Source organism: Betta splendens, chromosome 9 (assembly GCF_900634795.4).
Source record: "Betta splendens chromosome 9, fBetSpl5.4, whole genome shotgun sequence".
In the NCBI taxonomy this organism is placed as follows: Eukaryota; Metazoa; Chordata; class Actinopteri; order Anabantiformes; family Osphronemidae; genus Betta; species Betta splendens.
In genome coordinates this window covers 7,310,446-7,420,095 of record NC_040889.2, presented here as the reverse complement: position 1 = coordinate 7,420,095, position 109,650 = coordinate 7,310,446, and the positions used below count along the sequence as shown (strand labels likewise).

Here is a 109,650-nt window from a genome sequence, read left to right as displayed (position 1 = left end):
TTTGCCTAATATTGCACAGACATTTCCTAATGGCCCGTCTCTTTTTCCACTGCAGACAAATCGCTTAACGTTCTTCACGGACGCGTTTGTTTTAAGCCGGAGCAGCATCGTCTTCGTTCCCATCGTTGCTGTATTGTTTGGTCTGTCCATCGCTGTGGTGAAGACCAGTGCAGGCTGCATGTTATGAGGGGATCCCTAAAAAAACTAACTCTGTTATTGTGTTTAATATTCAGTATCCCAGTTGATGGCAGATTTATGACTATGGAAGAAAATAGTTTTCTGGTTCAGCCGGATGCGAGGGTGAGTGGAAAACTGCTCTGTCGTTTATCTACAGATCGCATATTGGGCCTTGGCCTCCTTTAGGAAGAGCCGCCCTCCGTCTGTCAAAAAGGAATGAGTTGAGATTGATGGAAAAAGGAGCGGAGTGGCGTTTGAGATCTTGTCGGAGTTGAACAGTGGAGAAGAAGGCGGGAGGTGTGAGGGGAAACGGCAAAGGGGCTGCAGAAGGTGCGACCGCGGCATTCCTGGATCATTCATCAAGGCATCGGGACATCACACACACACACACACACACACACACACACACACACACACACACACACACACACACACACACACACACACACACACACACACACACACACACACACACCCGGCAGTTGATGGTTTTGGGTGAACTCCCGCCAGGTTCTTCATTAGGCGCCGCACACGCACCATCACGCCGGCTCTGTGTAAACATTTACATCTCGGACATCTCGGCGATGCACTCGCACAACTTCGCTCCCAGAGAGAGGAACAATGGAGCCACACGTCAGATGAGCAAACACAGACTTTGTGATGAGTACAAAAAAAGCAAAATTAAAACACATGGATTACGACCGAAGAAGCGCTTTTTGATCCGACTCGACGAAGACGCACCAAAAATAGATGCGAAGGCAGCGGACGCGCGGCCATGCTGAAGTGATCACGCAGAGCAGACGTCTTATCAATCAGGACAGGAGACCGCAGCGGAGGGAAAACATGCGATCCGATCTGCCAGGAGATGTTTGTCTCAAGGCCGAGTACAAAGAAATGCTAACAAACGCTGCGGCGGAGCTCCGACTCGTGTTTACACACTCGGACGTGCAACCGCACTGAGAAACGACTGAATCTCTGCAAATTTGATAGAGATCCTGCAGATTCAGAACACTTGGACTTGGCAGCTGAACAGACAGAGCGATTGCATCTGTGCGTGTGTGTGTGTGTGTGCGTGTGCGTGCGTGCGTGCGTGCGTGCGTGCGTGCGTGCGTGCGTGCGTGCGTGCGTGCGTGTGTGTGTGTGTGTGTGTGTGTGTGTGTGTGTGTGTGTGTTGGGGGAAAAGAAAAGTGCTGGCGATGATCTCGCAGCTAGAAGAATGCGCTAGGCTGACGCCGGGCCTGTTCTCTGCTGCCTTCCCTCACATCCTGTAAAGTTCCTTGAGCTTCTTCTTTGTCGGAGGTGAGCGCACAGAAAGAGCGTGTCGCCCGCCAGCTCCTGCCAAATGCTCTGTGCCGCTCTGGGAATCAATCACCCTGACACAGCAAAAGGGAGAGATTTAATCCTGGGATTTGGGCTTTAACTTTAAATCCATGGTTTCACTTTATCCCAGTGTGGAGACACACTTGGGCAGTTTTTTAACAGGGAAGTCTTTCTTCCATAGAGGGAATATTTTAAAGATGTACGTGTGAAACATGATTTAAATGAGGACATTCATCCTGAATTCCTAAACCAACATTTAAATTGGTCAGACTTTCCAGTGAGCACATTCTTTCCTCTGTTAAACACCTGAAGCTCTCTCTCTCACTCTCATTTGTATTAAGTCGTTCACACCTGCAGACGCTAATGACTCTCAGATTTGCATAATCTCACGTGTCTCGCGTGCCTTAAATGTCCAGTCATCGAAAATAAATCACGTTTTTTTATTAACTTCAATCACCTTTTGAGATGATTTGTTCCAGCCAGCTAATTAAATCGCGTTTCTTCTCACTCAGCATATTTGAGTGGCGTGTCTGGCTGGGCCTCGCCTCCTCGCCTCCTCACTGCTGCCGCCGCCGCTGCCGTGATTGATTCCTGCTACTTAGCCTGTCATCATGGCATCCATACTAAGCAGACACATTCAACACGTCCACAGATCACGCCCGACGCGTGGCTTTTTTCTGGCGCGGCTGTAGCTCAGGATCAGATAGTTTCAGCCGTGTTCCGATGCTGTGATTGGACCGGGACCGGCGCCCCCACACGGACCCGCTGGTTCTCCTCGCGCCGAGCCTCCTCCCCGCCGTCTGCCTCCTCGCTCGCCTCCCCGCGCTCTCAGAAATTGCAGCCACATGTCGGTGGGGTCTCCAGGTTTAAACGCTCACCTTGAGGAACAACATTATTATCTACAATTGACTTCAAAGTTGGAAGAGGGAGCCGTGGTTCCAGGGCGAGAGAGGGGAAGGAGAGATAGAGATTTAAGGAAAAATGACACAAGGTTAAGAAGGGTGATCGCTTGAAGTGTGTCTCTATGATTTTTGTGTGTGTGCGCGTGATTGTGTGCGTGCTTGCTCCACTGCATTCATTCAAGATTGATTGCCTTCCAAAGATAATCTGTCCCAGACACTTGAAAGCGCCCCCTCCTCCCCTCCACGTTCTACTCTTCCCGTCTCCCCTTTCTCACCCTTGTCTGCCTCACCTGCCCTTTGCTCCCAGAGTTACCAGTAACCCTCCTCGTTCTGTCTGCGCACCCCCCCCCCATTCCTCCCTTCACTAGTTGTTTCATTTACAAGCAGAGGAGGACAAAGTGGGAGAAGCGTTACACATTATCTGCCTTTATTCAGCTCCCCCTCGCCTCCTCTTCCTCTGTCTGAAAGGAGGAAACAGCCCCTTCTTTTTCCATTTTGCCAGTGTCTCCATTGAGGCTCCATTTCCATCTCACGTGCCCAACTCGAACCCGTGCCTGCAGAATTTACGGCAGGCTGTGTAGCCGAACCTCCTCCATCTGGCTTTAAAATAGAAAATGAATAAACCACGTGACGGACGGAATCCTCTGCTCTTCATGGCCTCCTCACCCTGCCACCAATAAAGATGTAAAGTAGAGCAGGGCACCCTGGGGTGACAGATAACATCTAGAAACTGAATCTTTATTGTAAAAAAGTCTTCAGCCTGGCCCAGAGCGTGTACACTGTGATCCACTGAGCTAAATGTTAATGTCAGACCACTAACAACAGTACAAAAAGTTCTCATCCACTTGCTTTTATGCCTAATTTGCCAGAAAAATAAATAAACAAAGCATATAACAGCATCCAAGCACAAAGAAACAAGAAATTAGACAGCAGGAGCTATTCAATAAGACCCCAAACCCCCGAAAACAGGCCTCGGTGCTTACAGGAAAGCTAATTAAAACAAATGATGCTCCCCTAAACTCATCATGAACCTGCTTATTATCAGCTTCTCCGGTTATTCTCTGTCCTTTCTCATCACAGCGTCCCATCCACCCCAAAGTTTCCCACTGGCTCCTGAGCCAAAGCTATAATGTCTTGGAGTTCTTCTGTTCTTGACCCATTGAGCTTAGTCTTTACTCGCGCTGCTTCCTGCGATCACATCTCCAAGGTGAGAGACTTTGGCCTTATTATTTCGGGCAGTGACGGCTCTGGAAGCGCTGTGTCGTGAAAATGTGGCGGCCATTTCCTGCAGCTCGGCCTGTTGATGTGGCAGCCGCAACCTGTGCCTTGATTCTAACCGAAAACCGTTGTTGTGAACGGCTTTGGATCTGAAAGCCATAAACGCAGAGCAGAGCGGCAGCTTGGATGGCGTCTGTATTTGGGTTTTAGAGAAACGGGAATTAAAGTATTTCGCCAAGAATGTTCTTGTCCTTTCAGATTAAAGTCTCTCTTCTGTGCTTTGTGCACAGACTCCTGCTCCCCTGACCGAGGCTTGGAGCAGAGCACTGATTCACATCTCCTTGTGGGAAAAGTTCAGTAAAGACCCTAAAGGGTGAAAAGGAATCTCTTTAATTGATTTCAGAATCAGCATGACTGGTCAGGGAGGTGACGCTATTCCTGAAAATGATGTATAGTAAATGGACTGAAACCAAACCCCTCAGATTTCTCTCTACAGCGCTGACATTTCTGACTGTGTTAGCTGCAATGTGCCCAAAATGCAGCATATAGTGTTTCCCTATCGTGCCCATGAATGAAACCTACTCCAGTCTCCTAAGGTGGATCGTGTTCCCCGCTAACAGACTCTATTAAACATTAACCAAGCCATGACAGGGCAGTTCAGCGGATTGATGGGGAGCGTCCACTTTGATCTGTAGAGTTTCGTGTATCCTGACCCCAAGGTTTTCTAGTCCATATGAGGCCAGTGAGGTATATGTGTACGAGAGAAAAATGAATGTGTTGCACCACAAAGAGGACTGGAGTTTGCATCCTAGCCGTAAGAGCCGGGGCTGGCACGGTGCCTGGGTCAACTGTTTGGAAAAGGCTCCAACTGCACATGAGCTTTAAATGATCCATCGTTGCATCTGAGGCCACTGGAGGCAGCCGCTGATTGTGTGATTACACGTCCTCACAAACTGCGTCTAGGTTTGTTTCTGTAATTAGGTCGTATTTATGGAGGACTTGAAATGTGGTCAGGGTAGAAATGTCTGTCAAAAGCTGCTGTGTAAATTGGTATAAATGCAGTTTTCTTCATGTCGATGGAAAAGCTACATTACCAGCCATGTCCTCGTACTTTGGTTTCCGATACGTGGGCCTTTATTGCATTTTTGGGTTTTCATCGTATTTCATGTTCGGCACCCAGCTCAACTCAGGTCCAGTGTTGGATTATGAACACTGGTTCAAACAAAAGCCTGTATGCGTCAACGAACGCGTCCGTCCCAGTTCAACACGCGATGGAGCTCGGCAGTAGACTCTCACGTTACTCAAACACGACATGAATTAGTGATGGAACGCTGAACCTCTTCCAGGTCGCGTAAGCTGACTGCGCCGTTCACAAGGACGAGGAGAAGAAAAGAAGTCGAGGACATTAAGGCTCTATCACACGCTAATTTGGACGCATTCCACTGTCCTATAGGCTTCAGTCTGGGACATTGCTCAGACTCTTAAAGAGACTTAATCCAGGCTGAAGGTGATGGCCTCCGACACTAATAACTAGCCACCCAGTGCCACGGACCACCACCCTGATACAAACCTGCCCCATAGCCACACAAGCCCCACCTCTGTGCTCTGAGGTGGAGCCCTGGGTGCTGGTGGGCCCAGAAAGCATCATGTGTCTGTGAAGCGGTCCTAAATGCGCTAGGATGTTTCTCCTAAGATGAGCAGCGAGATGGATTCCTCGCCTGAGGACTGCGCGGCGCAATCAGTGACATATCGCTAGCGCGTAGCGTAGCCAGCCCCTTGATTCTACTCCCCAACACAAACACAGGCCTTTGTGCTCCTCACAACCAGACTTGGACCGTCTCGTCTGTTCTGCTCCATCCTTGCGTACTGTTACTGGCGGGTCTGTCCTCAATCAGCGCTGTGCTCGACGGCGGGGCCTCGAGCCACAGAGGATCAACCTCACAAACACATGTTTGTTTGCCAGCCAGCGCTGACCGTGTGGATGTGGTGTCGTAAACCGGCGATGCTTAGATGCGAGCGAGCCCGAAGCTTGTGGGAAGCCGATTAGTTACAGATTTAGTGTAAGTGCCCCCCCCCCCCCCCACACACACACACACACACATACAAGTCTGTCCTCAAGGTGTGCGTGAAGCCGTACTTTCCGCTTTCAGTCCGTTCATGTGACAGTGCTGAGCTTTGATGTCTCGCCGCCTTTAATGCCTTGGCCTATGGAATACGAGTCCCATGGAGTCCTGTGAAAGCACGGCGAGGGTTCTTGTTTTTTTAATTTTACAACAAAGAGCCACAGAGGGATTGGGAACATTACAGGCACTTTACAGACCTTCAGGACCTCACAGTCCCTCACAGATGCTTCAGCATCTGGGCTAAAAGTCAAGGCCTACAGCACATCTAATCCTGGCATCCAGGCCGGTGGCTGCTCCTCTGTCTATGATTATCACTTATTCAGTTTAATCTGTACACAAAGACCCATTACTGCTGTTTTAGGTTGACTGTGACAACAGCAACATTGGATTTGCTGCAGAAGTCACCTTCTATCTCTGCATCTCCACCCTCCATCGCTGCCAGAACGCGGCCACATCACAGGGATTCCAGCTTCCAAGTTGGACTTTCTGCTGCTTTTTGCTCGTTCAAAAGTGGAAGATTGTTAATCAGTGTATGGTCTAGAAAGTTTTGGCTCTGTTTCACCCAGGGAGCTGATTATGATCTGAACCCAGTCTGCGACCCGGGCTTGTCTTCAGTCTTATCTCGGGCAGCGCCAGCGCGCAGTGTGTGCGTGTTTCGCTCTTCTGGTCTACGCACACGCGGACATGGCCATGGATCATCTGCGTAGGCGTCTGCATGCCTGTCTGCTGTGCTGCATGTGGGCCGGCTCTGACAGAGCGCGTGTGAGGCTCACCCACCCACCCAGCACGCTTCGGTGGGAGTGTGGGAATGTGTCATTGGACATTGAGCCTCCACCGGGACCTGCGAGGACAGAGAGGCTAATGCAACCGGAGGAGGGCGCGTCGCCGTGGAACCTGATGCTGCCTCGCAACGCGACGGGCTTCGCGGCCTCGGCCTCGGAGCGGGGTCTTGTTTTAGCAAGATGCCCAGCAGATGTGAGAACTTGGACTATGTGTCAATTTAAATTCTTCACAAAGGACTGACAGCTGCTCAGGTGCTGTTTAGGACCGGCCTCCCCAGCTGCGGTGGGAACGCCCACCGCCCCAGACCGCGTGCGCTGGGTGCGACTTCGAACCGGCGTCTCGGGTTTTAGCTTGAGTCGAGGCCAAAGCGCGCTGCAGCTGTTTGGACGGTTTAGTAACGGCCCAGCGCTTTTAAGACACTGATGTAGGTGTTTTCTTCAATTTAGGGAGTTCCTCACGTCCAGATCTGCAGGTCCCGCCGCTATAGACCTTCCAGTGTGTGTGATGTCAACGTACAGCATGTACCATGTGCTGCGAGGGATTAGAAGGAGAAAGGCGTAAACATGAGAAGCATTGTTTAGATCATGAAAAATGGAAATGATCATTATCCCATTGATGCGCCGATTCATCAGAGGCCAAATATACCCGAGTAGGGTAATTCCGCTGCCTCTGCTCCTCTGTTGTCTCCATGTGCAGCTACAGGGAAACACATGAAAACGGTTCATGCGAGAATCCAGATGTGAAGTGGGGAAAACTTGTATTATACTATTATACCCCAGCAGATGTTCACGTGTTTGTGTAGAATCCGTCCTGGACTTCAAATGCTGGATATTCTCATGCAAGATCATTTCTTGACGGGACTCTGACAGAACTTTTTTAGGAAATCAACCCTGTCCGAAGCCTCTTAGCCCTTCACCTAATAAATCATACAGACTTCACGAGATGACTGAGCATCACAGAGAAGGAGCTGAGGCCTGAACCACTCTCGAAACCCTGGCGAGGGCGTGCACAGCCATGGATTCTCATTTCACAGCAGTTGAGTAAAAACTCCGATGTGCTCTCGTGAGACTAAGCGAGCAGCGAAAGGGTCTCACCTTTTAAAAACCACATTTCTCTGCAACAGTCCTCCGTGCGTGACTGCTCCGAGGCGAACCTCCAGCCCCCGGCCCTGCGATGGAGCGTCTTCCAACGCACTGACTGTTGATGCAGGACACGAGTCCATTTGGGGTCAATTGAGCGTGACGGATGTTCTCCTGCCAGTGTCTGAATGCGCGGCGCTCCCACAGGAGGCCAGCCACACGTGCAGGCTTGGTGCCCATCAAAGGGGCCGCGTGGGTGAAAAGAACGGAGGGCACGTCGGCCCATTGAACCTGCGTGTTGACAGGAATCATAACATGTTCAGCGATGGAGGGGAAACGGCTGAGGCCGCGTGCATTGGTCATGCTGTACAGCAGTTATTATCTTTTAATGTTCGATATTAATTTGTGTTCCTCCCTGTGTGGTCTGGAGGAGTTTTACAGTCAAACCATCTGCGCGTCGGCCCGTGTCGACGCCAAACGACGCCGTGTGCTAATGTCACGGTGTGGAGAGAATGAAAACAGAGCGGATATGGAGTGAGGGAGGGGACGGACACGGGCCAGATCCATCTTGCTGATGTTTGACTGTTTGTATAGACAGAAAGTGAATAACAGCATTAATTATGTCATAAATCTAAGTTTATGCTATATTGGCTCTGTTAGCCTATATAACTTATTAACAGTGCACGGCTGAATGTGAGCTGCTCTGTAGATGAGGCCGTGCATAAACAGTATCTGTCATTCCTTTGTACAGCAGGAGGCCGAGCGAGGGAAACGAGGCGAGGGGCTTTTGTAGAGACCAGGGTGGAGGGGAGAGAAGTGACAACTGGCCGGTGTGGAGCAGGATGTCTAAGGGCACCAGGCCCCCTCAGAGCTCCTTAATAAGCTGCGCTTGGACAGGAAGCGGCTCAATCAGTCACAGTGTGTTCACATCTCTGTCTTCCTCTCTTCTCCTCAGGCACTGGACCCGAGAGTCATACCGGTGCAGCTGCTCCACAGCGGCCTGCCTCTCATTTTCATTCCTATCGCCCTACGAGCACACACACACACACACACACACACACACACACACACACACACAGGTGGGGTTTAGTCAGCGGGTAATTACAGGACAACAGCTCCAAACCAGCCACTCCACTGAGAAACTGCTGTAAAAGGGACGGTGGCGATGAAAGTGTACATGAGCCCAGGAAACAAGAGGTGTACGATTACACACGGGTGTGAGAGTTGCACAGTAACACAATCTATCACAGTCTAGATGTAAAGCAGGAAGCAGGATTTCTTTATATAATAAATAGATACATTTAATTTTTGGTGTGACAGCACATTCGTGCAAGTTCGCTTACGTCTCTCGTTTTGACAAGGTCTCGCTGTTCCAGCCGGACTTCGCTGACTCACAGGAAGGTCCATCTCTCGCCTCTGTCGGCCAGAGGAGAGATGCCATTAAAAATAATGAGCTTTCCTTCGCCTCCCCGCGCTTCGCAGCCAGTCAACAGATTCCTCGGCGCTGACACAGAGCGCTCACTGTACCCAGGCAAAGATTGAACCGCTCTTTCCTTCTGAACCTTCGCAGTTTGCGGGCGAGTCACCCATTAATAGCTCGCGTGCAGCGGGTTTAGCGCGTTCCTGCCGGTGCTGCTGAGGAGACGTTTGCTTGGTCGCTCACTGGGTCACAAACAGGACAGGAAATGAACTTTTTTCCACTGACTAGACCCAGTGACTGGTCGGATCCCACACAAGACAGACTTTTCTATATTTTAGCAGCCAGCTGTTTTATGGCGTCCTATTTGTTTTACTGTAGAAAGGACTTGGCTGATAGGTGCACTGTTCATTTTCCAAGCAGGTCAGTGCTGTTAGGGGTATGTTGTGTTGTGATGCTGCGAGTGTGTGTGTTTCTCCCCTTTCCGCTGCTCAATAACTCGGCTGCAGTTATCAGGTCAGTGTATTTTCCACATGCAGGCCTGTCACATGTGGGACGCTGACTGGCTCTAAATGGGTGACAGAGCAGCCTCTGGCCAGCCCGGTCCCGTGGTGTCACCGTTGACCGCCTCCGTCGCTGCCACAGCTCACGTTGTGCACATCAGCTCTTCGTGCCCTCTCCCCAGCAGTCGCTTCACAGCGATGTGGAATTTGTTTCATACATAGGAAAGACGTTTTACAAATTACTTTAACGTTCCCTCCGAACTCCTGCTAACTTCATTCCTCGCAATCAAAGCTCCCGAACCCGACCCAGGAGCCTTTGTGTACCTAATCTGAGCTCCATGAATGTCACTTGGGTGTGTCGGCTGAATAAATCACTTAAATAAATACCTGCAACGTGTGAGTGTAGGCTCTTAAAAAAGCATTGGGAATCCTAAACAGATACTCACGTTTACGTAGGCGCATAGTGTAAAAATAGGAGAGGATTGTTTTTCTTTGCTAAGGCCTTTGAGCCCAAATGCATTTTGACGTTGTAACAACACAGTTTTCCAGCGCTTCTCGTCGGAGCTCAGCCTCCTCGTGCACACGGGCCGTCCCGTCTGGACGTCGCTGGCCTGTGGCCCCTGCAGCGACATGGTTGGTGGTGGGGGGGTCACGCTCGCTGCTCACAAGCACACGCAGGCTCGTGTGTGTGTGTGTGTGTGTGTGTGTGTGTGTGTGTGTGTGTGTGTGTGTGTGTGTGTGTGTGTGTGTGTGTGTGCGTGTGTGCGTGTGTGCGTGTGTGCGTGTGTGCGTGAGCGTGTGTGCGTGTGTGCGTGTGTGTGTGTGTGTGTGTGTGTGTGATTCCATCAGCGTATATCAGCGTCCAGCTCCAGTGAAAACACTGCCAGTCGAATGAGTGACGGACAGACGCTCGGTCGGGCCAAAGGTCGCTGGGTTGTTTATGTGTCTAATCATGACTGCGTAGCTGCGCATGACTGCGCGTACATGCGTGTGAACTGCCCTAAGTGCTTATGTGTTTATCGAACCAAATGAAAATACTTACTCTACTCTCTACATCCAGATATTTATACTATATTACAGTATCCGTTTTCCACAATCAGAGACCCCAAATCCGATAGTGTGGCTAAGGTGTGATGACATTGGCTTTTCGTGACTGTTTGTATTCTATTCTGATTGGCTCAAGGACGCGTTTGGCGTCACCATTTTTCCACCAATAGGTGAGAAGCGCAGATAAAACACAGATCTCTCAAGTTAAATAACCAAATCTCAAGGCAGCTGATTGTGAAAATATGTTTTCAGAGCCTTTTAAAGAGACTAGAGCAACAGAGGCATGTAGCCAGAGCACCGACCCGCTGCCCGGCTTCACTGTGAGTCTCTTTTACGGCCCTCAGCTTCCTGTGATCTCTTTCAAGGAGAAATATATCAGCGTGTGAGTGTTTCGCAACGCCTGCCGCTCTCCAGCCTTTGCTCTGCCTTTTAAGACGTGTAGTAAAGTTGTCATCTTTGTTGCTGAAGTGGGTCAGCGTTTATGTACCGCCAGCTGTAGGAATGAGCCCGAGGAGGAGTCAGTCAGACATGTCTGTCAGCGTGGAGGAGGGCGAAGCTGCATGGAAAAGGCTGCGAGCACGTAGAATAAACGAATGAGACTTTCCATTGATTATGTCTATTATATCTATTACCTGCTCTCGCTTCTGTTGATTAATGTGTCATCTTCCACTTGTGAAGAAACTCATTACCACTAATGCCTCTCTTTGGGAGACAGTTCAGTTCACAGGCAGGCACTTTATTACACAGCGCCATAGGTTGATGACAGGGTGCATGTCAGAACCCACCTCCACCTGAAACCTCCATAAAGTCGGCCGCGTTGCTGACAGCAACAGCCCAGAGGTGAATCCAGGCTCAGCTCGATGAGGGAGGGTTTAAACGTTCTTATCAGTATAATTACACCATCTTTTGGGTATTTAAGTGTCTTTCTTGCTGAAGTAGAGCTCTGGTTGGTGTCTCGTATGAAAGGGCCCGATTTGTGTCTCACATCAGGATCTGGCTTTAGTCACATCATGCAGGTGTTGTTTTCTCTCAGATAAGAAACGCTACCATAAACTGCCCATAAATGTCTGAATGAACAAATTAACATTTACACTGACTACTTTAAATATTGTATCTTGGATACTTGACAATTATTATATGATGTCTCCCTCTAGTGGTGGTTATTGAACCATCTGCATCCAAGCAAAGATTGCCAAGAGCTTTTATTAGATCCCTGTTGTGTAAAAACAATAACATTTAATAATAAGCAGGTGTTTTCAACGTTCATGGTGTGGTATATTTCTGTACTGTTCAATTAATTTGCACTAATAGCAGAATGGCAGCAGAAAAGGAAGGTACCAAAGTAATCTATCAGGTGATTCTTGTTTCTATTACACGTTTTCCATTCCATTATTATTCATGAGTCATACTTTTAATATAATTATAATTTTAGACAAGAACCAAACAAATGACAGTATGTAGATTTCCTATAATCAAACTTTTATTCATGGCACATAAGACACAGACTGTTTCCATGCTTTTAACGTTTAGTTTCGTCGACACCTGACGACTTGTTTCAGAGGTTGTCTCAATTATACATCAACTGTCCCTCCTCTCTCTATATATACAGTGTTCTGCTCAGTACTTCAACAACAACCTAAAGTGCTACTCATACTGCATCACAGTCAATGAAGGTACAAAAGGTGGTGGTGTTGGTGGGTTACAAAAAGCTGCCTGCAGTCCACACATTTAGCTGGAGCGATGTCTCCTGACGCCTACGGTTCACACTTCATAATCTCTCTGAGGCAGATGGTAGCATAGCAAGAGGAGTCCAGGTCGAAGCCCAAGGTCAGGGTAAGAGAGTCTATTTTATTTGCTCCTTTCACAGCTCCTCCTCCTCCTTCTCCTCCCTCCATGGTGGTCGCTCCCTGGAGTTCGTAGCGCATGTCGCGTGGAGATGCCAGCAGGGGGCGGTAGCAGCCAGGCAGATTCAGTTTCAGGCTGCTGACTCTGAAGCGACAGTCATTCAGTCCGTCTCTTCCCAATCTCTCCTGATACCAAGGTCCCATGGTGTTTTCTGGATACTTAACTGTGTTTCCTGGCATTGGCAGTAACACCTGAGGAGAGAATGAAAACACGGTAGCAACAGCAGTGGCTAACAGAATGTATCATATTGGATGTACAAATACAGTATTGACTGCTCTCCATACTTGTCCTAGTGCATAGACTCCCTGTTTTTCTTCCTGCTCCGTCACCACATGGATCTACAAAAACAGGAAATGGAATGATTCACTTAAACAGTTCATGACCAAAAGCTAAGTGTAACCATGCAGAGACGGAACTACTAAAAGTCTGCAGCCATTAAGGGTTCTTTACCTCATTAGTGGCGCTCACCTGAGCTGAGCTGCTGTTCCCCTCCTGTTTCCACACCAAGTCGCCTTGCCTGGCGCTGTGACCCAGAGTGGATAACCTGTGAGCCACTGCCTCGTTCCACACTCTGACAATCACAAACACAGACACTCATCAGTGTAAATCATTTAGTAAAGTTGACATTACTTTTGCATCGCTGATATACGTAATAGCAATTGAGGTTGCAAGTGTGGTGCTACCCCTAATGCTACAATCTGTTCTGAGTATGAGTTTGAACTGGGCAGTGGTCCTTTACCTGCTGCAGTAGGCGTGTGGGTAGAAGATTCTCGTACTGTGGGGCAGGCTGAGCCAGGCCTGGGCACACCCGTCCGGACCCGTACCATAACGGTTCAGGGCTCGCAGCATCAAGCGCTCCCTGGCCTTGGAAAATGGCATCAGCGCCAAAGACTCCTTGGCATTATCTGGTGAGAGAAAGGGCAAAAGGAAATAAGTAAAAATGCATAAATGCTGTGTTAGCTACTTAATATGATGATCTCAGAAAACTCCTTATAAAAAGGAATTGCTTAACCATTCGCTCCAAATTTCTGCACATTCAGTATTAAAGATTTGAGAAATACTTGATCGCTGCCAGAGAAAAAGAAACTCTCACTTGTGTGGAGGAAGTGTCTCTTTGCGTGGCTCTGAGGATCATCACCCTCTTCTGGAGTGAAAAAGAGATTCAAAGCATTCACCTGCAACAAACACAGGAATACAGAATATAACAGTATACTCTGAGGAGTCTCAGTCTACTCTTTTCTGCAGACGTGATAGATTTTTTCAGTTTTTGTACTGTAGTTGCATTGTTCTATATGTGTTTACCATGTCTTCTTTGAGTAAAGCCAGTCCTACTCGGTCAGCCTGAACGCTCTGTCCACTCCCAAACCTCTGGGGCCCATAGTAGTTCACAAAACCCCTGGACTGCAAAGAAAAACAAGTGAACACGACAGAGGTGTGTGCGTGTGTGTGCTAATTCACATAGAACACAAAGATCTCTGATGTTAAACGAATATCAATAATACCTTGACGTTCTCCATCGCTTCCTCCACCAGCGCTGCCAGGCGGACGTGTGTGTCTGCAGCAGATAGCTGTGCATCTGCAGCAGAGTGTGGTTTCAGGTCCCGCACCACCAGGTCAAAGTGGTTCCCCTGCAGACGGCCAAGCCTGAGAGGCTCACTGACAGAGCGGATCTGAGACAGATGCATCCCTCTTTTCTTGAACTCTGCAGTCTTTTCTTTCAACCTATTGATACAAAACATCACAAATACATAGAAGTGTAAAAATGCCTTGGCAGCAGTCTATATTCTTGCCTTTAAATGTAGCTCAGTAAAGTAATACAGCAATACCATTTAGGTGAGACTTTCTTGACCACCATGGACTGGTAGGTGATGGCTCTCTTATCTTTGATTCCAGCATAGGTGAAATCTGATGGTAGGACCCCAAGAGCTGCTGCCATGTAGCTGATGGCTTCCAGAGTCTCCAGGTTCTCCTTGCACAGAGTGAATGCTGAAAAAGACGACACCAGACAACAACATAGTTCTTCAAATAATTGCAGAAGAAATGTATTAATCATAAAGATAGCTAAATTCTTGCATCTTACCAGTGTAGACATCTTCCTCCTTTCGCTCCTCAGCTGTTCTCTTTTTCGGTCTCCCTCTCTCTCTAAGTCTTACAGAGATTGCCGTCCTCCCCTGGTCACTGAAGCTTTTTGTTTCCACCAGTTTGCCAAACCTTCGGCTCAGGAAGTGGTGGACAGCTGTCCTGTGCTCCTTGTTGTCGTCAGGTCCGAACGTGTAGGATGAGCCCTGCACTTTGGCATCTATGAACCTGAAGAAGTCCTCCGCTTCGTCCTCCGTGACCAGCTGGGAGAGCTCTCTGTAGTCCGGGTCTTCCCTCACCCTGATTTCTGGCTGAATGGTCACAGTCATGAGGAAGGGGAATCGGTGTCGGACGGCTCGGTGGACATTAGCTCTGTGGTGTTTGTCAGTAAAGGACCCGAGGGAGAATTCCTGCTTGGTTGGATTTTCATCTTTGAGAGTCAACACAAAATGCTCAAGCTCATCGCTGACTGCCTGCCCTAAAATCACACTTAAATCAAAGCTCTCCGGACTGTGCAGAGCGGCATCCTCCCCATAATCAGATGATACACCAGTACCCTGTGTTACTGATGGGAGACTATTCTCCATACACTCTGCATTTGTTTCATCATTTTTATAAGCAGAGGCGCAGCCTGGAGCTGTATTAACCTGCTGTCCATAAATATCTATCTCAGTCACCACAAAGTCTTTGATAAAGCTTTTTATGGTTCCACAAAAGCCTTCGTGGCTTGATATGAAGCACGCAGGGATATCCTTAGCATCACTGTCCTGCTTCATGGTCACTTCATCCAAATGCTGCACAGAGACTTAATGTTACAAAGATGCGGACGCTGCTACTAAAACAAAAGGTTGTTATTTAAAAGCACAATCCTAAGCTAGAGGTGACGTTTGCATGTATCTTAAAAAGAGGAAATATTAAATAGCGACAGGGAAGCTAAGAATATAAATGTCACACATCCTAAAGAGATAACAGGTGATTTCTTTCTGCTTCCTAGCAACAAAATAGCCTATTTACTGTAATAACCGTAACTTGTCTCTCACATGAACTGACTTTACTGACGGAGTGTTTCACCCGCTATAAGAAGACACATAATGAACATTGCTGTTATTAAATGGGAATACATATCTTATAACGGAGTGTAAGCTGTTTATTTACTCAACAAACCTGCGCGCTACTATCGGTTCCGTTACTTCCGCACCACGTGTTTACGTCACGTGACGCTTTTCTTAAAGGGACAGGGTGCGTTTACCTCGTGAACCTAGTAACGCGAGGTAAACACAGTGGATTGTTTGTGTAGCGTGTTGGCAGCGGCAATGTTCCTCTGTTCCTAATTTAACAACAGTGCCGAGAGGAAGGAAACAAAAGAAGAAATGTATTTGAAGGGAAAAACAGTCACTTTGCACTGACGCATGAAAAATGACCAAAAAGGACAAACTGACACAAAAGTACCCCAGACAAGCAAAAATCAAAATAGATGCAAATAAAGACTCAGTTAAGTGGTTAAGTCAGACTTTTTAAATGTACACAGTGAATGTAATATAGATTTAAAATATTTACATACAGAAATAAATCTGCCTTTGAAAAAGAAAAAACATTTAAAAGTGTTCAGTTTCAACATCAACTGTGTGAATTCCATCTACTTGTGAAGATCATTCACTGTCGCTGCACGTTTTAGAAAATCTACTTATTAGAGCTTTTGATGGACTTAGTGCATTTGCTCAATCACCGTCTGAGTTACAATACCAACATTGTTCATTGTTTTGATGACTAATGCAGGCGTTCTATGGTGACGGTTATTCTTAAGGCGATGTGGCGTTAAAATAAGGAATAGTGAAGCCTCGGTGAAAGACGTGGTAGGCGTGGTTTACTGGAAGTGGTTTGTGCGATTAGTTTTCCAATCCATCTGACTCCTCAGACAATGAAAGGCTTCACAGCATGTCTCCTGAGGTCCCTGGAAATAACTCGAGCAGGCCCCAGAAATGATTCTATTATTTGCTCAGAGGGGTCAAATATTCAGCTACAGATTAGACCTTGTACATCTGCATCATGTACAAACCGCCACCTCCACAGCGGGAGCACATGTTCCCAGAGTGAAGGTATTTTTCAAGCTCTGATTGAAATCTGAGCTTTGTTATAATCTTGCAGAGCCACATTAGTTACACAATGTCCTGTAAACCTTTAACCCTCCCACCTCCAAACAGCATGACCCATTTTTCCATACAGTGATATGTTTCTTAGTATTCTTAGAAGTAGGCCTTCCAGGGAAAGGGGATGAATCGAAGGATACGAGACAAGGAATCCTTATTGGGATTCTCTGTAATGCTGTGCTGGAATAAAAAGGGTTCATTTCAGTGCTGATGAATTCCACCCTGACTCAGAGTAAACCCACAGCTGGAGCAGTGCCCCACAACAAAAAACAACATGAGCCGGTGAAATGCAAAACATGCTCACCACTGTTTCTGCAAAAATATGGTTGACTGCACATTTCGAAACCGTAACAGGAACATTCGGGTTGAAATGTACTTATTAGGTGCCAAGGTGGGCGTCAAAGTGGAAAACTACTGGCCAATGACTGCAAAACTCACCTATTAGCGGTTCTCCAATGATAACCTCCACATTATATTTCAAAAACTTCAAGTCAGCAGTTTGACACTTTTCTTTCACATTTATTTTTTATCATCCTCTTTTTCAGCTTTCCAAATTTGCTCAGGCTGTTACTGGAACATCTGTGCAACTGTGCAACATTTGTCCCTGTAGACTTAATAGATTTAAGCTCCACAAACAAAGTTTTTCTTGCCATTTGTGTCCTTCCACTCACAAACATCCTCTGAGCAGATGTCATACAGATGTGTGTGCATGTGTCTGGATGCGTGGAGCACAATGAGAGCTACATATATAAGGCCAGTGTGTCTGAACCATATAAACGTGTGTGTGTGTGTGTGTGTGTGTGTGTGTGTGTGTGTGTGTGTGTGTGTGTGTGTGTGTGTGTGTGTGTGTGTGTGTGTGTGTGTGTGTGTGTGTGTGTCTCCCTCCAGATGTTTTTACGATCTGTCAGGAGTTGCTCCACTCTGGATCTGCTTTACTGATGGAGATCAGAGCAGCAGTGTCCCCGGCGTCGTGCGGCAGTGTCAGTGTGAGTTTCCGATAAATGCAAAGAAGGATGGATGGTGTGAGTGTCCGTGTCATGTGACACATTCCTTTTGTTCCTCAGACAAAAGATGCTTTATTTGGGGCCGAGGAAAGTTCAGACACCGAACCACACTCAGATGAACAAATAATAAATGTGATTTGGTCTTTAGGCCCCTCTGTCTCCCTATAACAAGTATCCCAAACCTTAAACTGGCCACATGTGGTCACAGGGCCTGATTTCATCTATCTTGGATCAACCTGGATCCTCATTTTTCCTCATTCCTCGTAACACCTCTCCTTACTCCTAAAAAGCTTTTATTATTATTATTATATTGTGTTGTGGTCATGGTCCAAAACTGGCTCAGACCCTTCACGTTTCACTTCCACACCTTCCTCACGAATCAATCAGTTCACATTTAGCACGTAGCCGCTGCATACATCCCCTTTCTTATTTCCTCCCACCGTCCAACTCCACCTCCTGCTGCAGGAAAGGAGGGCCTTGAGGAGCGGACCATGGGGCGACTCCACTCCTCTCCTCCCTTCAAACCATCAACAAGGCTACACGCACACTTGCCTCTCTCTCTCCTAGAAGAGCTCCACTCCTCTGACCTGACGCAGCATGGGCAAAGTGAACGTCTGGGTGAAGCGCGGTTTCATCGCGGCGACCGCCGTGAGCGGGGTGAGTGCTTCGGTTACACAGATGCGCTTCTTTACTGCGCCAGCGCAGCTCAGGCGTGAAATACGCAGAAGCCTAGAAAGAAAAAGTCGGTGGAGAGTGTGATTTTGTTGTGTAAATGGAAATATTTATAACATGTTAAAGCTTAAATTGAACAAACCTCTGCTTCTGAAACATGTAGTAAACAACACGGCCGTTGTAGAAAAACCACATACTTAGTTATTGGCTGTAAAAGTGATTAATCAGCTGATTACTTTCTTGATTTACTGTGCCGATTTGTTTTGGCTGCATGTCTGTAAATGATGGAAAATGTCCTCCAGAGTCAATCCAGAAAAAAAAATATCATACCAAATACCAAAAAATATCTACACTCACGTAAGAGCTTCCGGCTTCAGAGGTTTGTTACATTTCAGGTTCACTCATTTATTTCTCTATTTGTTTCCTTCCAGCCGCCCTGTATAAAATCCGCACACGCAAGGTTTAAGAATTGTTAAGAAAACAAACATCCAGCTTCAAAGTGGCTCCGAACTGGGTTGTGCAACATGTGATGCAGCCCAACTGTGTTGACTTCTAGTTGGTTCACATGCGTGTGTTCTTACAGTAAAACCGGACTTTCCAATGCTCCTGAAGATGAATGCAAACCTCTGTATTTGGCGCCGCTGTCCTTGAACGCATCACTGTGCTGCTGTGCTTACAGGCCATCAGTGTCCTGCTGCTGGCCTTCACCCTGTTTAGCCACGGATACTACCACGAAGACGAAGAGGTAACCGCTGCACCGAAGGCACAGGTCCGCATCCGCCGTGATGGCACCACCCTGACGTTTGCTTCCTCCACAGCTGGAGAACGTGATCGTGGCCCTCCATGGCATGTACGTCATTTCCATCCTAACCCTGCTCATCACCATCGCCGGCATGTTCGGGGCCCTCAAAAAAAAGAAGTGGGCGCTGATACTGGTGGGTAAAGGAGCAGTGCAGCACTGCAGTATTCTCACTCAATCCAACACTACCTCCAACTTGTGGCCTGTTCCAGTTTGCCGTTGGGATGATCCTGGGCAGTCTGTTCATGATGGGCTGTTTAATCAACGCGCTGGTTGCTCGACCTCAGGTACTACGAACGTGCCCAAACGCGGCCGCTGGCATTTCTGCTTCCTGTCTAAGATGCCTGTCTACGCTGCCCACGCCTGGTTTTGCTGTGTGCAGGTGGCTAAGGAGATGAAGAGGCATTTCCTGGACGCGTTTCACTTGTCCAACTCCAGCAGGAGCTTCCTGGAAGGCTTCAAGGGGGCGGAGATCGAAGTAGGTGACGTCGTGTGGCTCGAGACGCAGTTGTGTGCGTGTTGTGAGGCGGGGAAAGGGAGAACAGAGTGACATATTATAAAATAGAGTGTTCCTGTAAATCAACACAAGCACAAGCTTCTGGCACGAGGGCCGCATATTTGTCCGCACGTCTCAGACTCGGCCGCTGTCGCTGATTAGAAGCGGTGGCGAGGAGCTATTTCTGCAGCTTGACGTGTGTGTGTGTGTGTGTGTGTGTGTGTGTGTGTGTGTGTGTGTGTGTGTGTGTGTGTGTGTGTGTGTGTGTGTGTGTGTGTGTGTTTCCATTGTGCCCCAGTTCCACTGCTGCGGCCTGGACCAGGGCTACCTGGACTGGGGCTACGACATCCCCAAGTCGTGCGTGTGCGCGGAGACGTCCACGGCGCCCTGCGTGAGTGGAGCACGCGAGTGTCATTCGTTTGCCTGAGCCCGCTCACATTGAGCACGCGCTGCTGTGCTGTTTCAGGTGGCCGCCCCGCGGAACAGCAGCTTGGCCGAGAAGCACACCGGCGACGAGCCCGTCATGATTTACGGAGAGGTGAGGAGGTGAAGATGTGCGGGTGAGAGAGGCGCCAGTCACACTAACCCCGGCTCCTCCGCTCTTCTGTTTCAGCCATGCATCCCCAAAATTATAGATCGTACACTGGGCATGTTGGGCATTTTGTTGGGCGTAATCTTGGGAGTCACCTTACTCTGGGTAAGTATTTGCCTGTTTGTTTGATCAGTGTCAGCAAGTGAGCAGCTAAAGACGTTATGAACTTCATATGAGCAATTGCCAATGACAACTGTTTCCAGAGACCAATAGCCAAATTGGAAAAAAACAGTCTTGTGACGACAATACTGGGAATTATGATGAAAGTCTGAAAAAGTGTTTACACATCTGCTTTATCTGGTTCATTAAGGGAAAATTTTGCTCAACCACAAAAAATATAAGTAGCATGAGTAATAACCTGAGTTCACGATGGCTCCATGTTATCAAACTGCAGCACAGCCCAGCTATGCGTTCCAGGTTGTGCAGCTGTGTGGGATTTCACTGCCGTTGTGGTTTAATCGCTGATTGTGGCTCAGCCGTTCTTCGCCCCCTTCAGTTCCTCTGTGAAACCGCAGCTCTGTGTCACGCCTCCGTCGGTGTTCGTGTGCTCCAGGTTCTGGCGGTCGTGCTGTGCGTCATCATCTTGTGTCAGCTGAGCCAGAAGGTGGCCACCCCCACCGTGGAGTTCAACCACGAGGCCAAAGCGGGCGTCTACACCATCCTAGTGGACCCCGACGACACCTGAGCCCCCACGTGTGAGTGTTGGCTGCTCTTCACGTGTGTTGGTGTTCGGTAACAAGGGGATTTGTACAAACCTTGGTGTATTTATGATTTTTGAACATGTTGGTCATTTTTATTGCCGGGGTTTTATTATGTTTAACCATTTCTATTGCATAAAAAATTGCATAAAAATAAGATAAATAATAAATGTAAATTCATAAAAAAATGTGAACATGACATAACTTTTTTATCCAAAAAGAATTTATTGCATTTTAGTGACAATAATGAAATAAGGTCGTTAGGGAAAAAAGCAAACAAGCGCTGAGGAAGATGTGACATCTTACAGTACAGATGTAGACAAGTTGTAATTAGTTTATCTGAAATGCCATGTTTTGCTAAATTGAATGTAAAAATATTATTGTTTCATGTATTTTTATATGTGTGTGTTTGTGTCTCTGTAACCTACTCAGTACATTTTTATATTACATGACCAGGTGCTTCTGTTCATGGCCCAGAGAAACAACGATGAATATTAAAGAAATTAACCCAAAACCTGCCTCACCTACTACTGTAATTTTAACAATAATCCACTAACTCAAATGTTGCAACGTGTTTTTCCAAACACTATTTTCTTTCAACCACCATATAAAAGCTAAAACACCGAAAGAAACAAGTATCACACATTTTTATTCCGGCTATTAACAAAATATTACACAAGTTTGTTCCATAGATTAAAAAAAAAATAAAAATAATGATGGTATATGTTGCAGAATGTGTATGTTAGGCATTAATGGTTAAAGTGCACAGGTAGACGTTGAATGCGCTGTTTCAGATGAAATTCTTTTGACAATCCTTCGGTCGCGGAGACATTTCGACTGCAGGCAGCTGGTGCAGCGAGTCGTTGGTCTGATGTGGTGAAAGGGCGAAAAGGCTTCGTCGGTGAGATTGGTGTCGGTCGATGGTCCAGCCTTCAGAAAACGGATGACGTGTTTTCCTAGGAGAGCTTCGCGAACTGTTTGCAGGGGCCCAGACGAACTTTCTCCACAAGATCAAAATCAAGAATGAAGGCTGCAGTGAGAGCTTTGGCTCATTCCTTCGCCTAACCTGATTATTTACCCAATAAAATACAATAATCAGTAACATACGATTTTAATATTAGCACTTTGTAAACAGTTTAAGAGAGAGGCTACATAAGGGTCATATTTGTTTATAGATTATTGGCGGCTAATGCTAAAAATTGAATGTGCTTAAAAGTAGTTGGTCCAGTTGACAAATGTTTAATTAAACCTATGAACTGATTCATTCGTTTTTAAAGGTGCAAAGATTTTTGGTTTTTGTAACATAAGATATTTTCCCCCCCTAAAGCAAAGGCTGTATGTGTAATAAATGCAATTTGATTAATATCTGTCTTTACAAAGACCTAGAATATATGTTGGGGTGTGAAAGCAATGCTTTATGCAGAACGTTATGTTAAATCATCCGACACTGGCGTGATTATTACAAATCTCATTAAAATGCATTATTTTGTACAGCAATAAGGCAAAGAAACAGTCATGTGTGCATGTAGGTTACATGTAGATTCTGTTACATGCATTAACACTCAGGAAATCATTACATGTGCTGCTATAGGGCCAGTAAAGTAGCCAGTTTATGGTGGACAAAGTCAGAGAAAGGAAGCTCCAAGGGGGCGTTCAAATGTACGAGGTGACTAGAAGGCACCGGGAACGTATCTGTTTGACTGCAGAAGAGCCATGAACTCCTGTTTCCGCTTTATCTGGCCCATCAGCTTGATGCTCATGACCAGCAAAACCAGCTGTTAATGGAAACACACGTTAGAGGGTGTGAGAGGACGTGGCCGCCGTCGTCAGCGAACGGAGGAACTTTGAATGAATTACCCAGAACACGCCGCTTCCGAACTGAATAGCCATGGTCAGCGAAAAGGCCAGCTTCAGCTCCGAGACGTAGATGGGCAGGCAAGGCTGTGGAGAGAGGAGAGGAAGTCAGCGTCTGCCAGAGTCGCCCGCCTTCACCTGGGGCGTCCTTTTACCTCTTGATAAACATACTGGTTCTTCGGAGCCCCCAGCGTGGCGCTGCCCCGCAGCCGAATCTGGTGAGGAGACACAGACACCTGGAGTCTTTGTTGCCCTTGAAGCCGCTGCCAGCTTGTGGCTGCGCCGCAACATTGCACATTGTGTCGGACGGCTGCTTCACAGCATGAGGCGCCTAAGGTGAGATACTCACACACTTCCCCGGATACTGACAGTTACAGGAGGGAGGGATGGAGGAGCCCCAGTCTTTGTAGCCTTCTATAAGACCACAGCACTCAAACTGCACACACACACACACACACACACACACACACAAAATGATCTAGTTTTTTAGTTGTATCCAACTTGACTCAAGGTTATTTGCTAAAATTGTAAGTCAGCAGTAGCTGCTTACTTCTTCTTGAATACTGTAGAGCAGGGTCCTGTTGGCTTTGCTGGTTGTGCTGAGCGGCATCATGGACAGTAGCTTGTTCTCCTCGCGGGCCACACTTTTCTGAGGAGACACAACGCAAAACTAAATATTACTGCTTATTTTTCCAGGTGTGCTGCACGAGTCTGAACAGCTGTAATGGTAAATATTATATACTGATTTAGGACTGTACCTCATAAACATCTTGGTAATTTAGTGCCGTTCTGACAATTATTGTCTGACTGGCTGCTGCCATCCCAGCTGCATACTGCACACACACATACATATAACACATATAAGGAACAACAAAGATGAGAAATACATTGAAATACATACACTGAAACCTCAATAAGTACGGCAGACGCCAAATGATCGTTCTTACCAGGATGAAGCACCACCTCTTTCCCGTGCACGCTCCAAATATCCCGAGCACCGAGAGCAGCAGGCAGCCGATCTCGATGATGTACATCACCGCCACAGACACGCTGGACACCAGCTGAGGGAGCAAATAACATCAAGATTTTTTATTTATTAAAGCCACTATTAAACAAATCATTCATTCACGCGAGCCTGGAGACATTTCGTTGTGATGCAAGAGAGCAACACTACAAAGAAGGTCAAAGGTCAGGGTCAGCTACAGACTAGTGTCCATAGCATAAAGATAACTCACTGTCTTGCTCAAGGACACTTTGACGAACGCGACGCTTACTCAGCTCTTGCAGATACCTAGTATGATCTAGTATAGTAGGCACATGCATTAATAATCCCACATCTGTTCCCTGATACCCCAGCAGCTACATCTGCCCTTCATTCACCCAGGAGGACGTCGGAAGTCAGCCTTACTTTGCCTGTTTGTAGAAGGTCTCTGTGCCAGGCTACCGTCATGGTCAACATGAAGAAGCACAGCGCCTTTGGAGGAAACACAGCAGGTTGTTAATGTTTGGACGTGGAAGAGGAAGATCACAAAATAATCCAGTGAGGCTTTTGGAGCAGGAGCAGGATGCCTTCACTGGGCGTCACTGTAGGTCCTCCACCAAGATCAGGCCTGTGTTCCTGCAAAGACTCCCAGCTGATAAACACAAACAAGTGTGAACGTGAGTGCGGTTAAGCTACAGAGCAGGAATGGAAGATGCCTTTAATCCTAATGACCCTATAAATAACCAGCACTGCAGCCTGTGGTGGATTCTCTGCCTTTGTGTGTAGCCCTGGAACATTTTGCTCTAAAACGTGCTGCAGAGATTGCAACGCTGTATCTGTGTAACGGTGACGGATTCGCTGATTCCTCTGAATCACAGCATCCAGACCACACAATCCCTAGAAAGCCAGTGACATGGGCCTCCTGGCTTAAATTACACTCAAAAGCGGGGCGACGGACCTACCATATGCACAGCGTTTGTGAAGATAAACGGCCTTTTCAGGCTCGTTTTATCCGCCACCACGACCACTGCGCTCCGCTGCATCCTGCTGCGTCTCCCCGGGCGTCCTTTACATCAAGATAATATAAAGTCCAGCGCAGACTCTGGTTTTTGACAGCGAGGGCATCTATGCATCCGCACAGCACGTCACTGTGGGCTACTGGATGAGGTTGCTACGACACCTTCACGTGCAGTCGGAAATCCTCGAGTCCCGAGTCACAACGCAAGGAACCATGATTTGCTGTAGCGGCGTATTTTTCTTCAAATCTTTTTAAAATACGACCCCACAACATATCGTAATAATTCTTAATTAATTGTAATGATTCTTACAGCTTAAGGTGTTTGAATGACCTTACATTATTTTGTACTTTTCTTGTTTTTATATTTAAATAAAACACTTCGGTCTTTCCATTATTCCTAACATGTATTATTTTTTCTTTATTAGTATGCGAATGTAATGTCCGCGTTATTCAAAATTATAATACATCTATAAACGGGCTTCCTAACCATGACTACATTTCCCAAGATCCCCCAGGGCTAAAAGGGGCTCGGCTACATTCCTAGAACAGGTAAGGCGGCTTTCTATTGTTACCTGCGAGGAGCGAAAGGCGGGAGTCTGGAAGTGAGTGAAGGGAGACGCCGGTGCGAGGACGCGGAGACGGCGGCGAACGCACGAGCAGCAGGTGGCCTGAACGCCACCCCGCATTATGAACGAGCGTCTGTTTACATGATGTTCCTGTTGTCGTTGACTGGCGGCTGAGCGAGCGCTGTGAAGGAAGGCAGAGAGAGTGGGATGTTCCTGCGGGCCGTGAAATGGGTCAACGCCTGAGACGCAGCGCTGGGACACTTTTGTCCAGCTGAGAGAGAGAGAGAGAGAGAGCAGACGAGGCCTGGCTGGAACCACAAGACACACTTTTAAAGACTTTTTACCAGCTTTAAGTTATATTTTCCTACAACCCTGAACAGGTTTTAAAGGCCACACCGATTAGTTAACCTCGATTCACCCTGATGCTCCTCTCTCAGGAAGTGGAGCCCACACTTCTATGGGTGGAACGTGACTTTCTGTCCTCCAGCATTTTAATTTCTGGTTTGTTCAACTGAGCGTCTGCTGGTCCTAAACAGTGGCCTCCAGTACATGTGGGATCACTCTCTTCGACTGCCTCCACCATGGAGACTCCCGGGCCTGAACACGATGACACCTTTGACTTCCTCTTTAAGATCATTCTGATCGGAGACTCCAACGTGGGCAAGACCAGCGTGGTTCAGAATTTCAAGTCGAGGACTTTCTCAGAGCGGCAGCAGAACACCATCGGAGTGGATTTCACAGTGCGCACGGTGGACATAGACGGCAGGAAAGTGAAGGTTAGTGGCAGTGTTGTGCTTTTGAGGAACAGGGCATCATATCTTGCTTTGCGCAGGTAAAAGCGAGTCGGACCAGCTGCTGACTTGACTGACCTGTACTTCACGCTCATCCAGGCAAAAAGGAAGTGCAATAACTGGTTCCGCATGCATCAGCGGTGAAACGGAGACGGGGGCGGCACGGCGGTCTGTAGCCTTATTTAAATCAAAAACAAAGGTAGCTTCAGTGGCTCTCGCACAGCCGCGAGGGGAGTCTCTGTTGGCCACTGCACCGACTGTGCTGCTCTGTGGACAACCCTGTTGGATGACTGCGAGGGAGGAATTCAGGGCACGCGTTCTCTCCGTGACATGTCATCGAATGACCTTTCAGACAATAGGAAGCATGTACGCGACGCGCCGTCCCACGTTCACCTGAAGGATGGGTTTCAAACTCCTCCACCTTTGTTTTCTCTGCTTATTATGGTTAACAACGCTTCACAAAGTGTGTCTGGTTAAAGGTATTACGTTTTATCTTTTGCCTTTCAAAATAAAATGATGTAAAAAGATAATTTAGCCCTATGTATGCAGCTGGGATGGTTCAAACTTATCTGCACTGAAAACAAATAGGCCAGAGTGGTTGCTACGGCAACCGTAGCCATGCTACCGTGCTGTCAGATGCTCTGGGAGTAGTCTGCAAAGAGGGACCAGGAAATGTGAAGCGCTATTTCCCCTGTGTCTATATATGTGTGTGTGTGTTACTGATTAGTACTTTGTTGTCGCTCACACATCTTGATGACGTTCCCAACGACGATATTCTCAAACGTGTGTCCCCTTGTGACAGATCCAGGTGTGGGACACTGCCGGCCAGGAGAGGTTTCGCACCATCACCCAGAGCTACTACCGCAGCGCTCACGGCGCCGTGATCGCCTACGACCTCACGCGCAGCTCCACCTTCGACTCGGTGACCCACTGGATCAAGGAGACGGAGCTGTACGGAGCGGCAAACGTGGTGCTTGTCCTCATAGGTGCGCGTGGACGTTCCAAATGCATTAATTCATAAGGCAATCAGAGAGGCTCAGCTCACCAACTGTCACCGTGCAGGTAACAAAAGTGACCTGGAGGACCAACGGCAGGTTCCGTTCGTGAAAGCCTGCGACCTTGCAAAGGAGAGGGGCATCCTAGCGGCACTAGAAACATCTGCAAAGGTACTGAGTGCACATCTGCATATTTAATCAGCGTGTTAAATGTGTCATCGAAAATGCCCCGCCTCCTCCCCTGTGTCCAGGAGAGTCAGAATGTTGAAGAAGCCTTCTTCATGATGGCCCGGGAGCTGCTGCACCGCAACGGGCTGAACGTCCACCAGGGGGACGTCGACGCCAAGGACGCCTCTCGGGTTCTCCTCCGGGCCAACTCCCGGCCCGTTAATGGACCGACAGCTGCCTACGCAGCACCGGAGAAGAAGTCCTGTTGCTGATTTTAGCTGATGTGAATGTGGAAGAGAGAGAGGGCGACTGTGTGAGTGGCAGCTGTGCACATGGAGGATGTTTTAGAAATATTGAAGAGTATTTAAAAAACCAAAAACATTTATGACATGCCAGATCTGAAGACCTTGGTGCTGTAAGGACACAAATAAGGCTAGTATCTGATCACTGTCCTGGGACTGTTACCTGTACGTATCTTTAAGTTTGCACAAAAAAAAGGAATCAAATTGTGAATTAAACAATGAAAGGTTTAGTATGAAACTTACTGCTAGTGTCATCTATGTTAACACACCACAGTAAGACCACATCTGGCCTGTGTTCGTTGTACAACATCTGTGAAAGACATTAGTTCAGTTCAATAATTTCTCAATCCTGGATGATCCTCTGCTGCTGCACCTTGCTGGAAAACGTCCTTAGATCGTTCAGTTGACATAATGATTGGATATTAGGAAGTCAATATTTGTTGGCAAAGCAGGGAAAGTCAACCTTGCTATGAGAGACTGAGATTCTGTGAAGGTTTTGGTTAAAATGTTTTTTGGGTGTTACAGATAAAATCACTAGAACGTGTCTTAGGACAGTGTTGAGTGTTGGTCCAATGTCAACAAATTCACGACCTGAGTTATGTCTCAATTTATTTATGCTGTCTGATTTGTAATAAGCCTGTATGAAACCTGGTTTAAGTCATGCTTTACGTCACTACAGACACTAGATGGCGTTGTGCATCTACTGTACACTCGGACTTAGCTGATTTATTTTAAATGTCCAGGTGCAGGTTTATCTTTTGCCAAAGCAGAAATGGTTAATCAACGTTTTGCATTTCTTTCTTGTTGTTGACCTGAATGCCAAATAGTTAACATTAATAAATTGATTAATACGCAGTAGACAGCTGGAAATGATATAAACTGATTTTACGTGGACTTAGCATAAATTAAGTGTAGAAAAACTTTGGAAGTTCGGATTGAGTTGTCATTTCTGTTGGCGACTCTCTCAGGCTTCACTATTTCCAGAGTCGCCAAGCGCTTGATTGAGGGAACCGACGCGCTCCGTACAAATACTGACGGACTCGGGTTCAATATATTTGTATTCCGTTTATTCTTTTAACCATAAATAATGTCATCCAAATACGTCATCCAGTAGTCCCCAGAGTAACGTAGTGCATCGGTATAATAGAGCGGTCAACGAAAATAGGCCTTCCCCCATCACCCGCTTACTACAAACTAGCAAACACTAAAAATTGCAGGTGATGCACCTTAAGTCATTACCACCATCGGTACCTTGTGACAATTTATCATCACGTGACCCGACCCCCCCACGCTTGTCCGCTACAATTTCATCTTCAGCCCATTGGAGGCGCTAACAGACAATATATTACCACTATATTTCCCACTCATGCATATCTGGACACTTCATTTCCTCTCACTACCTTGTGAATTTGGGAACACGGGCCAAATATCGCACGCTTACCTTATATCGGCACTTCGCACTGAGGAACTGTAGGTGGCGCTACAATCACGATGAATTAGAAACACCTCAAAGAAGGAGAAATTACTCATTTATGAGTGGAAAGCGCTCAAAATGAACAAAACATAAATTATGATATCGGTTGTTACAAACAAATAATCTGATGCTAACATTAGCACGTAACTTAGCATTTGTGAAAACTAGCTAATGTTGTGTTACAAAGTGAGTTAACGCTCCACAGTGTGGTTACGGATATTTTTATAAAGGTATATAAATGCCTTTGTAAAAAAACTACTGCTGCTTTAAACTAACTAACTTTTTCTACATATACATGTGTCAATTTGTAGTTGCACAGGAGCATTTCAAGTACCGATGCCTGGTTTGTACAGTGCTGAGGAGCTGTGTGACGTCAGCGTTGTGTTACGGTCCAACGTGAAGGTGTGTAAAACTAAATTTGATTAAAAGGAGTATAATAGTTAATGTCAAATGTTTTTATTTCTGAACTATTTTCTTGGTATTATACACTCTTTGTAAGGAAGAAGTGAGAGGAGGGTGAAGGGAGAAATAACTGGGCCGAGAAACAGAGCAAAAGATCATTTAGTAAACCATGTTTTCAGAATAAAATAAACCAACTTTATTTCCAGAAACAGCCATGGTATCAAACGTTAATAAAAAAAAGACCACAAAAAGTTTTTATGGGAGGTAAAGAAAAGTATATCCTGTTTTCAACATCCACTGCAAAATGGAAAATAGCACCTTGTTTGTTAGACATTTTCTTTCACTAATTAAATGAAACAAATCGCTGATTGAGCCGTTCTTCAGCCTGTCTACAGACCGCCTTCTTGTGTACATGTACTGTACCTATCTAAAACCACACCAGTCTGCTGATGTCCCTCCATTCTAGCTCAGCCTGATGATCTCAAATGTGTTTGGCTTCTCCTGTATGGGGCGAGGCAGATTAGCTCCCTGACCTGACACCTCCCCATCTGTCCCCATTACCTCATTGTCCGACCCGCCTTGTCCTCCCTGTCCAGTATCTGTCCCTTCTGTCTGTTTGTCCTTGGGACATTCCCCGTTGTAGGTCTTGACATAATCCTCAACACGCCAGCCCTTGAACTCCTGTGGCTCATCACAGATCAGGCCAGTGTAGGAGACCCCGGGGTGGTGCTTGAGCCAGTAGATAAGATAATGGATGTTGTAGTCGCACATCCAGGGGTTCCCTCCCAGCGAGAGCTTCCGGAGGAAGTAGAGGTCCTCCAGGACACCGTAATGGAAGTAATGGAGGTCGTTGTTGGACAGGTCAAGCTCACGCAGGTACAGCAGGCCTGCAAACGCAGCTGGGGTTGGAGAAAAGAAAGGGAAATAAGACATAAGGCATCTAATATTAGTACAGTAACGTTGCTCATCAGTCTGTGTCTGGTTTAGTTTTAATTTTGCCACATCTAGGGAGTAAACTCAGGTTTTTGCAGTTTGTGATTCTGTGTTTGTATGCGCGTGCATGAGCCAGCATGTCTGTTTCAGTGGAAGTACTGGGAGTTATGGGAGTAGGTGGTGCTGTCCACTAGCCTGGGTCTAGCTCAGCCTAGCCCAGCTTTGATCTTCACACAATAAGAGGAGGTAATGAGATCAGGACGAGGAGAAAAAAATAGATCAGCTTAATAGACAGTCAAACAGTACCTCGGAGAATATCTAGAGAAAATGGACTGGGCATCAGCAGCTGCAACTTTTATGACACCCTTTTAAATTGACTGTAAAAAAATAAGTTACTCCTCCTGCAACTTCCTCAGTCAGCCCTAAAGATGGCAGAGATAGAAGGAGTTATAGGAGAGGAGCTGGAGAAGTGGAAGGCATGTTTTATGTCCCAACCTGTGAGACTTATCTCCCAAATCAGCTACTGTTGTCTGGTTTTTCAGCCACTATAACCACAGGAAGCCCAGTGTGGGCCGCTTCAGGCAAGTTAGCTTAAGGCAGTGTTCTCAGCAGCTTACAATATATTCAGTTAGCACGCAGTGTTATCTTTATTACTTTGCTCTTGAATTGGCCTAAAATGGCCTAAAAGGTGTGTTGTTTGGGTTCTTCGAGATTCTTCAGCTGTCTATAAGCGTGTTTCCCAACTCACGCTGCCCAGTTGGTATGACCTGTCATGACTGTTCCTGCCAGCGGTTCTTCATTTTGAACCACCCCTGACACTGCTGTCACTTCTGCTTACAGAAAGACCTCAAGACAAGAGCATTAAGAGCTTTAACATCACAGATCCATAAACCACAATAACAAGTAAATTAATGTTTTTAAACTCCATCATCAGTTTCCCCAGCCTTGCACATGCAGTACATTCTGTGAGCTAACGGAGAAATTAGGACTCCGACTGTAGTCCAGCTGGAGCAGAGGTGATAAATTAGGGATGCCCCCCAGGCTTTCCTTCCGCTGTGCTGACCTTGGCAACAGATAAACACAAAGCTTTGTGTCACTGTAACTGCAGAACATACTGTTGCATAAGTCTTTCTTTCATTTTTAAAATTTCTCTGACTGATACTAGCTTTGGGTGAGCTACAGCAGATTGTTGTGGTGCTTCAGCTTAGTAAAGCAAAGCAAAGCTGCAAGGTTTTGAAGGATCTCCATCAAGGGCAGGTGCGAGAGGACATCATTAGACAAAACAGAAAAATGAATCTTCTGTACAGTAAATGGTTTGGATTCACTGCTGACGCATGTTGAGGTTTTCATATCGTTGCTTCTTGTCTGTTTAGAGAAGAGCAGATTGTTTAGGTGACGCAAGATGAAGCCGTTCAGTTACCTGTGTCAATGTGGTGCAGGCTGTTGCTGCTAAGGTTGAGCAGCTTGAGATCTTTGGACAGCAGGAACTGTTTGGGCCTGAGGTGTTTGATGCTGTTGTTGGACAGATTCATTCTGACTATGTCAGACGGCAGATCGGCTGGGATGCGACTCAAACCTGCAGAACGGCAGAGAGACAGAGAGAGAGACGAGCATGAGGTCTTCAGCTGGGAGAGTAAATGACAGGGTTGGCAGCATTATTTAATACTTTAACCCCAATAAAGTGTTTATTAGGGTAAAAGTTGCCAAAATAGAAACACGATGGATTGTGGTGAGATATAAGTATTTGCTTAAAAATTAAGACAAAAGGCAGATGTGTAAAAAAAAAAAAAAACTAACCCTAACCCCCAGAATCAGCAGGAGACCTGGAATCTGCTGTGTCTGCGTCTTTACACATTTTCAAGATGTTGTGTGGGTTGACTGCAACATTTAAAGTTTTCAAGATGGAGTCACGGGTAACTGCATGTGTGACAATATTTCACTTCTGTGCCAGGATTTAAGGCACAGAACAGACACTCTTCCCACATGTAAGAGCTCTGCGTCTTTGATGACGCTAATGTATGAAACAGCTAATCCCAGCGCATTCCCACCCCAATAACGGAGCCTCTGTGGTGTTTTAAATCAAAAGTCCCACGCTGAAGCACGTTTCTCAAATGTTTTACCATCTCTCTCTCAGCGCTTTCAGTCCCTTAGCTTATATCTAGACATGTGTAGCAGACAAAAAGAAACAGATGCACACATCTGGAGATTTCAGATGCTGGATGGAGTGAAAAACGAGACTCACTTTATTTGAATTTTGGACTTTCTAGACCTGAAATCACTTTAGTTAGCGCAGGGATTGTGACAGACTTATGTTCTGATTAAAATCTTGGGAACGTGGGTGATTGTTTTTGAAGCGACCTGCAAAGTAGTTGCAGCTGAAAGGAAACACTGCAGCGTGGACAAGGCATGATGACTGAGATCTATACCTCGGCAGTGTTTATTTCCACATAGGAAATGACGGCTTCATTTTGTGAGCATTCATGCATGCATGTATCCATGTGGACAAGCTTCCTGCATGTATTTATTTACGCGGGCTGTATAATTTGATCAGATGGATGCTCGTGGAGTCCCTTGCAGTGCAGATGTGCACGACAAAGCTCATCATACAGACGCTTTGCTGCCAAAGATGCTGCAAAGGCACAGTTGCGATAGGACATGTGCACATATGCAGCCAGTACGCTCAGGAAATGTATTTACTACTGTCTGAGTGGCGTGAGACGCTCTCAAATGCAGGAAGAGGCTTTGGATCACAAGGCAACAGTCTAGAAGGGTCTTTGCAAATCCCATCATATCTTTTGTGTGTATTCATCTTCGTCCTAGTCAAGTGCAAAATTCTGGGGGAATTCCCACACTTTTCAGCTGCTTAACATCTGAATGAAATTCCCAAGATCCTTTTTATAGACATCTGATTTCAGTCTCTTGATTCAAGACAAACGTTTACCGTCCAGATGAGATTAGAGTCCGGCTCCCATGCTGTGTATTCAGAGAGAGCTGGATGTGACTGGACAAGTGGTGATCAATCTGTCCATCTTAGCATGAATGAAAAGAATAAAGCCGAGCCAAGTAAGGAAGTTCAGTTGAGCCATTATCTTGATTGCTGTGTTAAATATGACTCCTTTTGGCTTATTAGGCTTTGCTTCCTGGAGCGGAAGTCACTGATGCTATTAAAAGCCTATTGATTAGACTTGGATTTTTTAAACAAGCAAATCTTTTAGATAATGCGTTTGTACTTTAACATCTGCTGTGGTTTCCTCTTTAATTGAATCTGCTGGAGTCATTCCGACACACATGCAAACATTTGTCCCTTCTGACCTTCCCTGTCTGTACGCGCTTTGTTGTTTCATTGTTGTGGTCTTTGTTGTTTCATCAGAAAACCTCTCTTCTTCTGGAAATCAGCTAATTTACAGCAGCTTTATGTCAGAGCGCCTTATGGATGTTCCACGCGTTAGTATGACACAAATGTACAGACATATTTACATAGCTTTGGGAGATAGCTCATGATTTATGGGGGGTGCTGAATATAAATCTGGCTGTTTATCTATTTGCCCCGTTACAGAGGGAATGTGTCTGTCTGTATGTGTCTGTATTCCTATTATTTCAGATGAGGTGAAATTCTCACGTACATCTGCAGGATGTATGTATTTAGAGCATTAACAGCATGTTGGTTTGGACTCTCTGATTTAATACTGTATGGTGGACTGTTTATAGAGTAGGAAACTGTCATGATAAGGAGTCAAGTGTGCGCAGTTCAGTGGATGTTGTGCTTTGGACTCACTCCACTCAGTTGACCTGGGGAGTGATAGGAAGTGTTTTCACAAGTGCATGGGAGGAGGAGTTCTATAGGTACAGCAGCTGTGAATGAGCTCAGGTAAACATAGTTCATATTCCTCCGCTGACCTGCATGAAAGACATGACTAGATAAATTACGACTGCAATGGAAGTATAAACAATGAGCATTTATGTAACATGGCTCTGTTTACTGTTTGTATCCTGCACAGGTTTCCATGATCTATAGATCTGCCTCGTGCTGAGTTCTGTTTGAATTTATGTCATGCACGCAGTCCTCTGTCATCATTTAGGCAGAAGATATAAAGGCAGAGGTGAAGCCTTTTCTAAACAGGCTGACGGCTCTGTTTATAGGATATCACTGTTACAGATTAATAGGAACATCCTCCCTAATAACAGACACAGGTGTTTAAATCATACCACACTTAAAGCTTTAAATCAGATTTACATCCCTGCTGCTTTTACTCACAGTGACCGTGGAAGAGATTTAGATTTAGAGATACCGCCAAAATCCAGCTGTCACAGCTTAGAATGTACAAAAAAATGTCCATTAAAACAAATAATGTTTATATATAGTATAGAATATTCTCCCTGTATGGTTTATGTAGCAAGTGGACTAATGAATTAAAACACGCTGGTTTAAAGAAGCATATTTGTCCCGTACATAAACTACAGAAGTAGTAGTTCACATTACTCTAAGTTAAGGCTGATTGCCTTTGTTTATTGCCAACAGTCGAGGTCCAGACAGGACACGAGGTCATTATATATAGAGCAAAGTGTCTACAGCTGGACATGCAATTCACGGTGTCGCAGCATAGTCGACCTTCTGTCATGACCTGGTGTCATCCAGTTACACCAACCCAAATGTAAAGTGTAAAACAAAGCGGGCGACCTCAGCCTGAAACGCTCTTGGAGAAAATCTGAGACCCACTTGTCAATCCGTGCAAGTGAAGCTCCACGCTTCCCGACTTGTGGCAGAGACTAATCCTGTAGTAGGTGCACATGAGAGGTTTGACCCTATCCTCTCGCTCCTCCATTAGCTCTGCCCGTCCCTCCAGAGACCGTAAGGAGCGTTCATTTTACGCTGACTAGCTGTCCCCGGTCCAGGGACGAGCCTGACTGCGCGTCATGCGTGCGCCTGTGTGTGACCACGGAGCAGAGCGTCATGAATCCTGTACCTGGGAGATTTTTCTGCTGACGCAAGTGGCCTGAAATTTATAAGGTGGATTTATGTTTCCTAGACCTGCAGTATGAGTTTTTGAGCGTGGGCCAAAACAATCAACAAAAATGTGTGAAAAGTTTTGTGAGCAGCACTTCAGTGTTCTGTGTGGTGTTTCCATGTTCTCTCCGTGTCTGTGTGGGTTCTGTCATGATTTCATTGTTTCCTGGTTTTTGCCTAATTTCACCAAGGTTACACCCCCTTGTCTCTTCCACGTCCTGTTTTCTCTCTGTCAAATCTAGGACAATCAATTCCGCCTGAAAATTTGAGGACTATCGCTGACACAGGCGACTTTTCAGCCTTCTCTTCATGCCTTGACTGATGATTCTCCTCCTCATCACACTTGGTCACGTAAGTGTTCATGTGTTTGTCTGGACTGTTTTAACTCCATGTGTCCATGGTGTGCTGGTTCCCATCATGCCCATCCCCCCATTGCTTTGCTGCCTCAAGTCACTTTGAATCCCACCTTGTTACTGTACGTTTGTGGATGTTGTGTAACTGTTGCTACGCCTTGCGTTGGGTTGTTGGTGTTGTGCTGACTCTATTTCCAATCTGAGGGAAGTGAAAGGTTTTTCTTAATGCTCCATTAAAACATTCCTTCTAAGGAATTGTTACTATGCTTTGGAGCCTAGGTTCGGTTTTTGACATGTTTTGATTTTTTTCAAATTTAGTGTTTTGCCGCGATTCATCATTTTGAGCAACAGCTTCTTTCTGGGTCGTTTCCCTCCACAGTCCACAGACGTGCTGTCACTCTAAATGACCCATAGATGTGAGTGTGATTATTGTCTATGTGTTGCCCTGTGATGGACTGGCAACCTGTTCAGGGTGCAACTATTGTACTACTGTATTAGGCTGTTTGGACATTGCTGTAATGAGCTGCGGAATTGCTTTAAAACAAAGTAAGTAGCGGAAACCCAAAGTCAACGTTCCATCCCTGAGAAACTCATCTGTAACAGCCCTGTTCAGCACAGATTTCCCAGAGACCAAAGTGGAGCCTGAAATCTGCTGTGGTTGACCTCAGAAAGTCGTCCTTGAGCCAGAGTGAGGGAGACGCAGAGACAGGGAGGAAAACCAGGGAAGAAAAGACATATGGGGTGGAGGGGGGGGGGGGGGGGGGGGGGGGGGGGGGGGGGTATGGCTGCTGAGACAAAACAATCAGAGTATGTTTTCTGGTCTGAATTTGTATGTTGATGCTTGAGGTTGAATTTCAGGATTTCAGGACAATCCTGTTGCACATCAACAAAGATTCTGCCTATACAAAAGTCCACCAGCAGCTGTAAGCATTTATACGACAGAACTGTACCCAAATAATAGACCAAGTGAAAGTTGTGAAAATATTGTTGCTGGAAGCCAACACGGTGAAAACTAAACAAAGAGACTCCCCTCACGGGTCAGAACAACTACACGAGCATCCCTCCAATTGCAAGCACAGCAGCCGTGTATCGGATGTCATGGTCGGCAGCTGTAGCGTGTTAGGCAACGTTCGGGCATCACATATCTCATTCATGCTGAGCAGCCTGGAGAAGCTGGGGAGCTGTTTCCAGGCGTTAAAAAAAAGGGAGGGGGAAGATGTGGTGAGATGAATGGGGGTATCAGCCTGGCAGAGAAACAGGGAAACCACATAGTGGTTAAAAAAAAGAATAATAATGATTAGGAAAATATGCAAAAAGCTTCATGAAGCATTTACACAGCACAGATACTGCATTGTGTGGCTTTGACTTGATGAGGCACTGTGAAAAATCGCTTCCTCTAAATGGCACAAGCCATCCATTTAGTGACGCGTTCAATTGCCTCTTTCAATGTGGGAAATGTTTTGGTGTGAATCGCAGACCTAGACAGTATTTCAGTTCATTGTGTTGACAGTGGATGCAATTTGGGCATGTTTAACCGCTTTGACGCAGACAGAAATAAAGGACTTTGTGTGGACAAAAGAGAGGAGGATAATGAGGAGAAGATGAGAAATAACCACAAGAGTGATCTGCTGGCACAAACTCAAAAGTTGTCATCTCTGCCTGCCTTGGAAGGCAACACAGCAGCAAATAGCTTCATGGAGCACTGGAGAGGTTGGACATATATCTGCCTCAACGCGAGGGAACCAGATGTGGAGGCTGGAGAAGTGGAGGGGTAGTTGGAACGGCACTCGCCTTCCCTTCTAGCTTGATGGATGCGTAATTGTTTGGCCGTTTTGTCCGGTTTCGACTGCCTGTAGACGTGTGGTGTCAAGACAGAAAACACAAACAGACTGATGCACTGATTGTTATCGCAGCCGCCGAAATTCTAAAGGAAGCACAACCCAAATCTGCAGAAAGACGATGCAGGAACCCGCTTAGCTTCATCTAGTCAGTGAATATGTGATGGTGTCTGCATTTCATTGTGATGTAACAGAGGGCGTTAAAGTTAATTTGACCTTCTCTGACCTTTGTTGCTGCAGTCCAGCAGAGGCTTAGGGAACATGTATGTGTGACACATGGACTGCTGCTTCTCTTTGACGGGCGGCGGTTTGGGCCTCTCTTTCTCCGGCTTCCCGGCGTCGCACAGTGAGTCGACGTTCACCTGCTTCAGCTTCTGGCCTCTCAGCGACGACGGCCCCGCGCACTTGGCGTAGTTCCCCAGGTTGCGATTGCTGGGCACCTGCAGCAGCCGGACCAGGCTGTCCAGGAGACAGTGGCAGCTCCAGGGGTTGTCATAGAGACGGAGGTAGGCGAGGCGGGGCAGCGGGAGCAGGATCTCCTCGGTGGCCGTTTTGAGGCGGTTGTGCTGCAGGAGCAGCGTGGTGAGCTGGGAGAGGCCGCTGAAGGCTCCCTCCTCCACCAGGGAGATGTCGTTCTGCTGGAGGTCCAGGCTCTTCAGCTGGGTGAACTGGGAGAACATGTTGTCCCTCAAAACCTAGAGGAAAGGAGAAGAACTCTTAGTACAAGAAGAATGAATATAAGGGGCATTCAAACACCGCTGAAACAAACCTAAACAGGTTGAGATTAAAACATTCTTTCACCCTCTACTCCTTCATTCATCAACGCAGCTCTGTGAAAGTCCAAGTTAATGACGACCATTTGTCATTGTGAGTTTTGATCTGAGTTTATGGCTCGTTTGCCTTCATTTATTACCTTGCAAAATCCCTTTCTACACCTGATACTCGCATCCGGCTAATCTGTGCACACGGAGCGGGGGAAAAAGCCTGTTTGATCCCAGCAACTAAATGGCGCACAGATGCTCATTTAGTCAAAACGCTGGCTGGGTCTGGGCTCAGTGTGCTGAATTAGGCAGCGTTGAATCACTAGCTCCTCCCTCAGTGCACAATATCTTTACAATATGTACCTGAATCTTATTGCTGGCCAGCAGCAGGTGGTGAATATCTTTGGGCCAGTCTTGCATCACGGAGGTGAGCTGTCTGTCCTGACAGTCCAGGTACTTCTCTCCCGCCTCCACGTATTCCTTACACTCCTGAGTTTGACGTGCCGTGATGTCAAACTGACGTCTGCCTCGTACGCGGCCGGCGGGACTCTTGTCCGCCGCCCTTGAGCGTTGGCCCCTCCGGGGCTCGGCCGAGCGCACGAGCAGCAGGAGGAGCAGCGAAACGAGGAGGCGCATGGTGGGAGGGAGGAGTCAGGGGGGCCTTAGCCTGATGCTGGATGCCTGGTGCAGCGGGACGCAGGAGGCCGGTCACAGCTGTGCAAGAGAAATGAGGGAAATGAATACAGGAAACATCATGCCTGTTTAATTCCTTCAGAGCGGTCTTGCTATCGGTGCTTCCAACTAACAAGCCACCGATCTAATGGAGTGCTCATATTTATTATGTAACGAAGAAAGGCAGATTTTATATTCTAGGCTTCATTTCCTATTCAGGGGCTTGTTCTGGACTTTCTGCCGCTGCTGATTGGTGAACATGTGTGCATGTGTGAGTGCATGGCCCTTTGCCGGTAAAATAGGTGAGTCATGGCTCCCTTGTGTGATTAGAGGCAAGATCGGCCAGCGGATTTGCCAAGACAGTGCGCACACACACACACATGCTGACTCAGGCCAACTGTACCAAACCGCAGCCCCCTCACAGCCTTCCAGTCTCTCACAGTGGAACAAGCCTGTCAGTGCAGATGGTGTGGTTCCATTGTGAATAACAGGCTGGGCACGTTAGCAAGATTCAGACAGACACAGCTGTAAACGTATCTGGGGACGAACTTTCCAGTTCATCCACCACTCTTCAAATGTGTCCAATTATCCGTCATCTCAGATGAGGCGAGGAGGATTTCCATCACTGCAGAGCTGCAAAATTACACATGCAGTGAGGTGGAATCGACCTAGCAGCGCTCACCTGTGTTTTTTCTCTCTTTCTTTACACATAAAACCTTATAGAATCCCCTGTTTGTTATCCATGTGCCTGGAAACCACACCTCTGCAAACACATGCACTGTACATGTGTCTGTGTTGCATGATGAGACCCATGTGTAAACGAACCGTGAGACCAGCGCCAGTCCAAACATAGGGCCAGACTGGTGAGAGAGGGCTCTTGATTGGGCCCAGACAAAGCCTCTGGGGCTTAGTCTTTTGCTCGTGCACAGGTACCTAATATAAACTACTGTAACGCAACTGTACCCTTGCTGTGCAGCTAAATTGGTTTAGGATGGAAAAGCCTTGGTCACAGTCTAGAATACAGTACTCTACGGGGGAATGGACCAGTACAGTATGGTAGTAATGGACCGGGGCTGGGGACCCAGCACTGCTAAGAGCATGTCTGCATCACAGCTGTTCAGACGGCCCAGCCCTTCCTAGAAAACGGTGGCGGTCAGTCGGCCACATACAGCACACTGTTCAGCTGGAACCATAACAAACCCACTCAAGCTAAACCTATAAGTCTGGTGTGCCTCGTGCGCTGCCCAGCCTGAATTTGCCCTTCCTGTCAGCTATTATTTGCCACGCCAGTGCTTTGCTGGTCAGACCAGCCCGACTCAGACTGAAAGAAAAACCGTGTCCCTGTATGAACACACCCTGAAGAAAGCCCCGTGTTCCTTTAATGGATGCATTGCTCTAAATGTGTTTGGTGCCTCTGCCATCTGCCCTGAACCCAGATAGGGGTTGGTCCAGAAGTGATGACAGAATATCGCCTACTATGGACTGAAATAAGTTTGCAGGAAGAGTCTGAGGTCATAGTGAGTAACAGGTGGGGAAAGTTACATGTCCATGGAAAGTGTTCCCATTACTCCTATTGTCCAGCTTAATTAATTCAAAGAAATAATTTCACGAGTCAAATTCGAAAACCCTTGTTTGATTGACAGTTATATCAGCTTGTTCACACCTCAGTGAAAGTCCAGCCCGTTAACAACACTGCACTTTAAACGCCTCAGTGTCTCTGTTAACAATAATGTTCCTCTTTTTTATGTTGAGCACTAATTATTAGACCTTTTTTGTTTTTGTCTCTGGCTCAGTGTTCATTTTTTCTATCCGAACCACATTAGGTGGATTTTACAGGGAGACCACAACCAATCACTGCCAGTAAACCCCAGAGAGAAGAGTTTGATTACGTCAAAAGTTATGATAGCGCTCTAGTTACCCGTGTTCGCTGCACAGAAACTCGCTGCGCGCCGGTGAAGACTGCTGAGCAAATGGAAAAATCCTCATTTTGTGATTTGCATTAAATCTTTTTAATGGGTTTTTTAAACCAAAACAATTTACTGAGCCAGTGTTTTAGATGAGTAAAGGGGAACAAGTCCTCAGTCAAAACAAACCATGGAATGAATGCTCAATTCTGCCGTGTGTCTCTCTTGGAATTTGTTTTGGGGGAATGTGTTTGGGGAGAATGAGTCTGAGTGAGTATTAGGTCGTACCTTTCTTGATGGTTGATGCAAGCACTGTATTGCTCCACAAAATAGATTATAAATGTCGTGGAGAGTATCATCTATTGGTTTGACGCTGAGTTATTGTGGAAGAACCAGGATGTGTGAATGAACCTCCACGTGGCACAGAAATGCAACAGTGTTCACTGAAACGCAGTTTACAGGCAGTCTTCATAGACGGAAAACGCACCAGTGAAATGGGTCGGCCCATCCTTTGTGTCCGCGTGTGTTTCCTTAACTGTCTCAAATGGGCCATTTGGGCTCAGCAGACTGGAGTTACCACCACCAAGGCCTCTTAAACCCCCACATACCACCTACATCAGGAAGTGGGAGCCGAACGCAGACAGCGACCAATCTAAACACTGTTTCTAGAGGTTTCAGGGTGGAAAGTGTAACACAGAAGGACCCAGGGTGCCAGTTTAAAGACAGGATCAATGCCAGGAGCTGCACGAGACAGAAAAATGTCAGCTGCAGGGAAGTTTCCTCTGGCCAACAGACGAGACGTATTTGATCAGTTTCAAGCGACAATGCTTTGATTCAGTCAATGGAGGGCGATTACATAATCAGACTGCTGCCTGACTTTAAGTACAAAAGGAGCTGTGACATAGCAAGACACAAACTGTGTTTACTCTGGAGGCTGAGCTGCTGTACCTGCGGCTGTGCAGCCCACAGAGGCCGTTCACGCTCCAGTAACAGCTGGAGAGGTCACTGGGGATGGAAAGAGAAAGCAGTTGAAAGAAACACAAAGGCCACTGTGTTGCAGAGAGCAAGTGAGGGGTGAGTGCAAAAACAAGAACGTGCATTTACTTCGTAGTAGAACAAATGTCACAGATGAAGCTCCCATGTACGAGAGTAGGAACAAGGAGCAGGCTTGAGATTCGTTCCTCTGCCAGCTCGCCTCAATGCGAGCTGACCTTACTGTGTTCCCTTCGGGCTTCCTGTATGTGCGTGCATACCGAGAGGTCTTGTTACCATGAAACGTTCCCACCAGCCTGCTATAGAGCAGTGAGTTATAAGGGGAAAATGAAAAAAGAGGAAAGACTGAAAACGGCCAAGCCTAAATCCTACAGGAACAAACATATAGTGTATGAAGAGAGCGTGCAGGGACACTCGCACATCCCCAAGAGCCTAATTGAAACCAGACATGTTCATTTCTGTAGACTAGGGGAGACAAGAAGGGTAGAAAAAAAAGAAAAACACAGCGGGGAGGTCAGAGGTGGAGTGACAAAGCAAAGCAGAGGATTGGTGCTCTCCTGTGTGTGTGGTTCCTACAACAAACCCATCTGAAATCTGTTTTAGTCTAATCTCAGCTCCAAACATAGACATGAAAATAGCAGCTACGACGTGCGCTGACGCCTGAGTCTGAGAGCATCAGTGGGGTCTCTCCACAGTTCTAGCTAACTGCTAGCTGATAAAGACTGCTTTTTTTAGTATTTTGTTTTTGAAATATTAAGTGTGTGAGCCATGTGATGTTTAACACACTCAAACCCAGAGCGTCTGAGGCTGATTGGTCGGGTCTGGCTCTGGAGGCGTCTGTTCTCACACCTGGACTTTTGCTTCCTGTGCAGAAATGTAGGTTTTATTGAACTGTGGTAATCAGCCTACAGTAATCTTGCAAGTCAAGCTTCTTTCTTTCTCTTTTTTTCACTCGGCGCACACTTCCAGATAGAAACCACACGTTGCGCCGCAGCAAACTACATTGGGTACACAACTCCCTGTGTCGCTGTACCAGCACAGGCTGTGTGCAGCTCACTGTGGTGAAACATTCACACTAATATCTTGGAATATTTTGCAATCTTGACCTCAACATGTTGGAAGCGCTCTGGCTCATCTCACTGCTAACAGCATATTCCCTTAGTCCTCTTTCATTTTTAACAACAAGAGCCTAAGTGCAGAAACGTGAGTCATTTGCTGGGCACCCAGAGTTCAGAGTTGCTGTACAGAGAACGCGTCAGTGGATGAAATAAGCCCTCACTCAGGCAGAGGTGCTGAGCTGCACAGAAATCCCATACGCACCGGCCCGTTAGTGCACATAGCACAACAGGGGAGAGAGGAATGTTAATTTAGCAGCTGGATGCTTGCTTTATCTGCCTTTGTGGGAAAAGGATGAACATGGGGATGCAGTGACCTCCGTAAACTTGGCACAAGCCGAACGAAGCCGGAGTAGGAGTTTCATAACAGAGAAAGAGCTTACTGTGCTTGAGTTCAACTCAAACGCAGACTTTGTTTGGGGTTTTAAAGAGCCAAAACATCTGTAATAATGGAAGATACAGCTACAGATCCATCCCGATCCTGAACACAAACAGGGTGTTCTAGGTGCTATCATCATAAAGCTCCTTCCATTCATCTTGTTTATACGCCGTGGACTGGTTTTGGAGCCACAGTATTATTGGAAAAGATTCTTTATAAAGCAGCTTTATCACCATTTCACACTGAGATGAACACCACATGCTGTCGTCTATTCTTAGCCTGCAGGGACCCTGATTTCATCAGCGAGGACTAAACTGTGGTGCCAAGCGTAATGTTTTGCAGCCAGACTGAGCTGATGAAAGTGTCTATAAAGGTTCCAGTCGTACCTGTGCAGGGAGTGAATCTGGCTCGGGTTCTTTCACTAGGACCTGCCGATCTCCAGTTGCTCCCGCGTCCCCGGCTCCTAATCCTGTCATGAGCGCTGCGTCCAAGCCAAGAAAATCTGCCTGGCTGTCTGTGAACGGAGAGTGTGGAGTAGAGGACTGGGTGATCCTCCTCGCGCTCTCTCTCCCTCTCTCTCCCCAGCTGCATGCACTGAGTGATTGACTGCCCCCTTATACAACCTGCCTCTCTCTTTCGCTCTCTCTCTCTTTTCTGTGTTTTGCTTTTCACCCCCCTCAGATGGCTCGCAGAAAGAGAGAGAGAGAGAGAGAGAGAGAGAGAGAGAGAGAGAACAAAAGAGTGACCAAATAAAAGGCACCACAAGTCTGCATCTGGTTTTGCGCGCACACACACACACACACACACACACACACACACACACACACACACACACACACACACACACACACACACACACACACACACTTGAGCGTAGGAGGGCTACAACCCTATACCCCCATCCTCTCAGTGAAACCAGGACTCAGGGATGTGCCGCCAATTGTTCTGATGGACTGCGAGAGTAAGTGGGTTGTGCAGCGTAGAAACACTCACCTAACACCCTTGTGCTTTTCTGTCATGTTCCCTGCAAACAGACTTGCGCGTGTAAATCTTTTTCACTTTGCTCCAAAATAGCTTCGCTCAGCCTCCAACATCTGCCTTTGATCACCGCTGTAGTACCGCATCGCTCCTTTGTTATTAGGCCTTGGAACGCGCTGCCCTGCATTTTCTAGGCAACCCTTGTGATTTCGTAAGGTTTTGCCACACATAACTCACGTTGCATCAGTTTGCACCACTGCAAGAAGCTGAGTTATCCCATTTTATATGTTTTTGCTCTTTAAGCTGGAAGCACTTTAATGTGCGAGGCTGAAAATGTCTGGAGTCCTTCCACAGATAAACAAATAGCACAGAGCAGCCATTCTGCCACATTAACCCTCCTCTAACCCATCTCACTCTAATGGAGACAAGGTTGCATTTGCTCACTGTTTCTATTATTACTTTCTGCCAGCCTTCATGAGCCAGTTCTGGTTATTGTCGCCTCGGCCCGCTTTCGCTTGCCATTTGACAATTTCAGTGTTTGCTGCGGCTGAAGTACCACAAGTGGCTGTTCTTGGAGCCGGTGTCACCACGGAGCTTTGTAACGCGCCACCAGCATGTGTCATTTTTTCACAGATGACCAACTGCTCAGTGAACTGTGAGATAAATAGCAGCATATACTGTGCCCTGCAAACCCTAAGGCTTCAGGCAGGTTAATAATTTGTGTCATGCTTGACTTCCTTGACATTTCTTCTACAGGTAGTAAAACGCATTCAGTGTTTATTTGGAAAAGTGCAGCAGTATTCCCACAGTAGCTGGACTCTCCCCACCACTTGTTGCAGATGAGTCAGTTAGTCTCTCTGACACTAAGCAGGTCCCGTAGGAATAGTTTCATCTTCTAACACTGGGCATTATGTGTAATTTTATGGCACCAGCGAGCCCTGATGATCAACATGTTGTTGTCTGGTCTCCTCTGTTTCTGGGCCTCGGGGCTGAGGAAAACAGCTCCATATTTGGACCACCTTTCGGCACCGTCTTAAATGGACTGTTTACTGCCAAACACTTGAGGGCACTTACACCAACTGTTGTCAGTGAGTGGGAGGAGCTGGGATGGAGAGCTTCCCTGCAGGCTAGCAAACACTCTCTTACAGTAGTCTGCTCTAAACACACGTTACAAGCGCCAGAGTTCAGATGTGTGTTCACATCCAGGCATGAGGTCTGTTTGTGCGTCGAGCCAGATGTGGTGCTGGTAGGGAGATAAAGGATGTGCACCTTGTTAAAACACTTCAAACACATTCCTGCAAGAACCAGGCTGTCGTGTGAAACCTAAATATGCTTCATATCCTGAACAAATGTTTGTTTTGCTTCAAGTGATGTTCATGGCTTGTGTTTTATAAAAACTGATAGCAGCCATTGCCTGGGAGGTAGAGCGGGACATTTATCTAAATGTCATCTTGATTCATACTAATTGTATGGTTTGGAGACTGGTTAGCTGGTGGGTAATGTAAACATGAAAACCATCCCTCTAATTAACCTAAAGTTGTGTTTCCTCCAACTCCAGCTTCCACCAGAGGGGGAACACGTGGTAAATGGTATTAGCAGTGCAGCTACTGTAGAGTACATCCGCTTGGACCTCTTCATTGTCATATTGCTTTGATTTTGCAGACCAAACATTTACTCATAGAACTGATTAACATTAATAAGTAGAGTCTCATTATTTAATTAATTGCCTTTGGCGGAGTTCAGCAACTAGACCAGCCAGATATTTCCCTCAGGAGTTGGTGGAGCCCAAAATAGAGTTAAAAGGAGGCTGATCAGACCATTCTGATCTGTACATAACCCTAACCCTAACCCTAACATTTCAGAATCTAAAGTTAATGTTAGGATAATATTTAATCAGGATGTACATGTATCTCTGCTAACTTGACCCATGTTTGTTTGTCTGGATATTTGGACCTCCTTTGCATCCCTTCCTCCCAGACTGGAAACACATTAGAACAACACATGTATACACACAGCCAGAGCCAAGGTTTTAGACAAACCAGATGACCCCGTATCTCCATCTGCTATGGCTATAAACCCAAATCCCATTTAATCAAAGCACTGAGCCACGATTCAGCCCGTGCTCTGCAGGTGATTACGACATACACGATGTCCATGAGTCACTGTAGGTCAGAAGTGGGGCTTTCTCCCCCCTCAACATTTTCTCATTGTTTGTCTGTCATCAGAACCTTCATGCATACAGGCTTAGCCATTCTCCCACGAGGAGAGCACTGTGAGGTCAGCAGAACCAGTTATCCATCACCGGAAATGTCCCATACTGAACAAACATCGACCCAAGGAAGTGCAGGGATTTTAGTGCCTTTTTAGAGCGAGATGTATTGCAGATGTGTTGCAAAGCTCATTTGCATAGAAAGTTTAGCTGTGTCTAATAAAATATCTGGGGGGAACTTAACTGTAGTAGCAACTGAAGCTGCTTCAAGCATTACAGCGTTGGTGATCAGTTGTCACATAGCTGAGTGATACAGTATGTTCCTAAGCTAAATAATATCCTAATTTTGCCTCTTTCATCAAATTTGCTGCGGCATAATCATCTATCTTTGCACACTGAATCTTTTCCCAGTCAGAGATTAAAGTAGATCAACTTACAACACATGGTGCACAAATCATTATGAAATACAAGTGCAAATAATAGTCTTGGTCTTTATTGGCAGAGCTGTATCTGTATTATTGTATTTGTTCTTTATAAAAGGTAGCAGTAAGATGAAACGCTTTTCCTGGCTGTGTCTTGTCATTCAATATTCCATATTGAAAAATTGTTCAAATAGCTTACGTTTTAGTGTAAGTGTGTGTGAAGGATGATGAGTTCTTTAGGTGATGGCTGCATGAACAATATGTGTGGAAGACTGGATCAATCCTGAAAAACCTTCTAAGCCTCCATTTATTATCCCACAGCCCACACTAAGTCAGTTTAATCCTTTATTTCAATAAGTGTATCCAAACTTTGCACCTATTTTGGTCATGAGCTGCAGATGGAAATAGGGGTCTTAAAAAAACAAAGGGAGGCTAAATTTAAACAGTAAATGTTATGAGACAAGGTGCTTGAAAAAGGCAATCTCTAAAAGCATTTCAACCAAACACGAACGCTTAAGGGCTAGAGGGTGGTGGGATATTGTAGGTTATGACTTTTAAGCAGCGCTAACATGTTTTAACAGCACTGACCCGTCTCCAGAGTCTCCACGGCAGTAGCTCGTATGTGACAGAAATAACAACGTCACATTGTCTAAATGGAAACCCCGTCACTGGCTGATGGCTGCGCTGTAGAGGGAGCCGATCCACAGGGCCAGGCTCAAGATTTACAGCGTCCCCCGTTCAACATTCAACACTCCTGGTCGTGAGTGTTGGATAGTGATGGAAAAAATGCTAACATACTTAGCTTAGCTTGGATCTCAGATGTCCCGAAAAAACTAAGACCCTGTTTACGCTCAGCTCTCACATCATGAGTGGACAGTGATAGCATTAGTGAGGTTGTTTACACCAATAGCATTAGAGCCGACAGCCACAAAGACCCGTCACTCAAACCACTTACTGAGGATGTGTGGTGATTTACGCTGCATCATTTTTCTGTCATAAAACCTAATGGGTCCAAGTGTGATGCATGTGTGTCAGGAATGTGGCAGGACAGTATTGTCTTTGTTTCAGCCTGCTCGTGGGCCGTTAACGCCCTATAGATCAGAGCCGGGGATCCCGCTTTACTGTTTCCAACCATGGCTCAGTAATCCAGTGTGAAAACGTAATTCATGCTGCTTGGCAGAGCTCATTGACAAGACTGAGGCTGAAAAGTGTTTTCCTGCCACGGCTGCTGATCTATACTCTCCCATCACAAAACTTATTTTGAAAGATTTCTGCCTTCTGTAGCCGGACTAATTGTTCTGACCGTTTTCACCTGTGGCTCCCCCTCAGCCAATACAGTATCTACCAGGGTCAGAGCCCTTACTGTGTGTGATCTCCTCCATGGCCTGACTGCAGTATCGGCACCTCTGCTCACCTGATTTCTCATGCTTTATCAAGATACATTTGTACCAAGTAGATATTTTGTTGTTTGTTGACCGAAACCCAACAGTGTATGTGTTAACAGTCCCTGCTTGAGTTTGGTTCTTAAATGTGCAGTGTGTAGGTTTTGTTGTTTTTGGTCCCAAGGACCTCTGGCCATTTTCAAACTTTATTTCATTGCCAAAAAGTTCCTTGTCTGTAGAAAACATTTAATTTGAAAGTATTTAACATTTCTGTAAATGTCATTAGAATCTTGGCTAATTCCACGATCAGCCACTTGCAAATAATGGAATAATAGCTTCCCTGAGTGTCACCATTACCAGTATTTTCCATTCATAATCCATTATCTAGTTTGGTTTGACCCAATTTTTCCAGCTGGATGTAAAAATGAAGAGGTGTGTGTTGAAGCTTCATTAATGAACATGACATATGACTAACACCCGAAGAACTTTACTAAATCTAATATTTTACATTATTTTCTTTTTTGTCTTGACGAATTGAGATTACTATTATTACTTTGACTCATGATTGCCCTATCAGGTTTCTGAATACTGTTCTTGTTCTTTAAATTGTTTGGCATTCCACAACAACATAAATAAATCTACTACATTGAATTATTGTTTAATTAGTTGTCCTCGTTGGGGTTCCTGAAGGAATTAGATGTCAATTTGGTTGCAGCTCAAGTGACACTGTTTTTTTTTTTTTCTTCGCAGCATCGTTTTGACCGCTGGTCTGGAAAGACTTTGTTAAATCTGCATGAAACTCTATGTTTCTATGATGGGATATCTCTCAAAGGCTATATTCTGTTCTGCATTAAGATAAAAGATCCATAAAGCTCATCTGCTAATGAGTGCAGTGGTGTGTCACGGTGCTCTGATGCTGTTCCAAAGCAGCTGTAATATAATCATGCAACAAAAATACAGCACATTATCATAGTTATCAAGCTGCCTTTTATGCTTATAGTAGTATTAAAGTGCTGTAAGTCCAGTCTAATGCTGACAGAACAGAACAATCTTGTTGCATACAAATGATTCATGCATAGACAGGATACGATAAATCGTCATGTCTGAACCCCAGGGAAGGATTCACGGCGGGATCATGTGCGTGTATTTGCACAGGTGTGGCTTCATCTTGAGTTGTGGGGGACAGAGAACAGTAAATTACGAGGTGCCCCACTAGAGAGATGGTCCCTGAGCTCATCCACAAATTGGGACAGATCCAAGTATTCCAGTTTATCCTGGGAAAGACAGCTGTTGGAGGTGTCTGTTAACACACTGACCGCACATTGTCGAAGGAATGACATATGATGCCATAAATACAGAAACAGCAATGGGGACAAAATTTACTCTTTTCTTTCTGCTCTTCTTTTTACTTGTACTGTTTTAGCAGCCTTCTTTGTGTTTCTTTTCTTATCTTGACTTTAGTGAATTTCATCAGCGCTGAAAGTTCATGACTTTTCAGTAGCTGTAGATTTTACCTCCTCCCTACAGCAATTAGCTTCAGGCAGCTGCTGCTGCAGCTCCTCCTTAATCCAAACTGTGATCCAGGGTTTAGGCTTGAGTTTTTAACTTGTGCTTTGTCCAGTGCAGACCACCTGTCACAGCACATGCAAGAGATCAGCTCTCATACTGTAGCTTGTTGGCAGGCGTGACTGTGCCATGTATTCTACCTTTGGCTACTGTATCTTGTTAAATTTCTAACACTGGGTTTCTCAGTGTAAAGTGTAAAATGTCACCTGTTTTTATTTCATGAAGGCTCAACGTCACAGTACTACAGCAGGTAGCCTACTGTATCAACAGTCTCTAATATTGTTCATTTTGTCTAGCATTTGATTAATTATTTACCTGCAAAACATACCAGGAACTAACCACAATGAAGGTTTTTTTGGTCAATATTTCTGTCTGCATAATAAAAATGAATTCAGCAGGATTATTGAGAAATTCATACCAGGTTCAAGTGTCTCTATGGTGCAAGACTAAATGTGCTGTTATGACTCATTGATTTAACATTTAGTAATTAATAGAGACAGGTGTATACTGTACTGTGCAAAAGTCAAAATAGGGACATGTTTTTCTTATTCGTCTTCAGTCACCCTTTCAGTCTAAATTGAACTGCTTTAAAGGAAATCCAGAAAAAAGCAGTGATTTTTTTATGTGACCCTGGATCCAACAAAAGTCATGCCAACATTGTCTCTGGTGTTTCAGGCTTTGCAAATGTTTTAAGATTAGGGAGGCAAATTGAGCAGAGATCCACTAAAAGTGTCTCTTAAAATTCAAAATTATCTCTGAAATGAACCCTTAAAATTAAAAACAGGTGAAAGGTTGACCTTGATTTAACTACATTTCACAGAGTTTGAAATACTGTAAGCAGTCAAAAAATCTCCAAAAAATGCTCCAAACAATGTTTCCATGGCTGTAGAGATGATCATAGATGCTAAAAAATCCTTAAGTGAATAAAACGTTGGACTTGGACTGTTATTCAAAGATTACAGAAAGAGATTTTATGGTCTCCATAGTTTTTTGATTCAGCTTGGCGTTCCAAACTTGCGTTCTCTCCAATGTTTTCTTCAAAATTGCTCTTTTTATATTAAAACACCAAAGGCATGGACATATGAACACTAAACTTTTATAGAGCTGCATACCTGAGACCTAAAATTAAAAATGGATCTTTCAGATCAATGCATACAACTGTTTCTTCTAGCTGATTCAGCCACTGATTCAGTCAGTGATTCAGACCCTGGTCCATAAATCCTGGTGGTTTGGTTCCTGATTGCTCCGGCCACGTGTTGAGGCGTTCTTGGACAAGACGCTGAAACCTCCTGGCTACTACACATACTCATAATGTAATGTGTATTGACATGATATCTGTATCTGCATGGTCTTGTGTGCGCATGCATGTTGAATTGCTTAACCGTGCTCGGGCACTGGCCAACATTCCACACAGCTAAATGGAAGGTCAAAGGTCATGAAAAAAGCCCGGAGCCAACCTCAAAAGCTGCATATCTTTGCTATGATCTCAGCATCTGCACAACCTCACTCATTTCTGCTCAGCATATGTGTTAATTTATTGACGTACTTGCGCTTCTTGCTTTAATTAGTTTATCCCTCTGCCTTTGCACCGTTATCGCATCTGCGTCCAGCGGCAGGCCAGTGTTGTCAAGTCATCACTAAGTCAGCTACTCAGTAATGGTAACTGCATGAGGACTGGATCACAGCGGGGGGGCAGTCCCGGGATGCAGACGGTGAGTCATGATGAAAACATACAGTATAATCTACTGCAGGTACAACAAAAACTCTTCTGTGTTTGGCTTTTACAAGTAAATAGAGCATTTTCACTGGAGTCCCATTATGTCTTTGTTGATTTTAGGATGCTCTGATCAAAGAAGGGATGGGATTGTCCTTGAGTGTCAGTTTCTTTTTCATCCTTGTAGCTGTGTGTTCCCTCTCCTCTCCCCCTCAGCCTCAGCACTCCACTCTGTAATTTTGGTTTTGGGGTGTAGCCTACTCCCTGAAGACCAAACCTAACAGAAAACACAAACGGTTCCAGCAAATTTCGAACCGCAGACAAGAAAAAAACATGCAAAAACAAGATGTGGATAAAGTGGATCTTCCAATAAAAATTAACCATTTCTTTTTCAGGATGGTACCACTAACCATGGAAAATTATAGGCTGCCTATGTGGTTTGTACATTTTGTAAAATAGCAAGTGAAACAAAGGAAAGTGAAGGTTTGGGGGATAAGCTTGGTGCTAATGAAAAGGAAGAACAAAAGTTGCTAGACAGCCTAAAATTCCATGCTCATATTTTTAGACTAATCACCTGAACTCAGTTCTTCTAACTCAAATAACCATCAAAAGACATGTTCAAAGTTTAAGGTTTTTAAATCTAGTTTAGGTTTCCAATTTTTCAGAATTTAGATATTGATGTTGTAACCCTACTAAAGATCTCTGGCCTATTTACTGTCACTCTGCTATTTAAAAGGATCTGTAACTATATCATTAGGTGACCACTGTGCTGAACGCACAAAAAGACATTTCCATAACTAGTTTTCCAAAATACATTTTGCTGCTGCAGAAATATGCCTGTTTTTTCCACTGGGATTTTGCTGTTATCGTTTTTTTTGGTGGTGATGAGTGACAGTGTTTGTCAGATGTGTGTGCGCTGAACCTGTGAGGTTCAAGACAGAGGGGATAAAAGTGTGTCTACATTCACTAAAAAAGTAAAAATGGGCCAATAGGAACAGCAGGAGTTTCAAAATGACATGGAGAATGTGGAAGATGATTCATGGTGCCGGATGTGTTGTCTTTTTAACCAGGGGAGGCAGCTTCTTGGGGATGTGGCTGCCTGGGCTTGGGATGAAGTGGAAGGAAGCCGGTCGGCCTTGGAGCGTCCTGCACTGGGTCTGGTAAAGCTTAGAACACGCATGCACACGCACACGTATGCTAATGAGCAGCTCTCCTCTGTTTCTGGTGACCAGATGAAGCCAATTGTTTCCGTCCTTCCCAACAGGCACACTCCACAGACACATTACAGACAGACGTTTCTCTTATCTTTTTTTTTGTACCCAATAAATGTAATTCCAGCACAGCATTTGATCCAGTTAAGGAGAAGAGAAACCAAATATTGTAAAATATTTGGTAGAGAGATTGAGATAAGGACGAACAATAAAGTGTTTTTTTTTTTTATATTTCAGACCCCAAGAGGTCACAGTAGCATTTGTTATGCAATGAGTATTTATATTAGGAATAGAAGAAAGTTTTATTACCCAGACAAAAGGCCAAATCAATCTCAGTAGAGCACAATTAATGAGAGCTGGAGGCTTTTAACCTGTTGGACCAAGTCTGTCTGTCTTTGGTTTCTAATGTCCCCTCAGTGGAACCAGGAAGTTTTCTTAACTTCTGTGCAAACGTCTGAGAGGATTAGTGTCTTTGAATGAATCCCCCCTCAGGGGTCATAAAGGGTCACATACCTGTGACCGTTTAACTTGTTGAGTCACCAACATTGGATTAACCTATACACTGTTCTCTTCTTGTTTTATTCTTTTTTTGGAATAACATACTGTACATTTTCTTTACCACCCACTTTGTTCACAGGGAGGGTTTTGGAATTGTGAGTAAAACAAAAACCCAGATTCAGTAGGGTCCAATAAACCACAATTACACTGGGCATTTAAGGTAAAAAGCATTTACTAGATTTATTCAGCTTTTTTTACTGGCTTTCATCAAATATTTGTATCTGATTTTTCCGAATAATAAAATTTAAATATACATTATAAATACTTCCATTGTGTAGTAGAATGGAAATTTCAACTTTGCAGATACATTAGCAATCCCAAACACTAAATGGACATTAAAACAATCTTGAGAACTCACTATAACTGTAAAAAGCACCATTAAAGCAAACCTGAAGCTGGTTTGCAATAAAACTTAATAATGGCTGAAAACACATCATTCACTTCCTTTCAGGTTGCTTCAGTGCTGGTTTCCATACAGTTGTTGACAATTGCTTCCATTTCATTGGACATCAGCCTTGTGCACAGCCTAGTTAGAGACTCTTTATTTGAGCAGCAGCACATGCACTTCCCCTAGAAATAATAACAAAGACAACATCAAAGGTAGAAAAGGGGAAGAAGCCTTTTAAAGGCTTTCCTCATTGTCATGTCAGTGTGCCCTCCAGCATCATTTTACATGATACTTTTTACCTTTTATCTGCTGTTAAGGCTTCCACTGTAATCTGTAAGAATAATCATAAAATGTTTCTAATAGTAGCAACTGTATGTAGCTTCCCTTATTTAGGAAGTCTACAAATCCTCTCAATGACCTCCAAATATGCAACATTACAATAACGCTGCTTCTGTATATGGCACTATCTACTTCAGTAATGTTCAAACGTGTTGGGGTTAGGTGTGTGTGTGTGTGTGTGTGTGTGTGTGTGTGTGTGTGTGTGTGTGTGTGTGTGTGTGTGTGTGTGTGTGTGTGTGTGTGTGTGTGTGTGTGTTTGCCTGTTGTCCAAGCTGAAGAGAATGCTGCATTTACAGTAAAAAACTTTTATCACGACCTCTGCTCTGCCCATGGACACACTGATCCTCCAGAGATCCTGTAGAATTACATCAGACTCACACGCTGCCAAAAGCTGCTTTCATTTTCTTAGTAAGTCATGTTTGAGGTAGTTCCCTAAACTCAGATTTTCACAAGAACATCCTGATATGAGCACAACCACAGGTTATAATAGATAAAGACAGATTTTGCTGTAAAAGCAAAACTGTGAATCCTCTAATTTTAGACGTGCACAGGCGGTTCGTTCCAAACCTCCATAAAGGTTGGTTGCAGGCTTTAAAAGACTGAAACATCTGTGTTGACTTGTTTCTAGGCGCTTTGTCTGTCCGACAAAGTCCTACGAGGAATATTGTAACAGCGGTTTGCGTTTATGGAAAAGTGACATTGTGTTTGAGTGCATGTTAATTAGGCCACATGAAGTGTGTCCCAAGTCCACATGAAAGACAGGAACCTGAAGGTGGGGGCGGCTGTAAAATTACCCACAAGCCTAAAGTTGCTTTTGTTGTGACTATGGCAGTAAAATCTGGATACTGCACCCTGAGGCTTCAGTAACTTTTTACAAAGGTCTGGTTTGTGTATGTGCTATTTAGCGAGCAAGTACACATGCAGGCTTAATGTGATATCAGCGTCTCCAGCCGTCGCAGATTGTTAACCTTAACAGCTGATGTGAACTGTAACAAAGGCGGAATCATAAATCCCACGCCAGCAAATTCTGTTGGTTTTAATGGGATGACATGATGCAACGGTGTCAGCAGATTTTCCCACTGTGAGTGGGATCAAAGGGTAAAGTGGCATCTGGTGACTGTATGTTTGTGTTACTGCATCGTGTTGATGGGTTTTGTTTTCACTAAATCCTATCCTTTCTGCATCCCTTTGTTATTTCTACTGTACATGGGTCATAGAATCTATTGCCCTATTAATAATTATGTTTGATTTGCCCAAAAAAGGTATACACTGTGTAAAGGAGCAGATTCCCTCTAAAATAATAAAAAAAAAAACTACGTCTGCCAGGTTTCAGAGTACGGACTATCTAAAGCGCTGGAGAGGATTCAAGGTTAATTTTCAAATCGGCCTTCCACCAAAAACACCATTCATTCATTCCAAAGACCTGACTAGTGTGTTCAGTATTAACATAGGGGAACAAACGGGTTCAATTTGAGAAACAGTTTATTTAGTCCTATTCAGGGCATCGCATTGCCTCTTCACTTCATTTACAGCTTCAGTCAGAAAATCAGTGTTTATTCACTGTGTGAGAAATAGAACTTCTCTGCCAAAACAACCAAAATTTGGTGCACAATCAGTTGTAATCAAGGGTGAAGCTGAGGTCAATACCGTATGTTAGTTTCAGCCAAAGGCTTATCTGACGTTGATCTAATGACACTGGTTGGCTTTTTACTGCCACCTGGTGGACCTACCGTGCAGGTGCGCGACATTTTGTTTTCCCTGTGCTTGTTTTTCACGTTGTGTGAAAACGCTTAAAACTTTACATAACTTCAGATCAAAAGTTTTTTTGCTTATATGCAAACAATCCAAAGTGAAAACAAACTACGTATAATAAAAAAGTTATCATACCTTGCAAGCGTAATTTAGGAAGCACGCGGCGTTGTTACCTTGGCAACCAATACACGGCCGTCGGGCAGAGCAGTCCGTGATTTAGTTTAGCTAACCACGGTTAGCTGGAACTGTTCTAAACGTCCAGCAGGCTGTAGTCTTACTGTTTTTTATGACAACGACGTATGCAGAAGAGTCAACAAATTCACAAGTAAGACTTTTGCATATTTGCGTTTAGTGGTTTCGTTCGCAGACAGACACCAGAACAGTTAAGTTGCTAACTATCGTTGGCTACTTGTTGCTATAGTTACTAGGTAACGTTATAGTATAGCACAAGTTGTTAGCAGTGCGTAATTGCGATGCTTTGTTTTAAAGATAGTCTAAACACAGTAAAGACTTAATAAAACAGTCATTGTTAAGCAAATTGATTTGTTGTTTTAATTGTTTTAAAACCTGCTTTAATCCAAAAAATCGCCGTGACCCTTCTACTAAATTATATTTTTGAAAGCATACCCATCCCACATAGCCTATCCTCCCATTATCGGACTGTCTGTTTGTTCTGCCTTAGTGAGTCTGTCAGAGCCTCCCAGCAGAGAAGACCGAGAGGAAGAGGAGGGAGGAAGACGGGAGGACGCCCCTCTGGTGGCCCTCGCACCTGATGTCTCTCTCCCAGAAGAGCAGCCTTCTGCTAGTGTCACTGTTTCTGATAGTCCTGCTTTCCATTGCCTAAATGAGGTAAGACTCATAAAGACTGTATAGTAAAATCATTATAGTGTACTATGAATGTAGAATATAGGCCAGAAAAGTAATGTTTGACATAAGTGCTTGAATTTGCCAAGTGTGTAACCAGAATACTTTTTTATTCACTTGGTCAGTCACCAGAACACGGTCCCATCTATCTTCTATGTTGATATGGAATTGCTCTTTTATTGAGTTGCTTTATTGAGTCAGCACATCATTGACCTGTCGACTACTTTATACCTCCATTTTTACTGGCTTCAGGTTGCCAGCGGCGTTCAGATGTGTATATACATTTGCATGCGTGGCCTAGACACTGAAAGGAGATGCATTTAGAATGTACAGAGCCATATAGTTAGAACTTTATTCATTTTTTTATATAAAATGTGCATATCTTTTGGCATGACAGTTGAATATGATTGATAGAAAAGATCAATATTGTACAGACACACAGCTCCAAAGACACACATTTACTATGAATGCTCACAATAATGCAGTCGTCGTCAATGCATATCAACAATCAATAGACTTTGCACCGTATAACCTATGTATAATAAAAAAGCTATCATACCTTGCAAAATTAAATAAATACTGTACACATCCTTAAAATGAAATATCATTTTCCATCGTTCTCATTCACAAGGGATATAAATTGGAAGTGATGCTATACAGTTTTCTAACATTAGGCTGCAGTATTGTACAAATGATACGCTGGGGGTGGATATTTTACACATGAATATGGTGTATGGCCTCACAAGACATGAATGCACACAGATATTTGGAACAAATTTTGTTTTTGCAGCTTTTGTTGTTCTTGTCAAGAATTTAGGCTGTAATTGTAAATGCAGAACGTAGTCAGTAAAATTTTAATAAAAATGTATTTTAGACTGCATATAAATACTAGGATTTTCTATGGTATACCACATAGTAAGTGAGATTGTTGCCTGTAGAGTGTTGTGTATCACTGCCTGGGGTTCTTTTTTTAATTTGAATCTGACTCATGCATATAGTCTTTCACAATAAATTTCAGAAACACCTAAAACTATATCATCAGCTCTCATATACCTCACTTGAGTGGCCGCTGTTAATTATGAAATCATTTAGAGTGGAGGAAATGATAGCTCATTAGTTTTTACTACAACAGTGTGCTGTGCTGTGTCTGAGCCAGGTTTATAGCAAGAGGCAGCAGAACAGACGGTGGAGAAATGTCAAGAGAAACGGTGAAAAGTCTCTCATGGAAACCCTTCCTATCACATCATTGGCCCAGTAGACGATGGGCTTTACACTGTATGAGTGCTTTTACATTAGCCTGTCATCATACATAGTCCAGATTTTAACACATCCTCATTTACATACAGCATTTTATCATTATATTCACTACATTGGATCAAAATATTAAGAGATGCATTTCTTTCACAATTTAGTTATCACTGCATTTAAACTGTCTAAAGGGCTTGTAGTCTTTTTGTGTATGTGTATACTGTATGCATGTACAGAGTGTACACGTAAATGTCTGCAAGTGCATGACTACTGTATATGCATGTTTATGAAAGTCTAGCTGTTCTTCCATTTTTTTATTGTCATTTTCTATCCGTCCATCTAAAAGGACACCCGTTATTGTCCCCCTGTCTTTTTATGGAGCATAATTCTTTGGCCGTATCATCATTTTGACAGTTTTGAAGGCCTGCCTGTAGTTGGTAGGGTAGTACTCTGTTGACATATTGTGCCATGTTCCCCAGAAGATCCCATTCCTGACTCCCTTGTACCTCTTGTGATAGTACTTTCCGTTGAGGTTAGCGGACATGCAGGCGTCAAACCACCAGCCAGAGCTGTAGTATGCACCGCAGTTCCCAGAGGGGTACATGTCGTTGTCGCGGTCAGGCGTGGAGAAAAACTTCTGGTCATGGTTGAAATGCTTGTTGAAACTGAGAGCATTCCCTGCAGTCCCACTACAATGACACATCAATATACAAATGTTGTATTCCTCCAATATAAATATTTAATCATACATGCATACATTTACAGAATCCAGTATTTTACCTGAAACCACTGACAGACAGCCGGTAGAGCAGGAAGTCATTGGCCACATAGAACTGGTCATACTTTGCATATTCCCGGACACCCTCAAAGTCCTCCAGCTCAATGCGCAAAACCATGTCTTTGGCTTTTGTCAGCAAGTGGATATGGTCATTGCCCAACCAGAACTCACCTCTACAGGAGGAAAGAAGGCAAATAGATAATAGAAAGGACATGGGATGGGACGAATAGGACCACATTGAGATATCAAACGCTATACCTGTACACTTGATTTAAAATTTGATATATTGGCTCAAACTCAATTTACCTATTGCCACAGGGAAGGAGATGAAAAACAAAATACAAGGGCAGTGTAATGAGACATGCTTTTAGTGGGAAGTAATATAACATATTTAGATAACCAGCCTAGTTGTGGAAGAGGAGGAATATTCAAAATATTAAGAGGAGGAATATTCAAAATATATAATAAATTTATATATAGGATATATTATTACAGAGAAATGTTGAATAACAGGTGTTGGTTTTTTCTGTTTAGTTGAGTCCACCCTATTGTTAGTTTAGCAAATGATACATTCCTGGTTGGATAAGGTACAGTATAAGATTACTCCTTAGGGTGTTGGGGGGCACTTAGCAGTTTTATGTGAGGTGATATGTTTTTAGGTGTTCTATTTTTCTTGCCTTCCTACATTTTATTAAATTAACAGCTTTATTTGCATGTACTTTCAGTATTATTTTTCAGTCGTGCTGCTGCTCAGTTACAGGCAGCTTTACTACAGCACAGTCACAATGCAAAAAAAAATCACATTTGTGGTACATACCTGAGGTTCCCAAAGCCCTTTTTATACTCAGCCCATGTGCGATTGAAGCTGACAGAGCCATCGAGCCGTTGCTGTATCACGGTCCAACCACCTCCATATGACTCCATGTCACAAAAAACTTCAAATGTCCCATTGCGTGCATCAGGTGTCACACGATAAACGCCGCTCTTTCTGACCTCCAGCACATTGTAGTCTGAACAGTCCCTAGGGGCTAAAATAACTGCAGGGAGATAGAGAAAAAATGTATTTAAAAAAGGCCACATTTATGGCAATGTTACAGGATGATATGAAGGAATCCTATTCAGTGCCAAACCAATGAACCTGGATAAGGCAGACTAATGGAAATAATAGAAATATAAAAGATAATTTAGTCAGAAATATACTAATATGCTTTAGCCAGTGTCTATGTGTGGAAGTTCTCATTCCTACAATAATTTCCAGGAAATTTGTTCTAACACACAAGTTCACCATGTCTTTTTTTTAAACCAAGCTGTTCCTCTGACTTAAAGAAATTGCTGTAAATCTGAGAGTCAAAGTAATTTTATGATTTTATGGTTTTATATACATTTTATGAAAGATATGAAATGGCTACATCACTGAATACTGTCCTTCAGTTATGATTTTAGTATTGATACAATGGTAGTAATGATGGTAATTCTGCCTAGTGGCTCCATAGGTTATGAAAGAGTAGGGTGGTCAGTTTCTTAAGGCAGGGAGGGCACGAGGGCATGAGTAGTTAGGTAGAGAATGTGGTACTTCCTAATACCATTAGTTTGGTTAGCATCGCCTCAGTATTAAATGAGAAAGCATTTGTAACTTGTAGATGGTCTACGCAATAAAAGCAATGTTAATTTGTTTTTTGCCGTTTTTTTTAATCACATTTCACTGATTAGTTCAGGTGCAGAATGGGTGGCTTTGGTAGATTACCCTATAGGAAAGTGGTCCAGGAGTAAAGTGTGAGGTTAAAATGTATCATTGTCACAGCAACGGCTCTGTCTGCACTTGGCATTCACAGTATTGACCCGTAAATTCTTGCAGTATCTACTTGATTTGAAGTGCCTGGCTGCAGTTTCTCCACACATCCCGTTGTCCCTGTTTGTCCCTATCTTTCTGACCTGACCGACAGCATCCCTTGACAGACATGAACCATCTCATCTCACTGCCTCTGGCTCTGTGCCTGACCTAAATAACTCTTATATCAGCCACTCACTAATGCTACTGACTGTTGGCTTATTGGCTGTGTGACTTTTGAGGTGACTGAATCAAATTAATGTCAATTGCTCTGCCTCCTTCCATGCTTAGTAACGTCCATAATTTCACAAGTGGTATTCTGCCCTTTTAAAGTTGATCATTTGGATGACAGATTGACAAAATGACACACTTTCATAGATGACTTCTTGACTGCTTGAATATCTCATTGACTGGAGACAGATGATGATTGGTGTAAAAGGAAGACAAGTCTGTTATCAGCTGTGTTCTGTGACAGCCAGACCTCATGTAAGATTAGCACATGCTACGTCTTTCCAAAGTCAAAGTGTAATCTCACACTACTGTCAGTTCTAAGTGAAAGAAACTAATCAAAAACCAACACGCTTCGTTTAGGAAGTTGTCGTGAAATTGCAGACGAGCAGTTCCTGAAAATGTAGCACATTCATTTTGTTTATAATTGAGTTAATGGAGCTGAACAGTAACATGAATTGCTGTCTATTCACCTCAAGGCCCTAATAAGTCTTGCAAGAGTGGAAGTAGAGATAAGTGTTGGCAGCGTGGATGAGAATGGGCAAAGAGGGTGAAATAAATGCTTACAGCCCTGTGAGCAGGGAGTGATACAAGCATCTTTACAAATGCATTAGTAGTATCTAATAATGTGCATTGGTTTAAAGGTTTAAGTATAACATGGTGTGGTTATCAACTGTACATTGTGCAGCACAATTATTTTGGGGTTTTTTTTTCAACCAGAACAAAATAGTTGTTAATGGCTAAATGAAGGAGCTACTGTTTTCCACCATGGACTGAGTGAGTAACATTTGGCTGCCAGTTATCCATCATTACTGCTCTGATATGGTTATAAACACATCTGTCTCATGACATCTGCTCAGTGATGTCTCGTAATCTCTTCAGATGGTCACTTTACTAGCGCTCACCTAAAAAATGAGCTGATATTTATTTTGCGCAAATCTAGCGTTCAGGGGTTATTTACTGATCTGACGGCAGTTTGGCAGCTGTATAGTTTATTCTGGAGTCGAGGAAGCCAGGAGAGATTGCTTTACTAAGCACTTTTGATATTGTGATAAACAGGTGGAGAACATTTCTTCGCTCAAGGGTTTTTTTCACTACAGTATGTTATTAATAACAGGTTGAGGGCCTTATTGATTCAGACGAGATAAATTCACATTGCAAAAGGTTATTTTGTGACTCTCAATTTAACAGCATTTGTAGTGTTGCCTATACTGTGCAACTGCAGAGGTCTTATGCTGAAATTTGGTTTCCACATTCCACCATTTATATCTTCTTTGCCTCACTTTTATTCACGTCACACACCAATCAGGCACAATTTCCGAACTTGCATCTAAATAAATAGCCAGTTTCTCTAAAGACAGGTGTTACTGACCCTGTGTGCTATATGACTAATGCTGAGAAATCCGCCTACTTTACATGTGGTGATGTTTACAAGAGACAATCAGGCAGTTGTTTCATGCAGGAATGAGCACTCAAGAGCATGACCTCATGACAGAGAGGTAGGGACACAGTAGAGAAATAAAAGAACATGCAACCAAGATAAGGAGCTAAACAGGAAAAATAATTACACTGCAGAAATATTAATAGTAGGATGCTGCTTGATATCATTGACAGTCAGGGAAGAAATGCAAAAAAGAGGAATTGTTGGGATTGTTTTCACACCACTGTCCCAGCTAATCTGCTTGGAAACGGCTCACACATATTCCATAAAAAAGCCCTAGTACAGGACCACATTCACTCCTGCAGTATCCAGATTATTATTCTGTTTCACTCTGGAAAGTGGCCGGTATTTCAACTGCAGCTTCATCTAAGTAATCTTTTACCTCACTGTAGTAGAATGTTTGTCTTGCTCTATTGATGTCTCACACAGTCTCCATGAGATTCAACTCCCTTAAGGGAGGGAGTATTATATATAGGGTTTTTTTTAAATATTCACACTATTTAGCGCTGTTGGAGCCAAGTATCAGTCATGCTTCTCCCTTTTTTAACTTAATGCTTATGGAGAGTTGAACGCTGGGGCATTGGCTCTAGTTGTATAACAGGTCATTTGTATTTTTGCTCTAGTCCTATTGCTTTGCTCATGCACATTATGATTTCAACTCAAAGCTATTTTAGTTTAGGAATTAGTTACAACTACGGGGAACTTTAGTGGACATGGATACTGTCGCTATTGTTGGTAAATTAAATTTGTTATATCCTGATTTTACAAGACTGACTAAAATATGTAACGTAATACACATCTGTAATAGTGAAAGTATGTTGCAAGAAGCAACAGTGCACAGTTAACAAGAACATGATGCGCATGGAAAATTTAATTTCCCAGAAAGACAGACACTGGGTGAAGGTGACCACCCATAGTTTGGTTGTTTGCAGCGCTTACGAGTTGCCATGTTCACTTAGGCTTGATTGGATAGATCTTATGCCAGATAATTCCCCTCTCAACGACCCAAACAGGAGTTTCATTACATAACATCTGTGGGGATTTTTTTAATGAAAAAACAGAAACAGAAAAAGAAAGAGAAGGGGTTTCGAGCTGAAAGAGAATGCATCCTGTAAAAGAAACGAAGAGGAGAGAGAGAGCTTTTTAGGTAAGAATGAAAGGCTAAACCATTTGATTAAGGCAGGCTTACACTGGGGGGTGTTCTGTACTGCACACTCCGTAGTGCAGGTGGAGCTGAGCTTGTTGACCATACCAGTGATGTTCTCCACTCGTCTGTCCACCACTTCCTGCACGTTGTCCATGTTGAGCAGGTTGAGCCCCTCCAGACGACCCTGCAGAGCAGAGATCTGGGTCCGGGCGTTGCGCAAGCTAGCTGACATCTTATTTAGCTTCACCTGGGAATGGCCAGAGTGTTGGGAAATTACTTCTGTGCACCGCATACAAAGCAGGTGGATTACTGAAGTCACCACCCTCCCTCTTTGTTTTATCTGCCTATTTAAATTTTAGAATGGAAACTTGTCTGTGTGATTACTGTCTGTCTGCCACAGTGGCAAAGAGTCAACAAGCTTACCAGACAGAACAAAATTTTGACTGGTTTCTAATGCTGATTCCCCACCCAGTTTACAGTACCAGGAATTTTCCCTGGCGGGTTGCTGCCAGGTCTTTCAACATCTGGACAGTTTACATTCCATCTGGCTACATTTGATTAGACATGTATCTGACGTGTCCAGAATTTGTTTAAAAAGCCTGTAGTGTGTTGAGATCAGTTTCACCAAAATCTTTACAAGGCTGTAGAAATTTAATGGGTTTTAATAGAAGAACATTAACTGGTGCATTGGCGCTGCTGCACTGTTTATATAGTGTAGTCTATTAAAAATGTTTATCTAATAATGTACTAGAATTTTATACTTGATTTAAAGCCCACTTCAAAGTTTGCTGTCTACACAGGAGTATGAATTACAGCCTAATTGTAATTACATCTAAACGGCATGTTACTATTGATGGTTTTGAGGCATTCCTCAAACACATTTCATTGGTTTACTTTAAAGGGTGGTCATGCCAACAGCACCCAGCAAATTCCTGATTTTTATTTTTACAAAAAGCCTCTTAAGAGGAATCTGTGCTCCTACCTGCATCTCCTGCATAGTAGCTGGACTTGGTGTAATTTTCCCAAAATTAGAGCCTTGCCAGAGTCCAGTGCCATCCGCGGTATCTCCCCTCTCCTCCTGGCTGGACCCCACTTGCACCTCCTGTATTTTCTTGTCCACTTTAGTTTCTCCTTCAGCATCCCTTTGTATCTGATCAGCTTGCTGATGTTCGAAATCTACCCTGCCTCGTGTCCCACAACATTCCTGGCACCCATTCTTCAACTTGTTTACCACCTCCTTCAGGCTCTGCAGTTCCTTCATCGTCTTTTCCAACAGTCTGAACTGCTTGGGCAGTTGGATGGTGAGGGGAGGCAAAGTGACCTGGTAAAGGCAGTCCTCCCCGTCCTCCGCCCCGGAGCTCCCGCACTGCCCCAAGGGTCTGAGTTTCATGGGGCAGGAGGTGGGGGAACCAGATTCAAATCCCGAAGTGTGAGGTCCTCTAGTGTCCCATCTCTGGTGTAAGTTGAAATCCGCTGCCCCGCTGGTGCATGGCACCAAGGTGACTGCGAGCAGGAGTGTGGCACAAAGGCAAAGAACAACTGTCCTCATTTTTCTGTGTGAGCTTTGTAAAGTACAAAAAAATGAAGGTGATGTGAGAAACCACGACACTTACGATAACTGAAGGTTAGTGTATGCGTGTATGTGGACTGCTACGCAGGTATGTGCAGCTGTCTGTAAATAAAGTATGTGTATGTAAGGAAATGTGTGTCCAGTGTCTCGTTGGTTTGAGCGTGTGTGTCTGAGCGCAGCCTGCAGGAAGGGAGCGAGTGCAGGGGAACTGCTGCTGCCTCAGATAGCTGTGTCATTAATATCAGGACGAGAGAGGGAGGGAGAGAAGCAGAGAGACATAGGAGAGCGGAGGAGAAAGGGCGGGTGCTCAGTTACAGAGGATGGGAGGGGCATCACTATTGCGTAAGGTAAAACCCCATTTCAATGGAATCGTGAGAGCATTTCATGCTGGAAATGAAAGTAGAGAGAAAAAATTAAGATGAAAATGGCTCCTTGTCTGTGGTTTGTGCACTATTCAGGAATTTGGACATTTAACTAATGGTCATTGCATATTTTATAACATTTGGTTTTTGATTCCAAAATTTAGTGCTTTGGTGCTAACACCATATTAAAGTAAATCAGCTTGGCATACAGAAGGGTTTCTGTGTTTTATGTTGGTGTCCTGTTAGTGAAATATTCAGAGAGGGGAGTGTCAAAATGGAGCTTTCCTAAAAGTACCTCAATTCACTGTGTCAGGATTTTTTTTTTCCTGGATTTGCCAACAGGAACAAAATGTGGAAACTGACCAGCAGTTCATCTGGTATCAACAATAACTGGCACGATCCACTTACCACAGGCCACTGAAAAGGACTGACTGATAAAAATGTTTAGTTGTCCTTATAACAGATACTGTATGCTACGAAAGCTGCTACAGTTTTCCCATGAATGGTGCGGTTACACAATGGAGTATTTAATTTAAAATTTATTAAAGCTAATTGCTGTTGTGTCAGATGGATAGATTTATGTACTGGCTTGCTGATGTGTCTGTACATTCAACAAAGTGAGCGTGTAATGAGGCCCTTATTAATAAATGAACTTATACTATGTATAATAACAATTGCACTCACAGTACTGTATAGTGTCCCTCAAAAACTATTAGTTATACATTAGCCAATCAAATGAAGCAATGAAAGTTATTAAAACGTGTTGTTTGTTATTATGAGCCAAAGTTGGCGTCCGTCCACCCATTGACTCAGTCTGGATGTTACTCACTAAACTTTTAGGAAGTTTATTAACTTGGCAGTGACTGTTTGTTTGTGGGACATGGCTATTGTTTCAATTTATGAAGTGATTCATAACCACAGGTCACATAATGGAATTTCTACTCCAGGGCGGTAGATGTCTCTTGTGCACGTCATATTTCCGGAGAAGTGACACGGTTTGCGTAATTGATTTTCTTCTCCAGAAGTGGCACTCAGCCCTGTCAGAGGAGTGCTCCAGACAGGAAGAGGTTGTGGCACAAAAACTTCTCCTAACAAAGTGATTCAATCTGGCAGTAGGCCCAACTCCAATTCAAGCAGTCAATATAAGGACATAAAGGTAGAGATACACACAGATGGTTCTCTTCATCACTCGGTGGAATGCAATGCGGTGCCTCATGTCGCTGGTCATTATTTTTCTCCCTGAGGGTGCAGAGTATCAAAGCTCTCAGGATCTTTTTGTTACACACTTCACATACTTTTGGCATCACCCACTTGTATTATGAAAATACTGGGCTGGTGTTCAGTAATACCCTGCATGCTTAGCCAGACGTGTGTACAGTTGTTTGGTCTGGCTTAGGAGTACATCAACAAATACTGCACATACTCTTTATCAGTATGTCTACATAAGTATATTGTAGACATTGCTTCTATCACTTTGAGAAGCTTTTAATACTGCCTTAAATCTGCTTCAGCTTCAGATGAATGTTTTGTAGACTATATTTAGAGTACAGTGTGTCACTAATGAACAGAACACTGAGGTCTTTCACGTATTTTATATAGAAATGACATTTTATGTGACAGTAGGGCCATTTTGTATATTGTTGTAATGTTTAACCTCTCTATAATTTATGATCTATAATCAAAAGAGATGTAGGAGTTAAATCTCATGCTTGAAATGATGTGTAATCCTAGTCAAGTGTTTTTCCGTGTAATGGTGTGACCTTGGATGGCTGCTAATGTGAATGGAATGAAACACAAGAATAAATCATATTAACCTCAGCCCTAATCTACATCATTCACAGCGTCCATATCTCTGTCCTTTCAGCCCTTGGAATGTGGTTGGAAATTCACAACATTTTGTAATAGCCAGATAAACAATAATGAAATGAATCTAAAAACATAATCTGCTATCCCTAATGTCAGAAAGTCGGGACGGGATATCTGTGTGTGTGTGTGTGTGTGTGTGTGTGTGTGTGTGTGTGTGTGTGTGTGTGTGTGTGTGTGTGTGTGTGTGTGTGTGTGTGTGTGTGTGTGTGTGTGTGTGTGTGTTCGTTTACCTGTTAGTCAGTTCAACCTGAGATATCCTGAGTCCTGCAGCCTTTTGATACAGACAAAGCTATCCCTCATTATTCCACACACCCAACCTGCCTTTCACGATAAGAGAAACAACAGCTATCCTCTGTTTCTATCACTCTTACACAAAGATCTGCCTCATGAAGGAGAAATTTAACTCCGACTGATAATTGTTACAGTATATTCTCTGCTCAATGCCATGATTTGTTCCTGCCAACGTTTCACAGCTCTGTCTTTTGTAAATCATTTAAATGGTACCTGAATGTTACCTCTGACATTACTTATCATAAAGAATGAGCTATTTGCAATACCTTTCCCTTTGGTTTACACTTACGTAGTTTTGTTTTTCCTTCTGAAAATGATAAGGTGTTCTGACTCTACTGCACCTGGTTTTCTTCAGAGATTTTTGCACTCAGTCAAGTTCACTTTGATAAACAAAACGGCAATGTTTAACTGTACGATTATGTAATCAAACTTCCTTAGGGTCGCTAATCATTCATTTTTATAGTAAATTATGATTTTGTGTTTTCCAGTTGTTGTCTCTGGGCAAGATCAGTCAGATCAAAGCAGCCAAAATGAAAGCCAGCTACAAGCTGCTGCATGACACTTTAAAGAGGTAAGTTATTCTCTTGCCTCTATACAACCAGGAGGTATTAGTGTTAAGGCTAGTATTTTGGAGCAATATTTGACTGTATGCTTTAGCCATCTGTTCCACCACTGTAGAAAATTAGGAAAGTATTGACCTTTTACAGCCTTAAATGACATTGAATATATCTTAAGCATCATTAGTTCTTTCACAATGTAGTATATTATAGTACTTTCAATTTTGTTAACATACTGTAGTATATGAGTATACACTAGTATACACTAAATAGTATACACTAGCTTCATTGTGGACGTGAATCTACCATAAATCTGTGTGTCATGTCACTTTAACACAGTTACTGTAGTAATATAGTGTCTACACTACATCTCACTTAATCTTTTCACTCAACAGTACTCAGGACTCTGAGATTCAGCTCCTGAGAGAGGCAAAGAGGTGCCGTGCTGAGCTGGAGAAGCTGCGAGCTGAGGTGGCGAAAACAGAGGAGCAGAGCACCTCAGAGCAGCCTGAAAGTGAGGTCAACAAACTGAGGCAAGAGCTACTCCAGGCATACAATGAACTGAAAGCTGCTGAAGACCGAGAATACAAGGCACAACTCAGGCTGAAATGGTGAAATCATATTTTAATACATCAGTAGAGTAAACATATAATTGTAACAATTCCTCATTCTGCAATTTTCATTTTCAGCCCGACTTTGAATCAGCACACAGACAAAGCTCACAGGAGGACAGGAGATAGAGGAGGGAAAGGATAGACAGAGGTGAAGAGAGAAGTTATTTACTGGACAGCATGTTTGTAGACCCCCCAACACCACCCCACCCCCACCCCGTAGAATGCACCAAGATAACAAATGATAATTACGGTCAAGTTAATACAGAGGTACGGTACGGGAGGCAACATCTTGGCACATTTTTACTGAATTGAGAGGGAGGAGAAGGTGAGAGTGACTGTGGAATGATAGGAGGCATACGCTGTGTCTGGACAAAGACATTTTACACTAATAGAAATCAAAACCTATTACATTTAGATGTGAATTTTATTGCCAGTGTCCAACCATAATAACTGTTTGTGTTCTTGTTGCATTGATTTGTTTTTTAATGTAATGATAGTGATCAGCGTTGTATCTAGCAGTTTTTATAATCTGCGCCTCAGTCTTATTTATTGGTAATTCTGTGTCTGTGTGTACTGTCTCTCTGCACCGTTGTGCCTGAAACAGAGGTCATATGTCAAGTTACTATATGTTGTATATGCCATTATATTTCTGTAATGTTTTTGGTTTAACGTTAATGGCTTGGTTTTCTATGTTCTGTTCAGCTAAACTTTCTTGTTGTCTGGTTGACGTTTAGACCCTTAAATTGCCAGCATTTTTGTATGGCAGAGACAGAATAGGTCTCCCACGTATTTTCTAATGAAATTACCTTTCATCAGTTCTTCCTTAAATTCACTCAGCACCAATATCTACATGTATGTGTCCAAATAGTTCCCACAAATACACATACACCCACGCGTCAGAAAAAAATAACAATCACTTGAGTGTCTCTCTCTTCTGTAAACAAACTACTCTTCAAAGACCTACGGAGAGTTAATGAAACAATGCTGAGCACCATTAGATAAACCAGATTTAAATATTACTTATTATAATATTTATTGGGGACCTGCAAAACAGACAAAATTAGTTGGGAAGATTTTTTTGTAAGTTAAAGCACCAGAAATTGTTAGTGTCCAGCAGGTTTGTTCCTACAGTATTTGTGCAATGCATACCAAGTAAACGTTTGGCAAAGTCCCAAGACTTTGGGGGAAGGAAACTGAGCATAAAAAGATGAACTAATCGCAGCTACATACTCTAGGTTATTAGAAGTCACTAGTGTGGAGAAACCAAAAAGTTCCTGGAAAATAAAGATATGAGGGTCAAAGAGCCTTAAATGAGTAAAGGTCAGAAAAATTAAATATTTTGTGCCGTTCCTACTACAGTTCTAATTTAATTATGAATAGAGCTCTCAACTCTGTTATAGCTGAGCAATATTAGATCTCATCACCCAAACCCAGCACAATAGTGCAACAATATAAGTTGTTGGAGGCAGTGATTTTAGTGCAGAGCACACACATTGAAGCAGAGAGTTGTAGGACCAGCAATAGCTGATATTAAGTGAAAAGCACTTACAGAGCGTTCTCCAAGTGTGCCCTGAGTGTGCATATTAGTTGTGTAGTCACTCCTCAAGAGTTCAGTTTCTGCCCCTCTTTGTACCCTTTCTCCCCCCCCCGTCTTGACGTCTTCTGTTCTTTTTACCCATCCCTCTCCGGCCAGCAGCCTGCGTATGACAAGCAGATGCTCGCCATGCAAATACTTCTTTGCCTTTTACAAATTTGCACCCTTTATCTTTGGCCAAACAGACACAAAGGAAATCAGCACTTTTTCCAGTCACATATTTTAGCATTCATGCAGTTTTCTCGCACATTTTTTTTCTTCAATATATCAACTTGTCAGGAAGATTAATATCATTTACTTTGTGAAACGTGCAGCTGTACCCTATGTGCCTTTGTAAAATTTTTCACAATGACAAAGCTGACTAGAAATTATTTCATACAAACTTTAATGAACTACTCAAAAACAGTCTGCCAATGGGAAATAAAAAATTCATAGATTTTTTTAATGCCCATTTATAAAACCTGGGATGTTTGTGCTGTACTGCATGTATATACTGTTTTTGCCAGAGTTGCATTTATTGAAGGTTTTGCTAATACAAAGAACCAAAACCCTTTTGGCAACTAGTTTAATAATATGGACTATTCAGCTTTATTTTTGTGCTTTCAAGTAAAACAGTTAACTGGAAACTGATTCAGCATGTTCTGTAAGTGTAAATGCAGGATCCTACAGTTTGACGCTATTTCTCTTTCACTGGAAGCAGGAACTGAAACGTATTGTTCCTTTTTTTAATGCCCTAATAATTTTCCTCTTTCTTCACACTTATGTTCCTGTCTCTTCTCAACACCTTACCTTACATCACCTCCACGCAGTCTCTGGGAAGAGAAGCACTATCTGGAGAAAGAGAATGAGACTGAGCCAGAACCTGCTGTAAGTTCATCATTGCACCATCCAGGTCTAGTTTCAGAGGCATGGATTACAACTGCCTCAGGTCTTTAAGGGGATAAATACAGGTTCTACGTGAAGGCTTCATCCTGGCTTAATCCGGTATTATGAGAACCTGCCACTGGCTTTATTTGGTCCATTTAAAAAAGTGAAGCCAGAAGTATTTTGTATTCAAGAAATTGACTTTGTACATATTAGGACAACACTGGCAGCTCCAGTGAAAGACAAAATGTACCATTTAGCCACCATTAAAAGAACCACTATTCAAATAAAATAGCCCTAAAACTATCAAGCAATACTTAGTAGGAGGGTTCCACCTCACACATAGGGAATACGCCACAACACATGAATAATAAAATACTGAAAATCTACATTTCAAACGTGGGAATATTATTCAAATATTGAACAGAACAAGAAGCTGCTGCCTTTACCAGAACAGTTTAGGAGATTTATTCTTTATGTAATGGAGAGAACTGTACTGTACTGTATGTGGAAAAGGTTGTCTTATAAATCACTTCTCCATTATCTCTAATGAAAACACTTCTTCTTTCTCTGTCCCACACAAATGTGATTAATAATGTTTTTCATAACTGAGGCCTCACATACTTTGTTGGTTCTTTCTGTACAGTTGCACAAAAGAACAATCTGGCTTTAAAGTTACAAGCTAAAACGAATACACATTATTTTTTCTTTCATCAACAGTGGACTTGACTCGAACTTTGAAATCCTAATCAGAGTAGAATTCTGAGTGGATTAGTTTAGCACTAAATTATTCATCAATACACTAAAAGATAAAGAAAGAAAGAAATGTGATCTCTTCAGAGCACAAATGTATCATTTACAAAAAGAAAGTGAGAAGCCTGACAACAAAATGGAAACAATGTTTTTGTTGTGTCTGAACTTTTTGTCATCATAAAAATCTTCATATGAGATCTGATGCTTGCTGTTGTTGAGTTCTGCAGGAGCTGGAGAACAGAGCAAGGTTCCTGCATGAGAAGTATGGGGATCTGAAGAAAGAGGTGACCCAGAGACAACTGGAAGTCAGGTATATGCTAAGTTTGTAACTTATACTGTATTTACTGTATCCAGTTGGTGTAATTTTTGTCATTTGACATTACTCTCTGTAGTGTGTGTTTTATTGAGTATGATTTTCGCTGATTTCGTGGTTTGCCGTTTGAGTCTTTTAAGATCCACTTCTTGGTAAATACATGTGCTTCTGGGTGTACTGTATCTTGCTTTAACATGCTTCACAGGCGTCTGACAGAAGATGTGGCAGCCCATGAAATGCAGATACTAAAAGAACAGAAAGAGCTGGAGCAGCAGAAGGAGATCATAAAGCTCAAAGAGGTCTTTGTGTGTGTGAGCATGTCTGTAGGGGGGTAGCATGGCTTAGAGTGCCTCATCAGTAAACTAACAAATAATGTATGTGTGTCTTGTGTTATAAGGCTGAAAAAGCTCAGCTCATCAGCATCCCTGACCAGATTTTAAAGATGATTGAGAGGAAGTCCTCTAACAGGGAGTAAGTATGTGGCCCCATGATATTCTTTAATAGGGAGCAGGAGGAACGATACTGCCTTAAACACTGGGAATAAAAATGAGGCAGTTAAAGCCCTATAGTGAGACAATACTGACTAAAGCAGAAACACCTTTTCATCAGTAGAATCCTTTTGTAATCTGCCTCATCTTTTCAACCTGGAGCAGTCAGATAAACTGGATTTAGCCGGATGACCTCTGAATTATTTCTTATGATATAAAGAACACTAATGCCCCTACTTGTTTTTGGTGGCGACAAATAGCAGTCAGCACGTCTACATTCTCTTCTGCCTCATCTGGTTTTTCTGTTTGCAGCTACACCCTTTTTAAACATTGAAAATCTGTGAAAATTAATATTTTAATTTCAATTTAGAAATAATTAAATTAGCTCTTCTTTATAGTGGAAGTAAAATTATCTTCAGGAATTTCAAAGGCGTCAATCCTTCTAATTTAATAAAAATGACAAGCGTGTGCATCAGGCGTCATTAATTTCATATTTAAGTGCTGCTGCAGTCGAAAGCTCCTTCATCACCAGAGAATAGTTCCACTTGCAGCTTCACTGCAGTGTCTTTTATGTTTATTTCAAATTGGCTTGCAGTTGGTGCAGTGGAACCTTCTGCATGAGCCATGTGAGCTATGACTCGTAATTTGAAATTCACAAAGCTGACTGCTACTGCGGGGAGTGGATATAAAAGATGTATGCACTTGCTGCTATTTCATAAGATGTGCAATCTTACAGGGCCGCTGCTGAGAATTAATGGGGTTTTTTTTGTTTGTGTAAATTTTTCTGTCACTTTCACAAAAACATTAGTGCTGCGATGAAGAAGATTGAAGCACTATGTATGGAGATCTCCGAAGTGAAGCAGCAAGTTAAGGAAGTGGAAGAACGTAACCACTCTCTCAGGATGAAGAGGGAAGAGGCGATAAAGGATGTTGAGGGTCTCAGAGCCCAAGTAGAGGTCAGTCAGAAGGAGGTCAGACAGCTGGTGAAAGAGCAAGAAGTCAACAGGGAGCAGGAGGCTGAATTAACAGGGAACAGGTACAAAACACCTAATAGAGCCAGACAAGAAAGAAACTTTACCTGTGAGCCTAAAAGTATTTTGTGTGTTTTTCTACCAGAGGAATCCTGGAAATGAAGTTGAAAAACATCATGTTTGACAGAAAGCACCTATATGAGAGCCAGTGTATACAGCTCAGAGAGAAGAACAGGTACTGAGCGCAGTTCTAAGAGATTTCTAGACAAAGAGCATCCAGAAATATTCCTCTGAGCTTGTTAGTGTATTTATGAGCTGTTGTAAACATTTTGTGTATATACTTATGCCTGTGCTTTGCCCAAAGACCCAAAAGTCAAAAGGATTTCTTGGATTGCATTCCAAAGACAGTTGAAATTGTTCATAAAGCCAAATTAGACAATAAACATTAGCTAAAAGGTGTGGGAGGCATAAACTTATAATGATGCTAATAAATACAGTGCCTTTGTTTCCTCTTAGGCAAATGCAAGCCCTCAAGAGGATGGAGCACGCATTGACCATGGCTACTGAGCAACTAGATTTCACACAATCTGTCTACAATGACCTAGAGGCAAAGGTGACCTGCAAAGTCTGCACCTGTACAAATTCACAGTTGACTGTAAATTCAAAAAACGTTCCTAAATGTTATTTAGAAACATGTTCAGTTCTTTCCACACAGATGTGGAAACATTTTGAGTGTACATAGAGTTATGCCACAAGCAATAATTGGGTCTTCCTGTAATTTCGCTGATGTGCTCAATTTTTAAAGCGAAAATAGAGATAAAGAGCAAGAGTCACGGGAAATACGTCAGCGTATCATACTGTACAGGCACCTGACAATTTAAAAGGAAGTCGCCATGATACATCAGGGAATACATGCGTCAAGGAAATATTGGGAAACAAAGTCATTTGGATTTCCTCATTTTCACTAATCTACAGTAACTGCCACATAAATGATTACTCAGTAAATATAGCATTGTTTGAACACTGAACACTGTTCAGACAAGAATTCAAATAGCCTGTGGGTTTACCACAAAAATGCCTCACATTTAAATTAAAGAGGATGAGATTTATGGTTGTAATATGTCCATAGTATTGCATTCTAATCTTGACACTGCATTACAATTAATGATGCGAGCTACATGTTTTGCTTATGCTTATTGAAAATTGTGGCACGGCCTTGTGATTTATTCTTTTAAACCTTCTCTCAACTTATTAACATAGTCTTATTATAAGACCTTATAAGTCCTTATTGCTGTTATTTGTTGTGTAGTTCATGCTATTGAATGCCAGATTCAGTTCCTGGGCCTTAAAACCGTTCCCATTTTAATAATTCTTGAATTCTAATACTGTTTGTAGGTTAATGTGAGACTGAATACTGTATGCATTGACTAAATTTCTTTAATGGACTACAATTGGAAAAACATTAGCTTTTTACTTGCCTTTATTCCAAGATTAGGGAGGGACTGCATTTCACGTAAGATCTCTTTGCACATTAAAAGTCTGAACAGACTTTTAATTGTGACTTTACATTTCCAGTTAGACGCTGTTCCCAAAAGAGAGGCCAGTATTCAGCAGAGGATGGAGCTTCAGAAAGAAGTAGACGCTCTCAAAGTCAGCTTTGAAAAACAGGTGGGAACAAAGTGCGTGGGTACACACAATATCATTAGTGATTCCACAGTGTAATGTGGTCTACCGCAGTAGCCAACAGACAGAATGTCATATTTATACAAATATATAACTCTCCCACTGGGAAGAAAGGTGTCTAAATACATCTTCCTCATGTTAATTATGTTCATTTTACTTTGCGGCCATATTAATTTGTGGACAACCTTTCAACTAAGAACATTCCTTTCATGCCCGCACAAACAGAAATTAGCATCTGAGAAGGAAAGCCAGAAGAAGCAGCAGTTTGGAATCATTCAGGAGCTGCTGAAGGAGTCAGACCGCCTCAGGAAAGAACTTCATAACCTTAGATGCTTGACACAGATCAAAGTGGAAGAGAGGGGCAAGAAGCATCGTGAACTGCTTAGGGCAGAGGTGCGATACACACACACACACACACACACACACACACACACACACACACACACACACACACACACACACACACACACACACACACACACACACACACTGAAAATCAGGCACATGCAAACAGGCAAAAGAGCAGAGAGGTATACAATCTTTTCTTGTTTGCTTCAAGTTGTGTTTTGTTCTTATTCTGAATTCAGACATAACTGTTTTCGCTACACATATTCTTTTGCAGTATTAATGTATAAGTAATGAAAAATCATCAATGACCGGGTCGAGTGATGTTTCTGTTTGTGCTCAAAGTATCACAGGAGAAACTGCTACACCTAAAAATATGATTAAAAGTTTTCGTCTGCGAGTACACACACACGCATTCAGAAGTGATGATACTGTAGTTTTCACCTGTCCACAGCAAATGAACCAGCACATTCAGCATGAGTTGCGAGAAAAAGACCTGATCATCATGGACCACAACAAGCTGAACACTACACTACATTGCAGGTGTCGCCATTTTATTTTCTTCTCGTCTCTATTCTGCCTTTTTTCATTTAATGCAAAAGCATGTCCTCATGCTGTCTTTACACACATTCAGGCTTTTAATTGCCTTACTGTACTCTTGAGGTTTCATTGTACAAGATAAGATAAAGATATTTTCGTAAATACAATGACAGATTTCCTTTATATTGTCCAGGATGCATACACCCATGGTCGACTAGAACACCTACCACGTGGCAGTCATCTGGTGCTGCATATTGATTGTATGAACAATATATTTACGTGACTGGCCTAACAACATACATTTGATTTCCTGGATATTTGTTTGGTTCATCTGATCTGTGTAATAGCCAAGATCACAATTAATTCAGACATCTGCACATGTTGCCTGGGCAGAAAAGCATAACTTACTAATTGGTCGTACTTCACTGATCAGACTTAGACTAATGCATCTGGCACCACCCAGTACCGCAGCAGTCTGTTACAACGCATTCAATTAGGTCACAAGCACGGATTTCAGTCTGATGTGACGGTGTGTGACTTGGAATCAACCCCTGAAGAAATAGTCCAAGCAAGAGCAGGGCAGGATGGTGATTGTTGTGAATTCTCTGTGTAGTTCTAGTAGGAATATTATTATATATTTACCCGTCATTCTTCACCAACTTTGGGGTATCATGAATGTTAAACTGAATTCATCTGATGTGTGCAACCAGATCGTTTGATACCACTTTGTAATTAGTTGTCAGGCGATGGCATGATGATGTCAATATATATATTCATATTAGTTCTGTCAGCCATTAAAAACTATTACTGGCTATGGATATAAATCTACTTGCTACAAAGATGATGGGCAATAAATTCATTTTACAGCTGCCACCGCGTTAGTTAAAGCAAGTGATCAAAAGAACAAATAACTATAAACAATAGATGTCAAGAATGTGCTCTTGATATATGCTGTAATGCACATCCAGGCTGAGCTCAATGCTAATTTACTTCCCCCCTCCCCAGAATATCACAGTATACTAAACTGTGCAACATGATAATGGAGGAGAAGAATAAGTACATAAAGCTGAAGCAGATCGCCTCGCAGACCATCACAGAGTTGATGGAGCAGGATAAAGTCCTGGAAAATGAGATGGAGATCCAACGTACCATTTTAATCAGCAAAGACAGGTGTGTATTAAGGAGGAGAGATAGGCTTTTACTGTATGTGTGTATGATCACTTTGAATATGATTATTACAAAAATTCAATTGTGCAGATGAATGCATCTACAAATATTGTAATAGCATTTGTGCAGTGTTGGGGTACATATCAGTGAAGCTATGTCTATATTGTTTTCATTGCATTACATACTGTGGAATCTGTGTCTTTTTCAGGTCACTCACGAAATCACGTATGAAGCTCTCTAATAGCTCTAGAATGAAGGAGAAACTCCACAATGATGTCTGCCAGGTGCAAGCAAACACACAGTGTAACCACTAAAAATAAATAGATTAAAAAACAATTATATGATTCAATGAACCAAGAGATGAAGAGATACAGAGTCAGAGCTGTTGTGTTGTTGTGAATGAGCTACAATTTCTGACAGGACTCTTGAACTTTTGATATTACAGCCAAAGGTTTTAAAAGTCTGTATCTATCTATTTTTTAATGAAACATCTAGGTTGCGTGGCAGCACCGTCAGATCAGTCAGCTGTATGACGATAACAAATTAGAATTGACGAAACTCACACAAATGATCGACCTCCAGGAGAAGGCGCTAATAGAACTGAATAAGGGTCATGAAACTGCCACTCAACGACGCAACTTTCTGTACGTCAACATTTGCTTACAACAAATGCTTACACACCACGCATGACTTCTGTGACTACTGCGCATGTATGTGAAATAATGTGTCCATCACCCACAGTGGCGTTCAGCTGCTGGAACAGGAGGAGGTGTTGTTTAACTACCATGAGAAGGTGAACATCCAGGAGGCAGCCATTGCGAAGGGCAACATGGCATTAGAGCAGCTGGAGAAGGAGATAAATGACTTACAGTTAGCCATTACTGAGGAGAAGAGACAGATAGACGTGAAGAAGAAGCAGGTGCCCATCAAGAGAAAGCTGGAGGGGGAGGTCACCATGCTGCAGATTGAGGTAAGAGAATTATGTTGTATCATAATTCAAGACAGTGTACTGTATAGCTCTGCTCATTGAGCATCAATCAATAGTAATTGCAGCAGTATTAATCACAGCAAACCTTTAGAAGTGCAAACTAGTTACTTAAAAAGTATTGGTAAAAAAAGTGTGTCTAATTAGTTGCTGAGAGGTGTTGATAGACTGATGGGATGTCTTTGACTGTGCAAACAGTGATGACAAAGTCCTAATACCTACTTCTGTGTCTAGCAAACAAAAAAGGAAAACAATGTTCTTTTTAAGTATTTTTGGTAAATTATCTTCTTTGACTACTTTGACTAGACATCAGTGTTGGTCCAGGAACACCACAACAGCTTTGTGTCGCTTTGTTTTTCCTAGGCTTAGTGTCACAGTTTTAGAGGTTCCCTCAGACTGGCTTTGTTAAATGAATCAGTAATTTCTGTAGAGAGATTCTGTGCACAGCAATAACAGCGTAGCTACATCCTGATGTCAGTACTGCTTAGTGAAGAGTGTGCATTGCGCAGGTCTACTGTGTATCTGCCTCCAATAGGGCCTCAGGCCATTGTCCAACTAGGAGTGTGTCTTTATGAATCTTTGCAGGTGTATGTGTACATGTTAGTTGTATGCAACTCTCCTCTGCGCTGTCTGACAGATAGGGGAACTCCAATAAGAGCAACAGCTCCCAGAACAAAACACTCCTAATCTAAGCTTTTGTGGGGGTATTAAAATGTTAAAGTATTGCTTCACTCTGTCTTTTATTGCTCCTTAAAAGTGGTCAGTTTATGGCCTCATTTAAAGACCCTGATCCTCTTTCTTTGTTTTCTCGAGGTGAACTGTGTGTAGTCCAAAATCCTCTTAGGCTTCAACTGTTCTTCTACTAACTAAACTACAGACAGAAATGCAGAAAGAAGATGAAAATCTAAACCAAGAGGGAAAACCCAAACAACCTCGCGCTGCACAAGTTTCACAGAGGCAAACTGAGATATACATGAATAAATAAGAGGAAAACACAAACTTATTGAAGTAACTTAGCGAAGTGACAGAGAGACAGAAGGAGAGAGACACACAAACACAACACACACACACACACACCTAGTTTTCCTGCCAGTGGTGGCATCATGGGATTGGGTCTGTTTCTGCTCTGGATCAGAGTTGCTGGTTTTAACTTGCTGCTCGACCAGACTTGTCTTAGTCTTGTGCTCTTTTGGATGAACGCAGTGTTGGAACAGACTTCACCATGTGCTGCTGTGAAAAACGCCCCTTTCCCTTTTCTCCATCTGTTTACCACGTCTGCTGTTTATCACTTGCTACCACAGACTTTGTGCGAGCCATCTATACTATTTCACTCCTGATTCCCCTTTTCCTCTCCTGATTAGTATTTAGTCTCCTCCTCTCCTTTGTTTGACCTCCCCTCTATCATTGGTCCCTTCAGGTTTTATTTTCATTGGAAGCACCTTTATCTCTCTGTCTCCCCACCAAAAACATTTTCCTCCACTGTGTTTCACTTTTATTCTCGCCCTCCTTAACTGACCTTGCATTTGTCTGTGCATACAGTAGTCTAGTCCCTTCTGTTTTTCTATGTAGCCACACTAGCAGATTACGGTAGCTCTAAGGAGGGTGGCGTCTTTAGTCGACTGGTCTGCTACTGTGAGCCAGACTAGGCTAGATTCTAGGCATGTTTGGACACACAAGTAATTCCTGGACCCTTTTTTTGTTTCATTCCCCAATCCATCTGGCTTTCTGTCCAATCCAATCAGCCATTCATATCATGTCTGTAAAAAGCAAATAATTTCTAAATCGCTCTTTTGCCACATACAGACGTCTGTCTCCCTTATTTAAAAAAAGGGAATCACAGGTATTTTCCTATAGCAGGAGGCTAACCTGCTCAATCCACACTCTCTCTGAATTCATTCTCAATGCAAATTCAATCTCCCTCCAACTGCCTTGCTGTCGATTTATCATACGTATTGTGTATTTGTATTCATCTGTAACCAGTTTATCTGTGCATTGCAGACAGGCTCCCCTCCCTTTGATGGGGAATTTTGACAGATCGCGCCATCTGTGACACTGTTGAAGTTCAATATACTCTCAGGCTTTCATTTGCTCTGAGGAATTTTAATTGCTGCAAAATAAACAGAGGTTGGTGGTGGATTCAGAATGTACCACTTGTTTGGCTTGCTGGCACATCAACATGCCAAACACATACACAGGTGCAAAAACACCAAGATTTTCAAAGTTGTAGTAAAATACCCTTGAAGCTACAACTAAATTTTGCAGGTTCATTTTCTAATAGCTATGTTTTCTGTTACAGCAGTGCCCGTGTGCCATCAAACCCACCAACAATGCATTAATAGTGAAGTGGTTGAGTGAGACCCAGGCAGGGATGAGGATGTATTGTAAAGTGGTGGTGAGCCACATTGAGCCGGCTGTCCCACTCTTAAATCTTTGCCCATCTTGTCTGGAAGTCATTACCATGGGGAAACCCACCATGAATTGTTTCCTGATAGATAAAAGTGACAGATAAGTAGAGAGAAAAAAGGAGAAACAGAAGAGAGAGGCTGTGAGGCTGAAAGGTGCCTTGATTGGCTACCGTGACTTAGTGGTATTAATTACAGCTGCAGACATGCATTGCCTTTGGCAACGCGATAGTATCATTATAAGCTTCTTAAACTACTCCTACAACCAAAGATGTTTTGCTTGATCGCATTCTGGTTATATTTCAGTTTCCTGACGTTTGTGCAGGACAGGCCCGTACTGTAAATCCAAATAGCGTCTTATCGCTGATTGCTGTAGGGTTCTATGTGGTGAGGCTGGCCCACGGTTATCTTTCTTTCAAAGTTTTATGAGACATACTGTAGCCTGAAGTCAGGTACATACCTAATAACTACCCCCTGTTTCCCAGTGTGGGGCTGAAAAGTGAGGGATTTCTGTTGTTGGAGGCTTTAAGGCTGGGAAATGATTTGCCTGAGGACTTGAGGTCAGCAGAGGCGAAATCATTCCTCAAATGCTTTTTTAAAATCTCCATGCAGTACCATGGGTTACTTTACTTCCCCCATCCGACTTTGTGTTCATTTTGTCACTGCACCTCTGTCACATCATCCCTACTTAAATCTCCTACTTAAATATTTTTCAGTATTTTTGTACCTAATTATAACGTGTTCATCCTTTAGATTTATGTTCAGCTCCTCTCTTCACATGTGTCCCTCATTAACTTGCATAACCTAATTATGATAATGATCTTGCTGCCTTTCACTGTACTGACCTTTATGCTTCCCTGATCGCTCCTTTTTATCTTTCATGTCTCTTAAATGTGAAGTACTTTATAAAACTAATTATGGAAAGTACAGTAGTATCTAAATATGGTAATTATTTTTGTCTCTTTTGGTGGTGACATTTATTATATGTATTTTTAAACTGTCATGTTATTGTATAAACCTGGGCTGTAGGATGTGTGATGCTGTCATTGTACTGTATGTACTGTACACAGCTTTAAAACAATGATGAGCCAAGAAAGCAGCTATTCTTTGACTGCCAGATGAAGGAAGCAAAGAGGCGGGCAGGCAGAACAGAGACACTGACACAAAGACAGATGAACACAAAGAAAAAGACAAACAGCTCATGTGAACAGAAAGTAGTAACAGAAAGAGTATGAAAACGTTGAGACTGAGGGCAACAATGACAAAAAAACAAAGACTGAAGAGTGTAAAGAGGAGAGTGACAGATGCGCTGTATCTCATCCATCATGTAGTGTTTAAATGGCTTAGGGTCGTTGCGCATGAGGCTGGAACACAGATCAATCAGACTGGAAAGTGAGGCCTGGGCCCGAGCACACGGCCATCTCAGATGGAAATGTGCACATTTTTAAATGCAAAAACGATGCAGAGGTTTTTCAGTGAACAATTTTTCCGATATTACACAGTGATTTACCTGTGGGATGTACTGTGAATAATTACTTCCTAAAATGTATTCATTTTGGTGGCTGAACTGACCTGAGGGTTCAACATCCTTTGGCACCATCTGTGCTGGTACTGTAGCCCAGCAGTGTCAGACCTGTTTGGTGCTGGATGGTCTTGGCATGATTCTTGCCCTGTCACAGCCAGTGCTGTGTAACAAAGTGCACATTAGTGAACCTTTTCAACTATATATCTATGTTTTCCAAAGTCCCATGTGTGCACTTTTACATTTACACACAACATGGCGCAAATAAAAAAGGCAGTTTGACAGCAAATGATCCATGTTGTGTAGGTGACATAATAATGCATTCTACTCCTCGCACCATGAGCACGGTTTTGTTGTCAAAGTCATATTCTCTGTGAAAACTGTAGATAACCCTGGTCCCTGATGGTCAGCCCCAATTCCTGTTTCCCAGCATCTCGTCTCCTTCTAATTCTGTCTTTCTCGTCTGCTTTCACATCCGATCTCTCGTTCCTTTTCTCACTCTGGCCTCCATGCGGTCTCATGCTTTATCTTTCTTTGTCTGTCAGTCTTTTATCAGCCCCTGTGAGCACTATTCTCTCCCTGCTTTTCAATCTCTTAGTGTGGCTGTTTTTTGCCTCTCAGCCTTATTTCTACATACTATATATCTTAACCACGCATACTGTTGCTGTACTATTACCGTAAGTTATAATGAGAACTGTGTAGCATGTTTTCAGGAAGTTCAGTAGTGTTTTTTGTGTAAGACAGCATAATCTCATCCATGAAGGGAGGCGGAATTTGACCCAAACATGTTCATTTTAGATAGAGGCTTGGAAACATACTCAGTTTCCATAAGCCAGTTCATGATACGGTGAGTCAGACTGTAAAATATTTCTCTCCACCCTGTTTTTTGGCTCCAGTTTGTCTTTCTGTCCAGTGTTTCGCTTCTAGTTATGTCCCTCTGCATTCTCCTTAGGCACCTATTAATATTCTCATGTGTCTTCCTTTTTGGTGTCATCTGTCATTTCCAGTTTCAGTATAGGTTTCTTGTTTCTGCTCAGGAATCTCCCCTGATTACGTCTTGCCTAATTTGCTGGGACACTGCTGCATTTCTTGATACATTGCTGCCCATGGCTGAATTGGAATAGTGACTGATAGTGAATTAATGTATTAACTGTTAACATTTTGTCTTTAATCTAAACACTATACTTTCTAATTGCAGTGATTCCAAGATAAGAGTTAAAGGGATGAATCTTTCTACTGTGCCCACTCTTCATTTTACCACCTTTTCCCCAGACCGCCTCCTTCCTGCCTCAGCGCTCTTCACTGTGTCAACTCTTTTTTGTGTGTTTTTACATAGCCTCTCCTCACCTCTTTTTTCTGCTGTCTTAGGGGATGTCAGGTTCAATTTTTTCCTTTTAGATGGGTCCTTGAGTGTTTTAAATTTGGGTTTCTTTTATCATCCAATGTCATTGACTTGCTATGGAACAAAAGTTGCTTCCATACAGGCATTCGACAGAAAAATGTATTAAGCATTTTCATTAAATCCCCACTGAATAAGTATCTGACATCCCTAAGCGACAAGACACTTAAAACTGACGCCTTATTACTTTGATGTTGTTTACTTATTTCAGTCCTGTCCTGTGGGAAATGATTGTATTATTTTCATTACTAGACAGCAATTGCTTTTGTCCTCTCTGCTCTCTGTCGTTCAGCTCTCAGAAGCCAGGGATAAGACACTTGAAGGTTTGGATCGAACTGTTGATTACAAAGAGCTTAAAGGCAAAGATCCATCAACTTTACAACTGGTCAAGAAAATTGAACAGGTACTCTAATGCATGTCATTTAAAATGTTACTTAAATACTTAATATGTCAACAGGACTTTGCTGAAGAATAATGATTGCCCCTGTTCATTGTGCATGTGATGTAGCTTGAGGTCAATCTAGCCGAGCGCGAAAGGCAGTTGCTGGAAAAAGAACTCCTCCTGGACCAGGTGACCCGGCTGCTGAAGCCACTGAGCGAGCAGGCTGAGAACTGCCAACAGGACAGACTCTCTCTGGCAAAGAAGGTAGGCGGCAAGTTCCACTAGCACACAAACACAGATCAGCTCATAGGCACACAGATCGTACGTGCTGTAAAGAGACTATAGTTATATCATCTTTCTCTTTATTCTGCTTAAGGTCATACAGTATATGGTCTATGTGATGTGCACACATCATTACAGTGCATCACAGATCAAATGAACAATCTGAAATATGCATTCCAGGATGCTGCATCCCACTGTGTCACACTAAGTGACAGTGTTTTCCCCTGAGCCTGCGTGTTTATAGATATTGTGATTGTATGATAATTTATTTATTATTTATTGATTTCTGTTCTCAGCCTGAGATTTGAATGGTTTCAAATCCTAATGTAATGTATTGTTAGCGATATTAAACATATATTGTGATATTAATATCACAATGTATATAAATCTTATACCTGCCACACGGCTTGCTGTGCCCTTTTAATGTATGCCTCATTTAACATCTAATAATGATGCCCACCTCTGGTTCAAATAAACCATTTAGAATGATTATTATTAAATATTACTCAAATATTTAAAGTTGCCCGATAAATACAAAGTAAATACAAAATTTCTTTAACCCCACCCTCTGTTTTAGGGGCTACAAAGTCGAGACTATAAACTAGATTTTCAGCCCAATGCTACTGTGATACACACAAGAAACAAGGATATGTAACTGTGAAAGTCACCTGATCTGTATTTTTCGTTTACCTCCAGTTAAATCAACTCCGCATTGACATAAATGATACCAACCAGAGGCTGATGGCTGTCTCTGCCGAACTCTCCGTGAAGCAAGCCGTTGCTTTGTCTCAACAACAAGAGATCAAGGAGAAGGAGCTTCAGGTCAGAAACCCCCCGCACTCACAGCTCACATATCTCCACCCACAACAACGTGACTCTGAGCTCTTACTTTTGACCTTGGTTCAACATCCACCGTCAGTTTTTCACTGTTTTTCCTATTATTCTGGTCACTCACCACTAGGACCAAAGAAGCCAAAAGTCTCTCATGTATTTTGTATCATCAAACCCATTTATTGCTCATTTTCAGTGTTAATTGAGTCATGGGCTCAACACTGCAGCAATAACAATAGACCCATCCTACTGTACTCCCAGCACTGTAGCTCCTGTAACTATAGCAACCAAAAACTGTCCCTTGTTGACATTTGATTTAGAAGTCATACTAAAATGTAGAATTACTCACCCTAATGGACTTTTTGGCAGTTTCCTACCATGAAAACAACATAAACAGTAAGTATCTCTTTGCCAATTAGTTGTGAGACTTCTCTTGTTGTATTTAATTACTTGTCATACTTAAGTAACTATCTGTGCATTTTATTTTGTTTAGGACAATAGTGTCATTAGTGGCATCCATTTTCATTTTGTTTTATATCTATAAACAAGACATTATTCATCTTTTTGGATTTTGGAAGCTGTGGTGTAAACACAACAGCAACATGTTTATTTGCCAGCGAACTACCGAAAGTGAAGGAACTACTGTATCATCTGGTGCTTCGAGCATATTCATCTACATGTACATGTGTTCTGCTAGTTTTATAGATTTTTCACTGACAGAACCTGCAGCTGGAAGTTAGTTTGTTGTGTGTTGTCAAAAACAGTACAGTCCAACTCTAAAGAGCAGAGAGGTTCGTACTGTCTTATTCTCATTGGGTTTGTCACCAAAGGCAGCTCCTTGCACATCACTCAGGATCACTTGATACTAGCTAATATAAAAATATTGATCCGTTCAAATCGGAACAACAATGTACAGTAGCGAGCTTGCTTTGACTGCGGATGGCAAAAACCCGGTTTACACTGATCAAAATACAAGTAACATCAACCAGTCTCACACAAGAAATATTGTGTTTACAGTTTAGAGAATTGAGCAGCAAATGCTGCCAGTTTCAACACCTGTCTGCTCCTTTGAGGCTGTAGTGAAGGGAAGTGTTCGGCTGGCAGCGGAGACTCAGCGCAATCAGTTTTCCAGGCAACATGCACTGACTCTACTTTGGCTTTATTTTTCTTCAGATGTAGAGACAGTTTCAAAACATACTTTGACTTTAACTGCTATTAATTTACATGTATGCTGTCAACCACCATTTTCATCGTTATTATTTGTTCGAGCATGAAAACAAATACCTGCTTTGAATTAAGTGTAATTTGGTACTAAACATCCAATATGAATTTGTGACACTGGTTTGAACAGAGCCTTCACTGCTTCCTTCTTAATAAAAATGTACAGCATCCAATAAAAGTGAGTGAACTTCCCAAGTGTAAGCGTTGCAAAAGACGTGGCTTATAACCTGAGGAACCCCTGCAGCTGATGTGTGCCTGCAGCGCGTCACCAACAGCAGAAAATGCAGAGGCATAACTTTACCCAAATTCTGACACTAATACGACCATCTGTTTTCCGGCGCAGTTAGAAGTGAATTGAGCCAGGAGAGTGCCGAGTTGGTGGAGTGAGAGGAATACAAAGTAAATGCTTTTTCGCCCTGCCCCTGTGCGCTTCCAGATGGACAGGTGCCAGCGGCGGCTGGAGGAGGGCCGGTCTCCTTGCCCTGAGATAGAAGAGGAGTGGAGGAGGATGCTTCGGGACAAGAAGAGGAGGCAGCGAGACAAAGAGGACAGAGAGAGGGTAAAGAAATATCACGGATGCACACAAAGATCACTGGTCAGGAATTAAGGCACTGAGGTATAAGAACAGAAGATGGAGTTGGTGTAAGGACACTGAGAGGCTCTGTATTCCTGTATAACACGTACAGAGTTCCAACTACAGACAAACTAAATTTACTTAATGACAACACCACCACGCACGCACGTACTGTAGAGTCTGAAGCCAGTCCAGCTGTCTGCAGTCTGTCTGGTGTCCTCATCTGCATTTCCTTAGCCTGTTTATTCCTGCTTATGGCCGCAGGCCCAAAAAGGCACAATACTCAGTGAGCACAATGCCAAAAATAGGAATAAACCTGCAGAAAGCGAAATGCTTATTCCGGCTAATCACTTATTAATCGTGTGATTCATTTATGTTTCCTCAAAAAAAGCATAAATGTGTGTTGTATACCTGATGATGAAGAGGAATATGTTTTTCCTGTTTGTTTATTGAAGTTTGTGCTTTTTTTTATTGGGTGCCATTATTCCTAGCTTTGTGTGCTCTCCTCTGATCACATGCCAGCGGATAAACTGTTCATATGCATGAGAAAAATCACCATCTCTTTGAAGTCTCAGTCAGATTTAGGCACAGTTCATTTGCATGCAGTTGTGGGGTGAAAGTCAAAGAGAGGACCGTAGTGCGATGAAGATGAGTGTGTTTTCACAGCAAGTCAGCAGGAGTCAACCGTGGTGATGAATTGATCCATCAACCACAGCGGCTTTGAATCAGTTTTACCGGCCGCTGTCACTTTTCTCTGGTTTTAGTTTTATTTTAGGGGGAATGAAAGTTTGGGATTCATGAGTCATAAGTCAGGAAAAGTGGCACTTAGTGTTTCTGAATACTAGGTAGTCCCAAAAGCCCAATCTTGTACAGTATATCAGCATATCTAATGTTTACGCATTCAACTACTGAAACTTTAAACAGTCAGGTTAGGTTCACCATTTATTTGTTCTGAGATTACAAAATTTTTATTATTCAATTTCTATGATAAAATGTATTTATTTTAATGTCATTCACTCACAGTAAAATGTCCTCTGCTGTGTGTTTGTGTGTGCGTGCAGCTGGCTGAAGAAGATGAGTGGAACCAGTTGCCTAATGGACAGTACACCACTGCTGAAACCCGGCCCAACGCCTACATGCCCCCGAGTGACTCGCTCCCTCTGGCCAAACCCTACGGAGCCCAGGCCCCGTTCAAACCCTCCCAGCCTGGAGCCAACATGAGACACATCCGCAAACCCACCCTCAAGGCTTTAGAGATATAGAGGACCGCAAGCATGAACTCCCATTCAGATGAGTGTAGAATCATAGCTGTTTGTTCAGTTCAAAGTAAAAGAGCTGCTGTGACATGCAGTTTCTGACTCATGCATCAGTACGTGATAGATAAACAGCTTCATGGGTTATGAGCGGGTAATGTGAAACCATTTAAATAATTAGCTTGTGGTGTAGAAGGCGAACAGCACATCCCTCAGAAATGGAAACCACTGGAGGGTCGGGCCAGATCTGCGTCTTATGAAATGAATCTGTGTCTTGTGAAATGTGAGAAAGCAACAGGTTGATGCTGAGCCGACCCCATCCGCACTCAGTATGGTGTGTGTGTGTGTCTGCACGCGCTTATTCGTTGCGAGCTGACACCGAGAGCTGTCACATTAACTTAGCTCCGAACTCTTTGTGCTTGTTAACTGGATGCATAACTCTGACTGCATAACAACGTGTGGAGGAGGCAATCGTAGGGGGAAATAAGCAATTTGTTCAAAATTACACGAGGAAATCGCCACAAGCAAAATTATGTGAAGCTAATTATGTAAAGACAGTGGAGAAAAAAATAAACATATTTTGGCATTTATGAAGGAACAATTACACAATGACACGTGTTGTTGAGTTAAATGTTTTTGACAATCAAACAGTCAGAGATCACTTCCTCCTCTGCAGAGCTTTTCACACTACTAATTGTTTTATTACCTAATTTGTCTTGAGGCTTCACACCCTCACTTGTTCAAGGTTGAGAAGGACATAAGCCCACATGGCAGCTCTGTACACCAAGATCTTCAACAGTATGACAAAAAAAAATCTCTTCATCTACAGTTCATCCTCAAAAACATCGGCCTCATAAACACAAAAACAGATAACTAAGAAATCCCTTTTTTTCCAGAGCAACGCTTTGTAAAGCCACTTCGCAAACATGATGTAACTCATCTTGTTTGTAGTTTCAGATGCCAGGTGTTAGTGTGCCAACATTCACACGCTAACAGTAAATCCAAACACATGCACATGCACACACACACCAAAGAACTTCCTGCCTTACAGTAAAGGCTGTCATGAGTTAAGGCATGTGACATTATTGAAAGCAGACATGGCGTCAGTCTGTTTAGAATTTAATTTCAGTTGTCAGTGCTTTCTTACTGTAGCTCTTCTGTCTTGTTTAGTTTGTAGTTGTTAAGTTTTTCAGTACTAAACGTACTGTAAAGTTTAGTAAAGTACTAAACCAGAAGTTTGTTTTATCATGACCTTTTGACCTCTGGTTAAAAAGTCAATAATAAGCATGCAGTAATAATGTTGGATTGGCAGAGGAAGGCTTCTCCAGAGCAATATTGAGATGAAGTTTGCCAACAGTAGCTACAGGTCATGTTGAACCACGTGGCTGCAGCAGTGGCTTATGAATAAATCACACAAACTTAATTGGATAATTTGGCCAGTTTTTACAATCTGTTGGCCAGAGTCCCTCCAAAGCCTCTTAGTTCTTGGATGATCTCCACATAGACATAATTTAGATTCTGTGTAGAGTGATAGTGTGTATTTGCTATAAAAAGTCACTATTTAATTCCGATTACCCAGATACTGGGCAAAGAGCGCTCAGTCACGTCTAACGCACAGCAGCTGATGACAGACCGTATCAAGCCGGTGTGTCTGCACAGCTCTTGTCAGCATGTAATCAAGTTGATGGGGTGCAGCGAGGCAACAGGAAGCACGGGAGGACAAACAAGTGCACGTGATTTATAAATACCGTGCACAGGGTTTAACATCGGCGTTCATAAATTGTAACGAAAGAAAGTAGGGAGAAGTTGCCGGGGCACAGGAGAGAATTGTTGCTGCTCCAGAAATTGAGTTAATATAAACAGCTGCCTGCAGTTATTGATTTTCAATAAATATTTAAAACCATGCTTCCAGAAACTGAGCTGAATCTCCAACCGGGTTCCCTGTTGTCTTGTGAGTTGGTGTGCTGCTCGTGCCGACCCCCACACGCGCCAGTGTTTGCTGTGAGAAACAGGGTGACTCCCGTTCTCGCCTCCGTCTGTCTCTCCGCGGCCGCCTCCATCCATCCATCCCTCCGTCCCACCCTGATTCGTCATCAAACAGCGAGAGCTTGTTTATGAGAACTCTGCCTCTCAATCTCTCCATTCATCTTTCACGTCTCGCCCTTCATCATCCATCCATCTGTTTCGTGTCCTCAAGGCCCAGTCGATGATGACTGTTCTCTCAAACACATTTTCCCCCTCATCTGTTTCTCCCTCCATCCATCAGTCCCTCTCCACCCCCTTCTCCTGCCTTCCTCCACATTCTTCACTTCTCCTCAAAGCCCAGCAGTATTAGTGTCTGTTTCAGAGCCGTCTCCTCCACAAACCGAGCATCCACGTTCTCCTGCTCCTCAAATGGGTTCGGAGCTGGAACAGAGGAAGAGTCAGAGAGAGATGCAGCTTATTATAGAAGATATACACACACTTCCTTCCTCAGTGCTTCACTGTGGAGACTGCTGCATTTTCACCAAGCACACACATTCTGTCTTAATCCTCCAAAGGCCTCCGTACTGTATCTCAACCAGCCAGGATATAAAACACACACACACCTATATATATATACCTTTTGCCTCTATATCAGAGAGTATTTTTGCCAGGTAGGTTAGAGGCAGAAAGTCTGGTCTGAAGCCGGGATTGTCTCTGCCCGAGGATGCAAATCCCTGAGGAGAAAACAAAACCAGTGGATTCTGTAGGTTTGTTTCCATGACACTCACAGTTAAGACGAATCTGCAGCAAATCCAGAAACAACACACCTTGACTTAACTGGAGTTGGCTGCGGTTTAGCACTAAAGCTCAAACGTTTTCCAATGTGGTTGATTTTTTTCCACGCATGCCACCCTTTTGATGTGTCCTACTCTGCAGACTGTGTATTCTCTGCAGGGTGTGTGTCGCAGCATGTGTTGTGTTACCTTGTTTTTGTTGTTTCTCTCCAGCAGAGTCCTGACATAATCTCTGGAGATTGATGCTGAACTGACTGGATGATCCCACATATGGTAGATTCTTTGCTCCATGGGCTACACACACACACACACACACACACACAATACAGTTTCCATTTTAGGCATGTAGAAAATCATCCCTGGAGCATGTGAACATCTGTCCCTATCTGTTTTGCCAAATGGAGCTGAAAACTATTATTGTAGAGCTGACTGCAAATGAGAAATTCTCAGGAAATCTGATTTTTCAGTGTTGTTATATACACAGTGCAGTAATAAATAACACTCTAGCCAACAGAGACTAGAGGTGTGGCTGACAATAATAAATTGAGAACACAGCTTTGAGTCAAGCTTCAGTCACACTGTCGATACTGAGCAGCTAAATTTTAAACTTTGCATTATCGTTAGAGGTGAGGAAAAACATTCAGTACAACCAGACACTTAGAATTACTAACAGAGACTTTCATCACCATAGAAACTGTACACCTGTAGCATTTGTCTGTTATTCATACAGTAGATGTGCTGTTTTAATTGAATAGAATAGTCATATGTCATAGTATACATTCATATGACAGATTATTCATCTACTGTTTTTGTCAAGGTACAGTACAAATCTCCCACTTTGCAAACATCTCCTATTCCAGCTGCATTGCGCGCTGTACCTGCTAAATCTCCCCTTCCTGCCAAACTCGCCCAACTAAGAAGTGACGGGCAGGAAACCGAGCGGAGACTCTAAACAGTCGACATTCCTCGGATCACACTGCGGACGGCGCACACGCAGCTCCATGAGATATACTGCGCCGTGCGCACACGGGAGCACGTGGACGTTACACAAGGGGTACGGCATGAACACACCAACTGAACAAGTACCTACGCAACCACACAGCAGACAGTTACACAATTGCTTTGTGATTGGCTCTGGGGGGAGGGGGGGCTTGAGGGAGAGACAGAAAATAACTCCAGGAACTCTTAATTGGACCAGAGTGGGAAGTGAATGTTTTCTTTTGAAATTAATAAGATTAGCACTTGCAGCTAATAGCTAATAGTGATAATAGCTTATGTATTTGTGTATTCCTCTATCGAAGGGCTGCTTGTCATCTACAGCCTCAAAGTGTATTCATTCCACAAGTCCTTATTTGGGAGGTTAAGAGCTAGTTTCTGGAGTGATTACGTCAGGTTTAAAGAGTTTAATGCTTTTCCTTCTAAATGTAAACTGCTCCTCCTATCCTGCGTAAAATCTTTTGTGCGGCCACACACATGCACAAGTACCTGAGGGAGTCTCTTTACCACGCTGAACTTCAGCCTCTCGTTCGCATCACTGTTGTCCAAGTCTAAACCAGAGAGAAAGAGAGGAGACACACCGCATGTGAGACGTACTCATCAGATTGTAAATGCGTAAAACATTATACTAAATTTTAAGTAGAGATGTTTGTTGATCCCAGGAGAGACGTGATGCTTGAACCTTATCACTTGTGTCTGGAAATATCCTCGTTTCTCTCTTTGAAATTTGACTCCATCTGGAATCTGTCCTTTAAATGATCTTATTCATGTTTGAAGAGTGTTTGTTCTGTTCATGAGAGAGAACCATGTAAACTGGAAGAAGATCAAGACTACCATGGAAGGCCAGACTCTGTGTGCTGTTGATCTCGGTGCCAAGTGTTTGGGCTTTAAACACAGTTCTTTCCATGTTCTGAAGTCCTCCCTAAAGGCCGGAGCTTTGAGTAAGGCCCAGAGTCCACATGTTAGATAAGCCTGACCTCTGACCTCTCACACGATGAAGCTATTACACACAGAGTTGTCTACTTCATGTGGACTCACAGCTGCAGCCCGCTGCCACACCAGCATGTCATGCCTCTGTGGTGTGACCTGTTTTTCCTTCGTTCACACACATCAGTGTCGTAGATGTTCTGAAAGCGACTGTCTAGTTTGACAGAAAGGCTGTCCCAAGTTACGTGTAGCTGGAAAAAGGAAGGTTCAACCACACGCTAATCCTGAGCAAAAAAGGAAAACACACATTGCACACAAACCTTATTAGTGAGTTGTTGTCTGTGCTGGAGGAGCTGCACAGTGCGGGGAAGGGTTTAAAATAAGCTGAAGCAGTAATGAAGTTCTGTTTTTAATGGTACAGTAGCTGCTTTAACACGGTTTTGTAATTATAATATGATCATCACAATATGCATGAAATTAGCATAAAATAAATATAAATTAAAGCTAAAAAGATTCAAGAATATAGTTAATTGTGTTTCAGTCATTTATAAAACTATATAATTGTATTTATTTAAATATCCGATAGATGATTTCATTAATTTCATTTTGACTATGTCTATTGATATGTTTCATATACCACACTAGATATGTTCACAGCTGTGTTCACATTTAGTGGGGTTTTCTGGGGCATTTCAGAAAGTAGTTCATACAGTAACAGATGTGACGCTGAAAATATTAATTGAATACATTTTGGTGGGTGATCGTGAACTTCATCAAAGTTAACACTGGCAAAACTAAAATTCCATATAAATGCTTCCAATATAAAGTGAGCAAAGTACTAGAAAGCAGCACAAATAGTTTGGACACACTGAAGCCAACATCTTGTTAATAAAAAGGCCTGATTGGGCCCATCCACCCCTCCCCCAACAAACACCAGGACCACAGTGTGTGGGCATATATATATATATATGTACCAGGTAGACCTTGACCCAGACAGGCGTCAGCTCGACAGAGTGGCCTTGTCTCAACTCTGGTTCTGCTTCATTCCTCCTCCATCATGACTTTTAACGAGACCTCGGATCCACGAGACACCTCCCTCTTCAACTGCACCATCTCAGGAGCTCCTCTGGCCTCCTACCTCCAGCCCTGGTCCATTCTTGCCGGCGTGGTCATTGCAGGGAGTTGCCTGCTCGGTGTCCCCGCTAACTTCACCATCATAGCACAACTGGGCCGGCATCTGCGCGGCTCCTCCATGACGCAGCGCCTCTTCTTCAACCTGGCCCTGTCGGACCTCCTCTGCCTCCTCTGCCTGCCTATAGGCATGTACGTCTTTTACAGTGGAACGTGTCTGATGGATGGACTTAATCGGTGTCTTTTTTACTGCTTCATTTTCTGCGTGACCACCGACTTGAACATTCTGGTGCTGATCAGCATTCAGAGGTACTACCAGGTATGTAACAGCTAATGGTGCCAAGGCTTCAGACCACGTTTATATGGGTTTAATCAGATGCTAAACTACATATTCTTTATTAGGTTCTTCACCCTGAGAAGTGGGTCAAGGTGGACCGAATGTGGCAGCGCATTTTGCTGTTCTCTGTGTGGATGCTCGGGGCCTTTGTGGCTCTTCCGGCTGTGTTCATGACAAGGAACGAAGCCCGGACGGAGAAGACAGGTGGTCCTATCTGCAATAACCTCGGCATCAAACCGGAACTAGAAGCAGCTTACATCTCCTTTGTTGTTTTCAGCTACCTTGTCTTGTTTTCCTTCTACCTGCTGCTTGTTAAAGGCGTCAAGCGAACTCAGATGCCCAACAAGAAGCAGCCTAGAGCCACCAAGATCTTCATCCGCATCATCGCCGTCTACCTGGTCACCGGCTTTTTCCCCGTCTTCCTCCGGACCTTTTACGTTGTTGCACTCTTCACTGGGTCAGTCAACCTGCTTTGTGTTAGTAGAATGCTAACGTTTGTGGAGTGTTTCTACTTTTTCAATCACTGTCTGAATCCCTTCCTGTATTTCTACGCCTCCCGGCACAGTCGAGACAGCAGCAGGAGGACCCTTCTCCTTAATGACGCCTAATATGATATGATACCATGACAAGCTTCTTCATATTGGTGGGGTGGGTTGAAGCTAATTATGTGAAGAATGGCCCAAGTCATGATTCGGGCTTACATACATGCCATTTGTTGTTATTCTAGTTAGAAGTCAATGAAAAAGGTCACAGACAACCATTTTCATCTTTTTGTTTTTTAAATGTCATGCTTTAAATAAAAACACCTTTCTACAAAATTCTGATTTTCGTCTCACAATCAAAGTCGGTGACTCTAAAGTAAAGAGGATTTAACCCCACGCTGCCGTCCAACGAACAAAAAGACAAAAGTCACCTGTCATGAGTCGAGACACAAAGGTTTCGGTGAGCTGCAGGAAGCCGTGGTCAATGTACTGGAGGAAAGTGTGATGGGGGAGGCAGCGCACGGCAAACACCGCTAACAGGGTGTGATAGCCTGGAGAGAGACAGAGGGGAAAAAGAGACACTTTGATATTCTGATGTTCTGGGAAACAACAAAGGCGAGAGACTGACAGCGTTTTCTCTCTTTTGGTCTACGTCCGCGCTGGCGGCCACACAGCGCTTTGACAAAACTCCCAGCGTCAGCGCACCGAGCCGCTCACACAGACAGGAGGGGTGTTTGTGTTTGCGAGGTGCAATGTTTACCACGCTCACCTGTTGGCATCCACACATTCACAAATTAGTCCCACTTAGGCCGACCCAAGTTACATAATTAGTTTCGCAGCTAAATATTGGACAAAGAGCCAGCGAGCTCACACGGCTCATTTGCATCAGCAGGCATCGCTTCAGAGCTCCTCTCATTTCTTCTTGTTGTTCCAGACAGATTAGCATTCTGACTTATGCGCCACTAAAATCACGGGATTGTGCAACAGGGGGTTTATGCCACAAGATTTGTCGAATTAATTCAAATTCTTGAAAATGTATTCGCACGCCGCTTCACCAGTACTTGCACTAGGCTTATGTTTAGCATATTTTTGGTTGCATTAACGCAGAGGAGAGCGGCTCTGTTGTCCCTCATGAAAACACACATTGTTATTCTGGGTGGAAATAGTGGAAGAGGAGTCTCAGCGACCACCTGAATGTTTGCCTACTGTGTGTGTGTGTGTGTGTGTGTGTGTGTGTGTGTGTGTGTGTGTGTGTGTGTGTGTGTGTGTGTGTGTGTGTGTGTGTGTGTGTGGTGACAATACCAGGTGGGAGGGGAAGGCTGAGACCCCTCGTAGCTTCCAGGATTCGAAACATGAAGTGAAGGACGGACCACTCGGCAGGAGTGCCCTGCTGCGTCCTGAAAGCACACACATACACGTTACATAACAGGAACACACACACGAAGAAGGGTCACATGCTGTACAAGCGACGGAAGCACTACAGAACACAACTAGCGAGCAACAAGCTCATATTTGGCCTTAGTTAAAAGTGATGAGAGCTACTCACAAGCACAAAACATGAGAGCCGAGGTCATACTTGAGCCAGACCGTCTCCAGCATGTGTCTGATCAGCTCCAGCTAAACACACATACAATGAATACACATTACCACACAGTGGAAATGTCTTCTTCATGGAATTGTACACTTGTTCTGTGATGCGTTTCCCCACTTCCTTCTCTTTTCCTTCCCAGTTCTTGAACATGAGCAGCGCAGCTCGCCCCCGCGTCACTTCACAGAGGTGGCAAACGAGATGTTCTGAATGCACTTGACCCAATCGGAGGCGAGTCTGTCGAGCGCCACAACGCGTTCCTCCTTTCCTCCAACGAGCCACAGTGTCATCTGGTGTCAAATAACAGGAAGAGGCTCGGCCCCACTCACATCCTGTACACCAGTGGGAAACCTCCATCAGCCCCTTACAAAAGCTGACAGCAGCCTCCTCCGCTGACCTCTGGGTGGGAATTTCAATTAGCTCCACTTATGTAACAAACCTTTCCCCAAAATAAAAGAGGCGTTCAGCGAAAATACGCTGTGGTTTGTTCTTTTACTTGTAGGGGGATCTGCCACATCTCCCACTATAAACTGACACATGTGAACGGCCATGCTCCAAAATTTACTGTAAAAGATTCAGCATCACAGCATCCGCTGATCTAATCCAGGTCCTTGAAAGTTACTAAGAAGGATAAAAATATCTAGCAGAGATGGTTTTTGTTATTAGAAAGGTGGATTAAAGCTGCCCTAATCCCTGCGTGTCTTTCTATTAGAATAATATTTGGAATCAGCGATTTGTCTTAATGAGGCTCCGTCTGACAAAGAAACTGGATGTGCTTCGTGTGGGTCCCCTGCTGAAAAAAGTTTAATAACCTCGGGTATGAAATAACTTTTCTGCTGCATAATTAAAAACATGTTTCAATTCATTGCATAATTTTGTGTTTCTGCTTTTGGTAATTCATATTCAGCTATTAGTGGCGTGTTCTTTGCTCCAACAATGTCTCCTTGTCTTTAGCAACAGGGGCAGCAAATAAATAACTATGACGATATTATACCGTGGAGCTGTAATTTATCATTGCAGAAGTTCCCCGGTTCTTTAAAGGCTGTAATCTATTTCACACCAACTTCTCCCCTGTGTCAACGCAACCATTAGTCTCAATAAGAACAGAAAAAAGAGCCAGGGATGCTCCCTGTTCGTGACGGGAGGAGTCAGTCCACTTTAAAAGAGAACCACGCTGAGTTTTTCTAAAGCTTGAGTCAGCTGGATGTGCAGACGCATCACCCAGCCGGTGAGGGGAGTCATCTGTTCTTCAAGGTACACGTCCCTGGAGGCTGTTTCGTTTCAGCCCGTGTACGAGTCCATTTTAATCAGTCTGGCTTCTAAAATGAGAAACCTTATCACTGTCACTGAGCAGAACAGACTCCATAATGGCTGTTGCAGGTCCACACCGTTGCAGATGCCTACATGTATTTCTATTGCTGTCAGTGTGAGTGTGGAGGTGCAGGTTAGGACGCTGGGGCTGCGCCGTGGCCCATCCACCTGTGAGCAGGGAATAGTTCTCTTTACCCTGTCATCTGCAGTTCAGTCCCGAAACGCGGCGCCTTCTGCTTTCAATTCAATTCCATTCTTACCCTTGGCCCGGTTTAATGCTGCTGTGTTGATATATGCTGCATGCCTGCTTTCAGCTGTGAAGGGCTTTACCTCTGAGGAATACTAAAGACTCGATATGGTGCTGAGACACAGTGGTCATGTCTCTGTGGGAGGACGCGGAGGCAATACACAGAGAAGCTTGGAAACCTGAACGTCAGTCTACATAAATCAGTTACAGCACAAAGTAGAGCACACTAGTGACCAGATGTGGCCTGAGAGACAAAACCCAGGGTCAAACAGTCTGAAAATCCATCACTGCTGCTCTTAAAGGTCGCCTGTGGGGGTTTTGGCCACTAGTGGTGTTATGGATCAGCGTCTCTATTGATGAAATTCTATCTACTAAGTTTATGTGTATAAAATTCTTCTAAACACAAAAACCATTAAAAACACAGAGCAATGGCTCAAACCAGTTGTATAAAGTGGGACCTCGCTTCCTTTTTTTTGGCTGAGGGTTCACCACGATGAGTGTCACTTAACCTTCCCAGAAAAACGGCAAGGGCAAAGCATCAATAAATAAAAGTTTTAAGAGCTATGTTCCTTCTAAAATGGCTTTGGTGAGATATATGGAGCTCAGCTTATCTCTGGCCAACACACACACACACACACACACACACACACACACACACACACACACACACACACACACACACAAACACACACGCACACACACACACACACACACACACACACACACACACACACACACACACACACACACACACAGCACCAACCAGTTTGGCTACGTAGCTGACAACCAGCGAGTCGGTTTTCTTCTTTCCCAGATGAGGCAGGTGTCTGTTGAGATGTTCTCGAAGCTTGTCGACCGTCTGCAATGCAAAAAAAAAAAGAAAAAAGAACACCCGCTGATTATGTGAATGAAGTTCACCTCAACTTTCCCCCAGATGCTCACAGTCGCAGCATTTAGGGTGGAGGAGAGGCAGGGCAGAACTAAGTCAGGTTTAAGTTGGAGCGAAAAAGGCAGCAAGTAGACAAAAACGAGAACAGAAGGGGTAACGGGAAGATGGAATAAGTGATGGAGGGACTGAGGAGAGAGAGAGAGAGAGAGAGGGAGAGGAGGCCTCGTCTGCTAGCGTCTCCACTGAACTCCATTAAATTCAACCTGCTTTAAAAACTGTGCTGAGCGCAGGGAAAACTGGAGGATATGAAATTGTCCATCAACAGTGTACGGTAAAACGCAGGACAGGGACCTCAAGGTGTCCTGTTTTTTTAAAGTGTCGACTCATCTGAAGCATAACAGGAGCTTCACCTTAAAGGATGACCAGGGAGGGAAGTAATTGGTGGCAGCGTGTCACCGTAAACACAGTCCATGCCCAGGAAGCGTAACACGCTTCTATTTACTATCCAGGAGCCTCATTTACATTTGCACCATCTGTTTTTACTATGCATCCATATTTGCGGTCGAATCAGCCTCCGCTCCCACTACAGATAGTGATTGAGTAGAGAAGAGAAGCAGCGCGTGTTGTTTCCTGTCCTGCTCGAGTCTGAGTGTCACTGTGTTAAACACCGTCTCACACTGTAGAACGTCTGCTTCTGGAGCATGTCATGACTTAGTGGGAGCTTAATGCCCCCCCACCACCACCACCATGGCCCCACCCCTTCACTCACACTCACACAAACTCAGCCTGTAAACACGTTGTTCACGTTCTCTCTCTCTCACCAGTCCTATGAGCGCCCTCTGTTGATGGTCCTCCTCCTGGAACAGCGGCACCAGCTTCTTATCTGGAAGAAAGCAGGTAACAGTGGAAGTCCAAACCTAAGGGTGTCTTTCCATTTTGTCTTGCTAGCCCCACACACCCCCCACCCCCCCATGCGGGTCTCATGCCGGTCACGCTCCCACTCGGCCGCCTCGGATGAATTCTCGTGGCACGCGCCGGCACGCGGCATCTTCTGATCGCATTAACACACACGCAGGAAGCTGCCTTTTGATGTTACACAGTCGTATGTTACAGATATAAATAGTGCTTGCGGGGCACAGCGAGCTGGCGGCCTGCACCGCCTGATTCCATGTTTGCCTCTTAGCAGTTCAAAGTAATGAAATGTTTTGCATTTACATATTTTAGACGTTTAGCTGATGCTCGGTCGGCGTCAGAACACAGCTAGTCTCTCATTTTTCACTAGGTGGTCCCATAAGTCATAATTTATCTAGTCTAATTTAACTTGAAAAGTACAAAATACTCTTTAGTTACTAATAAACTAATATTTTCAATGAAGGCTCATGTTTGCATTGTGGACGTACTATGTTTGGCGTCTTGTCCCTTGTTGACGTCTGTATAAAGCTCGGTGCCGGGAAAGTGATCCATGCAGCAGCTATGTGGTTTACAAGCAAATCTGAGGGAGGCTGCGCATGAATGATATCATCCATGTGAACGGAGTGAGGCGAGGGCAGATCCCGTGTTATGGCTGACATAAAACAGCTGCAGTGGGAAGGAAGTATCTAACTTCCCCATTCTTATATAATTGTAGCATTCTTCACCTCACCTCTTTTTTTATCTCCCTCCCCCCCTTGCTTCCTCCCTCCCCTCTATTCCCCTTTCTTCTCCACCTCGCCATCCAAGATAAATTAGTGTGGTGATTCTGTTCAGCTGAATTCTCCAGTGGGCATGAAGAATGCGACCTCAGAAGAAGACACCAGCGCACTCACAGTCAGCGCGGAGTTCGATTAGAAGCCAAGGTTTCCTTATTTATGACATTCACACTGCTTGAGTTTGTGCGTCTGCGTGTAGATGTTGCATCTATAAATCGTGTGTGCGTGTGTGTGTGTGTGTGTGTGTGTGTGTGTGTGTGTGTGTGTGTGTGTGTGCCATCTTACCGAGACACCAGGTGTCCACCATCGATAGAACTCTACAAAATAAGAAACAAGGCTTTGTGTGAAAACAATCCCTCACGCCGGCATTATAATAAGACTCTTATTTTGTTATGCCGTAAGTCGAGACAGTGCGATTCCACAGCTGCAGTCGGCAGCAAAAAATAAATGAAGAATAACAAAAGTAAAAAGCACAAAGTTTCTGCGGAGGTGCTGGAGTTTGGCCTGGGGGGAGAGAAGCTAATTACGAGGAGTCGGGTTTGATCGCTGGCACAAATAGGACAGAGCTGTTTGCATCAGTGGTGCGTGCATCGCCACAGACCTATTAAAACCTCACTTTAACTGGAAGTTGGATATTTTAGAATTGGTCACTGATAACTGTCTGCAGAAGTCACTCGTTTCAGGAAAGTTTTTTTTGTCTTTTGGAGAATTAAGAGTGAAAGTACTGAGATGAACCAGAACTGAAAGCATTACAGTAATAACTGCACAGAACCTGGGCTGACAAATATATGGACTTGTCACACATCTCATTATTTGCTACTAATACAGTAAAAAATATCGTCTAAATTGTTTTCCCCTCAGCTTCGCTGAAAAACGATTAAAAAGGCATGAAGGAACGTTCAGTCTTCTGCCTCTGTTTTAGAAATGTGCGGGACGTACGGAGCAGCCTTCATCAGGATGGAGGAGGTGGTGTCACATACTTCTCAAGGTTTAAAATGATGACCTTACAGCGCCTCATTAGAGCCGGCAGAGTAATAACACTCAGACAAAGTGCAGGGGTGCAGCCTCCACTCCTGCCAATTTAAGGCCTGCGCGTACTTTTCTCAACAGAGCTGCGGCGGGAAGCAGACCTACTTCTTTGTGTTGTCCTCCAGGTGATTCATGTGGCTGGAGGGCCTCCTCTCAGAGCCCTGAAACGAGCAAAAGCATCGTGGGAGGGACAGAAATATGCTCACATTGTCTGATTCAAAACCCAAAGGTATGGTGACAAGGACACACACACACACACACACACACACACACACACACACACACACACACACACACACACACACACACACACACACACACTTTGTCTACTATCATCAACCAGCATTTAGTGTAATTACATTAACGTCTGCTAGGGACGAGAAGCGCTACCTGCTGTACGGGACCGGCGGTGGTTTGGTATCTGGGGTGGGGAACGTTGTCCAGATAGTTCACTCGCTCTGTGTTCCACTGCAGCTCTGCCCAGAAACCCTTGAGACACACACATGCACACAAACACCACAAACAATAAAACAAGGACACTGCTGCAAAACTGTTCGGAGAGAGCCTGGAGCTGCACACAGGCCGAGCCGCTCGACATGAACCCCCGCTGGTTTACATACAAGTGCCTGAACGAGCAGTCGGCTACAGGAAATACTGCAACGCATGCAGCTCCAGCTGGAATGCTGTGACGTCACGGACCAGAAACAACGGTGCCGCCATCGTGAGACTGATAAACACAAGTTTGAAGAATCGATGAACTTGTTCTCACCTTCCCTTTTACCTCAGACTCAATCTGCAGATCAGTGGTGCACACCACACCGGGGACCGTGGACAGACACGCGGGCACCTCCTGGTCCACACACACAGACCATGCGTTCTACATGGGACCAGCCAGAACGGCACAACAGTACTGTTTGCATCAATATTCGTGTGTGTGCGTGCGTGTGAGATACCTTCTTGTTGAAAACAGAGGAATAGGGCAGGACTTTATCCAGACTGAGAGACTTCTCATAGCTTATTCTGAACAGAGAGGCTGTGAAGACACAGAGGGTTACGCAGATCTCAAACGAGGCCCATGTCCCATATGGTTATAGATGAGTGAGTGCAGGTTGCTGCGGTTCCACATGCCACATACGGTCAACACACGTATTTACATGTCATGCAGAGACGGCCGTGTTTATCTGTGCACTTAAAGTAGTAAGCGCAGCACCAAAGCAATGCTAATTTATGCAGGAAGATGCTCCCAGCTTCTAATCTGATCATCTACTCTCCAGGTGACATCCTCCCAAACTAAATTAATATCACATCCTGTTCTGGTGCTGTTGTGTGTCTGATAGGACTCAACCATATATGCATATGTGTGCGCAAGGTCCCCCAAGGCCTCAAAATAACTTCATCTACTTCCTAATCTCCATACCTGCGTGGGATGCAAGTCTGCAACAAGGAACCTTTTAACAGTCAGCGGAAGGAGAAACGTGGCTTTGTGTCTACGAGATGTGAGAGGGAAGGCGACGCACACAGAGAAGAGAGCGGGTCGGCTCTGAAAGGAGGAAGAAGAGTTCCTCAGGATGCTTCATCCGCCACTCACCCAGGATGAACTCCTGGATCTGATCAAAGCACTCGAAGGCGTTCACGTTGTCACACAGCCATTCAATGATCTGGCGGCACATTGGAAACACAGAGAGGGCATGAAATATACACGACAGCCGAAAGTCACGCGTCGCACATTTCTCAGCTGCTTGGAGAAAAAAACAAACGTGTTCGAGTCCACAAACGTCACCGACAATGGCTACACGAAGAGGAACAAAAGGCGCAGAGGCAGAAGTGGGAGAAGCTAATTTGCGTCTTGAAGTTGCAAAGTGCTAAGAACAAGGCCGGAAATATTAACAAGCAGCCTTTAATAAAGGCGGCGCTTTGCGCTGCTGGCCCCCGTTATCGGAGTGTACAAAGAACACAAAAGTGATGCGCAGTGTTCAATTTCCCAGCGCTGATGAAGCCGCTGACTCATTTAACCTCTAAAGAAAGAATTTATTACTATCTATCAGAGCAGCTGGAACATCTTAATGTAGGTGCACTAATAGAGTCTGAGTCATAGTCAGCACTGTCCAAACAATCTCTGTCCCGTTTGACTATGTTAATCTCCATCCTCTCTTCATCTTTTATTGCATCCTCCTGCTTTTCATCTGCGCTTCCCCGACTCAATGTCGACACCTAGTGGCGGCACAGAGGGGTGCATGAAGCTGTTCATCACTTACAGTGGCTGGTGATGGGGTTTTTCTTCAGGGGCGCAGCCTGACGGCCGGCGTTTTAATATAAATAGCTTAACTCTTTGACAGAGTTGCTGCTTTCTTTTGCTTCTGTATCCTACAATCTTTTGTTTCAGTCTCTCTCAATCAGCGAGACGAATTGATTTTGTGCCTTTGTTTAAATTGTGAGAACCGCTGAGCTTTCTATTGACTTTATGTATCGTTTTGTATAAAAATGCTATAAAAGTGAAGTTCTTTTTTCAGATGATGTGTCCTCTCCTGACCCCCCGGCTGTACCTTCAGCTCCAGGTTTGGGTCCTTTCCCATGTAAACCAGCAGGCAGTGGAGAGCAGCCAGACACTGAGAGTCAGCCTTCCTGCCGGGGCACCTTGGTTGGAGGCGACAGCAAATGTAGCTTTATACAGAATAACACACACACACATCCACGAGGTGTTCTGACTCTTACTCACCTGGAAGGAGTGTTTGATTTCAGCACCTGCAGCAGGTAGGCAGGGCTGAGCTCGACGACGTGAATGGTGCCGCTGGCCAGGTCCAACAAACTGCAGCAGGACTTTTCCTCCGCATGCAGCACAGTGATGTCAGCTGGCTGACACTGCAAGCCCAGGTCCACATCCTCTCCTTAGGAATGTGGAGACACACAGACAACAAAAAATGAGCGAAAACACGCACACAAGAGATTAGTGCTGGAGCACGTGAGGAGGTCAGAGCAATACCGGAGAAGAAGAGCGAGTGACAGAGCATCTCCTGCTGCCTGGTGTTGATACAGTGGAGGAAATAGTCCTGCAGATACACCAGGATGTAGTAACCTACAGAACATACATACATGCTGCTATTTATTGGTCTGTGTGAGCGGATAGTCATTTCATTGAGCTTCTGGTTGTAGCGTCGTGCACTGGCCTATGGGGATGAAGACGGGCTGGAGCTGCTCTGCTCTCTGCTGGGTCCGCTCAGCGCCCAGCGCAACCCTGAACGTCTTCCTGCAGTCTGCACAGGGACAAACATGAGCTAAAGGTGAGCATAAGTAACACAGTATGTGGTTATTAGCCCAGCGCGAGCACCACTCACCTTTGTGGACTAAAATTAAACTGTAGATCAGCTCCTGTTTGTGTTTGGAGGGCTGACTGTAGCAGACGCACATGCTCCCTAGAAGCAGAGCGGAGGCGAAGCCGTCATGCATCATTATCATCACTCACCATTTATAATGTACACAATGTCAGCGCTTCCACCTGGTGATTAGACCAAGTAATTCAGCTTGATTTTTTGTCATTTCATTTGTGATTTTTCTCTACTTCACACCTTAATTATTAAGAATTAAGGGCGGCTGCTGGATTCCACTACAGTGTAACTACAGTAAGCGTGAGCGGATGTGGTACTTACGTTCTTGTTTTTACAAAAGGGGGAAAACACAAACATTAATTCTAATTAGTTCCTTTATTGCATTTAAGAAAATGCATGAGAGAATTGTGTGTCTATAGAGGCATGTGAACGTCTCACCTATTGTCTCTGTGAACACCTCTAGTCGAACGAGCTCCTGCTCCGGTCCCTCTGTGTGATAATGGTCAAAGCCCAGGTTGACGAACCTGTTACCACACAAACATTCAACTGAGTGCAGAGCATTGAATAGCGGGAAATGTTTGAGCTGCACTGGTTGACGCCTTACTTGACTGCAGGGAAAGCGTCAGCAGGCAGCTCCAACGGAAGCTCCAGCTGGAGTCCAGAAATGAAGGCGATTATTGTCACAAAACGACTAACGTCCGGTCATTAATGCTGTTAGGACTCACCACAGTGTCACAGCTGTGGTTTGGGTAAAACTGGACACATCGCAGCAGGAACTTGTCCTGTGGAGGAGGTCACAGGGGTCAGCGGGTCAGCGCTCCCACGGCGCAGACTCGCCGCTCAGACCCCCGTTACCTTGTGCGTCAGGTAGTAGAGCCTCTGCGCGTGTCCATCCCACTGCACCCAGCTGAAATCCTCCACCAGCCTCTCCGCCGTTTTGGCCAAACGCTCCGCATTCGCCATCACCTAGTTCACATATTCCCACTGAGCTTTGCAGACGCCGTTAATTCTTAATGCGAAGCTCCCCGGGGGGCGAGACGCAGCTCGAAGCTAGGCCGCAACCATACATTCTCCGCACTCTGCTATGTAAATACGCTTGCTCTTAGCGAACGCGCGTCTGTGTGATTCTAGCGGCGCCTACCACCCTGTAGCCCTCCTGTTTGGCCAGCAGCACGTGGTACAGGTCTGCATCTGAAACACAGGAGGACAGCGGTGCCTGACTGCAGCCACGGGCTGGAAACGCTTCGGCCTAGCGGGAGCGGCGCACTCACATCCGTCCTCTGTCAGCAGGAGCAGGTGGCTCTCCAGCACCGGCCTCCTGTCGCCTTCCTGGTGGAGGAACTGGGGGCGGAGCGCAGGGACGCGCACGTGAGAGACGCTGTGATCTCACAGCGATTTCACCTGCTTGGCCGAAGCCTTGGCAGAGTATTTATAACAAGACTATAATAAGCCTCTGGTGGTGAAACGACGTTATTATAGGGGGATGAGGAATGGAAAAGGCGATTGTGTGAGAAAGAGAAACAGAACTAGGAGCGGGTGCCGTGTCAGCAGGCTCCAGCGCCCCATGACTACCAGCGCTGTCAGCTCGTGACTGCAGTAAAAGGCCGTACCTGCACTTTGACCCTGCAGTCCACGGCCTTCAGGACCTTGGTGTTGTTGATGGGACTGATCTCGATCAGGAGGGTGAGGCACTTGGACACTGGCGGGACAGACACACAGCGTTTAGAGGCGGCGGCGGCGGCGGGTTACGAGCGCTGCGATGGGACAGGGGGACGCGGTGCGTTACGTGGTTTCAGGCGCTCGGCTCCCGCGGTGCTTTGGGCCAAGCTGACGGCTACGGGAGAGAGAAGACCATGAGAGCCAATTATCACGCGTTGGACTGGGTTCGCCGCGGCTCTGGTGCTAACGCTAACTGCTCACCTAACAGAGTCTCCTCCTTGTTCAGCGAGCAGCTGCTGACGCACACCTGCTTGTCGAACGAGTACAGGAGCTGCGGTGAAGGAGACAAAGGGGGCGGTGAGAGGGCTCATCACGCAGCAACCGGCGCCGCCGCCGCGAGCACGTGGTACCTTGTTGTGTTTGGTGACCGGGTCGTATTTCCCGATCCTGGTGGTTTCTGTCGCTCCCTGTCACGGCAAAATGAGACATTTAAACTTTAAATCAACCTCCCTACAGACATGCAGAGGCCTGATCGGCGCTGGTCCAGTATCCAGTAGATCTACTTCACCCTGGCCTGGATCATTATCTCCACTGGACCTGCTTCACCAGAAAATGTCTCGGTTCTATTCTGAATTCCGAGGCTTAAAAATTGTGAACCTTGCACTAAAAGAGATTATTTTCCCTTTAGAGGCTGCGCGCCGTCTTTAACCTCCAAAACCCACAGACTCGTCGGTGGTGCTATCATTAAAAATGTATGCTCTGCAGAGGAGCGCGGCTGAACAAACAGAGCTTAATTTTAAATTCTAGTAGGGATCCCAAGGTTTTAAACAGAATTACAGAGAGGTGCGTCTGAGGGGAAAAAACTAGTTTAACTTCATGGTGTCTATTTGAAACATGGCATCTGGGATCTGAATATGAGACCTGTTAATGCTTTAGTGAAGGATGATGCAGGAGTAGACGTGGCAGATTTGAGTTTATAGCAACACATCATATTACTGAGCGTAACCCGGTTTAATATTCCTTGTGTGGCGCTGCCTCAGGATACATTTCACTGGGTGCTGACACAAGCTTTGCATCATGTTGCGCTGTAAAATCTAAGAAACACTCACAATCACACACGTATGAAGCACCGTTACCTTCCAGGAGTACAGAATATGGCCGTCTCTCTCGATGTTCAGGATGCGCGTGTCCACTGCGCTGGAGTACTCTGCACAAGCAGCATCATTAGCAGAAACCCAGACGGGCTGCGTAGCAAAGCAATGTGACACGTGTCCCTGCATATGATGCTCTGTGTGTCCTATGATACCTTTACACACAACCACCCACATCTGCCTGTGACGTTTAAAATGCTGTTGTTAACGTGCTATCGGTTGTTTGTTGCCTAACAGCTGTCAGGTGATTATTTCAGACATAGTTTCCCCTATAGTCCTGCATTGTTGTTTTTTAATTCTTTCCACCTTCTAAGATAAATGATCACAAACTGCAAAGGTGAACGTTCAAGTAGTTTGACAAAAGTAAATGGCGCCACCTAGTGGTCAAATCGTTTAGGATAACTTGAATCTTAAGAGTCCAAGTTTCAGTTTGAAACAAATGTTTGTAATGATCCATATTGATCTTATCAGTCATTATGTAAAGTGTAAAGTCAGTGTAAAGTTTAACTGACTTCATCATGTATTTTAAATGTTTACTCATGTTCTGAAGCACCGGCTGGACACCTGAACGCCTCACCTTCCACCCTGCAGACCAGCGCCTCCTTCCTGAGGACCTCACACACCACATCACTGTGCAGGTCGAACTTTGGCTGCAACGTCAACATCTGGACGCCTCTGCTCCTCCGCGGCGTCCGCCGGCAAAAAGCTTTGTCTCCAGAAGCCCCCGAGCGTCGTCCTCGCCTCGCAGCTGGCGTCCGCTCACGACTGGCATCATGTGACTGAAACTTGAAGAACAAGTGAAAGCAGCAGAGCGCGCCCTGTACATGCGCTGCCTCCTTCCCCCTAACTTCACTAAACTACCGAGTCGACATGCGGAAACGCCGAGAAGCCCCTCCCTCTGCGGGGTCACGCTGCCGTAGGCGCACGAGCGCATCACTCCGGCGGCCTGGAATGTCTCACCCAGCCGCCGACGGAGTGCGCGAGGAGTGCGCAGCTCTGACGTCACAGGCTGAATCAGAAGGCTGGTGACTTATGGCAAGCCTTTTTAATAGCCGATCCATAATTGCGTTTTTATATATCTAATATAGCATTTAGACTCTTCAAAGTTACATTGTGACCAGATTATAATTCCAGATATTCACATCTGTATTCTGACTAGGAACAATTACTGTTTTAGACATCTACAATTACATTTTGACTATCCACAATTCAATTTCAGATATCTGAAATTACGTAATTAGTGCCATTGAGCTGATTTACTATTTATTAGATGTCTGCAATGTATTTTTGCCTATTCAAAACTGTAATTGAAGATTCCATTTAACTAGGCACCAAATTTGGACTGGGAAAGCAAATTATGATGAAGCCAGCATCCAAGTAAAAGTACAAATACAGGTATGTAAAAGTACTACCTACAATTTTAGAAAGGCAAGTATTTCAATGATGCCAAAATAACAGATGAATAGTGTAGTACTTGTGTAGTAATGCATCATGTGAATTCAGACCCATGAGGAAATAATTTGACTATTCACTTCAACTATGTTCCAAATTGTAACAAATTACAATTGTTTGTTTTCAGAGTTAAACTACAGAAATGCATGTTTGGTATTTCTATACACTTTTCAATAAGCCAAGTATTCTTACTTTTGTTGAGTATATTAGTGATAAGTGCAATAAAATTCAAGGTTAGTACTGGTTAGTACTTGGATGGGAGAATACCAGGTGCTGTAAGCGTTCCGCCCACATCCTGCCTGGTTCTGCTGGAGGTTTCTTCCTCGTTAGAGA

General features: G+C 44.0%; 9 protein-coding genes across 25 annotated transcripts; 4 read left to right on the top strand and 5 right to left on the bottom strand.

Moving 5' to 3' along the window:
• Positions 1–12,027: 12,027 nt before the first annotated feature.
• On the bottom strand, positions 12,028–15,844 carry pus7l (pseudouridine synthase 7 like). 3 transcript variants are annotated; one of them, XM_029161865.3, is made up of 10 exons: positions 15,594–15,844; positions 14,555–15,347; positions 14,301–14,460; positions 13,977–14,196; positions 13,777–13,875; positions 13,568–13,649; positions 13,214–13,379; positions 12,925–13,045; positions 12,759–12,812; positions 12,028–12,665 (listed from the first exon to the last, which is right to left on the bottom strand). In XM_029161865.3, the coding sequence occupies exons 2-10, from the start codon at positions 15,327–15,329 to the stop codon at positions 12,324–12,326; spliced, it is 2,019 nt and encodes a 672-aa protein (XP_029017698.1). In that variant the 5' UTR covers positions 15,330–15,347; positions 15,594–15,844; the 3' UTR covers positions 12,028–12,323. The 3 variants fall into 3 exon arrangements, with proteins under 3 accessions (XP_029017698.1, XP_029017697.1, XP_029017699.1); XM_029161864.3 differs by having other exon boundaries at positions 15,718–15,802; XM_029161866.2 differs by having other exon boundaries at positions 12,943–13,045; positions 15,718–15,779.
• Positions 15,845–17,970: 2,126 nt separating this feature from the next.
• Positions 17,971–21,475, top strand: LOC114862029 (tetraspanin-8-like). Its single transcript, XM_029161869.3, has 9 exons — positions 17,971–18,361; positions 19,056–19,121; positions 19,195–19,311; positions 19,388–19,462; positions 19,558–19,653; positions 19,970–20,062; positions 20,138–20,209; positions 20,285–20,368; positions 20,817–21,475. Exons 1-9 carry the CDS (start codon positions 18,302–18,304, stop codon positions 20,946–20,948), a joined length of 795 nt encoding a protein of 264 aa, XP_029017702.1. The 5' UTR covers positions 17,971–18,301; the 3' UTR covers positions 20,949–21,475.
• A 118-nt stretch (positions 21,476–21,593) lies between these two features.
• LOC114862031 (tetraspanin-8-like) lies at positions 21,594–26,636 on the bottom strand. 3 transcript variants are annotated; one of them, XM_055511624.1, is made up of 9 exons: positions 26,251–26,636; positions 24,224–24,289; positions 23,763–23,876; positions 23,574–23,648; positions 23,366–23,464; positions 23,165–23,251; positions 22,971–23,030; positions 22,819–22,902; positions 21,594–22,736 (listed from the first exon to the last, which is right to left on the bottom strand). In XM_055511624.1, the coding sequence occupies exons 1-9, from the start codon at positions 26,305–26,307 to the stop codon at positions 22,632–22,634; spliced, it is 747 nt and encodes a 248-aa protein (XP_055367599.1). In that variant the 5' UTR covers positions 26,308–26,636; the 3' UTR covers positions 21,594–22,631. The 3 variants fall into 3 exon arrangements, with proteins under 3 accessions (XP_055367599.1, XP_055367598.1, XP_029017703.1); XM_055511623.1 differs by lacking the exon at positions 26,251–26,636 and adding an exon at positions 25,388–25,516; XM_029161870.3 differs by lacking the exon at positions 26,251–26,636 and adding an exon at positions 24,760–25,163.
• Positions 25,963–27,879, top strand: LOC114862032 (ras-related protein Rab-19-like). The gene is made up of 4 exons (XM_029161871.3): positions 25,963–26,157; positions 26,975–27,158; positions 27,235–27,338; positions 27,419–27,879. The coding sequence occupies exons 1-4, from the start codon at positions 25,963–25,965 to the stop codon at positions 27,605–27,607; spliced, it is 672 nt and encodes a 223-aa protein (XP_029017704.1). The 3' UTR covers positions 27,608–27,879.
• A 1,775-nt stretch (positions 27,880–29,654) lies between these two features.
• Positions 29,655–44,105, bottom strand: lrrc17 (leucine rich repeat containing 17). Of its 2 annotated transcripts, XM_029161868.3 has the most exons (6): positions 43,853–44,105; positions 41,928–41,984; positions 38,767–39,117; positions 37,869–38,337; positions 31,867–32,022; positions 29,655–30,412 (listed from the first exon to the last, which is right to left on the bottom strand). In XM_029161868.3, the coding sequence occupies exons 3-6, from the start codon at positions 39,037–39,039 to the stop codon at positions 29,976–29,978; spliced, it is 1,335 nt and encodes a 444-aa protein (XP_029017701.1). In that variant the 5' UTR covers positions 39,040–39,117; positions 41,928–41,984; positions 43,853–44,105; the 3' UTR covers positions 29,655–29,975. The 2 variants fall into 2 exon arrangements, with proteins under 2 accessions (XP_029017701.1, XP_029017700.1); XM_029161867.3 differs by lacking the exon at positions 41,928–41,984.
• A 12,065-nt stretch (positions 44,106–56,170) lies between these two features.
• Positions 56,171–88,439, top strand: ccdc146 (coiled-coil domain containing 146). The gene is made up of 23 exons (XM_029161398.3): positions 56,171–56,310; positions 56,668–56,834; positions 68,097–68,179; positions 68,561–68,776; positions 71,183–71,240; positions 72,218–72,300; positions 72,509–72,602; positions 72,701–72,774; positions 73,600–73,827; positions 73,908–73,997; positions 74,279–74,375; positions 75,338–75,430; positions 75,671–75,838; positions 76,245–76,333; positions 77,336–77,500; positions 77,706–77,781; positions 77,993–78,141; positions 78,239–78,467; positions 84,098–84,208; positions 84,314–84,451; positions 85,166–85,291; positions 86,958–87,080; positions 88,157–88,439. Coding segments are annotated over exons 1-23 (2,859 nt in total). The 5' UTR covers positions 56,171–56,309; the 3' UTR covers positions 88,358–88,439.
• fgl2a (fibrinogen-like 2a) lies at positions 57,178–65,324 on the bottom strand. The gene is made up of 5 exons (XM_029161406.3): positions 64,502–65,324; positions 63,562–63,766; positions 59,693–59,912; positions 58,878–59,048; positions 57,178–58,786 (listed from the first exon to the last, which is right to left on the bottom strand). The coding sequence occupies exons 1-5, from the start codon at positions 65,066–65,068 to the stop codon at positions 58,471–58,473; spliced, it is 1,479 nt and encodes a 492-aa protein (XP_029017239.1). The 5' UTR covers positions 65,069–65,324; the 3' UTR covers positions 57,178–58,470.
• Positions 88,440–89,014: 575 nt separating the features above from the next.
• gsap (gamma-secretase activating protein) lies at positions 89,015–108,787 on the bottom strand. 8 transcript variants are annotated; one of them, XM_055511526.1, is made up of 33 exons: positions 108,443–108,787; positions 107,824–107,921; positions 107,125–107,181; positions 106,976–107,045; positions 106,842–106,889; positions 106,666–106,754; positions 106,327–106,396; positions 106,197–106,246; positions 105,911–106,021; positions 105,781–105,837; positions 105,660–105,706; positions 105,494–105,579; positions 105,065–105,142; positions 104,897–104,983; positions 104,713–104,805; positions 104,449–104,617; positions 104,276–104,366; positions 103,321–103,390; positions 102,686–102,765; positions 102,502–102,582; positions 102,123–102,221; positions 101,838–101,893; positions 100,989–101,020; positions 99,791–99,898; positions 98,890–98,985; positions 96,689–96,900; positions 96,527–96,597; positions 96,283–96,377; positions 95,412–95,531; positions 92,593–92,654; positions 91,297–91,401; positions 90,951–91,047; positions 89,015–90,754 (listed from the first exon to the last, which is right to left on the bottom strand). In XM_055511526.1, the coding sequence occupies exons 1-33, from the start codon at positions 108,528–108,530 to the stop codon at positions 90,654–90,656; spliced, it is 2,874 nt and encodes a 957-aa protein (XP_055367501.1). In that variant the 5' UTR covers positions 108,531–108,787; the 3' UTR covers positions 89,015–90,653. The 8 variants fall into 8 exon arrangements, 7 of the variants coding, with proteins under 7 accessions (XP_055367501.1, XP_055367502.1, XP_055367503.1 ...); XM_055511527.1 differs by having other exon boundaries at positions 107,851–107,921; positions 108,443–108,786; XM_055511528.1 differs by lacking the exon at positions 107,824–107,921 and having other exon boundaries at positions 108,443–108,786.
• On the top strand, positions 92,224–96,839 carry LOC114861807 (P2Y purinoceptor 3-like). 5 transcript variants are annotated; one of them, XM_055511532.1, is made up of 4 exons: positions 92,224–94,480; positions 94,564–94,702; positions 94,776–94,955; positions 95,064–95,418. In XM_055511532.1, exons 1-4 carry the CDS (start codon positions 94,088–94,090, stop codon positions 95,114–95,116), a joined length of 765 nt encoding a protein of 254 aa, XP_055367507.1. In that variant the 5' UTR covers positions 92,224–94,087; the 3' UTR covers positions 95,117–95,418. The 5 variants fall into 5 exon arrangements, with proteins under 5 accessions (XP_055367507.1, XP_055367506.1, XP_055367505.1 ...); XM_055511531.1 differs by lacking the exon at positions 95,064–95,418 and adding an exon at positions 96,711–96,839 and having other exon boundaries at positions 94,564–94,955; XM_055511530.1 differs by having other exon boundaries at positions 94,817–95,418.
• Positions 108,788–109,650: the final 863 nt, after the last annotated feature.

Coding starts and splice junctions, on each gene's coding strand:
- pus7l (XM_029161865.3), bottom strand. CDS start 15,329: ATGAAGCAGGACAGTGATGCTAAGGATATCCCTGCGTGCTTCATATCA. Junction 14,461..14,554: donor GGAGGAAGATGTCTACACTG/GTAAGATGCAAG, acceptor CGTCTTTTTCAG/CATTCACTCTGTGCAAGGAG. Junction 13,046..13,213: donor CCACACGCCTACTGCAGCAG/GTAAAGGACCAC, acceptor TGTGATTGTCAG/AGTGTGGAACGAGGCAGTGG.
- LOC114862029 (XM_029161869.3), top strand. CDS start 18,302: ATGGGCAAAGTGAACGTCTGGGTGAAGCGCGGTTTCATCGCGGCGACC. Junction 19,312..19,387: donor AGAAGTGGGCGCTGATACTG/GTGGGTAAAGGA, acceptor GGCCTGTTCCAG/TTTGCCGTTGGGATGATCCT. Junction 20,063..20,137: donor AGACGTCCACGGCGCCCTGC/GTGAGTGGAGCA, acceptor GTGCTGTTTCAG/GTGGCCGCCCCGCGGAACAG.
- LOC114862031 (XM_055511623.1), bottom strand. CDS start 25,501: ATGCGGGGTGGCGTTCAGGCCACCTGCTGCTCGTGCGTTCGCCGCCGT. Junction 23,649..23,762: donor AGAGGTGGTGCTTCATCCTG/GTAAGAACGATC, acceptor GTGTGTGTGCAG/TATGCAGCTGGGATGGCAGC. Junction 22,737..22,818: donor TCGGAAGCGGCGTGTTCTGG/GTAATTCATTCA, acceptor TTCCATTAACAG/CTGGTTTTGCTGGTCATGAG.
- LOC114862032 (XM_029161871.3), top strand. CDS start 25,963: ATGGAGACTCCCGGGCCTGAACACGATGACACCTTTGACTTCCTCTTT. Junction 27,159..27,234: donor CGTGGTGCTTGTCCTCATAG/GTGCGCGTGGAC, acceptor GTCACCGTGCAG/GTAACAAAAGTGACCTGGAG. Junction 27,339..27,418: donor CACTAGAAACATCTGCAAAG/GTACTGAGTGCA, acceptor CCCTGTGTCCAG/GAGAGTCAGAATGTTGAAGA.
- lrrc17 (XM_029161868.3), bottom strand. CDS start 39,039: ATGCGCCTCCTCGTTTCGCTGCTCCTCCTGCTGCTCGTGCGCTCGGCC. Junction 32,023..37,868: donor GCTGGACTGCAGCAACAAAG/GTCAGAGAAGGT, acceptor GCCGTTCTGCAG/GTTTGAGTCGCATCCCAGCC. Junction 30,413..31,866: donor CCTGCACCACATTGACACAG/GTAACTGAACGG, acceptor CTCCAACCCCAG/CTGCGTTTGCAGGCCTGCTG.
- ccdc146 (XM_029161398.3), top strand. Junction 68,777..71,182: donor GCACAACTCAGGCTGAAATG/GTGAAATCATAT, acceptor ACCTCCACGCAG/TCTCTGGGAAGAGAAGCACT. Junction 77,501..77,705: donor ATTTTAATCAGCAAAGACAG/GTGTGTATTAAG, acceptor TGTCTTTTTCAG/GTCACTCACGAAATCACGTA.
- fgl2a (XM_029161406.3), bottom strand. CDS start 65,068: ATGAGGACAGTTGTTCTTTGCCTTTGTGCCACACTCCTGCTCGCAGTC. Junction 59,913..63,561: donor AGTACAGAACACCCCCCAGT/GTAAGCCTGCCT, acceptor ATCTCCCTGCAG/TTATTTTAGCCCCTAGGGAC. Junction 59,049..59,692: donor AAGGGCTTTGGGAACCTCAG/GTATGTACCACA, acceptor TTCCTCCTGTAG/AGGTGAGTTCTGGTTGGGCA.
- LOC114861807 (XM_029161407.3), top strand. CDS start 94,088: ATGACTTTTAACGAGACCTCGGATCCACGAGACACCTCCCTCTTCAAC. Junction 94,481..94,563: donor GCATTCAGAGGTACTACCAG/GTATGTAACAGC, acceptor ATTCTTTATTAG/GTTCTTCACCCTGAGAAGTG.
- gsap (XM_055511524.1), bottom strand. CDS start 108,042: ATGTGGGTGGTTGTGTGTAAAGGTATCATAGGACACACAGAGCATCAT. Junction 104,367..104,448: donor AAATCAAACACTCCTTCCAG/GTGAGTAAGAGT, acceptor CCTCCAACCAAG/GTGCCCCGGCAGGAAGGCTG. Junction 95,532..96,282: donor CAGCCTTCCCCTCCCACCTG/GTATTGTCACCA, acceptor GTCTCTCTCCAG/GCTATCACACCCTGTTAGCG.